Raw genomic sequence first — 144179 nt, forward strand, 5'->3', positions numbered from 1 at the left:
AAGATTTTAAGGTTGACAATAAGAAAAAGGCCAGTCAAATACAAATCTGTGCCCTCATGGAAATGAACACTGAAAACTATATCCAGAGGTTTGATGATCTGGGAAGAAAAGCCTCTTACCTTATAGCGAGATACATTCTCCTTCAGTTGGTGAATCTCTAGAAATGACCATCTCCCTAGCCCAGCGTTCTATCTAGTGTTGCTATTTTTATTATTAACACAAAGTTTCATACACATACCTTTCCTAAGGAAGTATAAACACATTCACTACAAGTAACCTTTGGGAAGTGAAAGTTTCAAAGGCCAAATGATCTAGATTTTTTGATGTTGTGACTAAGATTTCTTTAATTCCTGGGAAGCAAAAGCAGGAAGCCTACATGACTTCCTGATGAACTGAGGGTGGGCAGGGAAGGCAGAGAAGGCAAGACATATTTACCAGTTTCTAACACAGCCATTGAGGAAAGAACAAGACGAATGGCTCAGGTGCAGGCAAATGAAGAATGAGGGAGAAAACATAAACTGAATGGAATTTCCCATGAGGATTTTTATGAGAAGTTTTTTTTTAATGTAACTTTTCATTTACAAAAAAGTTCAAATATCAGATACTATAAACAAAATTGACCATTCTCAAGTGGTAGTTAAGTTCATGCACAAATACATTAAGCTGACAAACTTTTATTAGGGTTTGGGTAAAGTTACTGATACATGCTATAAATATATGAAACTACAAAATGAATCTTCTCTATGGGATCATTAGTCTGAGGCATGATGTTAATTTATCTACAATAATTGGTAAGCAAGCAACTTGGTGAATTACTGGTATTTCAATTCTGGACTTCAATTCAGAAGCCACTGAAATCCTGAACAGTAGTTCTGACCATCTCTCTGTGTAAATAACTTTGCAGAATTATGGAGCAGGACTCATTAAGAAATAAGAATAACATTCTTTATGAAGTAAGAAAATATGGATTCCTGTAGTAGTAAATAATAGAAGAGCAGGTGAAAGAAGCACCTTCAAAGATGTTCTTAAACTTAATTTTTTTATTTGCTCAGATACCATTAAGAAATGCATTAAGGTTCATCCTCTAAGCTAACACTTTTTTTTCTTAAGACAGTGTCACTCTGTCACCCAGACCAGAGTGAGGTGGCACAGTCTTGGTTCACTGCAACCTCTGCCTCCTGGGTTCAAGCCATTCTCCTGTCTCAGACTCCCAAGTAGTAAGAATTACAGGCGCCTGCCACCACATTCAGCTAATTTTTGTAGTTTTAGTAGAGATGGAGTTTCACCGTGTGGGCCAGGCTGGTCTAAAACTCCTGACCTCAGGTGATCCACCAGCCTCGGCCTCCCAATGTGCTGGGATTACAGGTGTGAGCCACTGCACCTGGCACACCTAACATTTTTAATTAAACTTTACAATTCTGAAAGAATCTCTCCAGTGAATTTTGGACACTAACAGTGAAACAACAAAATGATTTATTTTTTAATTTTTTGACACAGGGTGTCACTCTGTCACCCAGGCTGGAGTGCAGTGCCATGATCTCGGCTCACTGCAACCTCTACCTCTTAGGTTCAAGTGTCAGCCTCCCAAGCAGCTGGAACGACAGGTGTGCACCACTACAAATGGCTACTTTTTGTATTTTTAGTAGAGATGGAATTTCACCATGTGAGCCAGGCTGGTCTCGAACTCCTGACCTCAGGTGATCCACCCACCTCAGCCTCCCAAAGTGCTGGGATTATAGGCGTGAGCCACCATGCCAGGCAACACCAAAATAATTTAAATGAAACATTTTGACATATGGAAAATTATTTTTAGTAATGCATTTAAAGACTGTACCCAGAGGGCATTTAAAAATACTAAATAAAGACTTTTTAAAGAAGCATACAGATCTGGCAAAAAGATAATTCTGTCTTCTAACTAGTCTGTGCTGGAAGACTGGGTAGAAATGACGCATTTTATCATTATCATCTGAATGTAACAGATGGAAGCCAGCTATGGATAAATCTACAACTCCAGCAAAGACTGGAACAATTTAGCTCATCAAAATTAGGCACTTCATTTTCAGTGAGTTGAAGAATCAACATGATTCTTATCTTAAAATTACACATTTCAATGTGATTCATACTTCACAGTAACAATAAAGGTGAACACAAGACTATTCTTCTACTAAAGAAGAATTTTTGAAATTCACAGTTTAAACCAAAAGTTTAAATTCCAATCTTACTTTCTCTTATGAGTAAATTATGATGCTGGAAGCAAATATTTTAGTGGTAAGTATGAATGTGAAGGCTACAAAACAAAATTGTAGGCTTCCTACTAGTGGCAACAGATTGAATCAATCCATTAGAAAATGAGCTCATGGACTTTCTTCCAGGTAAGAGCAAAGAAGTGAGTGTGCTTACTACCCTCATCTTGCACATGGCTTTCCCCTCACTTTATTCACGTTTCTATTCAAATACTTCTTTCCAAAGGCAGCTCTTCCCTGACCTCTACATCCAGCTACAGTGTTCATCATAGCACTCAGCTCGATTTACACTTTGTATTTCTTTAGATACTGTCTGTCATTTCTACTAAATGTGTAGGCTGTATATGAGCAGTGACTGAGTTCAATTCTGTATCCCAATCACCTTAGAGAGGGGTTCATCAAATATTTGTTGAAAGAAGGACGGAAATAAGGCAGGAAGGAAGGAGGGATGGAGGGAAGGAAAGAAAGAAGGGATGGAGGGTGGGGGAAAGAAATGGAGAAAAGGAGGAAGAAAAGGGAGGGAAGAGGGGAGAGAGGGAAGAAGGAAGGAAGCAAGTAAGCAAGCAATGGTGAGTGGCTTGAAGGTATCTGCCTAAACTAATGCACTGTGGCTAAGGAAAAAGGAGAAAGCAAGAACACTGCAAGCAGCTGTCCCAGGTGCTTATTTCAATTCTGGACTTCAATTCAGAATTGAATACATAAATTCAATTCTCAATTTACAGAGCATAAACATACAGGGAGCACTGGCTACCCTTGGTGTCAGCTATGCTCAGCATACTCAAGTTTGTGAGCTTGTTCCTCTTCTCTATCTCTAGCTTTGAAGCAGCCCTGAGAACACTGGTCACTTTCTTCTCCTCCTTATTTCCTTTTATTTCAAAACTAGAAGGGGGAGGTATAGAACTTGAAGGAGGACATAGCTGAGATCTGTGCAAATATGAACTTTGTAGCTTGGGGCCCAAATCCAAATGGATGGGTAGAGCGAAGCCTGAACCACACTGAGGACTAGAGCAGGTAGATGAGGATATCAGTGGATGGACAGCAAAACAGGAGCAGACAAAATGACCAACATTTTCGGGGTATGGGCCCGATAGCTTATTTAGCTGACCTTACTTTAGGATAGAGTGTGTTAGGTAGCACGGAGAAGTTTGAGTTCTCAGGGGTGGGTTCGATACCTGCAATCCTAGAAATAAGAGGGTTGGGGCCTCTATTATTTACTCTATCAAAGTAACTCTTTTGTCAGACATATTTCTAGGTTTGAGGGGGAATGCTGGAGATTGTAATGGGTATTGAGATATTTCATATGAGAAGTGCTAGTGTAAGTGGGAGGAAATTTTTTCATAGTAGATGTATGAGTTGATCGTAACGGGGCTATGCTGCTCGGGTTCATAGAAATAGGGAAGTTAGGAGGAGTGTTTTATGATAAAGCATGTTGTGAATAGTTCTGGCGAATGGATGGGGTAGAATGTGTCCAGGAGAATTGTGGTTGTTAGGGCGTTTATTATGATAATGTTTATGTATTCGGCTATAAAGAATAGGGCGAATGGACGTGCGGCGTATTCAATGTTAAAGCCTGATACTAGTTCTGATTCGCCTTCTGTAAGATCAAAGGGAGCTCGATTTGTCTCTGCTAGTGTGGAGGTAAATCATATTATGGCTAAGGGTCATGATGGTAGGAGGAGTCAGAGGTGTTCTTGCATTGTAATAAGTATATTGAGGTTGAATGAGCCACTTATCAGCAAGACTGATAGTAGAATAATAGTGAGGGTGACTTCATATGAGATTGTTTGAGCGACGGCTCGTAGGGCTCCGATTAGAGCGTAGTTTGAATTTGATGCTCATCCTGACCATAGGATGGAGTAGACAGTTAGGATGGACAGCAAAACAGTCCCTTCCAAGTGTGAGCTTCTCTTTGTGACTCTGGGAAAGCTGATAGGGCAGCAGTTGCACCCTTACCACTCACCAACCACAAAAGGAGAAACATCAGGTGTGGGTTACCCTCCAGCAGGGCTGTGCTGCTCAGATTAGGAAGGTGAGAAACCTGCTGCCCAGTCAGAGGACTATAGCATGCCAGGGACCCTCCAGAAGCAATAGGCTTTTAATCACAGATGAAAAGTATTTGATAGTCACTGAACTACGTAAAAACAATGACCAGCGATCCAAGGAGAGAAGTTAATTCTGTTAAGCCAACCAAGTGGCACAAGGTTTTGCCTGGAGGAAGGAAAACAGAGAAGCAAGCTGTGATCTTCCCTTTTTGTAGCAAGTGCTTTGAATCTCCTTGGATAAGGAAGTCCACAGAAAACAATTTGATTTCTAAGTGAGTAATAATTAGACGCTCTAAGTTTTCAATGTGATAAAGCTACAAACGTCCTGGCATTTCTTCTCCACTGCACCCCAACCCACAATAGCATATGGGGATATAAAGCCTTTGGGATCCTCTCACTGGAGAAGTCCATATCTGAGATACCTCATTTTACATCATAAAGCTTTGAGGAAATTATATCACGTTTAAAGACTTTTTAAAAGAAAGCGCCACATGATGTTGTAACATTGGGTAGCATTTTACCACCAAGTAGTGATGGGGTCAGAACAAGTCATCCCAAAATATGCCATTTTGAGGTATTATTTTGAGCTAAAAGAAACTGAGAACCAGTCAATGCAGAAAAAGCACTTCACCTCCCCATCTGCTTAAAATATAATTTCCCATTCGTAAAGGACATTTTTATTAGTGTATGTATTTATATTTGCCAGAAAGAGAGTTACTCATAGATAACTTTTTCTCACCGGAGAGACTTTTATCTGCATAGCAAGGTAACCTTTATTCACCACACATTTCCTCTTCCCGCCTTCCCACAATTCATCTCTACCACTCCCCAGTACCCCCAAATCCTTATTTCTATTCCTTACTCTAGCTTAAGATAGTATCTGTCTCAATCATGTGGCTGCTTCCTGGAGTCTCATATTTTGGTGGGACTCCTGTGCATATGAGAGTAATTAAATGTTTTTTCTCCTTTTAATCTGTCTAATGTCAATTTAATTCATAGACCAGCCAAAAAATCTGGAAGGGTACACAGAAGCAATTTTCCCTCTCCTACAGTAGTTTTTCTCCTAATAAAATATATAAAGAAAACAAAATCCTTGTCATCATCGTTATTTCACCTTACATAACTTCTGTTATAAAAGGTTACTTGCGGGAGGCTGAGGCAGGAGAATGGAGTGAACCCAGGAGGCGGAGCTTGCAGTGAGCTGAGATCCGGCCACTGCACTCCAGCCTGGGCGACAGAGCGAGACTCTGTCTCAAAAAAAAAAAAAAAAAAAAAAAAAGGTTACTTGTTCTTCCCTTTTATCTCAATAGGCAGATTTTTTACCTTTTCTTTAGAGTTGTGCATTTTTAGGGTGTCCAGTCCTTGCAATCGATAGTTCTTGAATATGAAAGCCCTAATTGCTATATTTATTAAAGGTACATAGCTACAAACTGTTATTTAGAAATGAATTAATTTTCAGAGGTTTTAAAATATCTAACTTAATAGAATTTCCCTTACTTGTAGTTATACTAATGTCTTTAAATATGCAAATGTTTAAATGCTAAAAATATAAGCAAAATATGGAACTAAAATATGCAGGCCAGGCACGGTGGCTCATGCCTGTAATCCCAGCAGTTTGGGAGGCTGAGGTGGGTGGATTGACTTGAGGTCAGGAGTTCAAGACCAGCCTGGCCAACATGGCTAAACCTTGTCTCCACTAAAAATACCAAAAGTTAGGCAGGTGTGGTGATATGTGCCTGAGGTCTCGGCTACTCAGGAGGCTGAGGCAGGAGAATCACTTGAACCCGAAGGCAGAGGTTGCAGTGAGCCAAGATCATACCATTGTATTCCAGTCTGGGCAACAGAGTAAGATTCCGTCTCGAAATAAATAAATAAATAAAATACGTAATTCCAATCAGCTCTTAAGGTGGTGGTAGTAATTTTTATTGTAATATGTGCAAAAAAAAATCACCGATACTTGTGGGTAGATTAGCAGTTACTAATGCTAAAGTGCAGGGTCTACAGCTGAAGTTCTCCTTGTGTTTTTTACTCGCTTATGTACATTAAAAAGAAAATATATAATTGCAGATAGATTTTCCAAGAGAGGAAAATTACACATAATCCCCACTCAATGTAACTTTTAATACTCTAAGGTCTTCATATTCAAAATTCCCTCAAGACAAATGTGGTTTCAAATTTTGGGGTGCATAACTGAAAATAATTATTTTACATTATAATTTGACATTTAAGTCATGTAAAATGATTTAAAAACCACACCAAGTGTAAAATAAATTCCAATTCCAAGGACATAATCCTATTACCATAATGAAATAAATCCCTAACCTGATGGTCCCTGTATTTCTAATTTGTCTTTGGTAAGTATACTTGAACTGAACCCAACCAGGAATTTAACATCATAAACCTACCAAATATCCAAAGACAACACAAAATTTGTGTTTACTGAACATCATCCAAATATTTCTTCTTCTAAGAAAAGCACTGAGTGAAATAATTTGAGCCACCAGAACATAGAAATATTATAAAACTATGCAACCCTGTCTTTTCACCTTTGTATCCTCATTGAATAGTACAGAGGCTGGCATATTGTTATTGTTTAATAAGCATTGAATAAGTAAACCAGTATCATTCTCTTTGGGGTTCTATCCTTAACATAAACAAATGTGAAGACATAAATAAAAAACAACACATTCAACTGCACTGCTATTCAGTCATATGATATAAGTCCAACACATTTTTTCAGAAACATTCTGAGGCACTGCTTTGCAAATTCATGCCTAAGTGTAAGGATATGTGTAGGAGAAGCAGGGTGTTGGGAAACTTTACTCCCAAAAACCCCAGAAACCAAGTTAGATAAGATCTTAAGATAATTGGCTTAAAAATAATAAAATAAGATTTTTTTAACTTTAAAATTTTATTTTTAAGGAAAAATAACTGTTATTGCTGGCTTTAACTACTATTATTTTGCGGGGACAGGTGACTGATAGGGGAATTTAAGGCTGTCATTTTCAAGTATACAAGCTTAGTGTTCCACTACCCAGTCTACACAAGACACAGGACTCAAGTCGTAGAAACTACTGGAAGTCCATCAAAGACATAAAGAAATAAGAAAGGCAACAATAAGTTTAAAAATAGGACAGGCTAGAAACAAAACCCTAGATTATTCTTTTCTAGAAAACTGCATTAATTTGTTCACATTAAAACTTTGTCTAACACTATTATGTGTTGCATGGCACTCAGAATGAGGTAAATACACAAAAGAACAAACAAGAAAGCTTAATAAAGTGATAGAGAGAATTCATAATTAAGATTGTTAACCTCTAGCATAGTTCTATGGCCTGTATCACAGAGAAAGATTAGAAATGACTACAATATACCAAATAAACTTCACAGGTGAACAGGAAGACTTTATCTCAAAAAATATTTTTTAAGCAGAGCCCTTCATCTAAAAACAATGCGTACTACTTATAAATAAAATAAACCAGCATTATTCACTTTGGTTTGATGTAAATTTGTTAATTGTTATATGAGGAAAATGGGTATTCACAAGTCAGTATCATCTTAATTTACGTTCCAGGTGAAGACAAGTGTTGGAGTTCTATAACTTCTTTAAGGTTGCAATATCTATACCTGAAAGGTGACATCAATTTTTTTAAATTTTTCCTTCCCAAAGGCGGTGTCAAGGGGACATCAATTCTATTGTGAAAGTAGCTTCTTTGTTGTAAAATCCATGTAACACACTGGAAAGTCAACAGACACTTGTCTCATTTCAAGTGTGGATTTTTTAAAATTACCACAGTTATAGCGAAGTCTGACCCAAAAATTTAATTTATAATTATGGCATGTATCTAAAGCAGTTTGGGAGCATAACATTCAATCTAAAATTGCTAGAAACCTTGTTACAGTTTAATAAACAATTACTTTAAATGTATATTTTTAGTGTTCTTTATAAATGCAGGTTTCTGTTAAATTTTTAAAAATTGTTTATAACAAAAACACAAACATACCATTATTTTGTTTGAGTAGTGTCAACGGCAACCTCAAGGGATGAAAAGGCACCCAGGGGCTGACAGTAGCAGGAAACCATGAACTCTTTTAGGCTAGAAGGAGAAGAAGGAAACAGTATTAGCCAGATACAGTGACAGGTGGAGCTACTGAAGTGGTACTGCCTAAAAGGATCTGTGGCTTAGGAACCCATTGCCACAGCCAGACCACATACCCAAACTCACTGTCTCTCTACCCTCAAGACTCCTTCTGGTACCGACACTGGCTGATCTCCATCAGAAGCCAGAGTGAGGGAGCCTGAGAAATGCAGTGTGGAGGGTCAGACTCAGAGCATAGGGCAGTGACGGACAAGGAAGAGCAGGGAACGGAGGAGCCAGGTGGGGACGATGGGGGAGGGCATCAAACAGTGAATGCCCAGGTCTCCACCCGATTTATGTCAAATAGTGATCTGAGTCAGCAAGACAGACTATTTTTAGAGTTCTTGTTTAAATCAGTTTCAAAATTTGTATAAAGTGTAAAAGGAGGACAGGAAAATTAAGTCCTTAATGTTTTTTAAATTTAGGAAGAAATGATGGTTAGCATAAATCAGAATTAAAGTAAATACTAAGTATTGAAATAGAAGGCAAATATCTTGACAAGAAAAAAAATTGAAAACAGAAATAAGCAAGGGACATTAAAAATATAAAATAAAAAGCCGGTCGCTTCCAAGATGGTCCAATAGGAACAGCTCCAGTCTGCAGCTCCCAGTGAGATTGATGCAGAAGACGGGTGATTTCTGCATTTCCACCTGAGGTACCTGGTTCATTTCACTGGGACTGGTTGAACAGTGGGTACAGCCCACAGAGGGTGAGCTGAAGCAGGGTGAGGTGTCACCTCACCTGGGAAGCACAAGGTGGGGGAGGATTTCCCTTTCCTAGCTAAGGGAAGCCGTGACAGACTGTAACTGGAGAAACGGTACACTCCTGACCAAATACTACACTTTACCAACAGTCTTAGCAACTGCAGACCAGGAGATACCCTCCCGTGCCTGACTAGTGTCCCATGCCTATGGAGTCTTGCTCACTACTGGCACAATAGTCTGTGATCGACCTGCTATGCTGCAACTTGACGCAGGGAGGGACATCCACCATTGCTGAGGCTTGAGTAGCTCACAGTGTAAACAAAGAGGCTAGTACAAACTGGGTGGAGCCCACCACAGCTCAACAAGTCCCATGTGCCTCTGTAGACTCCACCTCGGGGGGCAGGGCATAGTAGAACAAAAGGCAGCAGACAACTTCTACAGACTTAAACATCCCTGTCCAACAGCTCTGAAGAGAGCAGTGGTTCTCTCAGCATGGCATTTGAGCTTTGAAAACGGACAGACTGCCTCCTCAAGCGGGTCCCTGACCCCTGTGTAGCCTGACTTGGAAACACCTCCCAGTAGGGGCTGACAGACACTTCAAACAGGTGGGTGCCCCTCTGGGATGAAGCTTGCAGAGGAAGAATCAGGCAGCAATATTTGCTGTTCTGCAGCCTCCACTGGTGATACCCAGGCAAACAGGTTCTGGAGTGGACCTCCGGCAAACTCCAACAGACCTGTAGCTGAGAGGTCTGACTGCTAGAAGGAAAACTAACAAACAGAAAGGAACAGCATCAACATCAATAAAAAGGACATCCACACCAACACCCCATCTGTAGGTCACCAACATCAAAGACCAAAGGTTGATAAAACCACAGAGATAGGGAGAAACCAGAGCAGAAAAGCTGAAAATTCCAAAAAACAGACTGCCACTTATCCTCCAAAGGATCACAGCTTCTCGGCAGCAAGGGAACAAAACTGGACAGAGAATGAGTTTGACAAGTTGACAGAAGTAGGCTTCAGAAGGTCGCCAATAACAAATTTATCCGAGCTAAAGGAGCATGTTCTAACCCATCCCAAGGAAGTTAAAAACCTTGAAAAAAGGTTAGATGAATGGCTAACTAGAATAAACAGTATAGAGAAGACCTTAAATTACCTGATGGAGCTGAAAACCATGGCATGAGAACTTCGTGATGCATGCACAAGCTTCAATTGCTGATTCGATCAAGTGGAAGAAAGGGTATCAGTGATTGAAGATCAAATTAATGAAATAAAGTGAGATGACAAGATTAGAGAAAAAAGAGTGAAAAGAAATGAACAAAGCCTCCAAGAAATATGGGACTATGTATAAAGAACAAATATATGTTTGATTGGTGTACTGGAAAGTGACGGGGAGAATGGAACCAAGTTAGAAAACACTCTTCAGGATATTATCCAGGAGAACTTCCCTAACCTAGCAAGGCAGGCCAACATTCAAATTCAGGAAATACAGAAAACACCACAAAGATACTCCCTGAGAAGAGCAACCCCAAAACACATAGTTGTCAGATTCACCAAGGTTGAAATGAAGGAAAAAATGTTAAGGGCAGCCAGAGGGAAAGGTTGGGTTTCCCACAAAGGGAAGCCCATCAGACTAACAGCAGATCTCTCGGCAGAAACCCTACAAGCCAGAAGAGAGTGGGGGCCAATATTCAACATTCTTAAAGAAAAGAATTTTCAACCATCAGATAGAATTTTCAACAATCACAATCTCATATCCAGCCAAGCTAAGCTTCATAAGTGAAGGAGAAATAAAATCCTTTACAGACAAGCAAATGCTGAGAGATTTTGTCACCACCAGGCCTGCCTTACAAGAGTTCACAACCAGTACTAGCGACTGCAAAAACATGCCAAATGATAAAGACCATCAATGCTATGAAGAAACTGCATCAACAGGCAAAATAACCAGCTAACATCATAATGATGGGATCAAATTCAAACATAATAATATTAACCTTAAATGTAAATGAGCTAAATACCCCAACTAAAAGACACAGACTGGCAAATTAGATAAAGAGTCAAGACTCATAGGTGTGCTGTATTCAGGAGATCCATCTCACGTACAAAGACGCACATAGGCTCAAAATAAAGGGATGGAGGAAGATCTACCAAGGAAATGGAACCAAAAAAAAAAGCAGGAGTTGCAATCCTTGTCTCTGATAAAACAGACTTTAAACCAACAAAGATCAAAAGAGACAAAGAAGGCCATTACATAATGGTAAAGGGATCAATTCACCAAGAAGAGCTAACTATCCTAAATATATATGCACCCAATACAGGAGCACCCAGATTCATAAAGCAAGTCCTTAGAGACATAAAAAGAGACTTAGACTCCCACACAATAATAATGGGAGAGTTTAACACCCCACTGTTAATATTAGACAGATCAATGAGACAGAAGGTTAACAAGGATATCCAGGACTTGAACTCAGCTCTGGACCAAGCAGACCTAATAGACATCTACAGAACTCTACACCCCAAATTAACAGAATATACATTCTTCTCAATACCTTGTTGCACTTATTATAAAATTGACCACATAATTTGTAGTAAAACACTCCTCAGCAAATGCAAAAGAACAGAAATCACAACAAACTGTCAGACTACAGTGCAATCAAATTAGAACTCAGCATTAATAAACTCACTCAAAACTGCACAACTATATGGAAACTGAACAACTGGCTCCTGAATGACTACTGGGTAAATAAAGAAATGAAGGCAGAAACAAAGAAGTTCTTTGAAACCAAAGAGAACAAAGACACAATGTACCAGAATCTCTGGGACACATTAAAGCAGTGTGTAGAGGGAAATTTATAGCACTAAATGCCCACAAGAGAAAGCAGGAGAGATATAAAATCGACACTCTAACATCACAATTAAAAGAATTAGAGAGGCTGGGCACAGTGGCTCACGCCTGTAATCCCAACACTTTGGGAGGCTGAGGCAGGCGGATCACAAAGTCAGGAGATCGAGACCATCCTGGCTAACACGGTGAAACCCCATCTCTACTAAAAATACAAAAAATTAGCCGGGCGTGGTGGCGGGCACCTGTAGTCCCAGCTACTCAGAAGCTGAGGCAGGAGAATGGCGTGAACCCGGGATGCAGAGCTTGCAGTGAGCTGAGATCGCACCACTGCACTCCAGCCTGGGCGACAGAGCAAGAATCTGTCTCAAAAAAAAAAAAGCAAACAAATTTAAATGCTAGCAGAAGGCAAGAAATAACTAAGATCAGAGCAGAACTGAAGGAGATACAGACACACACACACACACACACACACACAAAACCTTCAAAAAAATCAATGAATCCAGGAGCTGATTTTTTTGAGAAGATCAACAAAATAGATAGACTCTTAGCAAGACTAATTAAGAAGAAAAGAGAGAAGAATCAAAGAGATGCAATGAAAAATGATAAAGGGCATATCACCACCTTAACTATATGACCTATTAACATAAAAAAACCACGATTATGTCATTTGACACAGGAATAAAAACACTGGACAGAGTTCAACGGCTTTCTTTTCTTTTTTTCAAGTAGGTATATGACCTTAGGTAATTTAATCTCTCTGAACCTCAGTTTCTCGCCTATAAAATATATATCTTAACTGGATCAAATTCTATAAAATTGTGTTGAAGGTTAGTTGAAATACTTTATCTAAAGCACTCAGCGCAATTCTTAGCACTTAATAAAAGTTGCTACTCAATGAAAGGTAGTTATAATCTACAAAAGAATTTCTTCAAAAACAAAGCTTCAAAACAAAACAGTTCTTCAAAAACAAAGCTTCCAAGTTTTCACTCAATAAAATATTTTTTGTCTTCTAAAGAATAAGAAAAAGACATTAATGGACATTTCTCAAAAAAGATAATCAAATGACCAACAGGTACATTAAAAAAGAAGTTCAACATCACTAGCTATTGGGGAAATGCAAATCAAAACACAATGAGATATGACCTCACTCCAGTTAGAATGGCTAAAATAAAAAAGACAAAAGAAAACAAATGTCTGTGAGGATGTAGGGCAAAGTGAATGCTTACATACTGTTGGTAGGAGTGTAAATAAGTACATTCACCATGAAAAACTCTATGGAAGTCCCTTAAAAAATAAAAATAGAGCTACCATATGATTCAGTAATCTTACTATTGGGTTATATATCCAAAGGAGGTGAAATCAATGTGTCAAAGAGACATCTTCACTCTCATGTTTATTGATGCACTATTTACAATAGCCAAGATAAAGAATCAATCCAACCCAAAGATGGATGGTTTAAAAAGTGTGATATATACACATATTCATATATATATATATATACATATTCATATATACATGAATACTATTTAGCCCTAAAAAAAGTAAGTCCTATCATTTGCAATAACATGGACAGACATAGAGGACATCATATTAAGTGAAATAAACTATACACAGAAAAACAAATACTACATTATCTCAATCATGTAGAGTCAAAAAAAAGTTGATATCAGAAACAGATAATAGAACAGTGGCTACTGGAGACTGGGGATAGAAGGACAGGAGTATGAGGAGAAGCTGATCAATGGGCACAAAATTATAATTAGATAGAAGGAATAAGTTCTGATATTCTGTTGCACAGTAAGGTGATGGTGGTTAATAGTAAAATTTAACATATTGCAAAAGAGCTAGAAGAGAGACTTTTGAATGTCTTCACCATAAAGGAATGATAAGTACACAAAGTGACAGCCATGCTATTTGATCATTATACATCATATATCTATCAAAATATCAAGTTTTACCCTATAAATACATGTAATCACAATGTCAATTTTAAAAATAATAAAAATCTCAACATCCTTTCTTGATAAAAACTCAACAGTTTAGGAATAGAAGGAAATTCAACATAACAAAAGCCATTTATGAAAAACTCACAGCTAATGTCATGATTATTGGAGTGAAACTGAAAGTTTTTTCTCTAAGATCTGGTGCAAAGCAAGGATGTTCACTCTCAACACTTCTATTCAACATTATAAGTACTATCAAGAGCAATTAAAAGAGACAAAGAAATAAGGGAATCCTGACTGAAAAGGAATAAGTAAAATTATCTGTCTTTACAGATGACATGATCCTGTGTGTAGAAAATCCCCAGTTCACCAAAAAACTGTTACACTTAACAAATGAATTCAGTAAGTTGTAAGATACAAAAACAACATGTGAAAGTCTGTGGCATTTCTATGCACAAACAACAGCCTAGCTGAAAAAGAAATCATGAAAACAATCATATTTATGATAACATTAAAAAATAAAATACTTAGAAAAAATTTAACTAAAAGGAGAAATACCTGTACACTGAAAACTACAATAACATTGATAAGATAAATTGAAGGAATCACAAGTAAGTAGAAAGGTATTCCATGCTCATGGACTGAAAGAATTAATATTGCTTAAATGTCTATACTACCTAAAGCAATATATAGACTCAATGCAATCCCTACCAAAACCCCAATAGCCTTCTCATAGAAATAGACAAAAAGTTGTAAAATTTGCATGAAACCACAAAAGCTTCTGAATAGCCAAGCAATTCTGAAGGGAAAAAATTTGGAAGCATCACATATCCTGGTTTAAAATTATATTACAAAGCTAAAATAATTGAAACAGTATGGTACTGGCATAAAAACAGATAAATAGACCAGTGGAACAGAATAAAGAGCCCAGAAACAAATCCAAACACATATGATAAACTAATTTTTGACAAGGGCTACAAAAGACACAATAAGAAAAGAATAGTTTCTTCAATAAATGGTGCTGGGAAAACTGGATCTCCACAAGCAAAAGAATGAAATTGGGTTTTTATCTTATACCATACACAAAAATCAGCTCAAGGTGGATAAAAGACCTAAACATAGACCTGAAACCATAAAATGCCTAAAAGGAGAAAACATAGGGGAAAAGCTTCTCTATATTGGCCTTGGCAATGATTTATTAGGCATCACACCAAAAGCTAAGGCTACTAAAGCAAAAATAAATAAATGGGACTATATCAGACTAAAAAGCTTCTGCACAGTATAGGAAACATTCAACAAAATGAAGAGGCAACATACAGATTGTGAAAAAAATATTTGCAAACCATATCCAAGGGATTAATATCCAAGATTTATAAATAACTCATACAACTCAGATAAGGGGTTAATATCCATGATTTATAAAGAACTCATACAACTCAATATAGCAATAAAACATATAACCTGATTGAAAAAATGGGCAGAGGACTTAAATAGTCATATTACAAAAGTTGACATAAAAATACCCAACATACATGAAAAGGTGCTCAGCATCACTAATCATCAAAGAAATGCAAATCAAAACCATTGTGAGATACTACCTCACACCTGTTAGGATAGCTATTATCAAAAAGATAAGAGATAAGTGTTGGCAAGGGTGTACAGAAAAGGGAATCTTGTACACTGCTGATAGAAAAGTAGATTAGTTCAGCAGATTAGTGCAGCCATTATGGAAAACAGTCTGGTGATTCCTAACAAAATTAAAATAGAACTGCCATATGACCCAGCAACCCATCTTCTGGATATACAACCAAAGAAAATGAAATCACCACCTTGTTAAGACATCTGCCCTTCGATATTTATTGTAGCATTTTTCATAATACCCAAACATGAAAATCACCTAGGTGTCCACCGATGGGCAAATGGATAAAGAAACTGTGTGTGTGTGTGTGTGTATGTGTGTGTGTGTGAGAGACAGAGAGAGAGACAGAGAGAGAGAATATTATTCACTCTTCAAAAAGGAGAATCTCTTGCCATTTGCTACAACGTGGATGGATCTGGGGAAACTTAACGCTAGGTAAAATAAGCCATACACAGAAAGAAAAATATTGCGCGGTCTCATTTACATGTGAAATCTTTTAAAAAGAAGAAGAAAGTCAGATATAAAGAAATAAAAATGAAACAGTGGCTACTAGCATTGGGGTGAGGGGAAGAAATGAGAAGATGCAGGACAGAGAATACAAAGTGGCAAATAGGTAGGGTGGACAAGCCAAAAGATCTAATGTACAGTATTAGGACTATCACTAATAATAGTATATTGTATTCGGGATTTTTGCTAAATGAGTACATTATAGTTGCTCTTGCCATGAGGGAAAAATGGGTAACTATGCAAAGTCATGTATATGTTGATTTTTTTCTACTATGGTAACCATTTTACTATATACGGTTGGCCCTCTATATCCACAAGTTCCGTATCCTTGAGTTCTGCATCCATGGGTTCAATCAACTGCAGATCAAGCATATAGTATTGGCTGGATGTGGAACCAGTAGATATGGCGGGCTGATTTTTTTGCATTCACGAGTTCCATAGGACCTACAGTGAGACTTGAACATCCAGGAATTTTGGTATCCTCAGAGTCCTGGAGCCAAGCCCCAGTGGATACCAAGAGATGACAATATATGTATCTTATAACATCATGCTGTATACCTTAAATGTACAAAGAAAATTTGTCTCTAAAAAATGCACTCTTTTAGCAATTTTGAAATATATAAGATATTATTATGTCTTTTACTTAGAAAACTTAATGCTTTTAAATTTGTGTGTAATTGGGTTACATAAAACATCTTATACTTGTAACAAACTATTAAACTGATAAAAATTTAACTTCACATACAAAAACTACACTTTTACTCCATCTTCCATCTACCATTTTTATTTTTTGGTGTCACATATTACACCTTTTTATATTGGGTATCCTTTAACAAATTATTGTAGCTATTATTATTTTAATAGGTCTGCCTTTCAACCTTTATACTAAAGATATAAATGATTTACACATCACCTTTATAGTATCGTAGTATTCCAAATTTGACTATGCACTTACTTTTACCAGGGTGTATTATACTTTCATGTTTTCATGTTACTATTTAGCACTCTTTCAGCTTGAAAAACTTCCTTTAATATTTCTTATAAGACAGGTCTTGGCTGGGACTGGTGGTTCACACCTGTAATCCCAGTTACTTGGGAGGTTGAGGCACGAGAATCGGTGAAACCCTGTAGGTGGAGGCTTCAGTGAGCCAAGATCATGCCGTGGCACTCTAGCCTGGGCAACAGAGGGAAACTCTGTTTTGGAAAAAGAAAAAAAGACAGGTCTGGTAGTGATGAACTTCCTTAGCTTTCGTTTGGCTGGAAAAGTCTTTAATTTTCTTCATTTCAGAAGGATAGCTTTGCCAGGTATAGTGTTCTTGGTAGGGAGATTTTCCTTTAGCGCTTTGAAAACGTCAACCAACCCTCTCCTGGCCTGTAAGAGCTCTTCTGAGAAATTCTCTGCTAGCCTTTGGGATTCTCTTATAAGTGTTTTATTCGTTTCTTTTGCTGCTTTTAGAATTCTCTCTTTGTCTTTGATGTTTGATAGTTTGATTATAATATGTCTTGATATCATTTTATTTGGATTGTATATGATTAGAGACCTTTCACCTTGTTCCTGGGAATTTATATCTTTACTCAATTGGTAAGTTTTCAGCTATTATTTTAAAAATAATGTTTCTGTCCCTTTGTCTCTTTTTTCTTAAATTCCTGTAATTTGAATATTTGCTTTTTTTAGGCTGTCCCATAAATCCTGTGTGCTTTCTCTATTTCTTTTCATTCTTTTTACTCCTCTGACTGTACATTTCCAAATACCTGTCTTCAAGTTCACAGATTCTTTCTTCTGATTAATCAATTCACTGTTTATGCTTTCTATTGACTTTTTCATTTTTTATTGTATTTTTCAGGTCCAGATTTCTATTTGTGTTTTTAAAATAATTTCAATAGCTCTTATAAAGTTCTCATTTTATTATTTTTCTGATTTCATTGAATTGTTTGTATTTTATTGAAGTTCACTGAGCTTTCTTAAAACAAATCTTTTGATTATTTTTTGTTAGAAAGTTCATATATTTCCATTTCTCTAGGGTCAGAAGCTGAAAAACTATTGTGTTCTCTTGGTGGTGATACGTCTTTTTGTTTTTTCATGTTTCTTGTTGTATTGCATTGATGTCTATACATTTGTTGAAACAGTTATCTCTTTCAGACATTTGGACTAATTTCAATGTGAAAAGGCCTTCCTCAACAGGAAGGAGTAAAGGCTCTGGATGGATCAAGTGTGGCTTCTTGGTAGCAGCCATGTAGTTCCGTCAGCTAAGGTCAGTGTTGCTGAAGATTACAGAATCCTCAGCAGTTAATGCTGTGAATGTCCACAGTAGCAGTGAGAGTTGTTAGGGTTTTCATGACAATGGCTGCTATGATCCTCCCAATCTTCTTCCTCCTGCCGGGGAAGTTGTGGCTTGGGGCAGGTCCCTCTTGGCACTGGGACCAGCTTTCAGGCCCTTTTGCAGTAATGGTGACTCTGGCATCTGATGAGTGGCACCCATGGAGCAGTCACAGAGGTTAGTCCTAAGGCATAGGTACACATGCAGGCACTATAGCTCTGGGCTCTAAGCAGTAGAGGCACTGGTGCACACGGGGCAGGTACCCCCACTGCTGTATTGGTAATGTGTGTTCAGTGTCTAAGATGTGGTCAGGGCAGTTAAGCCACAGAACACAGCTCTAGAGTGTGGGCACTCATAAGGCAGCTGCAGCTTGGGAGTTGGGGAACACAGGGTTAAAAGAGGTAGCAGAGCTGTCTCAGGGCTATAGTGCTTTGCGGAAATAGCTGTCCATGCTTGTGTGTGTGTGTGTGTGTGTGTGTGTGTGTGTGTGTGTGTGTGTGTGTAGGGGAGGATTGAAGGCTTGTATCTCCTACTCCACTATCTCGATAATATCAATCTCTCAACTTCTGCCATGTTTTTAAACCTACTAAATGTATTCTTCTGCATATTGTATTATTTCAATCAAGATTAAAATTTTTAATATCTATCTTTTTAAAATGCATGTAGCTTCAAAAGTCTAGCAAAATCACATTTGTTGATTGAACGATTTAGAAAGTACTTTGGCTTTTAAAAACTCTATTATGAAAAACTGTTTATTATGAAAATTTCAAATATGTACAAAGTAAACAAAATAGTATAAAGAATCTTCACGTCCAACATTATACAACTGCAATGGCTATCATTATTTTTGTCATTATTTTTTCACCTATATCTCTCATTTCTCACTATATACCTGTATCTATCACTACATATATAATATACCTTGAAATGCATACATATTAGCTTTACAATTTTGACAAATGAGTACACCGGAGTAAGACACATATTTATTATGATATAAAACAATTCTCTCTTCCCAGATAATTTCCTCATATCTCTTTCTGATCAATCCTCAACCCTTAGGGTAGGCACTATTCTGATAAAATTAGATTTGTTTTGCTTTAAACTTCATATAAGCAAATCATAATGCATTTGCTTTTAATTTAAAGAAGAGTTTGCCAGAACTGGTCTTTCATCATGAAATCAGATTAAAAAGTGACAAGTGAGAATGAAAGTTGGACACTGAATAGTATTGAAGCAATTCAAGTTGTGTGTAATGAGTGTGTTTAGAAAAAGCTAGTCTAATTAAAATCATCCCTGATGTATACTTAAGAACAGTAGGTAAGAGTGTAAATATTTAACATGCAAAGCTCTGAATTTATAGTTAGATTTCTGGCAGCATTCGATGTTTAATTTAACAAAATAATTCAGCAGGAACATTGTAATAGAATTTTATGAAGTTATTCTTTGCTCTTAGATAATATCCACACTGATGGGAGGGATAAGAAACATTCAGATAAAGAAATACAATTCAACCTGCTAAAGTGGGCTTTATGCTTAGAAATGCAACAAAGTCAGAGCAGTGAAAAATACATCTACTTCTTGGTCAGAAGATATTGTACTTTTTATTGAATATGTTGCAACTTAGAACTGTTTCTAGCAGGTTTCCATGATGCTGTACAAATGAGCAGCTAGAGTCAGGTTAAAAGAGAGCGAGCATTTCCTGTGAGAGGTCCTTAGAAGGAGAGATTAGGGTGAGACCAGAGATGAGCTTGAAGGCAAGTTGTGTTTCCTGTGGGTCTGGCTTCGTGTCCCACCCCACCACATCTTTCCTCCAGCTATGACCAATGAGCTACTTGTAATGTTTCCTTTTCCTAAAACACTCCTACTCTAATAGGAAATGGATGCCTCTGTTTGAGAAACCATGTCAAAGTCTGAAACTGAACAGAACCCCTTTGCCTACCTAGATTTTTAGGATGCTTCAGAGGTGTCAGGCTTTGCAGAAATTCACCTGTGAACTGTCCTAAGCTGTCAGTTCCGAGAAGTAAACTGGCTGCAAGGTCAATCCAGTGCCCTGTGTCTTCCACAGCTACTGAATTAGAGAGAAGCAACTATTCATCAGCACAAACTATATTCCAACCCCAGGTGTCTTTCTATTATCACTAGTTTGAAATAGGTAGCATCAGTTGGTCTGCTTCCGAAATTCTTATTTCTTTGAAGATGAAAAGAAAAACATTCCAGAGACCAAGTTTGAAGTATTTTAAGGAAGTGTGAAACTGTCAAGTGCCTCAGAACCCATCTTGGGTTCCTAGCTTATCTTTCTTCAAAATCACCTTAGGGGATAAACTTGGTGCTACTTTCAAGTCAAGTCAAATGTTTATCAGTAGTAAATTAATGGTGTGGGAATGGTGGGAAGAGAAGGAAAAACACTCACTCATCTTTCTCAAAGTCTGATCATATTATTTTAACATTATCTTGACAGCCTTTCACAGGTCTCCCTTATCACACTTCAATATCTACCACTATCTCTAACCCGTTGACTTTCACATACATTCAATGGCCATTTACTTCCTCACTATTTTTTGAAACCTTCACCAAGCTACAGTCCTAGATTTCTGGTCCTTCCTACAACATGGACTCTGTTCTCCTAACACCAAATGGCATGCCTAAACCAACTCAAGGTCAGGGTCTACCTCCACCTCAAGTGCAGAGAAGAAAACACCCATGGAATGCTGCTGACTACAGATGGAGTCCTTCAAGAAAAAAAATAAACTAAGGCTAACACTCCATCATTCAATCCTTGACACTTGTGGACCGAGAAATTTTGAGCCAGAAATGTTATCCAAACCTCAGACTTAGTGATACCACTGAGTTCTTATCAGTGGGTACAGTTTCCAGTTGCTTTTATTCAGTGGTGATGACGAATTTGTACTGCCGCAGCCACACTTCTGTCATTTGAGTAACCAGAGAAACAAGTTAACACAGCAAAATAAACTGGCCTGTGAGGGAATCCCACTGGTGGCTTTGGTCTTTGGATTGGGTTGGTGGGTTCAGCTCCCCCAACCAAGCCAGTAGCTGAACACTAACAGACATTCTTGGACTGTCTACTGTTAGAGGCAGTTGAGTCAGCTCCATCCCATTCTTCCTTGGCCCCTTTCTTATTTTCCAGACTTTTCTCACTTCCCCTCCTTCCATTCGCCTGTGTCTCTTAGCACATTTGCAGCCCAGATACTGCTCCAGACAGACTCAAAGTTATCATTAGAAAAATCAGTGGAGATGCTAAACAGCCAGTGTTTTGAAGAAAATACTAGAAACTGCTTTTCGAAAGCAGAAAGCAGTTGTTGGTAGACAGGGTACTTCCTGAAATCTCCTGTGGGCATCCACAAGGCCAAATCTAAGGGAGTATTTCCAATCCTCTCACAAAACAGACACACTCCAAGGTCAAGAGACACCACAATGCCTGAGCAATGTGCTTGATTATATTTTCTCAGTAACAATTTATTCCTTTCCAAGAATGGTGGGGCAGAAAAAGTATCGAGTTTCTGGCTCGTGTTTCTAGAATATCGCACTTGAACATACATACATTAAAATTGTGAAAGTCTGTAAAATATATTATCAATTTCAGATGGCTCACATTTAGGTTATATTGGTCATAGATTATTTTTGCAATCTGTGTCTATTCCTTCTCAATTCTCTTCGAACCAATGCCCTTCTAACCCCACCCTAGGACACTTTATATGGCTCTGAGACTGAACATATGTGATAATTTTTTAAATTATATTTGATTTTGACTTTGACACTATTTTTTCTTGATCAGGCAGCATGTTGTATTGAAAAGAATCCTGCCAGGGATACCAAATACAAAGGTTTTAGTGTAACTACCACTACTAGATGTAAAACCTTAGGTCAATCACAAAGGGCCTCAACTTTTTCAAGTGTAAGGTGAGGACTTAGACTGGACTATTTCTAAGTGTCTTCCCTTCATCTTTAAAATCCTTGATCATAACTTCACTATTTGTCATTAAAACTACTTTGGCTTATGGGAACTTTCTCACAGCCTTTCCAAAGTGCAATGAGTACCACACCATAAAGGAACCTTCAACATTACCCATAAACACAAATTCAGATTGGTTGAACACCATATAAGTTTAATTTATTTGTAAATTTTAGACCCTGATATATTATTTTTAACTGGGATAACAATTCTCTAATGTAAATGTGAATATGAAACATTCAAAACACTTAGGTACAGCAATGTCATAGACTGCATCTTTACTATTATGCAGTGATTGTCAACAACAGTCTTTCTGTTGCAGAGAATCTCTGGATCCATACTTACATCCCTTAACTATGACAGACTCCACATATACTTGGCAGCTTCTGCATTGCCTTGGCTGAGCCAAGAGTGTCTTGGGAAGAAAAGAACCACATGGAGTGTAGACAAGTTTTCCTCCAACTTTGCTCCTAATAATTGACAAAGAGATTGAGTGAGGTTATCATTATTTTAATCTCTAAATCTTTGTTCATAATGAAACCTGTTTCTTATCCTTCTCCTAATATACTTACTCATTTATTTCCTCATTCTTCTTGTAATATCACAAAAGTTTGTGATAATTATAAGCTAGTTACTTATAGAAGACCATATAAGGTTCAGTATTTGGAAACATCAGATGTCTAGTTGGTAATTAGGGCTTAATCATAAGTATAAACAAATATTTAATTAACACAAATGAAGAAATAGCTCAGGAGCATCACAGCAGAAATGTTTTTCCTTTCAACCAATGGACACTGTAATAATGAGAGGAAAAGTTTTGGATAATCAGCAGTTAACACTGAAAAATGTTACAACATACTTGTGCTACATGGTCATTTTTAATAGCTCCACTTTGATTTTTGCCTCTCTATACAGTTGGGGGCGAACAAAAGTATGAGTGTAAGTGCGTGTGTATGTTTCTCAGCAGGGCCTCTACTGAGGTAGAATTATTAAACTCAGTGTCAGTGCCAGAGGAAGAAGCCAATATAATTAAACAGCCTGGTGTTCTTAAGGGGGCCCAGGGCCTGACTATGTTGCCAGCAATGAAAATCCCATATAAGGTCTTGAGCCGATCAGCCCTTGCAGAGGTCTCAAACTATTCTTGGCGAGCCCTGGCTAGACTATGTCAGGAACATTTGAATAGCATGATTGAATTATGGGGAAAGAAATACAATTCCAGATTCTGGTGTGACCTACCACCAGCACTAGGTCTTAGGCATTCACGAGTCCACCAGTGTTGCTCCCAGTACTTCTTTCCCATGTTCTCTAGGGGCCTTAGATAATTTACACGGATTAAAAATGCAGGGAAAACAACTTCTCCCACTCTGTGACCTCAGACTGGTTTCCCGGTGCCGCTATTCTCTATTTTCACAATCTTGACTCCATTCGCAAGGCTGTAGCCTTAATTCAGGCCGCTGGTCAGCACTCAGGTGGATCATTGCAGTTCCTCATTACTTGAGATCTGGGATCTTTCCCTTCTAATCTACTAATCTGAGTAAAAATCCCATTTTGTATTCTTTCACTACTATCACCCTCAGGAAAGAATCCAAACTCCTTGCTGTTACATCCAAGGCCCTTCAGGAATTGAACTGTGCTTCCACCAGGATCATTTCTGAAAAGACCCCCACATGAGGAACCCCTTGCTGCAGCCAAATTGAATGACCTGCAGCAACTCCTTGGATTTGGCTTGCATGGTCCTGTCTTTGTTCAAGCTGCTTCTCCTGCCTGGGGCACCCTTCCTCTTCAACATTTACCTTCATGGAGAACTTCTATGCATCCTTCAAGACTTGGCTCAAGGTTCTCTAAAACTAAAATTGTAACAAAATACATTGGTATGTTGTCAGCTCCTTGAAGGTAGGGACCACATTACATTCATGCTTATTCCTACCTTAATATTTACTCTCCTATTATTCTTCCTGGGCTTCTTTCTATTATTTGGCCATGCCATGTCTCAGTCCAAATGTCACCTCTGCAGAGAGGCAGTGTCTGCAGCCCCGATCTAAAGTAGCACCACCTCATTAACCCAATCATTCTCTTATCACTCTGTTTCATTTCCACTGAAGCATCTGTCATGATTAGAAATGATCTTGTTTATCTCCATGTTAATTTGTTGCCCTCCCCAATTCTCCCACCCCTCACTAGAACATATTCCCCTGCCCAGGATACAGGACATTGTCTACTTATTCACTGATGTAGCTCTAGTGTCTACAACAGTGCCTGGCACATAGTAGTATCAATAAATCTCTTTGGAATAAGCATATTATATGTAGAGTTTGCATCTGAAGGAATACTTACATAGAGGAGTATTTTATGAGGTGTTTTCCCAGTGAGTCTAAATAAAAAGGCAGTCATCCAAATCTACCTCTCTCGTTTCCACCTCTCTAGCAACTATGCCCTGAGTCACTATTTGAATGTTGTTACCTTTTCCCTTTTACAGCTTTTCTTTGCAGGTTAAGCATCAGTTAAGGCCTTGTCAAGGCCTTTTAGAGCACAGCCACTGGAGCCACACTTGTTCAAATCCAAGCCCTGGCCAAGCATGGCTTTGGCCCAGCCAAACTGGATGACCTGCAGCAACTTCTTGGATTTGGCTTGCATGCTTCTGCCTTTGTTCAACCTGCATATCTGTGCTTCAGTTTCCACATTTATAAAATGATTCCTGCTTCATAAAATTATTGGGATGATTACAAGAATTTGTACAAAACACTCAGAACAGTGCCAGTCATAGTAAATGCAGTATATATGTTAGCCAAACAATACTGTTTTCTGTCATGTAGGGGCAGGACACAATTGACAAATCCAAAATACAGAAGCATCTGTGGAAATGGAATGTGGTATGGAAAGTATGTGTGACAGAGAAGTGAGAGCAGCTGGGCATTTGCTTACAGGAATTCAAAACAATTTATTAATTTTACACTTAGATATTGGTAATGCACACAGAGAGAGGAAATCTGAAAGTTATTTAGAGCACCTCCTTGATTTTGTGTTGAATGTTATAAATTTTATTTTAAAATAGCTCAAAACTCATCTTGCATTTTAATATTTTAAAATAAAATCTACAATATCAAAATCTTGAGCATTTAAAAAATTGTAAAAACCATGATTCAAGTCAACAATTCTGTGCTTTGAGATTTGATTGCTAAACAGATTTCATTTGTCTATGAAGAATTTACTCTGTTCCTTTCTGGCTTTTTCAATGCTTTCAAAAGTGATCATTCCTCTTGGCAGCTGCAATTTGCTCTTTTCTGTTTCCAGTATGTCCTCAGCTTCACCTTAAATAAAGTACAGAAATACACAAGGTGACAAAGGGGTCATAAGCAATTTGTGACAAAGCCTGATTGCTATATTCCTTGACAGGCTCTAACAGCGTATGAGCCATGTTCCCAATTTCACACTTAAACATTTTCCTCAGGAGAAGTAATATACTTCCCAGAGGAAACACAGTGATGAATTCTGACAACTCATAAATAAATCAGGAGGTACAGATTTTTTTTGACAGAAAAGACAGAAGAGAAAGAACATCAAGTTAAGTAATTTTTTCCCTTGAACCAAAGTCAGGATTAGTATTAATTCTGTTCGGAGGGATTTGGGTAGAGAAACCACATATATAGTCTTTCCCATTGTCCTTTAATATAAGTGACAAGAGAGAAAGTAAAGTTTACTACAAATTCTAATTTTTCAGAAAAGCTAATCTTCAACCTGACATTACTTGTAAACACTCAAAATAATATTAAATGTTCTTTAGTCTGTATACATACAAATATACATATACACACATCTTTATAAACAATTCCCCTTTCAAAGAGCTACACAATGCAGTAATTTCTTGGGCCCAGTGACATTTGTCAGGTTTTATTGTTGAAGACTACTTAGCACATTTTTAAAAATTGTATTACAGTATATGTTTACATTTCATAAGCCTCCCTTGGGATTAAAAGGTGACACTTTCTGTGAGTACTCCTCTTTTAACACACTATTTTATTTTATTGAGACAGGGTCTAACTCTGTCGCCCAGGCTGGAGTGCAGTGGTGCAATCTCAGCTCACTGCAGCCTCTGCCTCCTCAGTTCAAGCGATTCTTGTGCCTCAGCCTCCTGAGTAGCTGGGACTACAGGCGGTATACACTGATTAATTTTGTACTTTTCATAGAGACAGGATTTCACCATGTTAGACAGGCTAGTCTCGAACTCAAGTGATTTGCCTGCCTTGGCCTCTCAAAGTGCTGGGATTACAGGTGTGAGCACCTGGCCTTCTTTTAACACGCTATTAATTGTACTCCAAACCCAACAGAACAGACCATAGTTTTCAAATTATAAGAGCATTTCAATCATCTGCAAATATCTTCTTTTTTTACCTCTGTCTCAAATAGCAAGTAAAAATCATGATAAAATTACATATAATTAGGTTGGCCATTGATGACAGACTAGATGTTTTCCATGTGAGAGATCCTTTCTTCCAGTTAGTAAATTCTCATCATGTATTTACAGAATGGCTGATAATAAACTCAGTCGAATAGGGATTGTATATTTTAGAGTCATCACTATTAACATGGAAAAAAAACTATAATCTACATTTTCTAATGTGATAAGTTTTCTGATGAATTCGAATTTTTTTTAAACAGGAAATTCCCACAAAAATTTCCTATTAAATTTCTGTGCTAGCTGTGTCAAATTCCAGGGCAATAAAAATCAGAATTATGTGACAGCAGCAGTGTGCAGGTGAATATTTACCAACCAGTTCTCTGAAAATAAAATGTATATAAATTTATAATATATATGCTTATTATACATGTTATACATGTTCATTATACATAAAAATATGTATCATAATAAAATGTACATAAAATTCCACATAGCAAATTGATTCTCACAGAATGCTTTCATTGATTTTTATGGAATGCTTGAATCCGTGGCCAGCCTATGTTGCAGTTGATGAGAGAGTATAATGGATGACGGTTGGTGTTTTCATTCACACTTATGAGTAGGACAAAAGTGAAACAATGAGTTGTTTTATTGAAGACAAATGTTGGAACTTCATTTATTTGAGAATGATGTAAACAACTTATTTGCTGAACTGGATAATAGTTTTTCAATATTAGAAGAATATTTCACCAACTTTTATGCTATTTACAATGGAATAGTTACAGACAAAGCACATTTTTAAGCTTAATCTGCATTATTAGCATTTTCTTCATCAATTTTTAAAATCTAGACCACAGGTTGGCAAACTGTCTCAAAGGGCCAGACAGTAAATATTATAGGCTTGTGGGCTCATATGTTTCTGTTTCAACGATGGCTCTGTCATGGTAATGGGAAGGCAGCCACAGACTACACATGAATGAATGAGCATGGATGTGTTCCAATAAAACTTTATTTTTGAAAACAGGTGTCCAGCCTCAGGCCATAATTTTTCAACCCCTGGTCTAGACAATCAATAAAATAAGAAGTCAAGCCTTGATTTGGCAACCACAGATTTCCATTGTGTAAATACTCCCATCAAGACCAACTTCAGACTATCAACGGGGTGTCACTAAAACTGGACGGTAGCTGTATTTTGTTTTGTCTGTGTATTATATCTGCATTTCTATCATATAGATACAATAGCTATAAATAATCAGAGTATGGATAATAGCAAATATTTAGAAACAGATGAGTTCTGTTTATTACCTTTGTTTTAAACACAATTTAATATTATTTATTTGCTGTAATTTATTTATTGCAAGTTTATATAAGTTTTAATACCTTAAATGACTATGTTTAACAACCGGCTTACACAATCCCTGAAAATGTAGTGATTGGTTCTTGTGAGCTGGTATGAGCTGGCTCTAGCACACCACTGTGTGAGAGGGAGCAGAAATGTTGGTCATTGGAGGTTCAAAGAGAGAGTCTTGTCAGAATTTTTACAAGTCAAAGATTCCTAAGGCAGGGATCCCTGAACTGGAAAATAAATCAGCAAATAGAAACTCTAGTTTATCAAAGACTTACCTTTCATTCTTTCTAAAAGGGTTCCATAGCCCAAGTCATACTGGTAGGTGAGGATAAAGCTTAATGGAACAATTGGGACCAGGAAGGCTGGCTTCTTTTTTTTAATCGCTCTATTTCAAGAATTAAAAAAAGAACCAATATCAAAAAATAATCTGTAAATACATATCTGTATACTTAAAGAAAAAAAAATACCTGCTTTTTGGAAGAATGACTTTTCCTTCAGAAGTTACTTAATACATTTGATAATTCTATGGAAATAGGATTTCCTTACCCAACATCCCTAACCAGATTCTGCAGTTCTCAAGGGCAAGGTCTGTGACTTGTTCATCTTTATTTGACTTTGAAGCTCAGGTTCCTTGTTTTTAAAATGGGTAAGGATTGGTATCTACCACTGAGGGATTGTGGAGATAAACATATAGAGGCCTTCTTGGTGTCAAGTTGGTGCTCTCTCTCTCTAACTAATAAAGTAGAGAAAAAGACAGAAGCAACCTAGGAAACTAAATTAACTGTTACTGCCTTGCTTTCACAGAGTTACCCCCAAGGACTAAGGTTAATAGGTTACTTTGCTTACATACACTGTTTGGACCAAAGTCTTATTCTGGCCAACTTCATAATAAAATGGTAATGGAAAAGACAAAAAGAAGTAAATGACTGAAGAAAATATTAAATAGTAAACATACCCAGCCGTTAAAGAGATGGCTGCAAAGCCAAAAAAAGTTCCAAAATATTTGAGGAATTCCCGAGACCACGCGATCTGCATAGCCATTTGTCTTTCCCTCATTTCACTCTGCATGATGAGCTGCCTTTCCAGCTGAGGACAAAACAAAAGACAAAGTAAAGTTACTCTTCTTCAAAGTTACAGATTCTTTGGAATCTGAACAAATAGTAATCTGTTTTTCCAGCGGATTCATTCTTCAATTGCTTTAATTCATGTTTTTTCAAAAAAATCTCAACAGACTTTGACTAAAGCTCCTTTGGACAGCTCTCACCAACTGTCACCTTGGCAGTGAAATCTTCCTGGAATAAATACAGAATAAATATCAATATTCCATTTTTACACCCTGAGGTCTTGACTGCCTGTGGTCTGGAGCTTTAGCCAAGCTTCAAATAAATGTCCAGCTTTTCCTATTGCATGTGTGGAAAGATCTATGGGTCTTTAAATGTAGATACATCTTACTGGCCTTTATTTCCACTTGCATGGAAATCTGCCTTCCAAATCCACTCCAAACTGAAATTTATTTGGAGTATTTATTTGGTCCATATCACACCACAATATGATAGTAGATGGGTGTTGTTGTTTTGAGACATCTTTTCCTTTGCCACATTTTTCTAACCTCAAATTCTTCACCACTTTGTTCAGTGCCTTTCACCGCTTTGAACAGAAGGCAGATGGTTCAGAACACAGGAGACTGAATTTCTAAATGGATTTTTAGAAAATACTCAGGAGAAGCAACTGTCTGTAAACCCAAGCCCATTATTCGAAGAGAGTTATATTCTTGACAGAGAAAAGTGTTGTTGGCGTTGTTGTTGTTGTTTTAATTCTAAAATCTTGGCACTACATGTCATTAGTCAAGCTAGAGGGCAGTACACAGGGAGTTCATGATGCAAGGAAGAGGAGAGGAAGGTGATTTAGTTTCCCCTCCATGCCCTCTTTCTACTGAGGGGAGTAGCTGGGAGGGGCAAATGATAGTTTAGATGTAAAGATGGGGCTTGGCTCCTTGGCCTAATTTGGGAAGTTAAATCCCCAGAAGATACGAAGGAAGCCTCAGTTGGGTTTGGGAATCCCTAAACAGAGAAGACTTGTGGCCTTGCTTCCTGTAGATAATTCTGGAAGGGAGCAGCTACAGCAGAGCAGACCTCGCAGAGAGCACACCTAAGAGAGGCCACTTCCATCTCCCTCAGCAGCCAAGGGGTGTGGAGGAAGTCTGCAAGGTTCTCACATCAGCTGAAGAGGGGCACAGAAGGTAGCTATGGATCGAGAGCAGGGGGACTACCAAAGAGTCCAAAACCTAGAGCCAGGGGACCCCATAACAGACACTTTAGGAGTGAACATAAGCCAGTGGTTGGGTGGGGAAGGCCACTGGATCCCAGAGGATCAGCAGCACCCGAGAGTGCTTTTCTGCTGTTGTTTTCTGTTCGATCAACCTGGACAGCACCACATGATGTTCCCTAAGGGCATGAGGCCGTGTTCCAGGCTGGCATAACCATCATCCCCATACTCTCAGGTGCTGCTGATCCTCTGGGATCCAGTGGCCTTCCCCGCTCAGTCACTGGCTTACATTCACTCCCAAGTGTCTGTTGTGGGGTCCCCGGCCCAAGGTTTTGGACTCCAGTAGGCTACCGGCTCTCAGTCTGCAGCCACCTTCTCTGACCCTCTCCAGCTGAGGTGAGAACCTTGCAGACTTTCTTCAGACCCCTCAGCCGCTAAGGGAGATGGAAGTGGCCTCTCTTAGGCATGCTCTCTGTGAGGTCTGCTCTGAAACCCTTTCTGCTCCACAGTATCTGCTCCCTCCCAACATTCTCCACAGGAAGCAGGGCCATAATTCTCTGTCTGGGGATCCCCAAATGCATCTGGCTAGATGTGCCTTCCCTGATGCTGGTGCCACCTGAGATCACCTGCACCCAAGCCTAGGTCATACCAGGGAAAAGATGAATGGAGAAGGGGGGGAGGAAAGCTGAATTCACCTATTTTCTCCCAAAGAACTGAGTTTTAAACTACAAATAATTGAGTAACTTTGACTTGTCAAAATTGAATTTGCTGTCACCAAGAGAAATTGAGGTTCATTTTGAGTTCAATTAGCAATAAAAAATAGATGTGTTTTTGCACAAGATTATTTAGTGTGTGAAATTCATCCTTGCTACATTATTTATTTACAAAACTTACATACTGATTCATCATATCCCCCAAAGTGATGTAAATGCAGCAATTAATTATTTGTGTTTTTATCAAAAGGCAGTAAACAAGAAATAGAGGAGTCCAGAGTGGTTCTAAACTTTTGCTGCACACCATGAGCATCTGGGGAGCTTTTCAAAGTTCTAGTACCCAGACCTACACCCCAGACCAACTAAACCAGGTGGGAGCAATTCAGTCGGGATCTGGAGGTAAAATCAGGCATCAGTATTTTCTAAAGGTTTCCAGATAGTTCTCGTGTGCTGCCGGGACTGAGAACCATCACCATAAATGAAAGACTCATAGCTTATGCTTTTTTCCCACGAAAGATCAACGTGAGATATCAGTCTGAAAGATATCACCTGGGAACTCTCAAAAGATTGTGAGCAGAGGGCTTTCAGGGTGGTGGAGTTAATCTGTATGGTACTATGGTGGTGGATACATGACACTCTGCATTTGTCAAAACGCATAAAACTTTACAGCACAGCGTGAACCTTAGCGCATACAAATTTTACAAATCAGCCAAAAGGGCAAGGGATGCACAAGATGGAATGCGGACTGTGACAAAGTAATCTGACTGTACTACAAATGTATGGCACAATCTCACTGAAGGGTTGGGGGAAAATAACTGATATAACTTTGGAAAATGGTATTTTGACTAAAAACTGTAAAACTAAAGACAGAAAGAACTATACATAAACACTGTACTCTAGTGAGTAAAACTGTCTCTCACAAGTTACAGATTAACAATTCTGAAACCACTTTACATGTCTACTGGAGGTGAGCAACAAGTAAATTGACAGCAGATGGTAGAAGTCAGGCTTCTTATTATTAAACAGGGAGATAACAAACAAGCAAGAGGAAAAGACTAGAATGAACCATGTGGTACTGGATTAGAGCCAATGACATCAGTATGAACTCATGCTTAGTGCTTGATATAGAGACAGACAAAGATGAAATTATAGATATGCATATCTATATGCATACATGGATTAGGCATTCATGGCTTAGTGTAAGTACATACGTTTTCTCAGCTCTGTCCACTGACAGGGAATAGAGGCAATAACCTCTTGCAAACGAGCATACCTAACACCCAGGAACACCCAGACATGATTTCTACTCTCCAAAATAAATAAATAAATAAATAAACCAGGGCTCCTTGGAGAAATAGCTGGCCTAGGACTGGGGCAAGAAATGTATAAGAGGAGCCTACAGCATCTTATAGTGCCAGAAAGTCAAGAGATACTAAAATAATAATAATGATGATGGAATATGTCAAAAGGACACGGGGGTCAATCTGAAAGGCTACTAATGTCCAAAGCTGGAACAATTTTATCAGCAAAATAAATAACATAGTATTGGATTATAACCTAAAGTATAAAATAAATATCCATGAGTCTATACTAATATAAATGGAGAAGAGACAAATATCCTGTACAGAAGAATTCCAACTCATTTACATAGATACTCCTCCTCCCTCTTCAAAGAAGTGGAGCTTAACTCCCACCCCTTGATCTTGGGCTTTGCTTAGTTACTTGCTTCCAATGAGAACAGTATGAAAGGGCAGGGTGAGGGATGAAGAAGCTAAAGAGACAAGAAGACTATATGTAACGTGGCATCCTGGATGAGATTCTGGGACAGAAAAAGAACATTAGAGACAAACAAATGAAATCTGAATGTGGGATGTATTGAATAGTAATGGATCAATGTTAGCTTCTTAGTTGTGGCAAACGTGCCATGGTAATGGTCAGATGTTAACAGCAGGGCACAATGAATGTAGGGTATTCGGGAATTCTATATGCCTTTTCTATAAATCTAAAACTAGTCTCAAATTTAAGTATATTTAAAGAACTAGTTATGAACAAATATTATATTGAGTCTGCTCCCTTACTGTTAAGAATGAAGGCAATCATGCCCATCTTTCATAGATAAATTATAAAAATCAGCAAGATTGTGTACCTGTGATAAACTATGAGCCTAGAGTGAGAAAAAATTCCATGCAGACTCTCTCCATGAGCAAAACATTCTAATGAAAGATATTTTGATCTGTAATGTTAATTATCAATTAAAATGTTATTAACTACCCTATATTTCATAAGATTATGTTTAAAGTCATAGGTCTGTATCTGTATACATCTTAAAAGTCAAATTAATAAACTCAACTACCAAATTTTTCAATAGCCATAAAGGGATAAATGAATTAATGCAATTATCAATTTACCAAGAATTGGCATCCTTTAACTATGTGTACATTCATTTTCAACCTTCCTTCTCAATTACTGACACTAAAAACAGCAAATAAAAGCAAAACAGAACACGTACAGCAAGTTCTCTTAATGGATGTTAACTCAAATCCTAAATACAAAATTCTTTATCCTATTTTAAAAGAAATGTAGACCTTTTATAATAATAATTTTCTTGTCTCTGGACTTTTTGATACTGCTTTACAGAATAATTTGAAATCAAAATGTTCCTGATTATAACTTCACACTCTGAGGATTTTACAGGCTTATCTGATGCTAGTTTAACAATTAGAGAACCACAATTAATTTTAAAGAGAACACATAAGACCCTCCACAAACTAGGCATTGAAGGAACATATCTCAAAATAATAAGAGCCATCTATGACAAACCCACAGCCAACATCACTGAATGGGAAAAAGCTGGAAGCATTCCCCTTGAAAACTAGAACAAAACAAGGATGTCCACTCTCACCACTCCTATCAATTTAGTATTGGAAGTCCTAGCCAGAGCAATCAGGCAAGAGAAAGAAATAAAAGGCATCCAAATGGAAAAAGAAGGCAAATGATCCCTCCTCATTGAATATTATTCTACACTAGGAGAACCTAAAGACTCTGCCAAAAGGCTCCTAGCCCTAATAGACCTAATAAACAACTTCAGCAAAGTTTCAAGATACAAAATCAACATACAAAAATTAGTAGCATTTCTACATACCAGTAATGGTCATGCTGAGAGCCAAACCAAGAATGCAATCCCATTTACAACAGACAGACAGACACACACACACACACACACACACACCCCTAGGATGAAAGAAATCAGAGACACCACAAACAAATGAAAGAACATTCCATGCTCATGAATTGGAAGAATCAATATTGTTAAAATGGCCATACTGCCTAAAGCAAAACACAGATTCAATGCTATTCCTATCAAACGACCAATATCATTCTTCACAGAACTAGAAAAAAAACTTTTCTAAAATTCATATAGAACCAAAAAGTCCAAATAGGTAAAGCAATCCTAAGCAAAAAGAACAAAGCCAGAGGCATCACACTACCTGTCTTTATACTATAAGGCTATAATAACCAAAATAGCATGGTACTAGTACAAAAGCAGAAATATATGCCAATGGAAAAGAATAGAGAACTCATAAATAAAGCCACATACCTATAACCATGTGACCTTTAACAAAGTTGACAAAAATAAGCAACAGGGAAAGGATTCCCTATTTAATAAATGGTGCTGGGATAACTTGCTAGCCATATGCAGAAGAATGAAAATGGACCCCCACCTATCACCATATACAAAACTTAACTCAAAATGGATTAAAGACTTAAGTGGAAAACCTTAAACTATGAAAATCCTAGAATAAAACCTGAAATAAACCATCCTGGACATTGGTCTTGGCAAAGAATTTATGACTATGTCCTCAAAAGCAATGACAACAAGAACAAAAATTGACAAATGTTACCTAATTAAACTAAAGAGCTTCTGCACAACAACAACAAAACTATCAACAGAGTAAACAAACAATTTACAGAATGGAAGAAAATATTTGCAAATTATATATCTGACAAAGGTCTAGTATCCAGAATCTATAAGGAACTTAAACAACTCAACAAGCAAAAACCAAATAATCCCATTAAAAAGTGGGCAAAGGACATGAACAGACACTTCTCAAAAGAAGACATACACTTGGTCAACAAGCATATGAAAAAATATTCAACATCAATAATCAGAAAAATGTGAATCAAAACTACAATGACATACCATCTCACACCAGTCAGAATGGCTATTAAAAAGACAAGAAATAACAGATGCTGGCAAGGCTGCAGAGAAGAGGGAACACTTACACACTGTTGGTGGGAATGTAAATTAATTCAGTCACTGTGGAAAGCAGTTTAGAGATTTCTCAAAGAACTTAAAACAGAATCACCATTTGACCCAGCAATCCCATTACTGGGTATATATCCAAAAGAAAATAAACAATTCGACAAAAAAGACATGTCTACTCATATTTTCATCTCAGCACTATTCACAATAGCAAAGACATGGAGTCAACCTAGCTACCCATCAATGGTGGATTGACGAAAGAAAATGTGATAAATATACATCATGGAATACTATGCAGCCATAAAAAGGAATTAAATCATATCCTTTGCAGCCATCTGGATGCAGCTGGAGGCCATTATCCTAAGTGAATTAACAAAGGAACAGGAAGCCAAATAACTCAAGTTCTCACTTGTGAGTGGCAACTAAGCACTGGGTAACTATAGACATAAAGATGGCAACAATAGACACCAGGGACTACTGAGAAGGGGTAGAGGGGGAGGGGAGCAAGGGATGAAAAACTCCCTATTGGGTTCCATGCTCACCACTTGGGTGATGGAATCATTCATACCCCAAACCTGGGCATCACAAATAATAAACCTGCACCCCCTGAACCTAAAACAAAAGTTGAAATGATAAAAAATAAAGATACCAAAACAGATATACAGACCAATGGAACAGAACAGAGGCCTCAGAAATAATGCCACACATCTACAACTACCTGATCTTTGACAAACCTGACAAAAACAAAAAATGGGGAAAGGATTCCCTATTCAATAAACGGTGCTGGGAAAACTGGCTAGCCATATGCAGAAAACTAAAACTGGAGCCCTTCCTTACACCTTATGCAAAAATTCACTCAAGATGGATTAAAGACTTAAACGTAAGACCTAAAACCATAAAAACCCTAGAAGAAAACCTAGGCAATACCATTCACGACATAGGTACGGGCAAAGACTTCATGACTCAAACACCAAAAGCAATGGCAACAAAAGTCAAAATTGACAACTGGGATCCAATTAAACTAAAGAGCTTCTGCAGAGCAAAAGAAACTGCCCATCAGAGTGAACAGGCAACCTACAGAGTAGGAGAAAAATTTTGCAATCTAACCATCTGACAAAGGGCTAACATCCAGAATTTACAAAGAACTTAAATTTGCAAGAAAAAAAGAACTCCACCAAAAAGTGGGCAAATAGACACTTCTCAAAAGAAGACATTTATGCAGCCAACAAACCTATGAAAAAAATGCTCATCATCACTGGTCATTAGAGAAATGCAAATCCAAACCACAGTGAGATACCATCTCATGCCAGTTAGAATGACGACCATTAAAAGTCAGAAAACAACAGATGCTGGAGAGGATGTGGAGAAACAGGAATGCGTTTACACTGTTGGTGGGAGTGTAGACTAGTTCAACCATTGTGGAAGATAGTGTAGTGATTCCTCAAAAATCTCGAACCAGAAATACCATTTGACCCAGCAATTCCATTACTGGGTATATACCCAAAGGATTATAAATTACTATAAAGACACATGCACATATATGTTTATTGCAGCAGTGTTCACAATAGCAAAGATTTGAAACCAACCCAAATGCCCATCAATGATAGACTGGCTAAAGAAAATGTGGCACATATACACAATGGAATACTGTGCAGCCATTAAAAAAAGGATGAGTTCATGTCCTTTGCAGGGACATGGATGAAGCTGGAAACCATCATTCTCAGCAAACTAACACAGGAACAGAAAACCAAACACCGCATGTTCTCACTCATACGTGGGAGTTGAACAATGAGAATACATGGACAGGGGAACATCACACACCAGGGCCTGTCGGGGGTTGGGGGGCTAGGGGAGGGATAGCATTAGGAGAAATACCTAATGTAGGTAACATGTTGATGGGTGCAGCAAACCACCATGGCACATGTATACCTATGTAACAAACCTGCACATTCTGCACATGTATCCCAGAATTTAAAGTATAATAAAAAATAAAAATAAAAAACATAAAAGGAAGCTAGCATATTAGAAATAATTGTACATAGGAGGAACCACATTCTAAACACATTCATAAAACTGTTATATCAGCTCTTTCCTGTGCATTTTCATTCTTCAATTTCTTTGTTTAAAAAATATTAAGAACAGCCATAAAATTACTGACCTCAGTAATTTGTCAATCTGTTGAGTTTCCAAAGGGGCAATTATGTAAAGGTCCACAGACTACTTAATATAATTTTCCCCTTAATACAATAATAGAGCTATTAAATTTCATTTGGACACACAAAACATTGTATAACAAATTATCCTATAAATTATTCTTATTGCAGTTTTAATTTCATATTTATTGGAGTCTTCACTATTTTTGAGAAATAATTAGGCCAACTCTGAGAAACAAATCAGTTTACTGCTGTGTTTTGGTTTCCAATGACATTTTAATTTATGCACAATAAATTCACATGACAGAAAAGTTTTGTTTTTATTTGCTTAATTGGGCAATGCCAAAAAGTTATTCTACATGTTCTGCCACAAAAGAGGTCACGTAGACCTGTTTTTTGTTTTGTTTTTATCCAAAATGAGAATATTTTATATTTATCTATGCCTTTGTTAAATTAATAGAAACATGATTAATACCTTCTAAACCAAAAGAAAATCGATGTTTCAGGTAAAAACAAAACATAAACTAACATTGTTAAAACAAAGCAGCCATAATGAAAGCTGTGGCAAGTGGCATTTAACCTTAACTTGCTCTACAGATAAGTTAAATGTTCAATGTCCAGTCTAGGAAGAATCTCAGTGAGGAAATAAGTAGTAATTTGAAGGTTTTTTTGCCTTAAGAAAAAAAGTCCCCCTTTATCAATAACTTATAAAAAATAATTGAATACAAACCAAATTGTAGTATTATTCAGAGGCTTAAAAGTTGGGGTAACAGCATCTTATTATATATCTTCCAATAAAGATTACAACATAATTACTTCCATTCTTACTCATAGATATAACATCTTATTATAAACAATAAGGTTGCCATATGTAAAAATGAGAATTTCAGTTTAGCAAAAACCCTGTGTTTTAGGCCAAGTGCCATATTAAGAGGTAGATTCCAACATAAATATTTAGACTTTTTCTAAAAAGATCAGAAGATGCCAATAAGTTGAGCAGCTGACAGAACCTAGGAAAGAAACAACAAAAGACCATCCACTTCTGATGTGGTTTGGCTGTGTCCCCATCCAAATCTCAACTTGAATTGTATCTCCCACAATCCTCACGTGTTGTGGGAGGGAACCAGGTGGAAGTAACTGAATCATGGGGGCCAGTTTTTCCCGTGCTATTCTCATGACAGCAGATAACTCTCACGAGGTACGATGGGTTTATCAGGGGTTTCCGCTTTTGCTTCTTCCTCATTTTCTCTTGCCACCACCATGAAAGAAGTGCCTTTTGTCTCCTGCCATGATTCTGAGGCCTCCCCAGCCATGTGGAACTGTAAATCCAGTTAAACCTCTTTTTCTTCCCAGTCTCAGATATGTCTTTATCAGCAGCGTGATAACGGACTAATACAGTTTCTCAACCATTATCTAAAATCCTTGAAAATCACAGCTCTTAACAGTGTCTGGTAAGTTATTAGCACCGTTAACTGAAGTTGAAGACAATTCCAGATTGTCGATTGAGTAAAAACAATAAGGGTGTTTTCATTTATCCTGTATTTCCTCATTTTAAAGAGTACACATTTCATAGTTTGATAGTTAATATTCCACTATGTCATTCCCAACAGTGCACAAAAGACCTCTATTCTACAATACTTAGGATACCTAAGTATTACACTCTACAATAATTAGGATACCTAAGAATCTTGGAACCAAGATGTGCTACAAAAAACAATTATCAGAAAATTATTTTTTTTTGTTTTTTTTTGTTTGTTTGTTTGAGATGGAGTCTCGCTCTGTCTCCCAGGCTGGAGTGCAGTGGCGCAATCTCGGCTCACTGTAACCTCCGCCTCCTGGGTTCAAGCGATTCTCTTGCCTCAGCCTCCGAGTAGCTGGGACTATAGGCACGCACCACCGCACTCAGCTAATTTTTGTATTTTTAGTAGAGACGGGGTTTCACCATGTTGGCCGGGATGGTCTCGATCTCTTGATCTGCCCACCTCGGTCTCCCAAAGAAAATTCTTAAGAAATTGCAAGATGCTTGATTTTATTACAACAGGTGATGCACTAGTAAAAATAATAATGTGGCTCACCATGTGCACAGTATATGCAAGTTACATATGCCTAGCCTTCCCCCAAACCCTATGAGGTTAGTCTGTGAGTTGCAGACAATGGAATCCATCCTGAACAGTAGTTTAAACAGAATAAGATTGATTGCAGGGTACCTGGCAGCTACAGAATTTCTGGGGGAGCATGGAATTAAGTCTGCATTCTACATTATCAGGAATGATGCAGTCATTCTGGAGAAACGTTCAACCAGAACGTGGGATTCTCTTAGGGGAACTCCATAGTTACTGCCTCCTGCCACAGGTACTCAGGACTAAATACTGAAATGTCACCTCCACCACTTCCAACATACCAGTCACCTCCGCTACCGTGCTACAAGAAGAGCTAATGTTGTCTCAAAGCTTTTCACTGCCACTTCCACCTCCCAAGTCTCCTTCAGGGATGCCTACTTGGCAGAACCAGGTCAGATGTAAAACCCAGCTGCGAGGGAGTCTGGAAATTTTCTCTTTGGCTTTCTGGCCTCTGTTGTATAGGCAGGCATGCTATTAGGGAGTTGGAATGGAATCCAATTAGTATTACCTGCCACTGAAGGTATTATCTCAGTTTACAATTAAGGAAACTAGGGATCAGAATTTGAGTGATTTTCCCTGTGGTCACAGTTATTTAGTGACAGATCTGGAATTCAACCCAGGCCTGCCTGCTCCAAAGCCAACCTTTGCCGTCTATTTGCAATAATCACGTTAATACGGAAAATTGGGGTGGAATAGACAGTGTACATGACTGCCATCTCAAAATCCTTCACCTTTCTAAATAATTAGTGCAAGAATTATAAAAAGACACATATAATGAGCTCTAAGTTGATCTGGGGTACAGACTGACCCAAATTATTCTGTTTAAATTTCTTTGAAAGAGCCTATACACTAACTGCCTCCAATTTCTCACCAGGATTTTATGCCCCTACCCACTGTAGTGTGTAATTTCAGTGACCACAACTCTCTGAAATTAAGCCTTCCATGGTCCCTGTGACCTCCTTTTCCTTGCTTATCTAATTCCTCAGAGAACTAACTGGGAGAAACCATGACATCCAAATAATGACCACATTCTATAAACTCAACTTTCTCAACATTTCTTGAGCGATGGCCTTCTCTACTCTGCTGCACAAATGTGGGTCTGAACCAAGAGCCCTGGGAGAGATCAGGTCTAGCTTTTGGCTCTGTAAGAAAATTAGGCCGAGCACAGTGGTTCATGCCTATAATTCCAGCACTTTGGCTGGCCGAGGCAGAAGGATAGCTTAAGCCCATAAGTTTGAGGCCAGCCTGGGCAACATAGTGAGACTCTGTCTCTAGGAAAAATAAAAATTAGCTGGGCATGGTGGCACACATGTGTAGTCTTGGCTACTCGGGAGGGTGAGGTGGGAAGACCACTTGAGCCTCGGATGTTGAGGCTGCAGTGACACAGCCTGGGTGACCAGAGCGAGGCCCTGTTTCAAAAAAGAAAAAAAAAAAAGAATTGTCTATGCTTAAGGTGAGGACAGAACAGGAAGCTAAAGAAGTTCTTCTAAAAGAGCAAATCTTGCTCCCCTCCCATAACTGGAATACAAAGGGAAAAGTCACCTCCTAAGAACAGCCAGGCACTGGAGCCTTCTCCAGAGAGGGTCCCTCTTCAAATCCCATATTTGTTCACTTTCCCCCAGAATGTCCTTCGCATACACATGCTTTTGGTCTTCTCAGTTCCTGATAATATCATCACTTTCTGGGCTCTAACCACCACTTCATGCTGATGACTTCTAAATTCAAATCTCTACCTTAGAACTGTTCTTGGTCATAGGCTTATATTTCTAACTGTCCTTTGGGATCTCCACTGGGAAATGGAGAGCCAAATCTTATTATAATGTCTCTGAGTAACTCTTGAACCAAGTCTCCTATCTGCAGCCCCTACTCCAGTTCAGACCATCATTACCCATCAATAGAACCACTGAGGTGATCACTAAATTTGTTTTCTGTTCTTGGTTTCCTCCCTGTCTAATCTACTGTTTATACTACTGCCAGATTCCTCTCTCAAAAATGATCTGGTGTTACTTTCCTGCTTAAAAACATTCAGTGGTTCTTTAGCTCCTAGACAAGACATGGCCTTTACAAATCCCATCCCAACTTAACTCTCTAGCCTCATATCCTGCCAGGCTTTCCCTGGACCCCAGCCTTCAAGCCTCACTGAGGCCACACCTGCTCACTTCTCCACACCTGTTTGCTTATGGAAAGAACACACACTTTAGCGTCACATGAAATTGGGTTCAAATTCTAGTTCTATCATGTGATTGTGGGCAAAGTCCTCAAACTGCTTGAGCTTCAGGACTCATGGGGCAGGTTATTTCCAATGCTAAATAATTTTAGGCAAGACTTTAAGTTAGAAATTTCTCATTTAAGCCCGATTTCAATATAAAAACAAAAGTAGATTATGGAAAGTATTCATTATTTAGTTATCCATTTCTGGAAAATAATACTTCCAACATTCATATTCCCATATGATCGCAAAAATAACATAACATCTCATTATTTTAGAAAATAACCATTAATTCCTGAAACTGAAAAAAAAGTCATTATTTTTACATGCTATTATGTTCTGATTTGTATAAATCTAAGATTTCTACAGAAAGGTCAGCTTGACCCAGTTACAACCAACAAATCTTAGATTTGTCGCTATTTAATCCCTGTAGACACTCACAACTCCCCAGCTTGAAAGTAATGCTAAATAAAAACCCAAACTGAATAGCCACAGATAGGGAATGAGAGGTCAAATTCAGAAGCATAAATATATGCAATTACAATTCTATACTATAAAACTTTTCTGGTCCTTTTGAATGTTTTTCCTTAATAAGAAAAGACATACATTTTACATTATGAGTTGTTTAGTCACACTGACTTCTTTTGCTGAAACTGAAAGCCTAATTTGATAGTACTGACATGCAAGCTAAGATATGAAGTGTTGAAAACAATAGTGGTTCAGTATGGGCCCCAGGTATGTGTGGGGGAGGTGGGGAGGAGCCACAGAAATGACAGGATGGTGGAAAGGAAAATGCATGAGCTTCCAGGAGCAATGCAGGCATCACTGGTTTTCAGTCAGGAGGAAGACAATTAGTGTCCCCAGTATCAGATAAAACAGAAAATGAATTCCGGATAAATCAAAGCCCTAAATGTACCAAATGAAATAATAAATACATGTAAAATTTTGAAACTGCTTGTATAACCTTAGAGAGGCAAAGACATTTTCAAGGAAGGCAAGGAAAATGAAGGAAAATATGGACATACTTTATACACTAAAAATCAAGAAGTTGCCACTTCCCACCCAAGAGGATGGTTATTATCCAAAATAAAGCAAACAAACAAACAACAGAACAGAAAATAACCGCTGTTGGCGAGGATGTGAAGAAACTGGAACCTTTTGCATTGCTGGCAGGAATGTAAAATGATGCAGTTGCTGTGGAAAATGGTACGGTGATTCCTAAAACAATTAAACATAGAACTAACATGTAATCTAGCAATTCCACTTCTGGTTCTGCACCCAAAAGCAGTGAAAGCAGGGACTTGGACAGACGTTTGTACACCTCCATTCATAGTAGCATTATTCACAACAGCCAAAAGGTAGAAGCAACCCAACTGCATATCAACGGGTGACTCTGTAAAAAAAATGTGCATATACACACAATAGGATACTATTCAGCCATAAAAAGGAAGGAAATTCTGACTCATACAACCACATGGATGAACTTTGGAGACGTTTTGCTAAGTGAAACAAACAATCACAAAATAACAAATTATATAATTCCACTTATACCTAGAGTAGTCAAATTAATAGAGAGAGACAGAAAGGAGAATGGTGGTTGCCAGGGACTGGAGGGAGTGGAGAGTGGGGAGTTTGTGTTTAATGGGTACCAGGTTTCATTAGGTTAAGACGGAAATGTTCCGGAGATGGAGGGTGGTGATGTTTGCACAAGGCAGCATGAGGGAGAGGTGCAGTGAAGGGGCCACGTCTGGGCCCTGCAACCAGACTGTCTGTATTTGCATTCAGCCACCACCACTTATTAGCTTTGTGACCATGGGTAGGTCCCTTAATCTCTCTGTTCCCTTATTTGTAAAATATGGGTAATAACAGTAACTACCTCTGGGGTTTTGAGACTTCATTATTAATGAGAATAGCATATAAAAGTAGTACAACCCTGTGGCTGAATTTGGAAACAACTATTAAAATTTAAAATGCACCTACTCTTTGATCTAGTAATTCCACTTTCCAGCAGATTAGCACTCAGTAGAAACTGTTTTTCTCCTTTTCCTCTCTATCATCATCATCATCATCATCATCATCATCATCATCATCATCCCTATGCAGCCACATGTCCTGATGTGGAAAATTCTGTAAGGTATTGTTAAGTGGAAAAAGCAAGGTATAGACAAGGGTATAGTAAGCTACTTTTCATCATTTCTGTATATACATACACACATACATATATATGTTCATATTCCAATAAGCCTAACTATGTATAGACCATCTTTGAAAGACTATTCAAGAAACTAGTAATGGATTAATCTGAGGAGGTGAACCAGGTGGCTGGGGACAGGGATACGAGGAAGTTTTCAATATATACCTTGTTGTTCTTTTAGAATTTTGATTCATGTACACATATTAACTATTCAAAAATTTTTAATTATTATAAAGAAATAAAATCCCTTAAGCCTTCATTTCAGAATGAATCTGTACTCAGTCCTGGGAGGTTAGAGATCTGTTTCCCTGTCCAACTGCAGGGCAGTGGATAAGGAGGTAATGAAATACAATAAAATGTCCTGCAACCGTTACAATGACTTTCCTACACTATGAAGGCTAGCCACAGTACTGGAAAGTGCTTAGATACAGTGTCAAGTGCAAAAAGCATAATATAAAATTCTTTTAGAGAGTATAACAAGTAAACAAACAAAAAAGTAGCACAGAGGAAAAAAACAGAACCACTAAACGTGGCTGTTTTGAAAAAACAGAACTATGGTAATCTTTTCTTCTTTCCATATAAATATATAATTTTTTTATTTATGAGTTTTCTCATAATAAAAAATCATATTAAAAAGGAAAAATGTAAGCAGGGATTACTGGGTAGTGACATAATAGACTATTCATTTTTTTCTCCTTTGTATTTATCTATATAAAAATAAGCTAACAATATTTTTTAAAAGAATAACTCCATAATGGGGCTGGAAAGCAAGAAAGGGTGGCATCCACAAGCCAGAAATGTTGAAAAATTTCTGAAAGACAGAAAGCAGATGGGATCAGAAGGATGGTAAAACCTGTAGGAGTTTCTATAGAAGAAACTACAACCTAAAGCAGACTCCAGGGAGGACCATTCTGCCTATAAGAATGCCAGAGAAACTCCAAGCTTGGAAATAATTCAATAACTACCCATATAACAACAAATGGTGCCCCTCCCTTCCAATACACACAGAGGTGGCAGTGTTTGTCCCCAGCCAGATTTTCTCCAAAGTGGCAAATCTCTTGGGGGAAGCTTTTATTCTAGGGGATGGGTCCGAAAGAGAAGAGCTGATAGAGAGGCAATTCTGCACTTCGATAGCAGACAAGGAAGAAAGAAAAAATAGAAGGTAGTACCACTGAGGCCTGAAGTATGACACCATGCTTCGTCCCAGAGTAAACCTTTATTCTCTGGCAATTGTGGGGTTCTTCAGCCTCCTTCTTGCTCATCCACCCTAAAGGGAAGCTCTTGTGTTGGCACATGTTGCACATTCCAAAAGGCCCACAGACTGCAGAGAAAATCCATGCCAGCTCCTCAAGATAATCAAGCTGGTTATTCATCATACATTTGAACAGGCAACCAAGGGCTAACAGACATTTGAAGGAAACCAACAACATAATAGATAAGGATCGAGGTGCATAAAGAGAACATCTGGAACAGGAGATAACAGAGGTAATGCAGGACAGAAGAAAAGAACACAGCCCATGCAATGAGAACCCTCCTTCCCTATTCCGGGATGTACATACCCCTCATATGCCAGCATGTTTTCTCTATCTGGCTTGCAGTTTCAGTTCCTGCTAAGGGAGTCCAACAGAAGGTATGATAACATGGCACACAATATGAATGAATCTCATAATCCTAATGTTGAACAAAAGAAGCCAGACACAAAAAAGGATAAACCAGAATTTAAAAGATCAAAATTAGACCAAAAAACTAGCCTGTGCTATTGGAAGTCAGGATAGTGGCTATCCTTTAGTGGGGTTAGTGACTGCAAGGGGCTGGGATGGAGCTTAAGGAATATGTTCAGTCTGTGTAAATTAATTGAGCTGTACACTTTAACACTGATAAAAGGCACATATAATTAACGAAGAAGATAGAACAGTTGAGAACTTTTTATAAATCAGACAAAACATTAAATGATATGAAGCAAAACTGTTGGGAATACAAAAAAAATTTTACAAATTATAAATAATAATGGTAGGATTTAACCATCTCTTTCAGAAATATACAGGTCAAATTGGAAAAATGTAGGGATATTAAGGATTGAGCAATTAAATCATAAAGCTTAATATGTGCATATATGTATAGCCAATAAAGATTTTTAAATTATTTATAAATATTTAGGGAACATTGTATTAGGCCACAATAAAACATCCCAATAAATTCATCAATGTTGAAATCACATAGGCCATATTTTTTAACCATAGTACAGTAAAAATAGAAATAAATACAACTGGATAATGATTGCCTAGCTTTAAAACTCAAGAAAATAAACTGAACAAACTGTTAGAATCAACAAGATTCTAATCAGAATCAGCAGAATGGTTGAATATATAATCAACACATAAACATTACAAATTTTCTATATGCCAAAACCCATTAATAGTTATTCATAATATTGTAAATATAATACCCAGGAAGAAACACTAATCAGAATCTGATCAGAAACTAGTGAACTTTACAAGCTCATTGTAAGATTTCCTTGGAGGGGAAAATATACAAGAAAAGAAAAGACAATTTTGAAAATTGTCTTACCTGCCAGACATCTAAAGTTACTACAGAGATGTGCTGTCCAATATGGTAGCCACTAGCCATACTGGATATTTAAATTAAGATTAATTAAAATTAACAATTTAGTTTCTCAGAGGCGCTAGTCACATTTCCAGTGTTCAACAGCCACATGGGAGTGTGTGTGTGTGTGTGTGTGTTTGTGTATACACAAATACATAAATATAAACTCATACTTTTAGCCTATCATATTTATATATATGATTTAACAAATAATAGTAAAGAGAATCTACAAACCAATAAGTTAATCCAATAGAAAAAGGGCATTTCACTGAAGAATAAATACAAATAAAAAATAAATTATGAAAAATGTTCAACTTCATTTGTAGTAGAAAAATAAAATCTAAAAAACAAACAGATCTCATTTTTAAGTCTCATATAGATAAAAATTGATACTATCCTTTGTTGGTGAGAGTGCACTCATGCACTGTTTTGGGGAAAGCAGAAGAAGAGTACAGCAGTTTTAAGGACAATGTGACAGTATCTGTCTGATAGAAAATCTTCATACTTTTCTCCCCCATAATTTCATGTCCAGGAAGTTATCTACTAAAATATTTATGTATTTGATCAAAGAAATACATAAATACAAGACTGTTCAATATAAGCAGTATTTGTAATTGAACAAAACTAGGGACCAATTAAATGTCTACCAGTAACAGAATGATTAAATAAATTCTGATATATTCTTGCTGTGGATGAACAATTTAAAACAAAAAGAATAGGCTGGGCGCAGTGGCTCACACCTGTAATCCCAGCACTTTGGGAGGCCAAGGCGGGCGGATCATGAGGTCAAGAGATCAAGACCATCCTGGCTAATATGGTGAAATCCCGTCTCTACTAAAAATACAAAAAAATTAGCCAGGCGTGGTGGCGAGCGCCTGTAGTCCCAGCTACTTGAGAGGCTGAGGCAAGAGAATGGCGTGAATCCAGGAGATGGAGCTTGCAGTGAGCTGAGATCACGCCACTGCACTCCAGCCTGGGTGAAACAGCAAGACTGTGTCTCAAAAAAGAAAAAAGAAAAAAGAAAAAAATAATAGCTAATATTTATCCTGTATTGTACTTACGATGTGTCAGATACTATTCTATTAACTCATTTAATTCTCATTTAATCATAAATCACAATCCTATGATTTGGACATTAGTATTATCAAATATCATTTTCTCAGTGAGGGCTTCACTGATTCCACTTTTTAAAACTGCAAGTGCCTCATCCCCTATACACCCTTTTCCTTCCCTGTTTTACTGAACTTTTACCTTCAGATATACTATATAATTCACTTTTAAATTTTATTTTATCTTTTTCCCACTTCTAAAATGTAAGCTCCATGAGGGCAAAGTATCTTTTTCTTTTCTGTTCACTTGCCATAACCTTGGTACCTAGAACAGTGCCTTGCACATAATAGATGCAAAATAAATATTTTGGATTGAATGACTCATCCCTTGATGTGGTTTGGCTCCATGTCCCCACCCAAATCTCATCTCAAATTATAATCCCTATGTGTAGAGGGAGGGACCTGGTAGGAGGTGATTGGATCATGGGTGGTGGTTCCCCCATGCTGTTCTCGTGATAGTGAGTGAGTTCTCACAAGATCTGATGGTTTAAAAGTGTGGCACTTCCCCCTCTCTCTGTCTTTCCTGCCACCATGAATGATGTGCCTTGTTTCTCCTTCACCTTCTGCCATGATTATAAGTTTCCTGAGGCCTCCCCAGCCATGCAGAACCGTGCGTTAATTAAAGCTCTTTCTTTTTTAAATTACCTAGTAACAGTATGAAAACAGACTAATACAGAAAATTGGTACTGGGAGTTTGGAAGCAAATGTTAATAGCCAAGATAATGGGGAAAATGTCTCCAGCGCATTTCAGAGATGTTCATGGCAGCCCCTCCCATTACAGACCCAGGAGCCTAGGAGGGAAAAATGGTTTCATAGGCCACGCCCAGGGCCCCACTGCTCTGTGCAGCCTTGGGACATGGTGCCCTGCATCCCAGCTGCTCCAGCTCCAGCTGGGACTAAAAGGAGCCAAGGTACAGCTCAGGTCATTGCTTCACAGGGTGCATGCCCCAAACCTTGACAGCTTCCACATGGTGTTGAGCCTGTGGGTGCACAGAAGTCAAGAACTGAGCTTTGGGAACCTCCATCTCAGTTTCAGAGGATGTATGGAAATGCCTGGATGTCCAGGCAAAGTTTGCATTTACAAATGTGCAGATGTGTGGCCATGAGAAAGTTACATAAAATGGGGATATATTATTCCTTTTTCACATTGCTATAAATAACTACCTGAGGCTGTATATGCAGAGAAGATCTGAAACACGCTTTAAAGGGGTCATCTCTTGGGAGGAAATGGGACTGTGCTGAGAGAGTGAGCATGTTCTTCACTTGTTTCCTCTGTGTAGTAGGACTGTATTGTTTGGAAGTTGGTCTAGAAACATGGCCAACAATTGTAGTTTTAAAAAATACATAGCCGGGCGCGGTGGCTCACGCCTGTAATCCCAGCAGTTTGGGAGGCCGAGGTGGGTGGATCACCTGAAGTCAGGAGTTCGAGACCAGCCTGACCAACACGGTGAAACCCCGTCTCTACTAAATATACAAAAAATTAGCCAGGCCTGGTGGCAGGTGCCTGTAATCCCAGCTACTCGGGAGGCTGAGGCAGGAGAATCACTTGAACCCAGGAGGCAGAGGTTGCAGTGAGCCGAGATTGTGCCACTACACTTCAGTCTAGGCGACAGGGTGAGACTCTGTCTCAAAAAAAAAAAAAAAAATACATAGAGAAAAAACAACAGACTAAATTTAACTGATATACCTTCCTAGCAGATCCTTGAGTTGTACCAAATCACAGAGGGACCATATCATGAAAGGAAGAGTCTGCTCCAAGACAGGGCCTCCATACCTGAGCCAACTCTCAGGCACAAGGCACTCCTCCCCTGGCTTGTTTACCCAGCCACAAGACTCAGCAGTCGAAAATGTGCACCCTGAAAAAAGGTCAAATTAGCCTCACAAATTTCCTGTTTTATTCTTAAAATAGAGATATTCAGAATTATTCCTATAATAAATCATTGGAAAATAAACTATTCATGAAGACTCTCTATTCATTCCCTCACTTGCCATCCACTCATGGGGAGTTCAGGCAGTCTCTGGATGCTAAGGATGGAAGACAGCACCTGCCCTCATCAAGTCTATAGTCCAGTAGAGGGAGACAAGTATTAAAGAAGAAATTTCAATGTTGGTCATCAGAGCTATGACAGGTATACTTCAGGGCATTATGAAAGTACACGGCAGGGCTGCCAGAGCTAGTTAACGGGTCCTGAGAGGCCTCTGTGAGGAAATGACGTTGAAGCTGAAGATCTATAGGAGTTAGCCAGGTCCCGAGGGGAGATAGGAACGAGGGGTGAGAAGTGAGGAGCACTTCAGGCAGAGGGAACAGCATGGGCCAAAGCCTGGAAAGAAGAGTGAGCATGGTGAATTTGAGGAAATGAAATAAATCTTGCAAGGGCTACTGAAGAAAACAGGAGAGAGTCAACTGAGGTAATGGAGGAAAGAGGGCAGGACTGGAGGAATTTGCAAGCCATGCTAAAGATGTTAGACTTCATGGGGAGCCACAAAGTGACTGAAACAGAACAGTGACATGATCAGATTTGCATTTTAAATGGCCCTGTAAGGAATAGAGGGGAACAGGACTGAACACAGGCAGACCCACTAGGGAAGTTTTCACTTCAGACAGGCAGGTGCTGATGTTGCCTTGAAGTAGGATGGCAGAGGCAGAAAGAAGTAGATGGGCACCAAAGGACATAGACTCAATAAGAACTGTGGGAACCTGAATGTGGGTGGAGAAGGAAGATAAGAGTAGGGGTTGACTCCCTATAGTGGGTTAAATGGTGGCCCCTAAAAGGTAGGTCCACATCCTAACTCCAGAAACCTAAGAATGTGACCTTATTTGGAAGTCTTTGGGGATATAATTAAGTTAAGGATATTAGGATGAGATTACTTTATATTACCCAAGTGAGCTCTAAATCCAATGACAAATGTCCTTATAAAAGACACATAGAGTAGAGAGGCCAGGTGAAGAAGGCCGTGTAAAGATGCAGGCAGAGATTGGAGCAATGCAGCCACAAGCAAAGGAATGCCTGGAGCCACCGGAAGCTGCAAGAGGCAAAGGATTCTCCCCTAGAGTCTTCAGAGAGACCATGGACCTGCTGACACACCTTGATTCAGACTTCTGGCCTCCAGAACTGTGAAATAATCACCTTCAGTTGCTTAAAACTAGCACATTTGTTGAGGCAGCTCTAGGAAATGAATACACTCCTCAGCTGCTAGCTGGATCAGCAAGTGCAGTGGTCCCCAACCTTTTTGGCACCAGGGACCAGTTTCATGGAAAACAATTTTTCCATGGACCAGGTTGGGGGATGGTTTCAGGATGATTCAAGTGCATTACATTTATGGTGTACTTTATTTCTATTATTATTACATTGTAATATATAATGAAATAATTATACAACTTGCCATAATGTAGAATAAGTGAGAGCTCTGAGCTTGTTTTCCTTCAACTAGACAGTCCCATCTAGGGGTGATGGGAGACAGTGGCAGATCATCAGCCATTAGATTCTCATAAGGAGCGCGCAACCTAGATCCCTCATGTGCACAGTTCACAACAGGGTTCACATTCCTATGAGAATCTAATGCTGCCCTTGATCTGGCAGGAGGTGGAGCTCAGGTGGTAATGCTCACTCACTGCCGCTCACCTCCTGCTGTGCAGTCTGGTTCCTAATGGGCCACGGACCAGTACCAGTCCGTGGCCCAGGGTTTGGGGAATCCTAGAATTAGTGGATACAGGTGCCATTTATTGAGACAGGGAATGGAGAAGCAATCTGAAGGCCAAATGACTTCAGCTTCAGATGTCCTGAATTTGCGGGGCCTGGAAAACATTCAAGTGTCGGCATCCATTTACATGGAGCCACTCCACCGTCACAGCTGCCTGACCATTTGTGGCAGCCCTGGCTCCAAAAGGCAGTGAGATAGATGGATCTGAGACTCAGGCAGGAGGTCCACATTGGAGTTCTAGGTTTGAGAACTTCCAGTATATTCCTAGATTAAAGTGATGGAAGTAAAAGCCATTGTTGGGGGAGATCCCATAGAAGTGGAAGGCCTGGGACTCTACCCTTTCGAGTGGCAAGTATGTGAGCCCTAGGAAAGGAAACTGAGAAGGAAATGAAAAATGGTCAGGGGATCAGAACAGAACAAGAGTTATTTAATTATTCCAGAGTTAAAAAATGATCTTTATGAAATTTCAGATAAAGTTGATAAAAATACTTCACACACTGTTTTTTCAGAGCTTCTGTTAGTAAAGAAGAAAAAGTCAGTAGTGCATGCGATATATCATAGTTCATGCTAGACATGGAGAAGAATAAAATCTCACCATGACATTGCTATACTTTGATTGTGACTGTGTACTCGGCAGGTAAAGTCAAAATTTCATTTAAAATCTTCTTTTCATATCAATACTTAGCTACTCTGGAGACACTGCTCTGATTAGATTAAATCATCTGTGGAAGAGCAGTCAAACTACACACAGGTAAGATGAAGGAAGAATGACTATGTAAACATGACATGAAAAAGATCTAAGATCATGATAGGTTAAATTACATCATTAGTTAGAAATTCAGAGCTACCTCTTAACTAACCAAGCAGAAGAAAAATCATCACTGCCTACACAAAAACCAGCATGAAAAGATGCACAAGAACCCAGCATAGTCCCTCGCACACAGAAAGTGCCTAATTAATGTGAATTTCCTTCTTGTTTCCTAAGGTCTTTCACTGAAACTTATAAATGAAAACATAATAATTTTGATATATGAATTCATTTTCCTCTGATATTTGGTATTGCTTACACCTTTATTTAACTAGAGCAACAGCCAAAGTGAGGGAAGATGAAGTAGAAATGAAGACATGAAGGTGAGATGAAGTCAGATGGAGGTGGGTGGGGCCAGGGGAAGGCAGATCATGTGGGACCTTTCAGGCCATTGTGTTTCAAATTTTATTCCCAGTGATACTGAAAGCCTGTGGAAGGTTTTGAAACAGCGTGATTAATATTATATCAACAACAGTACACAGTTATGAATCAATAAAGGTTCTAAATCTATAAATATTAAAATAGTAAATAAGTATTATAAGAACTTTTTGGACTGCTTAAGCCTTTATAACTTTCCTAATGTTGGTTATTATTGTGACCTCTCATCTGCTTGAGTTGAAAAGGACATCTTGATATATATCTTTTATCTACCATGCCAGCTAATTTTTTGTATTTATAGTAGAGATGGGGTTTCACTGTGTTAGCCAGGATGGTCTCGATCTCCTGACCTCATGATCCTCCTGCCTCATGATCCTCCTGCCTTGGCCACCGCGCCTGGCCAAGATCATTTTTTAACTCTGGAATAACTAAAAGATTCCCCTGTCTTGTTCTGTTTTGATCTCCTGACTATTTCTCATTTCCTTCTCAGTTTCCTTTCCTAGTGGCTCACATACTTGCCACTCTTCAGTACCTGTGTGTTTTGGAGAAAGTAAGGAAGAACAGGGTCTGCTGTGTGAAGTCTCATGAGTAAGGAGGAACCCCCAAGACAGAGAGGATGGTGGAAAGGAAAGGAAAACAGCCAAAATTTGTGGTCTATTTTTGAGAGGCAATTCTCCATAGGTCTCCCACATCTCTGTATGCCTTTCAAGCAAAGACACTGACAGTGTTTCCTCCAGAAAATATGTCCTATATTCTTGTTTATATAGCAAAAGCCTTGGAAGACAGAGATGGTGTCTCTCTCAAGAGAAAAGGAAAGTCATGCTTATTGTCCATTAGCATTATTTTAGTAAAAGCACACAGTTATGGGTCAATAAATGTTGATTCTTTATATTTGGATTTGGATTCCTTATGTCAGACTTCATCTCACGTAATGCAACCATTACATATCTAGTATCTCCTGGCCCTGATCACATAGCTCCTGTGGGACCTGAGGACAAGGAGAACAGATGCAAGAAAATACAAATACACTGGATGTTACTATTGACATGAGTAATAAGTCCTTTTTCTCTGACCCAGGAGTCATGTGTCTTCCACCAGCATCCATGAAACTATGGCAGGCTGACTTGCTGGCTTGCATGTAGGATAAAAATTTCAGACCTTCTACAAGTTGTTGACACAAATGAGAGTAAGACCAAAGCCCAGCAGTGGTCAAGAATTTAAGCACAGGTAATTCCCTGATACCTTTAGGATATTTTAGTCACAAAGTAGTGGTTCTCAACCAGGCATGATTTTGCCTCCCAGGGGATATTTGGCAGTGTCTGGGGACACTTATGATTGTCACAACTGAAGTATGCTACTGGCATCTAGTGGGTAGAGGCCAAGGATGCTGCTGAACATCAGATGATATGCAGGGGACGCCCCCACACACAACAAAATAATTGTCATCTCCAAATATCAATAGTGTTGAGGTTGAGAAATTCTGGCCTCAATTAAAGAGGCCATATAATCAACACAAGCACTATAGGGACCAAAGAGAAATGTGACCCTGCTCCTGCCCTGGGGGAGCTCTCAACCTCAGTCCAGTCTTCATCTTTTCCTTCTGACATCTGTTTCTGTTCATCCCACCTGCCCCCTTCCCCTACCTCCCATCACTGCTACCTGCTGTTAGTCATCCTATGTCTATCACCCATAATTATCCTCTGAGTTCATTCATTATGGGCATAAAAAGTGTGAAACCATACCATAAAATTAAGGTCACACAGGAACCCTATGACTGGGTCAGGAGAGGAAACTGCTCACCAGGTCTTGCCCAGACAACCCCTCAACTATGAAGTGCCTGGGGTGTTTAAGAAACAGCAAAGTGACCCATGTGGACAGCATGGAGTGAGCAAGGGAGAAAGTGGTAGAAGACGAGGTTGGAAGGGTGATGGCAAAGGGAAAGACTGCCAAGGGCAGAGCTCCTCAAACTTTAACGTGCATGTGAACCACCTGGGGGATTTGCTCAAAGCAGGTTCTGATTCTGTAGACCTAGGAGGGACAGGTGATTTTCTACTTCTAAGGAGCTCCAACATCAATGCTTTTAGAAAATGTGCCATATTCGAGTACAAGAGTATAGGGTCTCGTAGGCTTTGCCAGAACTCTAGCTTTTACTCTGAAAAAGATGGAATGCTGCTGGAGGGTTTGGATCAAGAAATTATGTAATTTGACATTTCAACAGGACCATCTGACCTCTGTTTTAAAAATACTGAGTACTCAAGAGGAATGAACACATGTTTTCATTCATAGCAGCAATTGTCATAATAGACTCAAACTGGAATTAATCCACATGACCATTAACAGTAGAATGGGTAATTACAGTTTATTCATATAATGGGATACTATAAAACATGGAAAAAATAATGTATTACTTCTACAAGCAACAATGTAGATGAATTTCACAGATGTAATGTTGAATTAAAAAAACAGACATAATAAAGTACATACTGTATGGTCCCATATATAAGGAGCATTAAAATAGGCAAAATTAATTTATGGGGATAGAAGTCTAGAGAGTGGTGACTTCTAGCAGTGAGAGAGGCGGGAGGAAGCCTCCTGGGGGGTGGGAATGATCTATCTTTTGATCTGTGTGTTAAGTACACAGGAATAAACATCTGTAGAAATCAGGTTGTACTCTTAAGATTTGTGCACATCACTATATCTATGTTATACTTTAACATAAGAAGAAAGGGAGGAGATATTGTAGACGGGCAAGGGTAACAACAGGGAGAGCAGTTAGGAGGCTATAGCACTAATCCAGGCAACAAACGGGTCTGGGATAGAGTGACACCAGTGAAAATGGTGAGAAGTGGTTGGATTCTAGATATATTTGGAATTGGGAGCCGAAATGATTTTCTAATGGACTGGATATAGGTGATATGACGTGTCAAGCAGGCAGTTTGGTAAAGCAGCCTGTAGTTATGGCCAAATTCTGGGTTAGAAATATTAATTTGAAGGCATCAGTTATGTGGGTGGTATTTGAAATTATGAGGCTGGATGAGATGCCCCAGGAAGTGTGTATAGATGGTGAAAGAAGACAATGGCAATCTGAGCCACAGCCACTCCAGGAATGTGTAACAGTCAGGGAGAAGAGGAGGCAAAGGAGACTGAGACAGCATGATCAGGGAGACAGGGAGCCAGCCAGGAAGTGTGGTTTCCCAGAAACAACTGAGGAATGTTTTTCAAGGAGGGAGGGATCAGCTGTGTCAAAAGTTGCTGAGAAATTGGGTGAGATGAGCTGTGAGATACCGCAAGCTTGTCATTGATTAGTAAACATCTAAAATTGTGCCTGTCACAGAGAAATCACTCAATAAACAGCACAGGATATATGCAGATGATACATAAAAATCTATATAAACTCACTGTTCTTGCCAACAGATCATATTTCTGCACTGAAGAAAATAACAAATCTTCACAAACTGGCCTACTCTTTCACTCTTTCCCCAGTCCTTGAGGTTGTGACTTAAAATGAGCAAGTATAGAGGACCTTCTCCCCATGTGGCATAGCCCAAGGGCATGAGCCTAGCTCTCAGTCACCCTGGTCCTAAAGGTCATGAAGAAATGAAGTGTTCTCTTGGCCTGTTCTGTAATTTCTGCTCAAACTTGTGATGAAATGTTCCTCTTTAGAGAAACAGGACTTCCACTTAATCTCTCTGTGCTTCAGTTTCCTCATCTACAAAGTGGGAATAATAAAAGTGTCAATCTCATAATTTGTTACAAAGATTAGAGGTGTTAATATATGCAAAGAACTTACAACGGCATCTGGCACATGGCAAGTGCTAAATAAGTATTAGTTATTTATGATATTGTCATGATACTGACAACATCCTCCAGCTGAAGGTACCAGGAACATAACTACTGTTGATAAAGTTGGCTTATTGACTTGTGCAACGAAGAAGACATGCACCATGGGGAACTGTGGGGTATCTCAGTAAGAAAGTATTAGAGAGGACTTAACATAGGACATGGACTTGTGTTAGATATTTGGGGGAGGGCTCAAAGATTATCTGGATTGGATGCTGTCAGGAAGTGGCCACAGTTCTATGATGGGAAATCTTAAGATTTACTTAGGAGCAGGAAGAAAAAAGCACGCAATAGTGATAAATAGTGAGGCTGCAGTAGCACTGCTATTAGTCAGCATGGGGGGATGCTTGGTCATTTCTGTGGTTTTGACAACGTTCATGTGGTTGTCAGTGTTCTGGCATGATTACAGAATGGCCTTCTTTTATGCCTTTATTCATCACAGTCACAGCACGGTCTTGTCTGATGGTGCTGATCTATGAAATTGTTTATGTTCTACAGGAGAACATGACGGTCTAGCTGATAGTGCCAGGTCAGCCCCCACCTGTCAGGTTATGTATAAAATGCCATGTGCTTTGAGGGGGTCATTAAAAGACTTTGGAAAGACTTTCCATTTCCTCCAGCACCATCTGGATAATGAGTCATCAGAGAAAACCTGGGGAAGTGGACAGAGAGGAGTAACTGATCTAGGAAGACCCCAATTGCTTAGTCCTAGACATGCTCATCTTCTCTGCTTTGCAAATGATTCACCGAATGCTCTCAGAAGGGGTTGAGAATTTTGTAGGTGACCCAAAAAAAGTTCATGAAGAAAACAGGAAGAGATAGGAGTTTGTTGGCCTGCACTCCCGGATAAAATGGTATTCTCCCTAATGACTGAAGGCCATTATAAAGACAAAGTAGAAAAACCAGCTTCACAGTACGTGAAACGGACCTTCACTGAAGGACAGCACCTGTGGGAACTCTCAGCCAGAAAGCATATCAGAAAACCTGAACTGCCAGGAGAAATATCAAGGAGGAGTGAGGAACAAGGGTGAGACTTCCAGGGGCCTGAAATGAAAAATACTCAGGAAGGTTGGTATATCATGTCCAGAAGCACTAGGAAGGTGCCGCTGGGGTCAGACAGTCATTGAGGAAATCTAGTGGAGTCAGAGGAACCAATGCAGGCTATCTAGAAGGTTCTAAAATCCAGATACCAGCCCTGGTCTGCTTCAGGATGGGAGGGTATTTTTGCTTAAAATACCAGCAATTCTCACCTCTGTGACTAATTCAGTTCGTGTGTGTGTGTGTGTGTGTGTGCGCGCGCGCGCGTATTTGCCTTTCTCCATGTAAAATTAGCCCTGAAAAACCAGAGACTGCCAGAGGAAGACCTAGATCTGTGACACTTTTATCAGAATTTATCAAGGTAGCCTCATGCTGGACCAGTTTCAAAATTTGAAAGATCACAGGAGTGGCCAAACAGAGTGGTCTCAGGCAGAGAGAGTCAAAGAGGCAGGCTGTGGGGGCTGAAGACCCTTCCTGACTTGGCTGTCCCCACAGGGTCCAAGGGCAGAATGCAAACACTATCACATCATTCTCACCTTTCCTCTACAAACGATGTTTATTCTCCTTGGCATTTGATAATTCAGCAAATCAAGTTGGGGTTAGTGGCTTTGGAGCCAGAGAGACCCAGATCTTTAATTCAGGCTCCTTCAGGTAATCATTGCCTGATCTCAACCATGGCATTCCTCCAAACTGCAGCTTCCCCAATGTACCCAGTCACTCCTACCTTGCAAGGCTGTTGTGTGACTTAGAGATAATATGTGTAAAAAGGCAAACCCAGGTGTAGCCAACAAAGATAAATAATACCAAGTCAAGTTTACAGCTATGCTGCTTTTCGTATCTGGAGTGGGGATTTTTAAAATGTCTTCAAAACACAAAATGACTAAATCTTCAAAAAGAAACAAGTTATATTTACTAACATAATTCTCAATTGTCAGAAAATTATAATAAGGGGGACATTAGTGGTTGGTTTTGGGTTTTCTTGTTTTTTTGGGTTTTGTTTGTTTTTGTACTATTCAGTCTCTCCACCCTAAATATCAAAGCAGCAGGATTTTCTAAGAACAATTAAAAGATACCTAGCACATCCCAATAGCCAGAAAAGTGCTTTGCTGAATTGATGTTGGTCACAAGACTTTAAAAACTTGACTTAAATGGTTAAATGTATGTGTGAGCATAAAGCATCATTAACTTTATCTAAAATCACTGATTTGAGGCAACTTTGTATGCTGTGATATGGTTTTGATTTGTGCTAAGTCAAAATAAGATTATTTATCTTTGAGTCAATTGCAGTTTATGGCATCTGGTTTCTTGGAGTGGAACACAAAACAGCCAACATGTCTTAAAAACACTGCCGGGGAAATAAAAGCTAAGATAAGAAAAGAAAGTCATCCTGCTGCAATACTCATTTCACCTAGATTATCACAATATTTCTCCTGAGGATAGCACACTTTGACTCCATATCAGAAAATTCCAAAAATTAGTTTGTCATATGTAATGAGCTGTGCTTCTGGGTACAAAGATGACATCACATTGGCCACATCTTTGGCCTTTGGTCAGAAGCAGCGATAAACTGGTGTAGACCGAACTCTGCTTTCTCCACGTCGCCCTGTAAACAGTGACACACACTTTGGAGACTGTCCTCCAGAGTAAAAGGCAGAGTTTGTGGCCTTGAGGCAAGAGTAAGGCTAGCTCTTCTCCATGGATGAACCAATAAACAAAGCAGGCAGCCTCACAGGTGCCCCGATAGGTTCAATCGTGTTCATGCTTTGTCTAATTTAGCTGTCCTTAAACTTTTGGCAAGCCAAGACACCTCAAAGCTAGTGACTTACTAGGTTCTCTGTAGGAATTAGGGGAAGGAGTGTTGGCTGGGTAAGCCCTGCAGGTAACTTAGATGCACCTCCCCTCCCTCATCGCTTCCATGCAGAAGTAGAGATGGGCATGTTCCTCTCAGTTGAACAATTCAAGGCTGATCTCCTTAGCTGCAAGGATGCACAGAGGGGAGAAGTTGGCCTGGCCTGGGCAACACTAAACTCATCTCTTAGAGCTCTGACATATATACCATGAGACCTAGAGGGGGAAAGTGTGTGAGGCAGCAACAAGGCTAAGCACGCTGAACACACTGGGACAAACTGAGTTTTCTGTGTCTTTGGGTTTTTTCCCACTTAAATCTCAGACACTGTAATAGCAGTTATATTATCTGGTCTCCTCAGGACTACTCCAGAGAGGTACTTTTAGGATAAATGGATATTTGTCAAGTTGTTATAGATGTTCACAATAAAGATATGATCATAATTCTGATTGCTTAAGGTTAGTATGTTGATATAAATGAATTGCCATTGACAATCAGTCCCAGAGGGATGTATTCTTTATTTCCACAACTTATCTTTAATTGTATCTCAAAACTTCTACTAACACTTCCTATTCACTGTATCATTATTGTGCAATTATAATATGGTTATTCATAAAGCAAATTGCTTAAGGCTAACTCACATTCTCACAGTAGCATGTCTCAGCTTTTGCATATGTCTCATAAATATTTGAAGCAGGAGGAGATATGCATTCCAATTCTGTAGTCAGGCTCCCTGGTTTGAATCTGAGATCCCCTACATCCTAGCTGTGTGACCTCAGGCAAGCTGCTTTTCATCTTTGGGCTTCAGTTATCTCATCTATTAAAAGGAAATAAATAATTAGATTCCCTTACTGGGTGATCATAAAATAAGAGAATATATAAAATGTTCAGACTAGTAACTGGCATTTAATAAGCACTCAGTAAAAATTAACTATTATTAGTATTTTTGGCATGCTCCTTTATTTAAATTTCTGGATTGATTTTTATTTATTTTATTTCATTTTATTATTATTATTATTTTGAGACAGAGTCTTTGTTGCCCAGGCTGGAGTGCAGTGGTGTGGTCTCGGCTCACTGCAACCTCCACTTCCCAGGTTCAAGTGATTCTCCTGCCTCAGCCTCTCGAGTAGCTGTGATTACAGGTGTATGCCACCACACCTGGCTAATTTTTGTATTTTTATTAGAGACAGGATTTCACCATGCTGGCCAGGCTGGTCTCGAACTTCTGCCCTCAGGTGATCCGCCCATCTCGGCCTCCCAAAGTACTGGGATTACAGGTATGAGCCACCGCACCCAGCCAAAATTTCTGGATTTTAAAAACTATTTGCAATATTATAATAAGATGACTTCACCCTGCCATTTTTATTTTCTCCCTCAGTAAGTGAAGTCAGGATAAACATCCTTGTTTGTTCCTCCTACCATGTACACAATAACAAGAAATAGCTGGTTGGAAAAATGAACATCTCATAATAATATGAAATACATTTAAAAGCCTTCTATTTCCTACACCTCTTGTTGGTTTTTTACTATGGTTACTGTGAAATATGCAGATTTTTTTAAAAAGCTCTAGCAGTTAAATGATGCCATAGAACCCCAATATGGTAAGTGTAAATAATTTTAACAGTAATTTCTTATTACTATACCTCTCAAAGAAGTTTCTTCTATAATTTAGTAAGATCTCTCAACATTAGTCATTTTATTCAGCAACAGATATGGACCTTCTCAAAGAGAAACACAGAACAAAAGAATTAATAATCTTATTTTTTTTTCTTACCTATTGGTAAGAAAATGAGCTGTGCTGCTCATTTTCAATCTTTTAGATTCAGAAATTCTCTTACTAGTTTGTAGTTTTTGCTGAGGTTTCTATTTTTTTAATAAGCTGGGAATAAAGACCAGCTAACTCAAGGAATTAAGTAATTTCTTTCTAACAATATTTAACCATTTGCTGATTTAAAGTTGAGCTACTGTTTTTTCTGGGTTGATTCCAAGGAGAATAGGTTTCCATTTTAAAGATTTTTAAGACTGACAATAAGAAAAAGGTCAGTCAAATACAAATCTGTGCCCTCATGGAAATGAACACTGAAAACTATATCCAGATGTTTGATGATCTGGGAAGAAAAGCCTCTTACCTTATAGTGAGATACATTCTCCTTCAGTTGATGAATCTCTAGAAACGACCATCTCCCTAGCCCAGCGTTCTATCTAGTGTTGCTATTTTTATTAACACCAAATTTCATACACATCCCTTTCCTAAGGAACTATAAACACGCTGACTACAAGTAACTTTTAGGAAGTGAAAGTTTCAAAGGCCAAATGATCTAGACTTTTTGATGTTGTGACTAAGATTTCTTTAATTCCTGGGAAGCAAAAGCAGGAAGCCTACATGACTTCCTGATGAACTGAGGGTGGGCAGGGAAGGCAGAGGAGGCAAGACATATTTACCAGTTTCTAACACAGCCATTGAGGAAAGAACAAGATGAATGGCTCAGGTGCAGGGAGATGAAGAATGAGGGAGAAAACATAAACTGAATGGAACTTCCCATGACGATTTTTTATGAGAAGTTTTTTGTTTGTTTGTTTTTGAGAAGGAGTCTCGTTGTGTTTCCCAGGCTGCAGTGCAGTGGCGCAATCTTGGCTCACTGCAACCTCCACCTCCCGGGTTCAAGAAATTCTCCTGCGTCAGCCTCCTGAGTAGCTGGGATTACAGGCGACTGCCACCATGCCCAGCTAATTTTTGTATTTTCAGTAAAGACAGAGTTTCACCATGTTGGTCAGGCTGGTCTCGACCTCCTGACCACCGGTGATCCACCTGCCTCAGCCTCCCAAAGTGCTGGGATTACAGGAATGAGCCACCATGTGACAGAGAAGTTTTTTTTAAAAAATGTAACTTTTCATTTAGGAAAAAGTTCAAATATTGGATGCTACAACAAAATTCACCATAGTTCCCTCTGTCAGTGATTTAAACATGTCTGTTTTTTAATTAACTCTCTTCTTGCTGCCGGAGATAGACTACAGTGAACTATTTCCAAACAACCAGCCAAGGGGAAGCTGACTGCAACGGAGCCTCAGGGAAGGCAATGAGGGTGAGGGAAGTGGGCAGAGGGGCCCCCATTCTGCAAGGCTTTGCAGCAAGGCTACCCAAGCTATCTTGAAAGAGTCTGACATTTTGTTTTACATTTTATTAGAAGGCATTATGACAATCAAACATTACACTCAAAATATTACACTTAGATTTTCCTAGTGGTAAAAAGACTTTGCAAAAAAAAAAAAAAAAACTTAATGAAAGATTTTCTTCTAACAGATTATCTTCAAATAGGTGTAATATATAATTGGGGTTTTACAATTTTCAAGAGAAGTATTTGAGAACTAATGGTAGTTAAGTTCACGCACAAATACATTAAGCTGACAAACTTTTATTAGGATTTGAGTAAAGTTACTGATACATGCTATAGATATATGAAACTAAAAAACTGAATGTTCTTTAAAGAATCATTAGTCTGAGGCATGATATTAATTTATTTACAATAATTGGCAAGCAAGCAACTCAGTAAATTACTGGTACTTCAATTCTGGATTTCAATTCAGAAGTCACTGAAATCCTGGACAGTAGTTCTGACCATTTGTGTAAATAACTGTAGAATTATGGAGCATGGCTCATTAAGAAATAAGAGTAACATTCATTATGAAACAAGAAAGTATTGACTCATGTAGTAGAAAATAATAAAAGAGCAGGTGAAAGCAGCATTAAACTTAAGAACATCTCTAAATAGTGCAAATTCCTTTGTATAATGATCTCTATTCACTACTTGATCTTGCATTTTCTTTTATCCTCTGAGCTATACGACAGCATAATAACTTGGAAGCCTGTCTCTTGAAATAGGCAAAAAGAACCAAATCAAGATGTAGTTTCTTAATCCTAATTTGCATAGTTTTCATTTTTCCAAGGCATTTTCATGAAAACATTGACAAAAACGGTGGATTTTTTTTTTTTTATTTGATTGGATAACATTAAGAAATGCACTAGGTTCATCCTCTAACCTAACACTTTTTTTTTTTTTCTAAGACAGAGTCTCACTCTGTTGCCCAGACTGGCATGAGGTGGCACAATCTCGGTTCACTGCAACCTCCACCTCCCAGGTTCAACAGATCCTCCTGCCTTAGCCTCCCAAGTGGCTGGGATTACAGGCGCACACCACCATGCCTGGCTAATTTTTGTGTTTTAGTAGAGCTGGTGTTTCACTATGTAGGACAGACTGGTCTCGAATTCCTGACCTCAGGTGATCAGGCCGCCTCAGCCTCCCAAAGTGCTGGGATTACAGGCGTGAATCATGACACCCGGCAAACCTAATTCTTCTAATTATACTTTACGATTCTGAAAGAATCTCTCAAGTGGATTTTGGACACTAACAAGAACACAACAAAATGATTTATTTTTTATTTTTTTATTTTTTGAGACAGGGTGTCACTCTGTAGCCCAGGCTGGAGTACAGTGGTGTGATCTCGGCTCACTGCAACTTCCACCTCCCTGGTTCAAGTGATTCTCCTGCCTCAGCCTCCCAAGTAGCACACTACAGGCATGCACCACCACACACGGCCAATTTTAGTATTTTTAGTAGAGACAGGGTTTCATGGTGTTGGCCAGGCTGGTCTCGAACTCCTAACCTCAGGTGATCTGCCCACCTTAGCTTCGCAAAGTGCTGGGATTAAAGGCATGAGCCACCGCGCCGGGTGACAACAAAATAATTTAAATGCAACATTTTCACATATGAAAAGTTAGTTTTAGAACTGCATTTAATGACTCTTTATATCCAGAAGGCATTTAAAAATAATAAATAAAGACATTTTAAGAAGGGCAAAAGCCTAGCAGAAAACAGTTTTGTCTTCTAGCTAGTCTGTGCTGGAAGACTGGGTAGAAATTATGCATTTTATCATTATCATCTGAATGTAACAGAAAGAAGCCAGCTATAGATAAATCTACAACTCCAACAAAGACTAGAACAATTTAGCTCATCAAAATTAGGCACTTTATTTTCAGTGAGTTGAAGAATCACAACATGATTCTCATCTTAAAATTATACATTTCAATGTGATTCATACTTCACAGTAACAATAAAGGTAAACATAAGACTATTCTTCTACCAAAGCAGAATTTTTGAAAATCACAGTTTTAATCAAAAGTTTAAATTAACTTCCAAACTTATGTTCTATCATGAGTAAATTTTGGTGCTGGAAGCAAATATTTTAGTGGTAAGTATGAATGTGAAGGCTACAAAACAAAATTGTAGGCTTCCTACTAGTGGCAACAGATTGTAGGCTACTAGTGCCTACTAGTGGCAACCCATTAGGAAATGAGCTCATGGACTTTCTTCCAGGTAAGATCAAAGAAGTGAGTGTGCTTACTACCCTCATCTTGCACATGGCTTTCCCCTCACTTTATTCACGTTTCTATTCAAATACTTCTTTCCAAAGGCGGCTCTTCCCTGACCTCTGTATCCAGCTATAGTGTTTATCATAGCACTTAGCTCGATTTACACTTTGTATTTCTTTAAATACTGTCTGTCATTTCTACTAAATGTGTAGGCTGTGTATGAGCAGTGACTGAGTTCAATTCTGTATCCCAATCACCTTAGATAGGGGTTCATCAAATATTTGTTGAAAGAAGGAAGAAAAGAGGGCAGGAAGGAAGGAAGGAGGGAGGGAGGGAAAGAAAGAAAGAAGGAATGGAGGGTGGGGGAAAGAAATGGAGAAAAGGAGGAAGAAAACGGAGGGAAGACGGAGGGAAGGAAGACGGAAGGAAGGAAGTAAGCAAGCAATGGTCAGTGGCTTGAAGGTATCTGCCTAAACTAATGCACTGTGGCTAAGGAAAAATGAAAAAGCAAGAACACTGCAAACAGTTGTCCCAGCTGCCCTCAGGTCACTGAATTTACAGAGCATAAAGATACAGGGCTGCCCTTGGTGTCAGCTATGCTCAGCACACTCGAGTTTGTGAGCTTGTTCCTCTTCTCTATCTCTAGCTTTGAAGCAGCCCTGAGAACGTTGGTCACTTTCTTCTCCTCCTTATTTCCTTTTATTTCAAAACTAGAACGGGGAGGTATAGAACTTGAAGAAGGACATAGCTGAGATCTGTACAAATATGAACTTTGTAGCTTGGGGCCCAAATCCAAATGGATGGGTAGAGCGAAGCCTGAACCACACTGAGGACTAGAGCAGGTAGATGAGGATATCAGTGGATGGACAGCAAAACAGGAGCAGACAATGAATAAGGTCCCTTCCAAGTGTGAGCTTCTCTTTGTGACTCTGGGAAAGTTGATAGGGCAGCAGCTGCACCCTTACCACTCACCAACCACAAAAGGAGAAACATCAGGTGTGGGTTACCCTCCAGCAGGGCTGTGCTGCTCAGATTAGGAAGGTGAGAAACCTGCTGCCCAGTCAGAGGACTATAGCATGCCAGGGACGCTCCAGAAGCAATAGGCTTTTAATCACAGATGAAAAGTATTTGATAGTTACTGAACTACGTAAAAACAATGACCAGCGATCCAAGAAGAGAAGTTAATTCTGTTAAGCCAACCAAGTGACACAAGGTTTTGCCTGGAGGAAGGAAAACAGAGAAGCAAGCTGTGATCTTCCCTTTTTGTAGCAAGTGCTTTGAATCTCCTTGGAGAAGGAAGTCCACAGAAAACAATTTGATTTCAAAGTGAGTAATAATTAGATGCTCTAAGTTTTCAATGTGATCCAGCTACAAACATCCTGGCATTTCTTCTCCACTGCACCCCAACCCACAATAGCATATGGGGATATAAAGCCTTTGGGATCCTCTCACTGGAGAAGTCCATATCTGAGATACCTCATTTTACATCATAAAGCTTTGAGGAAATTATATCACGTTTAAAGACTTTTTAAAAGAAAGCGCCACATGATGTTATAACATTGGGTAGCATTTTACCACCAAGTAGTGATGGGGTCAGAACAAGTCATCCCAAAATATGCCATTTTGAGGTATTAGTTTGAGCTAAAAGAAACTGAGAACCAGTCAATGCAGAAAAAGCATTTTGCCTCTCCATTTGCTTAAAGTATAATTTCCCATTCGTAAAGGACATTTTTATAAGTAAATGTATCTATCTTTGCCAGAAAGAGAGTTACTCATAGATAACTTTTTCTCACCGGAGAGACTTTTATCTGCATAGCAAGGTAACCTTTATTCACCACACATTTCCTCCTCCTGCCTTCCCACAATTCATCTCTACCACTCCCCAGTACCCCCAAATCCTTATTCCTATTCCTTACTCTAGCTTAAGATAGTATCTGTCTCAATTATGTGGCTGCTTCCTGGAGTCTCATATTTTGGTGGGACTCCTGTGCATATATGAGTAATTAAACGTTTTTTCTCCTTTTAATCTGTCTAATGTCAATTTAATTCATAGACCAGCCAAAAAATCTAGAAGGGTACACAGAAGCAATTTTCCCTCTCCTACAGTAGTTTTTCTCCTAAAAAATAAATGAAGAAAACAAAATTCTTGCCATCATTATTTCACCTTACATAACTTCTGTTATAAAAGGTTACTTATTCTTCCCATTAATATGGCTCAACAGGCAGACTTTTTCCCTTTTAGAGTTGTGCATTTTTAGGGTGTGCAGTCCTTGCAACTGACAGTTCTTGAATATGAAAGCTCTAATTGCTATATTTATTAAAGGTACATAGCAACAAACTATTACTTAGAAATGAATTAATTTTCAGAGGTTTTAAAATATCTAATCTAATAGAATTTCCCTTACTTGTAAGTATACTAATGTCTTTAAATACGCAAATGTTTAAATACTGAAAATATAAGCAAAATACGGAATTAAAATACGCAGGCCAGGCACGGTGGCTCATGCCTGTAATCCCAGCAATTTGGGAGGCTGAGGTGGGTGGATTCACTGGAGGTCAGGAGTTTGAGACCAGCCTAGCCAACATGGCTAAACGGCGTCTCTACTAAAAACACCAAAAATTAGCCAGGCCTGGTGGTGCACACCTGTCATCCCAGCTCCTCAGGAGGCTGAGGCAGGAGAATCACTTGAACCTGAATTAGAGGTTGCAGTGAGCCAAGATCGCACCACTGCACTGCAGTCTGGGCAACAGAGTTAAGACTCTGTCTCAAAAAAACAAATGAAATAAATAAATAAAGTGTTATTCTAATCAGCTCTTAAGGTGGTGGTAGTAATTTTTATCGTAATATGTGCAAAAAAAATTCATCAAAATTTGCGGGTAGATTAGCAGTTACTAATGCTAAAGTGCAGGGTCTACAGCTGAAGTTCTCCTTGTGTTTTTTACTTGCTTATGTACATTAAAAAGAAAACATACAATCACAGATAGATTTTCCAAGAGAGGAAAATTACGCATAATCCCCACTCAATATAACTTCTAATACTCTGAGGTCTTCATATTCAAAATTCCCTCAAAACAAATGTGGCTTCAAATTTTGGGGTGCATAACTGAAAATAATTATTTTACATTATAATTTTACATTTAAGTCACATAAAATAATTTAAAAATCAGACCAAGTGTAAAATAAATTCCAATTCCAAATGACATAATCTTATTATCATAATGAAATAAATCCCTAACCTGATGGTCCCTGTATTTCTAATTTGTCTTTGGTAAATATACTTGAACTGAACCTAAACAGAACTTTAACATCATAAACCTACCAAACAGATTCGAAGATAACACAAAATTTGTGTTTACTGAACATCATCCAAATATTTCTTCTTCTAAGAAAAGCACTGTGTAAAATAATTTGAACCACCAGAACATACAAATATTATTAAAGTACTCAACCTTGTCTTTTCATCTTTGTATCCTCATTGAATAGTACAGAGGCTAGCATATTGTTATTGTTTAATAAGCATTGAATAAGTAAACCAGTATTATTCTCTTTGGGGTTCTATCCTTAACATAAACAAATGTGAAGACGCAAATTAGAAAACCAACATATTCAACTACACTGCTATTCAGCCATATGATGTAATTCTAATACATTTTTTCCAGAAACATTCTGAGGCATTGCTTTGCAAATTCATGCCTAAGTGTAAGGATAAGTGTAGGAGAAGTGGGATGTTGGGAAACTTTACCCTCAAAAACCCCAGAAACCAAGTTAGATAAGATCTTAAGATAGCTGGCTTAAAAATAAAAACATAATATTTTTACTTTAAAATTTTATTTTTTAAGGAAAAATAACTGCTATTGCTGGCCTTTCTTATTACTATTATTTTGCAGGGACAGGTAGCTGATAGGGGAATTTAAGGCTGTCGTTTTCAAGTATACAAGCTTAGTATTCCATTACCCAGTCTACACAAGACATATGACTATAAGCTCAAGTCTTAGAAACTATTGGAAGTCTATCAAAGACATAAAGAAATAAGAAGGGCAACAAATTTAAATATAGGACGGGCTAGAAAAAAATATGTAGATTAGATTATGCTTTTCTAGAAAACTGCATTAATTTGTCCACATTAAAGCTCTAACACTATTGTGTGTTACATGGCATTTAGAATGAGATACATATACAATAAAACAAGAAAGCTTAATAAAGCAATAAAGAGAATTTGTAATCAAGACGGTTAACCTCTAGCAAACTTCTATGGCCTTTAACTCAGAGAAAGATTAGAAATGACTCCAATATACCAAATAAGCTTCACAGATGAACAGGAAGACTGTATCAAAAAAACATTTTTTAAGCAGAGCCTTTCATCTAAAAACAATATATACTACTTATAAATAAAATAAACCAGTATTTTTTACTTTGGTTTGATGTAAATTTGTTAATTGTTATATGAGGAAAATGGGTATTCACAAGCCAGTATTACCTTAATTTATGTTCCAGGTGAAGATAAGAGTTGGAGTTCTATAATTTCTTTAAGGTTCCAATATCTATATCTGAAAGGTGACATAATTTTTTTTTTATTTTATTTTTTCCTTCCCAATGGCAGTGTCAAGGGGACATCAATTCTATTGTGGAAGCAGATTCTCTATTATAAAATTCATGTAACACACTGGAACGTTCTTTTCTCTTTGGTCAACAGACACTTGTCTCATGTTGAGTGTGGATTTTTTTTTAATTACCACAGTACAGCAAAGTCTTACCCAAAAATTTAATTTATAATTAGGGAAGGTATCTAAAGCAGTTTGGGAGCATCAAATTCAATCTAAAATTGCTAGAAAACTTGTTACCATTTAATAAACCATTACTTTAAATGTACATTTTTAGTGTTCCTGAATAATGCAGGTTTCTGTTAAATTTTAGAAAATTGTTTATTAAAAAAACATGAACATACTATTATTTTGTTTCATTAGTGTCAACAGAATGTTGTTTCATTAGTGTCAAACCCTCAAAAGAGTTTAACAGAGAAGAATGTAATGAAAGAACTCTGCACTCTCTGTGGACAGGGTTTAAGGTAACCTCAAGGGATGAAAAGGCACCCAGGGGCTGACAATAGCAGGAGACCATGAACTCTTTTAGGCTCAAAGGGGAAGGGGAAAGAAACAGTATTAACCAGATCCAGCAAGAGGTGGAGCTATTGAAGTGGTACTGTCTAAAAGGATCTGTGACTTAGGAACCCACTGCCATAGCCAGACCACATACCTAAACTCACTGTCTCTCTACCCTCCAGACTCCTGCTGGGAACCACACTGGCTGATCACCATAGAAGCCAGAGGGCAAGGGAGCCTGGGAAATGCAGTGTGGAGGGTCAGCCTCAGAGCACAGGGCAGTGACGGACAAGGAAGAGCAGGATATGGAGGAGCCAGGTGGGGATGTTGCGGTAGGGCATCAAACAGAGAATGCTCAGGTCTCCACCCGATTTATGTCAAATAGTGATCTGAATCAGCATGACAGACTATTCTTAGAGTTCTTGTTTAAGTCAGTTTCAAAATTTTTATAAAGTATAAAAGTAGGAGAGCAAAATTAAGTACTTAATGTTTTTTAAATTTAGGAAGAAATGGTGGTTAGCACAAATCAGAATTAGCTGTAAGTAAATACTAAGTATTGAAATAGAAGGCAAATGTCTTGACAAGAAAAAATTGAAAACAGAAATGAGCAAGGGACATTAAAAATATTAAATAAAGAAATTTACAGAACAGACCAAACCCTAGCAGAAAAAATAGTATTCTCCCCTGGATAATAGGTGGTGGAAGGCTGGGTAGAAATAAGGTTTATTTTGCTGCATTTAATCATTATTGGTGTCAATGTAACAGATAGAAGGTGGCATTACATAATTTTAAACAGACAGCAGATTGGAACAATTTATTTCACCAATACTAGGTGCTTTGTTATAGAGCAGTGAGTTGAGGAGTCGCTAAATGATTCTCTTTCTTTTTTTTTTTTTTTTTTGAGATGGAGTTTCACTCTTGTTGCCCAAGCTGCTGGAGTGCAATGACGCGATCTCAGGTCACTGCAACCTCTGCCTCCTGGATTCAAGCGATTCTCCTATCTCAGCCTCCCGAGTGGCTAGGATTACAGGCGCACGCCACCACACCTGGCTAATTTTCTGTATTTTTAGTAGAAACAGGGTTTCACCAAGTTAGCCAGGCTGGTCTCGAACTCCTGACCTCGGGTGATCCACCCACCTCGGCCTCCCAACATGCTGGGATCACAGGCATGAGCCACCGCACCGGCCATGATTCTCATTCTTAATGCTGTAAATTTTGAAATGATTCATACTTCACAGTTAGGATAAAGGCAACGATAAGATTGTTCTACTAAAGCACAAGAAAACAATATCACAGTATTAACCAGAAGTTTAAAATTTAATCCCATTCTATGTTCTCTATTAAGTAAACTTCTATCCTGGAAGCAAATATTTTAGTGATGAGTATGAAGGGGAGGACTACAAAACAAAATGGGGTCCTTATTAATGGTTACAGATAAATCAATCCATAAGAAAATGGACTTATGCACTTTTCTTCACATAAGATGAGAGAAGGAAATACCATTTCTATGGGCTCTGCCTGTTCATAGGTTCTGCCTCATCCTACAAGACTAATAAAGAAGAAAAAGCAGAAGATTCAAATAAACACAATCAGAAATGACAAGAGGGATAACACCACTGACCCCACAGAAATACAAACAACCATCAGAGAATACTATAAACACCTCTATGCAAATAAACTGGAAAATCCGGAAGAAATGGGTACATTCCTGGACACATACACTCTCTCAAGACCGAACCAGGAAGAAGTTGAATCCCTGAATAGACAATGAGTTCTGAAATTGAGGCAGTAATGAACAGCCTACCAACAAAAATAGCCCAGGTCCAGATGGATTTACAGCTGAATGCTACCAGAAGTACAAAGAAGAGCTGGTACCATTTCTTCTGAAATGATTCCAAACAATTGAAAAGGAGGGACCCCTCCCTAACTAACTCTATGAGGCCAGCATCATCCTAATACCAAAATATGGCAGAGATGCAGCAAAAAAAGAGAAAACTTCAGGCTAATATCCCTGATGAACATCGATGCAAAAATCCTCAATAAAATACTGGCAAGCCGAATTCCGCAGCACATCAAAAAGCTTATCCACCACAATCAAGATGGCTTTATCCCCAGGATGCAAGGTTGGTTCAACCCACACAAATCAATAAATATGATTCATCGCATAAACAGAACTAAAGACAAAAACCATATAATTATCTCAACAGATGCACAACAAACACCTTTGATAAAATTTAACATCCCTTCATGTTAAAAACTCACAATAAACTAAGTATTGAAGGAACACACTTCAAAATAATAAGAGCCATTTGTGACAAACCCGCAGCCAATATCATACTGAATGGGCAAAAGCTGGATGACATGATCCTATTTCTAGAAAACCTCATTGACTCAGCCCAAAAGCTTCTTAAGTTGATAAGCAACTTCAGCAAAGTCTCAGGATACAAAATCCATGTGCAGAAATCACAAGCATTCCTATACACCAACAATAGACAAGCAGAGAGCCAAATCATGAATGAACTCCCATTCACAGCTGCCACAAAGAGAATAAAATGCCTAGGAATACAGCTAACAAGGGAAGTGAAGGACCTTTTCAAGGAGAACTACAAACCACTGCTCAAGGAAATCAGAGGGGACATAAGCAGATGGATAGGAAGAATCAATATTGTAAAAATGGCCATATTGCCCAAAACAATTGATAGATTCAATGTTACTCCCATTAAATTACCATTGACATTCTTCACAGAATTAGAAAAAAAAGTATTTTAAAATTCTTATGGAACCAAAAAAGAGCTCACATAGCCAGAAAATCTTAAGCAAAAAGAGCAAAGCTGGAGGCATCATGCTACCTGACTTCAAACTATACTACGAGGCTATAGTAATCAAAACAACACGGTACTGGTATTAAAAAAAATAGACACATAAACCAATGGAACAGAATAGATAACTCAGAAATGAAACTGCATATCTACAATCATCTGATCTTTGACAAACCTGACAAAACGACTAGAATTCCAGTCTGACTAGAATTCACCAGGCTGGAATTTCCTAATCCTAGCAAGCCTGGGGGCACTGCAGGAGGACAGGGCATGTTTCATTCCTTATCTGCAACTGCATAATGCAGAGCAGACACCCCCAGAGCAGCCATTTTAGAGGCCCCCCACCGCCGGGAATGCATTCTTTTCCCAAGGCTGTTAATTATTAATATTCTTTACTGGGGAAAGAATTCAGCAATATTTCTCTTACCCGTTTTCAGTAATAAGAGAAATATGGCTCTGTCCTGCCTGGCCCACAGGCAGCCAGACTTTAAGGTTATCTCCCTTGTTCCCTGAAAATTGCTGTTATCCTGTTCTTAAGGTGCCCAGATTTCATACTGTTCAAACACACATGCTTTACGAACAATTTGTGCAGTTAACACAATCATCACTGGGTCATGAGGCGACATACATCCTCAGCTTACAAAGATGACAGGATTAAGAGATTAAAGTAAAGACAGACATAGGAAATTATAAGAGTAATGATTGGGGAAGTGATAAACATCCATGAAATCTTCACAATTTATGTTCTTCTGACACAGCTTCAGCACGTCCCTCCGTTTGGGGTCCCTGACTTCCTGCAACAAATAACAGACTGGATAAAGAAAGTGTGGTACATATACAGCATGGACTATGCAGTCATAAAAAGGAACAAGATCATGTCCTTTGCGGGGAAATGGATGAAGCTGGAAGCCATTATCCTCAGCAAACTAATGCAGGAACAGAAAACCAAACACCGCATGTTCTCACTTACAAGTGGGAGCTGAACAATGAGAACACATAGACACAGGGAGGGGAACAATATTCACTGGGGCCTGTTGGGGGAGGGTGGGCCAGGGGGAGAACATTAGGGTAAAGAGCTAATGCGTCCTGGGCTTAATACCTAGGAGATGGGTTGACAGGTTCAGCAAACCACCATGGCACACGTTAGCCTATGTAACAAACAGGCACATCCTGCACATATACTCTGGAACTAATAAAAACCTACATGTTGGCTACAACATACACTACTCAGGTAATGGGTGCATTAAAATCTCAGAATTCACCACTATAGAATTCATCCATGTAATCAAAAACCACTTGTACCCAAAAGCTATTGAAAATTTTAAAAATATTAAAAATAAAAATGAAGTTAAGGTACAAGGTCTACAGTTGCAGTTCTCACTGTGCTTTTTGTTTGTGTACATTATAGAATAAAATGTAATTGCAGTTTTTTTCAGGAAAGAAAAATCACCTATAGTCCCTCACTTTTATATTGCTTTTAAAACTGAGGTCTTCATGTACAAAATTTTCTCAAAGTAAATATTTCTTCAAATTAATTTTGGAGTACATAAATAATTTTATTCTATAATTTGGCATCCTAAAACATGTACAATGATTGACAATCAAATGAATGCTCCCATATATAACAAAAATTCAGATGCTAAATGACAAAATTATCCTACCATAATAAATAAATCCCTAACCCAATGGCCCCGTATTGCTAATTTGTCTTCAGTAAATATATTTGAACTGAACCTACCCATGAACTTAAACTAACATCACTAATTTTTCATATACACAAAGACAACACCAAATTTGTGTTTATTGAACACAATCTAAATAGTTCTTCTAAGAAAAGCACTACGTGATATAATTTGAAACACTTCCGAGCATTTAATTATTATAAAACTTCTCAACCTTGTGTTTTTATCTTTATATCCTTATTGACTAGCACAGGGCCTGGCATATTGTCAGGCCTTTAAAAAGTATTGAATAAATAAATTAGTATTACAATATTCTATTTTGGGTTCTATCTGTAATATAAATATGTCTGATTATACCTCTAGGTGGCATTATGATGTTGTTCTTACAAATTTTTCAAAAAAAAAAAAAAAATTCTGAAGCATTGCTTTGCAAATCCACACCTAAAGTGATGTCTCAAGAATAGGAGAAGTGGAGAATTTGGAGACTTTACCCTAAAAAACCTAGGAATCAAGTTAGATAAGATCTTTAAATAATTGGCTTAAAAATAGCAACATTTGGCCTTAAAACCATAATTTTAAAAGAAAAGGAAAATGCTATCGCCACTCTTAATTGCACCTGTAACTACAGTGTGTGTGTGTCTGTGTGTGTATGATTGATATTAGCATTTAATGCTGCCATTTTCAAGTACTACAAAGGTTTAGTGTTTCATTGCCTAATCTGTATATGGACAACTCTATTATAAGCCCAGGCCATGGAATTTAACAGAAGCCCATGAAAGACATGTAGAAATTTTCCCTGAGGGAATAACTGGTCTAAATTTGGAGGGGCTAGAAAAAAAGTTTTATTTTAGATTATATTTTGCTATAAAATCATATTATCTTGTTGACACTGAAAGTGGCTTTTGAACTATGTAATGGGCAGAGGTTGGAAGAGTATGGAGGGCTCAGAGGAAGACAGGAGGATGAAAGAAAGTTGGATCTTCCTAAAGACTTGTTGAATGGTTGTGACCCAAATGCTGATAGTGATATGGACAGAGATGGCCAGGCGGATGAGGTTTCAGATGGAAATGAAAAACCTATGGGAAGCAGAGCAGTCACTTCTGCTAAGCTTTAGCAAAGAACCTGGCTGCACTGTGCCCTGCCAAGGGATATGTGCAACTTTGAGCTTGAGAGTGATGATTTAGGGTATCTGGTGGAAGAAATTTCTAACCAGCAAAACATTCAAGATGTAAACTGGCTGCTTCTAGCAGCCTAGGCTCATATGTACAAGCAAAGAAATGACCTAAAACTGGAACTTATATTTAAAAGAGAGCATACAAGTTTACAAAATTTGTAGCATGGCCATATGGTAGAAAAGAAAAATCCATTTTTGGGTGAACAATTCAAGCAGTCTGTATCAATTTGCATAAGTAAAGAGGAGCCAAGTCTAATAGTCAAGACAATAAAGAAAAGGCCTGAAGACATTTCAGAGACCTTTGCAGCAGCCCCTCCCATCACAGGCCCAGAGGCCTAAGACACAGAATGGTTTCCTGGGCCAGGCTGAGAGCCCCGCTTCCCTGCACAGCCTCGGGACACTGTTCCCCACATCATTGTCACTCCAGCTCCAGCCTTAGGTCAGATACAGCTCAGATACCGATACAGCTCAGGTCACTGCTTCAGAGGGTACAAGCTGTAAGCCTTAGCAGCTTCCAGGTGATGTTAAGCCTGTGAGTATGCAGCATATAAGAGTTGAGGTTTGGGAGCCTCTTCCTAGATTTTGGAGGATGTATGGAAAAGTCTGGATGTCCAGACAGAAGCCTGCTGCAGGGGGAGATTCCTCATGGAGAACCTCTATTAGAGTAGTACGGAGGGGAAATATGGGATTGAAGCCCCCACACAGATTCTACTGGGGCACTGTGATGGTTAATACTAAGTGTCAACTTGATTGGATTGAAGGATGCAAAGTATTAATCCTGGGTATATCTGTGAGGGTGTTACCAAAGGAGATTAACATTTGAGTCAGTGGGTTGGGGAAGGCAGATCCACCCTTAATCTCGATGGGCACCATCTAATCAGTTGCCAGTGAATATAAAGCAGGCAGAAAGATGTGAAAAAGTTAGACTGGCCTAGTCTCCTGGCCTACATCTTTCTCCCGTGCTGGATGTTTCCTGCCCTTGAACATCAGACTCCAAGTTCTTCAGTTTTGGAACTCGGACTGGCTATCCTTGCTCCTTAGCCTGCAGACAGCCTATTGTGGGACCTTGTGATTGTGTGAGTTAATACTTAATAAACACCCCTTTATATATATACCCAGAATGGCAGATCCACTGATAGCTTGGACGCTGCACCCGGAAAAGTCACAGACACTCAACACCAGCCTATAAGAGCAGTTGTGGGGGCGGAACCTTGCAAAGCCACAGGCGTGGAGCTGCCCAAAGCTTTGGGAGCCCATCCCTCACACCAGTGTGTGCTGGGTGTGGCACATGAAGCCAAAGGAGATTAGTTTGGAGCTTTAAGGTTTAACGACTGGCCTGCTGGGTTTCAGATGCATGGGGCCTGTAGCCCCTTTCTCTTGGCCAAATTCTCCTATTTAATGAGAGTGTTTACTCAGTGTATCTTAGAATACCTCCACTGTATCTTGGAATAATGAAATTCTAACTTTTTTTTTCCAGAAACATTCTAAGGCATGGTTTTTCAAATTCTTATCTAAGTTTAAGAACAAGCATAGGTGAAGTGGGACCTGGAGAAATTTTTACCTTTAAAAACCCTAGAAACCAAGCATATAAGATGGTAAAATGATTGCTTTTAAAATAATAAAATAATATTTTGACTTTAAAACTTTATTTTTAAAAGCAAGAAAAAATGCTATTGCTGGCCTTAATTGTACCTATTCATTTTTCTATTTGTGACTGAAATAAGCATTTAAGGCGATCATTTTGAAGTATAAAGTTCATACTTCATTACACAATCTGTGCAATCAACCTCACTATAAACTCAAGACACAGAAATTAACAGAAGTGGGTGGGCACGGTGGCTCATGCCTGTAATCCCAGCATTTTGGGAGGCTGAGTCAAGTGGATCACTTGAGGTCAGGAGTTTAAGCCTAGGCAACACGGTGAAACCCCATCTCTAGTAAAAAAAAAAAAAAAAAAAAAAAAAAAAAAAAAAAAAAAAATTAGCCGACATGCTCACTTGAACCCAGGAGGCAGAGGTTGCAGTGGGCAGTGGGCCAAGATCGTGCCACCGCACATCAGCCTGGGTGACAGAGTGAGACTCTGTCTAAAAAAAAAAAAGAAATTAACAGAAGTCACCAAAATCATGGTGAAATCATAATTAAGGCAATAAGCAGTTTAAGCAGGCAGGGTTGGGAAAATTATGTTTTAGATTTTGCTTCTCTATAAAAATGAATTTGTTCATACTGAAACTTTGTCTAACACTATTGTCTGTTGCATAGCTCTTGGAATAAGGCAGATCCACAGTAGAAAATTAAAATGGTTCACCTCTAGTACAGGTTTATGGCCTGTACCACAGAGAAAGATTAGAAATGGCATCAGTATATCAAATAAGCATTCACAAATGAACAATAAAATTTTGTCTCCATTTTTTAAAGCACAGCCTTTCACCTTGAGACCAATATACAACACTCTAGATGAAATCAATCAGCATTATTTACTTCAGCTTAATATAATATTGTTAATTGTTAAATGGCTAAAGAAAATGGGTATTTGTACGACAATATTTAGCTTAACTTACTCTCTGGTTATGTATATAATGAAACTAGAGATGAAAGAAAGAATGGAATAGTCATCATGAGCAAATAAAAGAAAGCAGGTAAGAAAAGATGGAAATGGGTCGGTTGCGGTGGCTCACGCCTGTAATCCCAACACTTTGGGAGGCCAAGGCAGGCAGATCACCTGAGGTCGGGAGTTTGAGACCAGCCTGGCCAATATGGTGAAACCCCATCTCTACTAAAAATACAAAAATTAGCCAGGCCATGGTGGCATGCGTCTATAATCCCAGCTACTCAGGAGGCTGAGGCAGGAGAATCACTTGAACCCAGAAGGCAGAGGTTGCAGTGAGCCAAAATTGTGCCACTGCACTCTAGCCTGGGAGACAGAGCAAGACCCTGTTTCAAAACAACAACAACAACAACAACAACAAAGAAAGAAAAGAGGGAAACATTATTGAGCATCTACTCTGCTACATGAACCAGTTCTTGGGTATCCTTCTCCCCAACTTAGAGATGAAGAAGCCAGACTCAGAGAGCCTGTGCCACTTATCCATGGTCACTGAACCAGTAAGTGATGGAGTCAGGTTCAGACACAGGTATGTGTGACTCCAAAGCCTGTGAACCTCCAAGTGCACACAAAGAAGAATGAATCCACAGCCCTCAGTAGCCATATCATGACATTAAGCCACTGTGAACACAGCCCCTTGCTGGCTAAGGAAGAAACCCAACTATAAGAATGTATTTCTAATTACTGACAAGATATGACATTTTAAAATTTAACTTAAAATTTCAGTTTTTCGTTGGTTTAGCCTACAGTTTATTTATAAGCTTCTGGAAGACATTAAAATAGACTTAAACAAATGGAAAAACATTTCCTATTCTTGAATAAAATGACTCCATAGTTCTTCATAAATAAACTTATAAATTAATACAATCCCAATGAAAAATATCAACAGACTATTTTATACTTGGGCATGTTGATACTAAAATTTCTGTGGAAAATCAAGCATGCAAGATTATGCAAGAAAACACTGAAAAGGAAAAACTACAATGGCATACTAGCCTCAACAAGCATTAAACGGTTCTAAAAAGTCTCTGTAATTAAAACACTACAGTACTAGTACATGACTAGACAAACTGACCAGTGAATTAGAGTGTCCAGAAATAAATGCAAGTACATACAGAGACTTAGTATGTGATAAAGGTAGTATCTCAACTCACTGGGGGTAAAGATAGACTTCGTAATAAGTGGTATAGGTACTGCAAGGTAGCCATTAGAAAAAGATAAAATTAGATCCCTATCTCATATCATATATGAGAATAAACCCCAAATGGATTTGGAATCTAAATGTCAATAAATGAGGCTATACAAGTTGCTACGGTTTGAATGTGTCCTCCCAAAGTTCATGTGTTGGAAACTTAATCCTTTATCCTCATGAATGAATAAATGCTGGCTCTGCACTCATGAATAAATTAACGTCCCTGTCATGTGAGTGGGTTTGTAATTATGGCTTTGTTATAAAACCAAGCTTTCTTTGGGAGGCCAAGACAGGCGGATCACGAGATCAGGAGATCCAGACCATCCTGGCTAACATGGTGAAATCCTGTCTCTATTAAAAATACAAAAAACTAGGCGGGCGCCTGTAGTCCCAGCTACTCGGGAGGCTGAGGCAGGAGAACGGCGTAAACCCGGGAGGCGGAGCTTGCAGTGAGCTGAGATCCGGCCACTGCACTCCAGCCTGGGCGACAGAGCGAGATGCCATCTCAAAAACAAACCAACAAACAAAAAAAACAAACCAAAAAAACAAACCAACAAACCAACAAACCAAGCTTTCTTGGGCTTGCTTGCTATGTCTCACCATGTGATGCTTCCTGCCATGTCCTGATGCAGAAGGAAGGAGACTTCCCAGCCTCTAGAACCATGAGCTAAATCAATCTCTATTCTTTATAAATTACCCAGTCTGTATATTGGATTATAGCAACAAAAAATGAATGAAGACAAAAGTACCACAGGAAACAAGGATAACTGTGGTATAGGGAAAAGCTTTCTAAATCAAGAACCAAAATGTAGAGGTAATAAAATATTGATAACTTGATCACATAAAACTAAACTTTTTTTCATGGTGTAAAAAATTTTAAACCACCATAAACAAGTAACAAACTCAGATAAAATATTAGGAAGATCTATCCATAGACAAGAGGCCAATACTCCTAATATACAAAGAACCCTTGAGGAACAGTAGATAAAAGCCCAATAAACAGAAAATTCACAAAAAACAAGATATATAAATGGCCCTCAAACATGAGAAAATGTTCAAAGTCACTCATAATTAAAGAAAAGCAAATTAAAGTAAGACTGAGATACCACTTCTTGCTTGTCAGGCTGGCAAAAACTAAAAAGCAAGACAACACACTTTGTTGCTGAGACTTTGGGAAAATAGCCACTTTCCGATTGATAAACCCTTCTGAAGAGAAACGTAGCAATATCTAACAAGTACTTGCCTTTAATTCAGCAATCTCAACTCTAAAAAGCTACCCTGAAGATACACCTCCAACAATATAAAAATATGAAAGTGCAAAGTTATTCATTGAAGCACTGTTTGTAATAGCAAAATATTGGAAATAATCTAAGTACCTGGGGTGTACAGAATAATGGGCCCTCAGAGAAGCCCATGCCTAATCCTCAGAACCTGTGAATCTATCTCCTTACATGGCAAAAAGGACTTTGTAGGTATGACTAAGCTCAGGATTTTGAGATGGGAAGAGAAGAGTATCCTGTATTATCCAGTCCCAGTGTAATTACAAGGGTCCTAAAAGTGAAAGATGGAGGCAAGAGAGTCAGAATTAGAGAGAAATGAAGATGCCAGGCTGCTAGCTTAAATATGGAGGAAGGGCCCATGAGCCAAGGAATGCAGGCAGCCTCCAGAAACTAAAAAAGGCAATGAAAGAGGTTTTCTCCTAGACCCTCCAGAAGAAATGCAGCCCCCCTCACATCTTGATTTTTATCCATTGAGAACAATTTCAAACTTCTGGCCTTCAGAAATATAAGATAAAAAATTTTATGTTGTTTTAAATCACTAAGTCTGTAATAATCTGTTACAGCAATAGAAAACTAATACAGTGTACATACATTATTTGAATAAATTTTGATATAGCTACACAATAAAACTCTATGCAACCTTTTTTTTAAATGATAAAGATCTCTGTGAATTGATTTGGAGTGGTTTCCAGGATATACTGTTAAATGAAAAATGCAAAGTAAACAAGGTATCAATGATATGCTACCCTTCGCACATAAGAGAAGGGGGCATAAGAAAATACACATGTAGCTATTCACTGTACCAAATCAATGTAGGAAGGACAAACCAAAGATTTATCTTGGTTAAGAAATTAAACACCTATAGAGGAAGGGTGGTAACAGGGTATTATAAAGAGGAGGGGGAATGGGAATGGGTTAATAGGGAGAAAGAGGAAGAACATTTCTTGAAGTGTATCTTGTTTGTTTATTTAAGACAAGAGTCTCACTGTCATCAGGCTGGAGTGCAATAGCGCCATCTCGGCTCACTGCAACCTCTACTTCCTGGGTTTAAGCGATTCTGCTGCCTCAGCCTCCCCAAGTAGCTGGGATTACAGGCACCCACCACCACACCCAACTAACTTTTGTATTTTTAGTAGAGACAGAGGTTTCACCATGTTGGCCAGGCTGGTCTCAAAGTCCTGACTTCAGGTGATCTGCCTACCTCGGCCTCCCAAAGTGCTGGGATTATAGGCATGAGCTACCACGAATGTATCTTTTTATATAGCTTTGACTATTAGAACCATAGCAATGTTTCATATACTCCTCAGCCCTATAATTAATTAAAATCAACCAGATGTGGAGCGAATACAAAGTATAACAAATAAATCCAACTGCATTACAAGTCAATAAACTAACACTGAAGGAGCCAGGAAAAACTAACCTTATTAACTTCTGAAAACAGTATTTTGACTGGATACTGTGAAGACAAAAAGAACATACAAATAATGTCCTCTAGTTATTGAATCTGTTTCTTACAGGGGTACATATGGGCAATTCTAAAACTATTTTATGTGTCTACTGGGACTGAAGTGAATACAGTGTAAAGTGTCTCAGTACCTGAGGAAAAACAACTTACAGATAAAGAAAAGAAAAGAGCTAGAATGAAATGTGTCACACTGGATTGGAATTAGAGGTGCCAATATGAACTTGTGGTTTAGAAAATATATACAGATAGGTAGATATAGAAATAAATACAGATATGTGTCTATGCATGGGTTCACATACATACATGTCTTTGCTGAGAGAACCTAGGGACAATCATCATAACAGTAAGCATACCCAGAGCCCAGGTCTTGATTTCCAAATGTCATTCTCTGACAAAAGGAACCAGGACTCCATGAAGAAGTCAATAATTCCAGGCCTGGAGCAGGAACAATATAAGATGAGCCTGCCATATGCAGAAAAGAAGCAAGTACTCAAAAAAGGATGAGTTCTATTAAAATGATATAGAAAGCAAATGGAAGTTGGTCAAACTCAAGGCTGAAACAATCTGAGCCACAAAATAAATAATGATGGCACTAGCTTATAACCCATAGAATAAAATGTCCATGAAAACATATTGATATAAATAATTGAATAAATAAACACACAAAGAAGGGACAGCTCTTCCAATTAACAAATACAGATGAAATGAAGTAAATTTAAAAAATCAGTATTAGGCAAATCTCGGAGTAATAATTGTTGCATGTAAGATCCCACCAATGAAAGATGAAATCAGTGGGCAAAAGTTCAAGAAGAAGCAGGATATTAACAAAGTCTCAAAGTATTTCCTCAAAGATATTTATCAATTAGAAAGAAAAAATAGTAACTTTACAGTGTATATAAACTTGATGGATACAACCTTAACCAAGTGATCAAGATTAACACCACTAGCAATAAGACATATCAACTTCATGTATCCTCTGATACAATGCAACAAGGAAGACACAAAAGCTGTTTATGGTTTAAGAAAAATAAGCGAAAACATTCACAATCTCAATCTAATTATGAGAAAATATTGAACAAACCCAAAGTAAGAAATTCTACTAAATAAATGACCAGTATTTCTCAAAAGTACTTATCATAAAAGCCAAGGAAAGAAAGAATAACTGTCACAGATGGGAGGAGATTGAGAAGACACCAATTAAATGTAATGTGAGATCTGGGGTTTGATCCTGGAACAGAAAAGGGACTTGAGGAGAAAAACTGGTGAAATGAAAAAAAAAAAAAAAAAAAATCAGTGGTTTAAATAGTATTGTACCAATATTAATCTCGCGGTTTTGATCACTGTACAATTATTTTGTAAATTGTTAACATTAGAGAAAGCTGGATAAAGGATATACTTGAACTCTCCATGTTTTGCACCTTTTCTGCAAATCTAAAATTATTTCAAAATTAAACATTTTTTAAAAATATGGATTCACTTTTATTCTGAATATCATGAGTTTATTCAAGTATAATAATACTGCAGATCGTTTTCCTTAATACTCAACATTAAAGACATCTATGGGGGCTTTTTTCTTTCTCTAGAAATCCTCCTCCTACTCCTGCTGCCCTAAATTCTTCACCATCTTAAGGAACCAGGTAAAGTAGAAACAAGACACGTAGAAGTCTAAAGATTTTAATAGCAAGGTTACCTGAAATTCTTTTGAAATATGGTAGGGTGACTATGTGTCTATCTGTATACATATTATCAAAATGTATAAAGAAGGCAAAAACAATTATTAAAGCTATAGGATCATTTTTAATCATTTTGCACCTGAAACCCTGCATATAGTAGGCAATTGTAAATGCCTCACAGAATTAATAAATAATAAAGCAATCCACCCCCTTGCCCAAGCAATGAACAAAAATTAACAAAAATTTGCTCTCTTCAGATTTATGAAAATAAAATTATAGCTTGGAGGAAAAAAAAAAAAAAAAGCTTTCTGATGGTTACTAGATTCATTGGTCTCACTTAAGTTTGTGAACAAATCTAAAAACAGTGTGTCTGCCCTGGAGAAGTGTCTCTCCTGGACCCATTGTTTGCATGGAAGGGCTAGGCAGCCAAGGATCAGCTTGGTGGCTTGACCCTTCTTTGCCATTTATCTACCTTTGTAGAAAAGTGCCTGTGGCACTAATGACCTTTATTAACTGTTCTACTTTCACTTCTTACCATTTCTGGACATCAGAATATAGGAAATATTAAAAGTATTTTCATTAGCTCCCCTAAGTTACCGCAGACATATTAGTATCTGCCCCACATTTTAAGAGACTCAGTGGACATTTTTAGTAGGCTCTTTGAAAGTTAAATAATGCATAATAGTATTTGCATTTAGATACAGTCCTTCATACTACAACTAAGCTAACTTATTTCCACTCATTTTAGCTTTGAAAGAGAAAGACACAGCAGGTTGCCACTCAAACTTTGAAGACCAGTAAAGGTCAAGATGCACTTTTCAAAGGGGCTGAGTGGGCAGAACCTGGTGAGCAGTTTCTTTATCTGAGCCAGTTAAAGACTTAGTATGTGACCTCTAATCTTTACTTTACAGTGTCTAGCTTCTGTATGCTCATGAAGAATGGACCTCATACCAAGACAGCTGGATATTCACTGCAAAAGAGTAAAGTTGGACCCTTACTACATACCATACATAGAAATTAACTCAAAATGGAACAAAGACCTAAATTTAAGAGTTACAACTAGAAAACTTTTAGAAAAAAAAAACATAGGAGCAAATCCTAATGAAGTTGGATTTGGCAATGGTTTCTCTGATATGACACCAAAAACAACAAAAGAAAAATAAATTGGACTTCATAAAAATTGAAAATGTGTGTGTCAGGGGATACTGCCAAGAGAAAAAAAAAATACCTGCAAATGGGAGAAAATATTTACAAAACTTATATCCAATAAAAATCTAGTATCCATAATACGTAAAGTACTTTCTTTTTCCTCATGATTTCTCAGTTTATTGCTCCCCTGTTGGGCTTTCTGTTTAATAAACACGTAGGAGCTCTAGTTACAAGTGAAGAAAATGAAGGTTCATGACAAAACACAACACATTGAAGACACTTGTTAAAATATTTTCTCAAAAAAAAAACAAAAAAACCCACTGTCCATTTTGACTTATTTTGTTTTGGTGCCATTCAAAATGTATAAAAAGCCTTAGCAACTAAATGAAGACTGGGTTTCAAGAAAAAAAAAAGTAAAGAAGTCAGTACTGCATGTCTTAACTGAATTTTTACATGGATTTGCAGGTTTAATTCTACTTGCATACATAGCATGTTTGTTTTAATCTAACGTATTTAGAGAAGATCACATTGTACGCACTTGTAGAGTTTAACGTCTAAGTAGAATATGTCGATCTCATAACATGACTTTGAAAAATCAGAAGTTACAGTCCATTTAATACATGATTATGAGGATGCATACAATCATCTTCAAAGCTGTTGCCATCAATACTCAGAGCAACTCGCCTGGTGTCTTGTTGAGACCTCACCTTCTGCCCTTCATGTCTGTCTTGGGGTAAATCAAGAGGCAAACCAGAGCCAGCGCTCATCACCAAATGGTCATCTTCTCACTGGGATCTCATCACCAACAAGCTCAACCCCTAAGCTGGCACCCACAAGAGACTTCCCTGCAGCCCTCTCCAGCCACAAGATGTCACAGTGAAGCACTTAGAAATGCAGGATGTGTTATGGAGCACGATGCTGAGGAGGAAGACCAAGACCCAAGCCACCAAGATGACAGTGCACACCCCCAACCAGATGGAGCTTTTCACCACGACCTGCCTATCCTGGTCCTCCTCTGCCGCCCCCTGGGGAGCCTTGCCTTGCAGAGGCTGCTGTCCAGCAGGGATGGTCACCACAGTGACAAACTTCTGCGGGCTCCTGGGCAGCAGGCGGTAGCTCATGTGTCCGGGCAGCAGCGCATGCTCCTTGGAGATGGGCAGGGGCAGCATGTAGCACCGATTGCTGGGAAGTCTGATGAAAACAGGTGTGTGCTCGGAAGTGTGTGGCATGGTGATGCCAGGACCTTGGGGTCGTCGAGGAGCTGCGACACGGAGAAGCGGGGGGGGAGGGGGCAGCTTGGTGACACCGCTGCCCCAGGGTCATCACACGTCCTTCTGGCTGGTCCTCATCTGCTGGAGGCACACTGAACAGCAGGTGTGCTTGCAATCCAGCAACTTGGGCCTTTGCTAGGGGCTGTAGTAATTAAAACAGATCTGACATTCTAGCAGAGTCCTGGGACAGCGTCTCCATGGTGGACCCTCAGCAGGAAGGGCAAGACCACGGGGAAGGGGAGGGAGCTGGTCTTCAGAGGCCGCCTCTCTGCGTCTTTCCAGTGCAGGTCATAGGGAGCTCACAGGCATCAGCACTCACAGGTGTGTTCATTTTGTCAAAGGCCAGGACGACCTCAGCGACAGGCACTCAGAGCCAGCAGCGGGGCACATCTTCTCTCAAAACATCCAGGAATACAAGGCCAGCAGCAATGGTAATTTTCAAAGACCATGGCTTCTGGAAACAGTGGTTCCCAAGGAAAGCATTGCAGTATGATTATTTATCCTCCAAACTGAATATGTCACTGAGTCCCTTTCACCCCATTCTGCGTGATGACATCAAGCGGAAATGGTATGCGTTTGGGAGGCAAAAGCCAGGAAGCACAACTGAGACTGAGCTTTCTTCAGCGAAACTTTCTCGGTGGCAGGTTCAGGTGCTCCCTACAGAGGCTGCAGCGTCAGCATCGCGGGGTGGTCCTGGCGCGCCCGCCCAGCTGAGCCAGACACGCCCTAGGGCTAGCGGCCACCGCGAGCCACAAAAAGGACACACAAAAGACTAGAACTGACATTTCACCAAAGCAGATACACAAATGGCCATTAAGTCCATGAAAACATATTCAATGTTATTAGCCATTATGGAAATTTAACTCAAAACCAGAATGAGATATATTTCAAAATCACCAGATGACTAGAATTTGGGAAAAAAAAAAAAGAGAGAGAGAGAGAAAACAAGATTTGGTGAGGACATAAAAAATAGTAACCCTTAGACTTTACAGTGGGAATGTAAAAAACAGCAGCCATGGTGGAAAACAGTTTGGTCGTTCCACAATAAGTCAAGCATAAAATTACCATATGGCTCAGCAACTCCATTACTAGGTATATACCCAAAAGAATGGAGAACAACTGTTCAAACAACAACTGGTATAGGAATGTTCACAGCAGCACTAAACAATAGCCAAGAGGTAGAAACAACCCAGATATCCACCAACAGATGACTAGGTAAACAAAATGTAGTATATCCATACAATGGATGATATTCGCCATAAAAAGGAATGAGGTACTGATACATGTTACAACACGGATGAATCTTAGAAAGATTATGTTAACTGGAGGAAGCCAGACACAAAAGACTATGTATTCTATGATTTCATTTATAGAAAATGCCCAAAATAGGCAAACCCATTGAGACAGAAAGCAGATTAGTGGTTGCAGAAAGCAGATTAGTGGTTGCAAAGGGCTGAGGAAGGACAGGAGGAATTTGAAGTGGCTGGTTAACAATTATAGGGTTTCCTTTTGGAGTGATGAAGTGTTACAGAATTAAATAGTGGTGACAGTTGCACAACATTGTACATGTACTAAATGTCACTGAATTGTGGTAGACTTTAAAATGATGACGTTTATATGATGTGTATTTTTTCACAAGTGAAAAAAATGAACTTTGGAAGAATGACTTCAGGTGAGGAACATGGGGAGACTAAGGCAGCTAGTGGGTACAGGAGGTATGGGCAGAAATGAGTGCCAGAAGGACAAGCTAAAGACAGTGTGGATCCAGGAGTTAAGTCACGCATGTACCCCAACTCCCTCAGCGAACTTGTGTTGGCCATGCCGCCCCTTTATGCAAGACACTTAAAGGTTAAGTCCACTTACACTTCTAGGCTCTGGGCCAACTCCCATTCACTATCTGGTCTTTCTACCTACAAAAATTGTGCTGCTTTCTTCTCCTCCACCTACTCTACATTCTGATTCTTTGTCACCAAAAGCCTCTCTGCAAAGCACACACTGCACTTTCTTCCTTTCCTCAGAACATAGGACCTTTCCTATTTGAAGATGTTGGTACAGTCTTCTCCTCAAAAAACAAGCAAGTGAAGAAAAAAACCAGACGGGAGGGCACAAGTATGACAGATATTGGGAGTTATAAGGATTTAAGCAACTTTTAAATGCGTTCATAATAGTTGTTTGCTGCTTTAATTTTTATGTATTTGAGAAAGCATTTATTGAGCACACACTGTATTTTATGTTGCAAAAACCATCAGGTCACATCACTACTCCTCTCAAAACCCTTTAGTGGCTTCCCACGTCATTCAGAATACATTTCAAAATATTTGTCCTGGGTACAAGGCTTGAGCGACCTCTTACCTCATCTCTCTCCACTCTCCTGCATCCTTTCAGAGTTCTGGCCATACCAGCCTCTTTGCTGGTCTTCCAACTCACCAGGAGTTTTCCCAGCTCAGTACCTCTGCATTCACTTTCCTTCTGCCTGAAACTCTTTCCCCGGCTATCTGCATGGCTCACTCTGTCATTTCCCTCAAGGCTCAGCTCAAAGGTCACCTTCTGAGGCTAGCACTAACTACTCTACCAAAAATGGGATTTCCCCACTCACCCACCATCTCCCATCATCATCCCTTATTCTTTTTCCCCTCACAGAACTCATCACTACTAAGATGCCGTGATTGTTGGTTTGTTGCATGTGTTCCCACTGGAGTGTAAGTTCCACAGGGGAAGGGTTTTGTTCACTGTTATGTCTCCCCATCTAAATACTGCCCAGTATAGAGCAGGGACTCCTCCATAAATATTTGGTGAATGAACAAATGGCACATCTAATAAGAAAACTTTTGCTTTAATTACTGATTTTGCTGAGTGTTTACATGGAGCAGATGCTGTGTGCTAAATTCTTATATGTGGGACATCTCACTTAATCCTCAGAGTAACTCTACAAAGTATCATAACCCTTATTACTAAGCTATATACTCACATGTGGGAAATGAGACACAGGCAGGCTAAAGCAACGTGCCTACAATCAAGAATTATCCAATGGACATAGAAATCAACTTGAAAGAGCTTCCATTAGCCAAAGATGGGATAACTTGAGCAAGAAGAATAATGACTACAACTGATTAAGGAGTTTATAGTCACAATATACAAATAAAAATTATTTGGTAACCTTTGGAGATTTCTAGAGTGTCAATTCACTATTCTGAAATTGCTAAATAAAAGGACAGAATCAAGCATTTATTTTTGTTTCCTGTATAAACTACATTTCAGGATAACCAAGTAAGAAGAGAAAGTTCTTAATAAATTTCCAGACAAAAAAGGTCAAAGGAATGAGAGAATATTGTTAAACTGCCATTTTTTTCAAGCCCTAATGAAGTCACAGATGTGGGCAATGATCATGAGTGGATGGTAAGGCTAGTCGATCACAGGTTGATGGGGAACTTTATAATGGGCAGCTCAGGTTGATATGACTAAAGGAAAGACAACCAGACCTCATGAGCTTTATGACGTGATGTATTAGAAAGTACACAGTGCCACCTAGAAAAGATTCTTGCTAAAAGAACTGAACCTGAGTCTCATCAAACCTCTAGGTTTACCACTTCATAGGAAGAATGAAGTGTAGAAGAATATGTTAAAAAATACCATGAGGAGGCAATCAGCCAAATACAAACTATAGGACGTTCCATAGAACAGATGAGCTGGTTTCTTCAACTAATAAATGGTATGACAAGTAGGAAGGAAGGGATATTCTCACAAACTGAGAAAGACTTAGGAGTCATAATAATCAAGTATAGTATGAAAACTTTGCTTGGATCCCTGTTTCAAACCCAACTGTAAAAGACACTTGTGAAGCAACTGAAATTAGGTTGCATATGACAGGAAGAAATTATTGCTAAGTTAGTTAAATATGGTTATATCCATATCTGTTACAGATTCATACAGAAATATTTACAGGTAAATTGAAATTTGCCTTAAAGTATATTCCAACAAAAAGGGGCAAAAAGGCAAAGGAAGATGGAATCGAAGAAACAAGATTACCAAAATGTTAAAGTTTTTTTTAAAGTTTTCCTCTCCTCTACATACACTTTAGCAAGTTAGATTTGCTGGTGGGTCTTAGTTATTTCTTTCTAAATTGATGAGATTATATCTTCAGTTAATTTTTTTCAAAACACCTGGCTGACTTATTTTCTTAATATTTGCATGTTTAAAATTTTCTTTTTATCAGCATGTATGTATAATTTACCTAAAATTTTGGTGTATTTCTCTCAAAATTCTGAAGATATGACTCCATAGTCTTCTGGCACTTAGAAGACATTTGAAGGCAGACCAATTTTGGATCACAAAACACTCTAGAATTCTCAGTTCTTAACACAATATTGAAACTGTTTGTTGTCACTACCACAAGTATCTCTAGCTCCTAATTCAACTGGCATATGATAGACACTCCATAAAGTGTATTAAATGCGTAAGTGAATGTTGCAATGCCAAAGGAATACCTCCCAGTATGTGTCTGGAAGTATGTTTCTTCTTATAATTATATTTGGAACATACTGTATCTTTTACCTGCATGGTAAGATTTCACAGAAAACTGAGGGAGTCTATATACATTCTTCCTTCATTTTATCCTTTTGTACACTCAGGCCTTTACAGACTTGTTTCTTCCCTCATATTCTACTGACATGGTTCCTCCCAGGCACTGACCTTTCTTTAAAGGCCTTTGACTTCTCTGTAGCATTTGACACCGTTGAAAACACCTTCTTTCTTCTTGAAACACTCTATGAATAGACTGCCAGGCCCCAGGTACCTCAACAACAGCTCATTAAGAAATTCAGATGGGAAATTTCTTTTTTATTCTTTTTCTTTCTCTTGAGACAAGATCTTTCTCTGTCACCCAGGTTGCAGTGTAGTGGCATAATCACAGCTCACTGCAACCTTGACCCCCCAGGCTCAAGCAATCCTCCCACCTCAGACTCCCGAGTAGCTGGAACTATAGGCACACATCACATTGCCCAGCTAATATATAATAATAATCTATAATACATATAAAATATATGTAATATATGTTACACATATTATAAAATACATGTAATATATGTTACACATATTATAAAATATATGTAATATATGTTGCATATATTATAAAATATATGTAATATATGTTGCATATATTATAAAATATATGTAATATATGTTGCATATATTACCATATATAACATGTAATATGTGTAATACATAATATATGTAATATGTATGTAATTGTATAATATATGTAATATATGGCATATATCATATAATATGTTACATATATTAGCTGGGCAATGTGATGTGTGCCTATAGTATTATATGTAATATATATTATTATATATTATATATTTCATATTATATATATACACACACACACACACACAGAGTGGGGAGAGAGAGAGAGAGAGAGAGAGAGAGAGGAGACGGGGTTTCGTCATGTTCCCCAGGCTGGCCCCAAACTCCTGGGCTTAAGCCATCTTCCTCCCAAGTAGCACGAGCCACCACACCTGACTAATCTTTCTTCTTGTTTTGTAGAGATGGGGTTTCACCGCGTTGATCAGGATTATAGGCATGAGCTACCCCACCCAGCCTATACATATTAATATTAAATAACTATATGTTTTGGTTTATAGCTATGCCTCATTTTCTTAACACCAAAGTCTAACAATAGACATAAAGGTTAAAGTCTAGATCTCATGTATTTTTTTAAAAATCTTCAGTTTGTTGCTTGAACACAATAAACAACAAATAAACATCTGTTTACTACCCAACTAATCTTTACATTGATCATAACTGCTTTGCCTATATAAGCACTGTAGCATAGCACGGACTATGAATATGTTCTTCCCTTATTCTCAAAATGCTTTTCCAGCCACTCAGGTGATACAAAATTAGTTTAGGTGTGCCACCTAGTGGTATTTTAAGGAAGTATTTTAAAGTAGTGCTAGTTTACCACTCATCGCCATTCTAACCCAGGCTAGAAATTGAAGTTTGTTGATAATCTGAAAATACCATTATAATTAGTAGCATAAATCCTCTCCATCAAAATCTGAAGCAAAGTCATTAGTTCAAAAAAAAAGAAAACCTTTTGATTTGAGGCCTTTTACAAATTTGATTAACCAGACTCCAGTGATTGATTTAATTTCATTTCCTGATTGGCTATTAATTGAAAACTTGCTTGGTTTCTATCTCCAATATAGATTATATTAAATCACTGACAATCACCAATTATAATTATGTAGCATCACAGAAAAAGAAGTGAAAAAATGCTTCTCACCCCAGGCCATGCATTACAGTCACCTGGAGAGATTAAAATAACTTTGTGAAGGTCTGAGGTGGGACCCAAACATTCAAAAGGCCCTGGATGAATCAAATGTGCAGCCAGGATTGGGAGCCTGGCCAGTGGTATAAGAGATGGGTTGAATCATGAGTGGTCTTTTCCCCCACAAGAAAAAACAGTAACACAAGATTATTGAGCTGTGATTTATCTTCTTTTTAATCAAAAAATATAGAACTAAAGAAACTCCAGTAGGATAAGATTTTAGTTTTTAGGCTTTACTTTAATAAATGTTTTGCTTTATTTCTTCTATTTATCCTTTTCGTGGAGGTGCCATTAAATTAAAAAATAGCCGAAAGCCTAAATCACAGGTTAAAGATGTCATTTGGACATGGTATTTCAATCAGAATTTTTTTTAAAACTTCACCTTTGAGGACCCTAAAAAGAGATCATCTTCTAGCCCAGTAGTCAAGTTCATTCCATTTGCAGGGTCCTTTTCAACCCTAGAGACTTCTGGGACATGAGGTCAATTCCAGCCCAGCCTTAGCTATTTGGATTCACTCAACACATAGGGAGGAGAACCCCCAGGGAGCTTCAGGAACATTGTCACAACAGAATTCTTAAGTTTAGTGGGAGATTCGCTGGTGTTCATCTTATACTCCATAACTTACATTTGATATAAATATATTCTACGGTATATATAAAATATTTCATACTCTTAAAAAAGGAAAGAACAGCTCTAAACCCTAGAATGATGCTAGAAGTTTAATTCCTTCAAGTAGGACACATTCAAGGAGCAACCTGATCTTCCGAAACTGCTGTAGATGAAGATGTTTCTCTCTAGGCTGCCCCAGATAGGATGAGAACTCAAGTATCTCTAGAGTTAGAACGCTGGTTCAACCACGTTGATCTATATTCCCCTGTTCATCCTTTCTTAAAATTAAGAAATAAATAATAAAGTATATCTTGATCAACAAGAAAAACCTAGTCACCTTAAGCAACACATGGGAGAATCAGTCCACCATGGGCCAAGTCTTCCTGTACCACCTTGTTGGGTAGGATGAGGTCACAGGCCCTAACTGCTCTTTAGCTGGGTCATTTCCCAGAGTTGCGTTTGCAGTAAACAACCTTGAGGGATGAGGTACCATCTCCTTCCAGTCAAAGAGCAGACTTGCTCATCACTCATGATGAAAGTGAGAGTCCACAAGCTCAATGATCCTCGGCTATGTCACAAACCCAAAGCATCCATCCCAGTATCCAACGAGGCTCTCCTTCATCTCCTCTATGGGACTTGGAGTGTGTGCTGCTTTCTGTGCTACGAGTAATAAAGTCTTCTGTCAGCATAAATAACAGGCTAATTTATTACAGCAGTCCCCTCTTATCCATAGTTTCATTTTTCACAGTTTGAGTTACCCATGGTCAACCTCAGTCTGAAAACATTAAATGGAAAATTTCAGAAATAAACAATTCATAATTTTTAAATTGTCCATCATTCTGAGTAATGTGATAAAATCTCCCACCATTCCAGCTGGGACATGAATCATTACCTTGTCTAGTGTAGCCAAGCTGTACACACTACCTGCCTGTTAGTCACCCAGTAGCCATCACAGTTATCAGATCAGCTGTCACAATATCACAGTGGCTAGTGTTCAGGTAACCCTTGTTTTACTTAACCATAGCCCCAAAGTGCAAGAGTAGTGATGCTGGCAATTTGGATATACCAAAGAGAAGCAATAAAGTGCTTCCTTTAAGTGAAAGAGTGAAAGTTCTCAATAAGAAAAAAAAATCATATGCCAAGGTTATTAAGATCTACAGTACAATAAGGTAGTTTGAGGAGAGAACATACACAAAACTTTTATTATAGTATATTGTTATAATTATTCTATTTTTATTATTAATTATTGTTAATCTCTTACTATGGCTAATTTATAAATTAAACTTTAACACAAGTATGAAAACCACAGTGTACATAGACTTCAGTAATATCCATGATTTCAGGTATCCACTGGGGATCTTGGACCATATCCCCCACAGATAAGGAGGACTACTGTTGTTTGCAAGTAGCATAAAATCCCAGACACTTTACATGCCCTGATAGTTTTGGTGGCAAACATGAGATGCTCATAGAGATATCTGACTTTCTGGAAAAGGAGGGACAAGAGCCCTGGTTGGCTGTATTATAGGACATGAGAAAATTCCTGGAGATCTGGTAGTAAATGATCTTGCCTAGATGGTGATGAGGATGGGAAAGTAGAATAAGGGTTCCTCACTGTCCTATGTGTTAAATGTGGTTGAACAACAAAAGGTAGGTTTGAAACAAGGTGTCCTAATGGTGCTTGGGCTGTGTCATGCTCCCTTCTGGGGTGGGAGAAGGGAGGATGTTATCATGACAATGGGGCAGTAAGTCCCATGCTCCAGCCAAAAAACAGCACAACGTGGCTATGGCTGCTGAATCTAGGGGTCCCCAAAGCTGAAATAAATGGTGTCAGCAATGAGGGTAGGGAACTATGGGTAGACTAAAAGCATCAGAAACTTGTTTATTGAGCTCAGTGGCAGGTGGCCACTTAAAACTGAAAGTAAATACAAAGCCTTGCTTACTGGCACTGAGCTGCTGTCTCCCTCCAGTACCCTATCCCTCCCCTGCCTCTCCTCCAACTTCTGCTGCTTTAGGGAAGTATGCTGGGGAACTTCAGGGATGGGAGTGACTCAAACTTTTATGGCTCTGTTGGACTGGACACAGGTGCCAAAGTCTACTTGGACTCAGGGAAGGCAAGTATGCTAAGCACCGGGGTAGCCCAGAGCTCCAAAGACTGCAAGGCTGTGCAGTGGCACCAGCAAAGGCTGAAATAATGATGGCTCTGAGTGGCAGTTCTCTCCAGAGGCCAGAGAACACAGGAGAGGAAGCAGCACCCATTCTGGGACAAGGAGCCAAAGGACAAAAAGCCCTGCCTGCCCCTTTCCCCTAGCTGAAGACAGCATAATCTCTTGAAACTATTACAACCACCCTTGAAGTAACTATGTTAAACTCTTTGGTCTCTGTTCTTTTATTGTTATTGTTTTGGTTTTTTGAGACAGGGTCTCGCTCTGTCACCCAGGCTAGAGTACAGTGGCATGACCACAGCTCACTGCAGCCTTGACCTTCCTGGGCTCAAGAAATCCTCACACCTCAGCGTCCTGTGTAGCTCGGACTGTAGTTGTGTAACACCATGACTGGCTAATTTTTTTAATTTTTTAAATGGAGATGGAGTCTCACTATGTTGCCCAGGGTGGTCTTGAATTCTTGGGCTCCAGCAATCTTCCTGCCTTGGTCTCCCAGTGTGCTAGGATTACAGGCGTGATTAGGCGTGAGTCATCATGCTTGGCCACATGTGTGTTGTGACTGGGGGGGGGGAAGTAACTGAATTCAACTGACAGAGTGTGAGCAAACTTCACAGTGAGTAAAAAAAATTAAAGGGACCTTTAGCCAATTCAAGATACTGTGATGTGTGTCAACATTCTCCCTCCCCACTACATACATATGTACAATGACATTGATGTATTACGTGCTTGTATTATAAAACTCACAGTAACCAAAACAGACTCCCCAGTCAGGGATTCCCAGATCCCTTCCAGGTGGTCTAATAGAAACAGAGAATCCCAGGGAGAAAAAGAAAATCACTATCAAGCCCGAGAGGCCACTGCCCAATACAGCAGCACCACCTGCTGGGCACAGGCACCAAATACATCCTATATTAGTTTGCTGGTGCTGCCATAACAAAGGACCACAAACTGGACAGCTTAAGCAACAGAAATATATTGTCTCTGTTCTGAAGGGGAAAAATCTAAAGTCAAAGTGTCTGCAAAGTTTGTTCCTTACTAAGGCTGTGAGAGAAGCATCTGTTCCAGGCCCCTTCCTTGGCTTGTAAACAGCTGTCTTCCTATTCACATTGTATGCTCCTGGTATGAATAGCCCAGTATGAATTGTATTGTCTTGTGTCCAAATTTCTTCTTCTCATAAAGCCATCAGTCACACACTGAATTAGGGCCCATTCTAACCACCTCATTTTAACTTGATTACCTCTGTAAAGACCCTATCTCCAAACAAGATCACATTCTGAAGTACTAGAGGTTAAGGCTTCAACATATGAATTTGGAGAGGGAGGACACATTTCAACCCATAACACACCCCTTTCAAAAACAGGAAGCAATCATTGGTCTGCTGCTGAGCTCTTCTTAAAAATGAACTCCTGACCCACGGAGGCTTGTAACTCCCAGGTCTGACATCTCCATTTGGGGTGGGTCAACCAGGACACAACTACGAGGAAAGTAGCTCCAACCCTCTCCCCCTGCCACAACCCAACCCTTGCTCATGGCCCACTGTAAAAGCAGTAGATTCCCTAACCTCAACGCTGCTCAACTGTGACACAAATCTACTGAGTGCACAGCACTCATTTCGCCCATGCCCATCTTTGTCACCTGGGTGAGTTTTGGAGGACATGGGGATTAACACCACCACGCTCATGCTGCTTGCTGTGCTGTGAGTAAAAAAGTCCTCTGACTCTGATGTCTGTGTCTCCAGTCTTCTGTAATAGGCTAACTTGTTAGCTTGCAAGTAAGGTAAAATCCGAGACCCTTCACAGACCCTGACTTCACGGGGACCAACATACGAGTAAAAACCCTGTAGTTTCCAAAGGTCTTTGACAAGGACATGCTAAACATTGGACACCTGGCTGATTTGTAAACCTAATACTTGGTCTCCCCTTGGTCACTGCTCTGTTACAATAATTCAGTTGTCCATTCTTTCAATTGCATAATCCAGGATATTCGCCCCATCTCAAACATCATCTTTGGGGGTAGGGAGCATTATTCTACGTACCACATACTCTAAGCAGTTATCTCTTCCTACAGAATGGAAATTTTTACACAAATTTATCTGGATTGGAGATTTAAATTAGCCCGTTCACCAAATAATTAGTAATCCATTTTATCTTGGTTTTGAGGATGCAGCCCCAAGAACATTTTATTTTGGGGGGTCAAAGAGAATGTAGGGCTGGAGCACATGTGGTAGAAACTTTAAACATTATAACAACAAAATAGCTTAATTATTTTAAAACATACCTGAAGTCGAGCACTCATAAGCATGAACTCCTTTTGATTTTTCATGCTTTCATTCATAGATTTTGAAAATATAAACCCCATTTTGACCTAAAATGTAAAAAAAGCAAGGAGACTTATAATAATATACTACATGCATTCTTGTATGCTCCACTTTGAGTTACATTGTGCTTATGACAAAGTAAAAAAAAAAGTAAACTTTCTGACCTAGGAACACAGTGTGGATTCTAGTCCTTGCTCCTAACTAGCTGTCTCACCTCAGGCATACTTAACAATTCTAGCCATCATTTTACTCACCTAACACCAACTGATTGAACTAGATAATTTCCAAAATCTTATCCCTACACTATAAGTATATGGCTGTTTCCTGATTTTTCCTCCCACCATAAATCTTGAAGACCTGAATTCTTGAAGAAAAAAACAACTCTCTTTTTTTGTGAGGGGCAGGGTGGATACCACCCATCTTCTTACCTCTGTACAATTAGGCAACAGAACCTTTGCATCTGAGGAGGGGTGATTAAGAAGATGCCTTGTGCATCTTGAGAACATATTTCTTTGTGCTCTTGCATTTGCATTTTAAGAAGATTGAGCTGTCTCAAGGTCAGATCAGTTATTCTTCCTGTCATCCCACCACAATCCCCGTCCCTCTCCTACATGCCCCTTATTTCCATCCACCCACTGCTGACTGTCTTAGCCATCCTCCTCCAGCTTCACTCTCATTCTCTCCAAGATACTATGTACTAAAGTTCTCAAAAATGGAAAAACATACGGACACTTAAATGTCCTGGAAAATGTACTTTTTAGATGAACGCACAGTAGTGTCTATCTTACATAAGTTTTTAAGTGGGCTGTCAACTCTACATGGGACAGAACTCCAATTCTTGTTCTTAATCCAACTGGGTGGTGGGTACAGAAGACCTTGAGTTAGTTGGTTGCATTTCAGAATATTGCAAAACTCAGGGGAAAGTTACAACTGCTCTACCCTTCTCAACAATGTTGCTGATACCTTTTCTCTTTAACAGGCTGTTGAGTAGGGTTGTGAACCTCAGGTGAGAATGGCCAGTCTTAATTCATTATAGCCAGGATTCACAAGTATTCTGTGGGAAGCCCTGCTAATGGGGTTCCAGGTGAGTGGGAACTGCAAGCAAGACTTCAGTGACTTCCTTGTATTCTGGCCAAGGATGCACCCTGGAGTTTCAGGGCTGTGTGCCAGAGTCAGCTTCAAAGCTGAGCACAGGATACCAAACCACTTACCAGGATGACAAGGCACAATGCTGAACAGGCCTGAGGTGGTGAGACTTCCCTCCCCCTCTGCCACTGTGCCACTCCAGCACCCTGTGACCAGAGTTAGGCCACTCACTGACAGCAGGGCGATTTGGCAGTTCTTTCCTTTCTCCAAACGCTAACAGTCCCATGTGACTCATCTCTAACAGCAGACCAGAACCTGCCTGAGGTTAGGAGCGAGATATTATCCATCTTGACAGTCTCCATCGTGTCTACTTCCCCTAAATGTTTGCAAAGCATGAGAGATATAAGAAAAACAGTGGCTCAGGCCACTTGCCATTACTTATTTTTCTTCTGAACATAGGAGTGGATGACTAAATTTTTATACCTGCTGCAAACATTTATTTAAAAAAAACAACTGTACTCTAGTACTATTCCTCCACATACCCTGTATATCACAGAACTGTGTCCTTTAAAGTGCTCCTGTTTGTAAGGGGTTAGGATCTCCCCTGAAAAGAGAGAGTCCTCATGTCAATCATCTGGGAAAGAAACACTGTCTAGGAAGTTAGTATTTAGACTTACCACTTTCTGGGCCTTGCTCTCTTGGGTCTGGGCTTGTAGTCTGAATGTGTTACAGGACGCTCCCAGGTAGAAGGGTTAAAGGTGGAAGCCAAGCAGGAAGAAGAGCTTCCTTATGGGAACCACACCTGAGAATAAATGCACCACACCTTGTAAATTTCACCCTGGAGTTCAGAATTTTCAACATCCTCTCCTTTCCCAACTTCCCCATTCCTGACAAAGTCATGTCCCAAAGTCTGGGAATATTCCCTAGGGTGTCCAGAACACTTTCAGCTATCTCTTTTTGCTCACAAAATATGTATCAGAAAATAAGCAAAAGTTGACCTTGCAATACAGGTAACTTTGATTTCACTCACTTGTATAAGGCAAGTCTTTTAAAAACTAACACTTTTTACCATGGGTAAAAAATGTCTTGCTACCTATACAATTTTAAATATCACTGTGTCTCAGAGAGATGTTTTGCAGAGAATGCTGATTTCAATCCCTCTGCCTTCATTTTCCCTTTGATTCCTACTCACATCTTGGAAGGGGTCTTTAATGCTTCAGCCCTGCCTCTCAGGTGAACTATAGATTACTATGAGAAGGTGTATTTCTGGGGAGAAGTGGGGGCTGCAAGTTCCAGACAGCCTTTCTTCCAGTCACCCGTGAGTACCTGGATTTGATTTTACTTGGGGGGACAAAAAGGATTAACTGCATGAATTCTGTCATCGGGATTACTGCGCTGACTTATTTCCTGATCAGATGACACGTTGCCTGAATGTGTGACTGATCGTCTCACCACATTCATTTTCAATAAATATTTGCATTCCATTCAAACTAAGCCACATCCCCCTGCAAATTCCAGTCCAGAGCCCACAGCTTCCGGAGGTTTTCTGTAATTAACACCGCCCTCGCTCCCTGAGGCCAATTACTGTAATTTAGATGTTCCCCGCAATGGTGTGCTGATTTCTGTTGACACCACTCTGCCTGTTTTTCTCAACTCCATTTTAAAGCTACGGAGAGATCCGGAGTCCACGCCAGGCGACAAGAACGCGCCCTAATGGAACGAGGTTGGCAATACCTATCAACACCAGGGGCAGTGCGAGAGCCAACGGCAGGCGCTCACGAGGACAGGGCGCCCAGCGCGGCCTGGCAAGCTCGGGGCCTAGGAGATCGCGCTGACTGACATGGCCGGACTGACCCTTCTCCCCACCCGCCTGCGGCGGTGTTCACTCACTGGGCGGCGCTGGTTCCGGGACCAGGCGACCGGTGCAGAGGCCTCCAGGCCCGGGCTCCTTTAGCCCGCGTCAGAGACCGGGCCTCGCTCCGCCCAGCGTCGGGATTGGCGCCGAGCCACAGTAGATGACGCGCCTCAGCCAAATTCGCGCAGCCCTTGGCTTCTTTAAAGGGCCAGCACGTCCGCCAGAAGCAGGGTGTGTCCTTCCGGGCCAGGCTCAGTGTTACCTGAGGTGGGAGGGGAAGGTCAAAAGAGGCAAATTCAAAACCGCGGGGACTCGGCTGCCACATTTTTTAGATAAGGCAGAGGAAGCGGAGTGGAATTCTCAATTAAAGGCCTCTGTGCCCTCATCTGTTAAACTGCCACTCTTAAAGAGGCATAAAGATAAGACAGAAACGAAAAAGAACAGAATTTACCGAAATTACCCATTCTCTTTTGAACAGAGTCGTCTTTCTCCCCTGCTGCTCTGAGAGATGTCAATTTTGTCTCAGCCTCACCAGCAATTTCCATCTTGAATAAGCCAAGTCTCCCAGCCTGAGAGAATACTTGAATCATTGGCACTCTGTTCTTTGCTACCAAATGGCTTGGAAAAATAGCATGAACGTCACCAGTCTCTGGCCTTCAGGAAAGTCCCCGCCGACCACCACAGCGGTGGGAAGGCGTCTAACTTCCTCCAGGCTCAGCGTGTGAGTGAACACCGCCGTGACCTCCTGGGCACGTCTTGCTGCTCTCAACAGCAGCCCTCAGGATTCTGGAGCCTGGGTCCCACATTCTGGATACCATTTGTTGAATGGCTGGATGGGGAAATTACAACAGCACCCTCATTTCCAGTCGTGGGAATGGGCGGGTTACCAGGAGGTTTGACACCCTTTAAGGGAGATTAACAACTGATGCACGAAGTAGTGAATCGTGTTTGAGTGCACAGACTAACATAAACACACTTACCTTCAATTTCTAGCTCTGCCACTGTCACTCTGTGACTTTATTACCTCTGCAATAGGACTAAAGCCATCTAATTTATTGGATTGTGAGGACTAAAGATAATATATGTAGGCACTTAGCACAGTGTCTGGCACATAGTTCGCCTTCAATAAACAGTAGTAACCAGTAACAGCGGGGAGCTGTTACTAACTCTAGGGCTGAGGGGAAGGGGGAAGGAAGCAGTTACTAAAATCAGGCGAGAGTGGTAGCTGTGGCTGTAGGAGAGAGTAACCAACTGGAACTGTGTTGTTCAGTAGGGGAAAGCCAGCAATGCCAACTTTTCACCAAGTAAGATGAGATTCTAAAGTTGTAGCCAATGCTGACACGTCAGCCCAAAGCAGGGACAGAGTGGAGAAGACCCACCTCTCTGTTCTCGCAGCTCTGATATCCAGCTGGGGTCTTCCATTGGCTGATCCACCAAAAAGCCAGAAGACAATGGAGCTAGGTCTGTGTAGTCTGTAGAGGTCAGCCTCCTAGGCACAATGCCTGGAGGGATAAATAGAAAATATCCAGCACACTGTTTCTACAACCTTGGGTTTATTGTGTTTGGAAGCCTAGATCCAAAAAAGGAATGGTTCCACTAGAAGACCCAGTCACTGAATTGAATTGAATTTCAATTCACTGATTGGAAAGCTGAAACTGCCCTCTGGTCATTTTGATTCCTCACAGCGATAGAATGGTATGATTGATCCCAATTACCAAAAGGAAATTGGGTTACATCTATATATTGAGGGCAAGAAGAACTATGCGTGACACCTGGAGATTCACTGGGCATTTCTTAATACTGCCATGTGCCATAATAATGATTATCAGATAACTGAAGTAATGCAGACATTTCAGATCATGCAGAAATTAAATTGTTGAAGCATACCAGATAAAAAATCCTGATCTACCTAGGTGTTGGCATAGGGCAGGGGAAATGTAAGTAAATGCGTAGGAAGCTATGATTATTAATTTTAGCCTTGCAACAAGCTCTAGAGGCAGGAATTATAGCAGCTCTCCATCTAAAATGTTAATTACTTCTTCCCTGACCCTGTTTTCCTATTACCCTGCATGAAGAGTACAATTTAGTTTCTAGATGAGAATGTACGTGAACTGACATCCCCTCAAGGCAATATGGCGGCTGATGGGGCTTGTTAAAGAAAATCAAAGCTGGACAATAGTTGTAGCAGTAAAAATAGATTTTTATTCAGCAACTTTTGAAATAGGGGGAAAGAAGCCTTGGTAAAGAACTGGGCTCAATTCTGAATACAGTAAGGATAAGTGGGGATTTATAGCCGAGAAGCAGGTTGTGTGGGTGGCAGTGCAGTCTGTGGATGGAAAATTACTAAGAAGAGACATCAAGGGTAGGGGAAATCCTTGCTAAACTAACCTAACAGGATTCTTGCTGAAGGCAGGCCAGGGTATCAGACATCACCTGGGGGCTGGTGGGGGTAAGGAATTTGATCAGATATAGAGGGTGGTCAAATATTCAGGGTGGGAGGATCCTCTCTAAACTGACTTAGCAGGATTCTTGCTAACACTGACTGCAAGGATGAACACTGCAGCCCAATGTCAAGATCTAATCAAGGAGATAGCTTAGAGGAGCCTGACAAAAGTTTGGTCGAGGAGAAATCTTGTCACATTCTGTTATTCTCATATGTAAGGGATGAGCTTCTCTTCATCTGAGCAAAGGAAAATTATAAATTCTGGGTGACAAAACAAAGACTGTCTAGGTTTTCTGTTTGCCTTCCATCATATTCATTCTCCTTGCTTCCCTGCCCTGTTCTATACCCGAAAGCTGACCTCTTTGGACGGCACCACCTGGGCTCTCCTCAGCTGGTTTCCATTTGGGTTTGGATAGCAGGAGGCATTCAGGGAGATGGGAGGCAAGAGGAAAAAGACATCAGGGTTCTCTGTTCTTTCTCTGTTTGGGGCTAAGTATCTGGTGGTGGTTCTGTTTCTTCACAACTGCAGCCCTTGGCAAGTGGTCCCTTCTCCATGGCTCCAGCTCCATGGGCTCTGGAAACACTTTTCTCCCTTACTATGTAGCTTAGAGAGAGCGCAGTCTTCCTGCTGTTGCTAGACTCTGGATGCCTCAACTGGATGGTTCTCTTAACTTAGCCATACTCCTTTAAGTAGTGTCTTCACTAATATCTCTTTAATCAAACCAACTGAGTAAAATTCTGATTCCTGATGGATACACCTTAAACTGAACACACACATTATAAACATTCTTGTATGTATGATGTTGTTCATAATTTTAAAACATAAGTGAAAAAAGTGACTATAGAAAAATATGCCCAGGAAATTGGAAAAAAAGAAGTCTTGGTATAGATATTGGACACATTTTATAAAATGTGGAGTAAGAGGGTTAAAGGAAATTTATTTCAGAATCAAATGGCATATAACTTTAACTGGTATGTGAATTATTTTCAGTTGTATGAATTTGTGAATATATATGTGTATATTTTTACACACATATATAAATATGTTTTATATCATCTGGCCTTATAGCATAAGGATTTTTGTGTTGCTACATTGCATTCGTATTTACCATTTTTAACAGCTAAAGGATTTTCAATAAGTGTGTATACAACACCTTCCATTGCTGGATATTTCTCAGTATATTTATGTATGTATACATATATGTGTATACATATGTATACATACGTGTGTATATGTATATTTACATGTGTGTATACATACACATGTATGTGTGTATACCTATATGTGTATACATATATACATATGTATGTGTATGTATACATACATGTGTGTATGCGTATATATGCATACATGTGTGTATGTATATATGTATGTATATGTGTATATATATACACATATACATATATACACACATATATGTATGTATACAGAGTTAAGTAGTATAAATATTTTAGAGAAAATTGATATAAAATCCTCAACTCATTTGATGCTCCCTATCCCAGGACAGTAAAATTGCTCACTATTTCCTTGGACCTCCATAAAGAAGCAGTTTCTCAAAAAATAAAGTGTTTGGAACTTTCAGATGTGCCTAGCGATATCTCCTTTTAACAGAGATGCTTTCACAAGGATTTGAATTTCCCCATTGATCTGGGAACCAGGTTTAGCCAAGAACTTCAGTCTGTGAAGGGCTGCAAATAGTTGCACAGTGTGGGGCTGAGGCTAGTACCTCCTTAATATTAAACCATTCTGGGATGGTGCTTCCCAAATTCTGGATTTTAACCTTCACTCCAATCCTGGGGCACCTCTGCAACTTAGGTATGACCTGGACACAAGCTTTGTATAAGTCTTCTTTGGACTTCATCCATTCCTCAACAGTGACACCACGTGGCAGTGTAATATAATGACATCAGTGGACTCAGATCCTGTTCTCTCCCTACCTAGAGATTTTTAAAATTGAGATATATAATTCACAACCATAAAATGTACCACCTTAAAATGTACAATTTAATGGTTTTTAATATATTCAAAAAGGTGTACAACCATCACCACTATCTAATTCCATAACATTTTCTTCGCCCTAGAAAGAAACCTTGTAACCATTAGCAGCCACTCCCCATTCTCCCCATTCCCCCAGTGTCTGTGGACCCCTAACCTAATTTCTGTTTTTATAGATTTGCCTATTCTGGACATTTTATATAAATGGAAGCCTACAATGTATGGCCTTTTGTGTCTGGCTCCTTTTACTTAGCACAATCAAGTTTCATCCAAGTTGAAGCATGTACCAGAACTTGATTTCTTTTTATGTCTGATTAATATTCCAACGTATGGATATACCACATTTAGTTTATCCATTCAAAATTGTGGGGCATTTGGATTGTTCCCATTTTTTTGCTATTATAAATAATGCGGCTAAGTTTTTGTATGAATGTATGTTTTCAATACCTTTTAGGTATATATGTAGAAGTGGAATTGGTGGGTCATATGGTAACTCTGCATTTAACTTTTTGGGGTTGAACAAATACACCGTGCCAGCAGTGAATAAGGATGCTAATTTCACTACACCCTTGCACAATAGTTAAGAGCATAAACACTGGAGCCAGATGTCTGGGTTTGAATCCCAGCTGTGCTATCTCCTAGCTGTGTCCTTTAGACAAGTTACTAAAGCTATGCGCCTCGGTGTCCACATCTCTAAAATAGAGGCAATAATAGTACCTTCCTTATAAGATTGTTGTAAGATTTAAATGAGCTAATATGTGTAATCACAAAAATAGGGTCTGACATTTTTTAAATGGTATATGTTTCACTATTGCTGCTATTTTAATCTTTATTATAAATTTTGTGTTTTGTTAATTTGATAGTTTTAAAAGGTAATGATACAGTTTATTGATGTTTGTTATGAAAAGGAGTAATTGGAGAAGATAAAAATGTAAGGGGTAATAAAGTCAAGGAAGCTTTTTTGAGCTGAAAATGATTATATTTCAGAGTGTAACCTGAATAAAACTGAGGCTTCACATGGCTCAGTCCAAGCATGTAATAGCATTCTAAGAAAACATAAACTGAATGAAAACATAAACTTTGAAGCATGAAGAATAATGAGGGTCTTCACCTTACGCTTTCTTAAGGAGTCCCCGCAAATGTTTCACACAGCATATTGAACAAGAAACTCCTAAAATGTTCTCTAGATATTTCTCTCTTTCCTATTTTTTCCACTCATAGTAGTCCCTTATGTCTATCCTCCTTCTCAACTGTGAGGTCACTACAGCACTATACTAAGCCCCTGTTAACTTCCTTCTCTTGAAACCCATGCAGCTCACATGACCCTATTCTCAGTCTGTGAATCTCAGCCTCCTGCAATACTGTGAAATTCAATTTGGTCTGCTACTCTGAATGTGTATAAAAATAACAGAGAACAGTTCCTGAACTCTGTTATTGTGTTGATCCATAACTCTGTTATGAGTAAAATGATCTACCTTATTATATGTGGTATTATAATATACATTTAGTTTCTGTCCCCATTTTCCAGCACACAGCTCCTGAAAGCCTTGTAACTTCTTGAGTGATAGGTGTGCTGGGTATATCTTTTGTTCTAGGGCATCTTCGACTCCAGTTCTTGATACAGAGCTCCTGATCCCTTGGAATTTCCTTAGTGATAGGAGCATCTTTTGTTCTCCTGAAGTAACTCTTGGTGGGCTTCTGGGTGGGAGCTGGTCACAAGAATGACCAAGCCATGATTAGAAGCTTGGAACTTTCAGCCCCTACCCCATCCTGTGAAAAGGGGAGAGGGGCCGAAGATTGAGTTAACAATTGCTGACGTGTATATGATGAAGTCCCCATAAAAATCCCTAAACGAGGGGGTTTGGAGAGCTTCTGGAGGTGCTGAATATGGAGGTGCTTGGAGGGTGGCCTATCCAAAGAGGCCATGGAAGCTCTACACCCCATCCTCCATACTTTGTTCTATGTGCCTCTTCATCCGGCTATTCATCTGTATCCCTTGTAATATCTTTTATATTAATTGATATAATAAACTGGTAAATGTAAGTTAACTGTTTCCCTATGTTCTGTGAGCTGCTCTAGGAAATTAATCAGACCCAAGGAGGGGGTCATGGGGACCCACCATTTAAAGCCAGTCAGTCAAAAGTTCCAGAGGCCTGGACTTTCTATTGGCATCTGAAGTTGGGGCAGCCTCGTGGGACTGAGCCCTTAACCTGTGAGATTTAACTTTAACTTCCTATAGATCGTTTCAGAATTGAACTGAATTACAGGACACTCAGGTGGTGTCCACTGGAGAACTGCTTGTTGTGTACAGAAAAACCCTACACATTTTGGTAACTAGAAATGTTCTGTGCTGAGTTGAATGTAAGAGTAGGAAAAACAGTTTGTTTTTTCCTGTCCCATTATATATTCCCCCTTCTTTGCAGTTCTTCACAAGAGAGACATAGTATCTCTTTGTGTCACTCAGGGACACACACATTAAAAAACCTGGATGTCAGTCTTCTTTCTTTTCTCCTCCTTCTATGGTAAGCATCCCTAGATGTGCTGGATAGCTTGGCCTAGTGGTGTTGATCAAAATTCTTCCAAACAAACCTAATAACAGGTAACACATGTGTCAATGTTAGAATGTATTCTTTCCCATGTCAAGTCTCCATCTTCCTCTTGCCACCCAATAACATATGAAAAAGGAAGAGTGAACTGTGTTAAAATGTTTGTAGTCACAGAAGGCATTAATTACCCTTTTAACAAAAACCAAGTACATGAAGATTATTGCTATTGCCATAGCTATTGGAGTGTGGGAAATACAGGGTGAAGGATACCCAGTGATTTTGCTTGAGACCAACTTTTCTACACTGGAAGTAAAACAAGTCCACCTTTTCCAATCCAAACTTAAGTTAGCCCTTACTGGGTTTGGAGAGACTGCTCATCTCTAGCCCCTGGAACCCTGCCTTGGGAGAGTTGCACTTCATGGAGTAGAAGTATGTCTACATTGTTTCTGACTCCCCAGGAATGTCATTATTCGGTCTTACTCTGAAAATGCTGTCACATCCCTCTTTTGCTGTGTCAGCTCTGATTAGCACGCAATCAGCAAAAATTTCTGGGTTGGCAGCCTTTACTTGGAGTTGTGAAATGTCTATAACTCTAGTCTGTAATTCACACATTTCTGTTTGGCTTGTTCATACACAGGCATGAATTAAACCTATGCTTTTCCATTTCTCTCCACCCTGTCATATTCTGTAAGGAGGTAAAACAGTTCATCTCCAAACAGAGTTCACACACTCACCTAAGTGCTGATGCCTCACCTGATGGCATTTCTCAACCTCTGAGGCTTTCCTTCTTTGTACTTGGACAAAAGAATGCTTTAACCATAACCCACAGCCTTTCTTGTGAATTTCTCCAAAATAACTGGAGCCTGGTTAATAGCAAACCTCAGGAGCATGACTTTGAAACACTGTCAACATACTGCCACCAATTTCTCCATTTCCAGAAAAGACTGTAATTTTTTCTTTAGAAATCATGACTTTCTTGATTGGTTTAGACTGGTTTCCAGTAGTTCATTTACCAGGAAAGTTTCTGTTTGGTTTTAGACTTCCTTAATTTAGAGAATGCACATAATATTGAAACTGGCTATAGTATCCTACTTTGGAAAAGCATAATAAATACATACAAGTATATATGTCATGTATATAAATATATACAAATATATATGCAATGTATATAAATATATACAAATATATGTGTGTGTGTGTATCTTCTTTGATTTCCTTTTATCCATTACTACTACTATCCCTCAATAGGTCCTATCAGTTCTACTTCCAAATTATATTTTGAACATGGTCTACAGAAACAGCTTCTAAAGATTTTCCAGTCTCCATGAATGTAAGGCCCCTCTACATTCCATTCTTCATACTACAGCTAGAGTGGTATTTTTCGAACATTCATCAGGCAACTACCCTGCTCTAAACCATCTGGTGGTTTTTCATTGCAAGTAGAATCCAACCTCTCCCCTTAGTCCTCAAGGCTTTTCATGATATGATTTGACCCACCATCCCTCTTCCTCACTGTCTACCCACAATTTTCTTCTTTTCATCCTTAGAACTTGCCAAGCTTGTTCCACCCTTATAGTCTTTGTACCTGTCTCTTCCCCCGGCCAAATATGCTCTTTTGGCAGATCTTTCCATGGTTATCTCCATGGTTCATTTCTCAGATATCACCTCTTATACGTTTCCTGACCACCGTAACTACAGGAACCTCACACCTGTGTACTTTACCATATTGCTCTGACTTGTTTTCTTTTTTCTCTTATAGGACTTTTCAGTATCTGCAATTTTTATTGATTAATTTCTGTTTGGAACATATCTCTCTCAGAACAGAAAGATCTTGCTGTGCTTTCAAGGAAATGGTGGGGAAAGAAAAAAAACTACTTCTCATTCTTTTATGATGAGCTTACAAAAATAAATGGGTTAATTGGGTTCTTGATCCAGTTCACCTTAAGTATGGCTACCAAAGGAAATGATTCACAAGGTGACTATTTCCTTTGTGTGACACTCACTTATGTTATTAGTTCTAGGACATTAAATCAAGAAATATTTTCCAGGATCCCCTGAAAGAGTCTCTCTCAATTGTAAACTTTACCTTTTATTGGCATTCTGTTGATTTATTGAGATTCTCTAGAATTAAAACATTTACCACAGAGTGTTCCCCAACTCCCACAGCATTTATCCAGGCCATAACTACTTATGTCTGGGTTTATGAACTCATTATGGGCAGCGGAAATTGTTGGAGGCCTCATCTTTGTTTAAAAGTACCTGTGGCACAGCATCTGCCCATTGAAGGCAAGAGCTCTTCACCTGCCCAGCTCTTCCCCAGCTCAGGATAGGAAGGAGAGAGACACAGTGTGAGTGACAGAAGCATCTGATTATGGGTGTCAGATGAGGACAGCTGCTACTCTCTGGTCTCCCATACATGTTAATTACCCCTGTCATTTAAACCATTGTTTTGTGTAACCAGAACAAAGTATTCTATTCCACAAAGTCTGTTTGACATGAGACACATATAGCATGTGAGTCTATGACAAGGGTAGGGGCAACAAACGTGAGGGGCTAGATGAGAACAGAGGAAGAGAAATGAGCATTGCATAGGGCAGTGGTTTACAACCCTACACGATCAAAAATAGAACCTGGAGACAAATCTGGATATTGTCTTCATACATAATAAAATACATTTTAAAATATTCAGTGCAAACAAAGCAGTTTGTCCCTGTCTTTTGTTTTGAGTCTCTTTAGTATATGCTGCTTTTGAAGATCAAGAACATTTACTTAAAATTGCTCCTTCACCAGGAATTTGCTTACATCTCTTCAGGTCCACTTGTAAGACCTTGAAATCAGTCCTCCTGAGATCAGTACAAATGAGGATCATCTTTCCTGCTTTAGAAGCAAAAGTGGTGAGTGGGGTAGACAGAGGCAGAAGGAAGGGTGGTGTTGATAAATTAGCCAAATTAGATGGAAGAAAGGGAGTTACAGCTGTACTTGCAAAGAACTCTGGGCTCATTTTTTCCTTAAATATTAAATCACTAGTTTTCAAAACCTCAGTGTGAACATGACTCACCTGAGGACAATGTTAAAATGTTGACCCCCAAGACCCTGCCCCCAGGTTTGGATCCCAGGCAGAACCCTAGAATCTGTATTTTAAACATTAACCCCAGGTCGAGTGTAATGCAAGTAACCGTCAGAGACACTAGGAGAAACAGCACATTGGCAATGATGAATTTACATGTCTAAAAATGAATAGAGTAGGTGTTATATGAATGGGAAGTGGTGGTATTCAAGATGACCAGAGTATCCAGCTCTTCAGCCCTGGCTCCCCACTGCTCTTCTCCTATCTCAGCACTTCTCCATCATTTCGTCCAAATAAAATAATTCACACAGTTTCAGGACTTATGCCCCCACTCATTAGCCATCTGTTTTGCTTTACACATTTTTTTGAGGTGATAAAATTACTCTTTTTCTAAACACAGCCTGTTTTTCAATCTCCAGATGGTTGATCAATTGTATGGGAAAATGAATGGCTGAACGGTAGAAACAGGTGGGAAAGATGAACAAAAACACAAATCCTCACATTACTAATATGCAAATCACTGAGCAGCAAGTTGAGCAAATACCCTCAATTCCCATCAACAACTTTAGAGAAAGGCAAATTCCATTTGCCTCACTGTTGATCATTTAGGTCGACCCTGAACACTGCTTTCATAAAACAAACAAAAACAAAACACCCATCCCCAGTTCAAAAAATTATTCATAGATCATCCAGTCCATCTAGAAGGATATGATTTAATCCTGGCTACTTAGTAAATTATTTGCCCAAGTTAGCTCAGCTAGTTAGTGGTAGATGGCTCTAAAGCCAGTTTTCTTTTTTTTGTTTTGTTTTGGTTTTGTTTTGTTTTGATTTTTATTATTATTATTATTATTATTTTTTTTTTTTTTTTTTTTTTTTTTTTTTTTTTTTTGCAGACCTCAAGAGTCATGATGAACTAGCAGAACATGAAGTTTATGCCCTGGGTTTATTTAGAAAAATAAAACGTTAAATGAAAATATCAGAGGGCATTGCAGATAGTAGGTCTAAGTATTTTTTCATGAAACTTGTTTGTACATGTGTGTGTCATACACAGACTATACATATGCAGTACCTGTAAACTATATTGCCGCATAATGTCTATATTTTCCTAGAGGACACAATCACCAAAGTTGGGAAGTCACCCAACTTTGGGAACTTTGGGAAGTCACCCAAACTCACAGTCACCAAAATTGCTCTATTCTACTATGTGACCTCAAAAGAGATTTGAAAGAAGGAGCATCTGAGCTGGGTCCAAACCCTATTGCAATTTTATTGAGGCCAAGGAGAACTCCACACTCCTGCCAAATCAAGGCACTGTCAGCCTCAATAATTTCCAAGATAAAAATAAAAATCTGTGATATGATCAGAATGTGAAAATTCTTATTTGGGAAGCAAATGTTATAACCAATGCAAGGGCCATTTCAATATTCATTCATTATGCAGTATTTTGAACTGCAGTTGAAATGAATAAGAAGGAAAGGCAAACAATGAAGAGTTCAATTTCTTAATTTAGAAAAAGATTTTTAAAAAAAGGAAAAGAAAAGGGAGCACACAGGCATGGTGGCTCAAGCCTGTAATACCAGCACTTTTGTGGATCACTTGAGGTCAGGAGTTCGAGAAAAGGGAGCACCTCAAAGTTCAGCGGTGGATAATACTTAAATAAATTATGACACCATTGTCTGTCATCTTGGGCCCATTCACTAACTCAAAGCTTTCAAAAGGGCTTTCTTAACCCTCACCTAGAATAGGCTTCCCCAGCCTGAATCCCTAGGGTGGCAGAATAGCAGGGACCCTGAACATTCTTAAAAGATGTAGCTCAGGGTGGGAAGTTGTTTTAATGACAAAGCAAATGAAGTTTCATTATGTCGAGGAACTTTGAGGAAGTCACAGAATCCACGATTTAAAAATATATTTCCCATTATACACCCATACACACACACACACACACACACACACACACACACACCCCTACTTTCTAGAATAAAAACCAAAGCCATATGGGTCTGCTGTTGACTTTCTATACGTCGTAGAGTTATATCAAGTTAGGTCAAGATGTTCAGTCACCTTGAAGACGCTTTTATCAGAAAGGGGGAAACCTTTCTGATAAAGGTTAAGGGGTAACCTTAAGCTGTCACCCCTCTGAAGGTAAAATCAAGGTGCGTTCAGATGTTGGCTTGTTGTAAATTGCTGTTTATATTAATAACATACCAAATGTGGATTTGTTTTAATCTTCGGAACTCTTGCCGGTGAAAACCTCATTTACAAGAAAACTGGACTGATAGGTTTCACTTTCTGTTTCATTTCTATACATAGCTTTATTCCTAGGACACCAACACCACTCGCTACCCAAACTGAAAGCTTCCCCGATTCCGCCGAAGGTCAGGAAAGTCCAATGCCCGGCAAACTGGATTTGCTGCCTTGCGCAGAGGTGGGCGGGACCCCGCCTCCGGGCCGGGCGCCAAGTTGAGCAGCTGGCAAGCCTCGCGCAGCCCCAGTCCTGAAGCCACAGTCCTGCGCTGCTTCCTGAGGCTCCTCACCAGTCCTGCGCAGCTTCCCGAGGCTCCGCACCAGCCGCGCTTCTCTCTGCCTGCAGGTAGGGAGCGTTGTTCCTCCGCAGGTGCCCACGGCCCAGCATCTCTGGCTAACTCGCTGGGCACCTTAGGACGGAGGATCTCTACACCCTTTCTTTGGGATGGAGAGAGGAGGAGGGAAAGGGAACGCGATGATCTAGGGGGCAGTAGAGCCAATTACTTGTTGGGGTTAATAAGAACAGGCAATGCATCTGGGCTTCCTCCAGGCGCAATTCAGTTTTGCTCTAAAAATAATTTATACCTCTAAAAATAAATAAGGTGGGTAGTATAGGATAGGTAGTCATTCTTATGCGACCGTGTGTTCAGAATATAGCTCTGTGCTAGGCTGGAGGTCTGGACACGGGTCCTAGTCCACCGTCAGCTGCTTGCTAGTAATATGACTTGTGTAAGTCATCCCAGCTGCAGCATATAAGTAAGTCTCTTCCTGCGCTAAGCAGGTCCAGGACCCCTGAACGGAATTTATTGGCTCTGTCCATTCTGAGAACCCACAGGAGTCCTACAAGAGGAATGGAGGACCCTAAGAATAAAAATAGTATAATAAAACATTTCTTAGACACGTTGACCTTGGCCTATGTCAAAGTTCAGTCTGGGTTTGTCTTATAACACAAGGAGTAAAAGTGCCATTGTTCTCTTTTTTTAATACTTGAAAAAAAATTTACTGTAGATGCTTTTCTATTAATTAAATAACCTTCTAAAAAATGTTTTTAGTGCTGCATTCGATTAGGTTGGATAACTAAATGAAATTAATTCCTCACTGTTGGGTATAAAGGTTATTTACAGTGGTTCTGTCTTAGCCATTCACTGAACATCATTGCAGAGATATCTATGGAATATTGCTGATTGTTTCTGTCAATAAACTTAGAAGTGTAACTACTTAGTCAAAGAGACTGAATATTTTAAAGGCCTTTTGAAGAAAACTGAAAATGCTTTCCAGAAAGGATGTATCAGTTGACAATGATGGTCGTGAACAGTATTTAAGGAGAACTATGATACTCTGAAGAAAAACTTAGCCTTTCTCAGTAGAAGCAGGTAGGCAGAGGCCACATGACAGCAGTTAGAGTGTGGTCTTCAAGGAAGTCACAGAAATACTGTGGGGAATTGAAACCCCACGTGGAAAATGCACAAGAGTGTCTCAGTGTGACTGAGAAGGAGGTTGGGCTTGGGGTTTAACTTAAGAATATATATTTTTTTTCTTTTGTGGAGATAGGGCTTTTGTTATGTTACCCAGGCTGGTCTCGAACTCCTAGCCTCAGGCGATCCTCCCGCCTCAGGCGATCCTCCCGCCTCAGGCTCCAGAAGTCCTAGGGTTACTGGCCAGAGCCACCATGCAGGCCTCTTGCTCCTACTTTTGAGAAAGGAAGCTTAACTTTTTTGTTTGTTTGTTTGTTTTTGTTTTTTGTTTTTTTTGGAGACGAGTCTCACTCTGTTGCCCAAGCTGGAGTGCAGTGGTGCAATCTCAGCTCATGGCAACCTCTGCCTCCTGGGTTCAAGTGATTCTCCTGCCTCAGCCTCCTGAGTAGCTGGGACTACAGGCACCCACCACCACGCCTGGCTAATTTTTGTATTTTTAGTAGAGATGGGGTTTCACCATATTGGCCAGGCTGATCTCGAACTCCTGACTCAGGTGATCCACCTGCCTCGGCCTCCCAAAGTGCTGGGATTACAGGCGTGAGCCACCACCGCACCTGGCCACTTGACTTTTTCTCTATCTCTTCCTTCTACCCATCCTACCCTTGGAAGATAGAGAAGTAATATCAGTTCCATCGTGTTATACTGGGCTTCCCCCAGGGACAAACCCACTTCCCCAACCTGAATGAGCCATCACTTCTTCCCCAGTTTACATTTCATTGCTCTTTGAATGTCTCTGTTCGGATATGGGAATTCACATATGGTCATAATTCTTACCTGAAGAAGACGTCAGTCTTCTTCTCTTAGACCAACTGCCCTGATGTGAGGTTTAGAGGTTAAAGAACATGTATGTATTTACATGATCTTTGTATTCTGCCTTTTCGTCCCTCACTAATGACAGCTGAACCCCAAGGAAATGGAGCTGTGGAGGAGAGGGTTTGATGAGAGAGTAGGTAAATATTGGATCTAATCCATCACCTTCCAGGAAACCTCCATTACTTCTAAAAATTTCAACTAAATTCGTTAAAGGACAAGAACTCCACCAGAGTAGGCCATAAACATTGGCAAAATTAGTTGTAATCTATGACTAGATTTAATGTCCCTTTGTTTTATTCACATATGGTTATAATGCTTTGCTTGGAATTAGGGGTATTTTAAGTTTTCTTCTGCCTAGTAAGTGTATTTGTGCTTATAATACAATAATTATAAAATATCACATTAATATTTATAACTGTACAGTTAATTCTGACCCAAGGACAAGATAGTCCGGTAGATGCTGCAGCCCGATTTTGTATCTAACCCTGGCAAGAGGATGATGACTCATGTTATTTCACTTACCCTTTTTATCTTTTAACATGAAGGGCTCATATAGGTTGATAAGAAACCAGTGATATAAACAGACCAAAAAATGGTCAGATCTTTCACATTAGCAAAAAAAAATATTTTTTAAACAATACCCAATTCTGGGTGAAAATACAATGGAACAGTACCAAGTATCAACATGTGTCAAGAACCAGAAAAATGTTCTTTTTCTTTGATCAGCAACACTATTTGAGGAAATCTATCCTCAGGGCCTAGCCTGAAATATTTGTTCAGTAGGCACTGAACAAATATTTGCTGAACACACAAATACTTATGATTTTTTAAAATTGGCAACAATCTGATACATAACAATAGAGGAATTAAATATTATGGAACTGTTAAATAAGATGCTTACAAATATCATGCAGTAAGATGGGCAATATTTATATCATAAGCTTAAATGAAACAAATGGGTATTAAAGGTATGGTAAGGTTATAAATTACTTTTTAAAAGATTAAAGGGAAAAGACTGAAAGACATATACTGAAATGCTCACAGGGGTGACAAGGTTCCCCAGCCTTGGCACTATTGACATTGTAGGCTGTATGTCTTTGCTGTGGGAGGCTGGCCTGTGCACTGCAGGATGTTTGGCAGCACTCTTGGTTTCTACCCCTAGATAGCAGTAGCGACCCTCCCTCAACCAGCCCAATTTTGACAACCAAAAATGTTTCCAGGCATCACCAGATTCTCCCTGGGTGACAGTGATGAAACAGTAGGTGATTTTCCCCTTCTTTTCTCATTTTCTGTAATTTTATCACATTACTTTAATAATAAGGAAAAAACATAAAAAATAGATGAATTTATTATTCTACCTCAGTTTGGACGTTTGGACTCCATTTTGGGGTTCTTTCCATTATATCACTTGGTCTGCTAAACATTCTATGGTTTGGCAAGGTGAAATGATTCATGAAATTTTGTTTTTATTTTTTACCTGATACTAAAAGTAAAACATTCATTCACTTGAAAATTTGGACACAGAACACCAAAAAAAAAAAAAAATCCATAATCTCATCTCTCTTTTTCTGTCTTTTCCTTCCTTTTTTCCCTTTAAAAACAATAAAGAGTGAAAACCTACCTGTTCTCCCTCCAATTTAATTCCTAAATATAATCACTGTTAACATCTTGGATATTTCCTGTGTCTAAACACACATACTCACTTTTTCTTTTTTTTAGCAAAAGTGGATTTCTGCTACATGTAGTGTTCTGCAACTTCCTATATGTTTACAAAATCAATACATTTATATATGCTGAATTCAGTCCTTAATGGTATTATATTTTGTGAATATAACAAAATTTATTTAACCACTTAGACAATCTAGGATATTCTCAGTTTGCTGTTATGAGCAATGCTCTTCCTTTACATATACATATATATGTGTGTGTGTGTGTATGTGTGTGTGTGTGTGTTTGTTTTAGTAGGATAGATTTCTAGGAGAGGGCGAAATGTCATATGACATCCACATTTACAATTGTAATAGGAAGTATCAAAGTGCCCCCTAAAAAAAAAAAATTCCTCCCATTAGTGGGTGAGAAAGCCTATTTGTTCACATCTTCACAAACACTAAATACTAGAAATATTTACAATTGTGTTCAAGCTAATAAGTGAAAAATGGTATTTCATATCTTATAATTTTTATTGTGAGATTGAACATCTTTCCTATGTTTACATGTCACCTGTATTTCTTATTCTCTGAACTATACATTATGACCTTTCACTTATTTTCCTCATGGGTTATGTGTAGTTTGTGTAGTTGTCTTATTGATTGTTAGGAGCTATTTATATATTAGGAACATTAGTCTCCTGTTAATGTTAATGTGGCATTGATTAGTTGATCATTTGTGAGTTCATGTCTGTATACAAAGATTAGAGAGGCACTAAGAGGGAAAACTTACCTCTTTCTTATCAAAGTTTGTAAATATATGTATAACAGAAGAGAGAGAAAACATTAATAAATGCTGAAATAGAGTATAAATCTTTTACTCCACTACTTCAGCTACAAAAGGAGAGTGACTTTTCTTTCATGCTGACTTCCATATTCCCCATGCCTAAAATAGTGCCTAGCACAGAAGAGGTGCTCAATCAGTGTTTGCTAAATGAAAGAATTAGTAACATTTCAAGCAGGATGACTAAATGAAGAATAGAATCTAGGCAGATACTCTGGAAGAGTGACTGTGAGTCATTCATGGTCTTGGTATGAATTAGTCAAATCCAGCTTTCTCCCCTTCCCACTCCCCACTGTTAGTAGAATAATCTGTTTATTGAGAGAACAGATTTATAATTTAGAATAAGTAAGAGGGGCAGAAGAGAAGATTTTGAAGGATGGCACCTGAAGGAGGACTAGCATGGCTGAGATAGTGAAGTGGAAGTCTTGAAAAGCTAAAGGGTAAGATGAAAGTATTTAGCCGTAGGGGGAAAAAGCATTGACAGGTTGGAAATGTAAAAGTCAGATTATCCTTGCTTTGACATTTTGTACAGGGCAGGTTCTACTAGGTATGTTACAATGCAGAAAAAACATGAAATAGTTGAGAGGAATTTGGTGAAATAATATCTTCTTGGCTTCTTTTGAGTGAGCAGATTTTTTTCAGGGCCTGTAACTATAATAAATTTGAAACTTCTCATCTTTTAGTAACTTTTTTCACTTAAGTTTATGTGGCTATGGGCAATGGAATGAAGGTATTGAACTTCCAATTCTCTGTTGGGTTTCCACAATTACAAGTCAATCATAACTGGTTATTAGAAGACTATTTCAATTAGAACCACCAAGTCCCATAATGTCATATTGTGTGTTTAATTATTAAGTAAAGCAGTCTTCTTTTTGTGTTTTCCATAATTAGCACATTCCAGAAAGATGAGGATATTTGCTGTCTTTATATTCACGATCTACTGGCATTTGCTGAATGGTAAGACACCAAATCCTTCCATTAGGTTCTATATTTTAAATATTTTAACCATGAGTTTAAAACTAAAATGATAATTTAAAATGCATGCAATTTTCTTATAGAGAGAATATTCTCTTCTTTCTTCTACTTTACACAATGACAAAGTCTTTCTTCTGCTTTACACAATGATGAAGTTCCCTGTGTCATTGTGTAAAAATATAGAGAATATAGACAAATTGAAAGACACAAAATAATCTATTACCCATTTCCCAGGGTTAACTACTGAAAATATCTGGGGAAATGGCCTGTATGTATATATTTATTTGTTTGTTTTCAACAAGGCCAAGATCTTTCTATCTTTCAATCTTGGTTGCCCTGTGACATGCCTTTCCTGATGAGGATACTCTAAGGAAGAATTGTAGGATACATGGAAAATGTCAGGGTAACACAGTAATGGCACCCCCCTGTGGATTTTCCTGAACTCCATACCAATGTACTTCTTGCCAGAAAACTGATCAAAAGTTTAGGGAAGTAAAAAGACATGTTAGAATCTACCATTCCCTCTATGTAGGAAGCAAATAGGTGTCCATTCAAAGGACATTCTGGGGATGTCTACATGAAACCAAGTCTCCTGGTTGTAAGTACTCCATCTCCATATAATATTTCAACAGTAATATATGTTTATAAATTGTGGGGGCAACTTGTTTAGCTAATTTTATTATTCTGTTATTGGGACACTATGTCTCGGCATGAGATATAGTGTCCCAAAACGTATTTCAAGCCCATTGGATAAAATATGTATTTAGCAAGTTCTTAAATATAATGATAACATAACTGACCAGATAAAGTGATTTTTAAATGCTGTGCCAACTTTATAAATGTTTTGAGGAATTTTCCCTTTTCTGAAGGTTATTCTTCTTTCTTTTTAGCATTTACTGTCACAGTTCCCAAGGACCTATATGTGGTAGAGTATGGCAGCAATATGACAATTGAATGCAAATTCCCAGTAGAAAAACAATTAGACCTGGCTTCACTAATTGTCTATTGGGAAATGGAGGATAAGAACATTATTCAATTTGTGCATGGAGAGGAAGACTTGAAGGTTCAGCATACTAACTACAGACAGAGGGCCCAGCTGTTGAAGGACCAGCTCTCCCTGGGAAATGCTGCACTTCAGATCACAGATGTGAAATTGCAGGATGCAGGGGTTTACCGCTGCATGATCAGCTATGGTGGTGCCGACTACAAGCGGATTACTGTGAAAGTCAATGGTAAGAATTATTATAGATGAGAGGCCTGATCTTTATTGAAAACATATTCTAAGTGTTGAAGACTTTTCATTCTTGTAAGTCCATACTTATTTTCAAACAGAATAGCATAGTCTGTTCATTCATTCATTCAGTTCATGAATTCATTCACATAAGTCTCCAATTAGCATTCCTTGAGCACCTATGTGATAGTCACTGGAAATCCAGAGACAACACAGAGCCATGTTCTACGGTATGTACAGTTTTCCAAAAATAATTCCTAGTCTTTACTTTTTTATTACAAATGTAATACATACATTTGCAAATAATTCAGATACTATGGAAGAGATCAAATGAATTGCAAAAGTGTCCCTCCTCCCTTCACCACTATCTCCCATGAGATAACCAAGACACTCCAAGAGAGTAACCATTATTTGTGTGTCCCTCCAGAAACTTTTTTATTCAACTACTATTTTTTCATTTTATTAGGTCTGTCAGTTTTCCTTTTTTGAGCCTCTCTATATCAAATGCTAATAAATATATTCAGAACAAAGGCTCACATTAAAAAAGACTTGAAGTCTCCCTATGAAGACAAAAAATAATCATATTAAGTGTAAAAGAACTTATTCTTCCAGTACAGTATAAACTATACTCACTGGGCATATATTCATCTTGAAAATCTATACTAATGTTGTCTTGGGGAATTGAAGAGGAACTAGGAGTATCAATTCCTGGGAACTGACCCACAGTTATGTCATCAGGTCGCTTGAGTTCGAAGTTTTGTGTTGGCACTAGCTAAGTAAAGGAAAACACCTCTGCTTTCATTGTTGAATTTCATAGAATTGAGAGCTGAAAGGATCCCAGGCAGGAGCAACTAATCCAAACTCCCACAAAGAACAAAAATCCCCCAGAGGATCTCTGTTCATATATTTCCTGCAGTGGCATCCCTGTCATATCCCACAATGGCATCCCTGCCATTTGGACTCCCCTTCCATATCCTGTTGAAATTACTCCCTAATAGTAAGCTGAAATCTGCCCCTCTAGTTGTAGTTTTGGAATTATTTCATTTCCATGATGATCTTTTAATATTTGACTAGAATTAAATCATCTCCCCTTGGTATTTCCATTCCTGGACTAACTACCATCAATCTGAGGGCTAACAATACAAGTAGAAAAAGTCTACACTTGTCATTGATCACTGATCAATGATTAATCAATGATCACTGATAATTATAAACTCAAAAACAAAATCATGTGGGGATTAAGAGAAATTAAGTTTTATGTTGTATTTCTGGTCCCTGATTCTGGCTCAAATAATGCTACTATTGTCAAGAAGATATCACTTGTAAAGTAGATTTAATTTTCATTATATTTTACCATGTGCTTCTCCATTCATGGCATTTCTTGAGATGTTGTGGTTTATACGTTCAGTTTTTCTCCAGTCCATCAGCAAATATCAGGCATCTACTGTGTTCCAAAATATTAAAGAAATCATCATGACTTAGCCTCATCAACAGCATTGCTAGATCTGGGATGGAAAAGAAGAGTATAATCCTGGCAGTCAGGAAGAAGGCCGCATAAAGTATAAGTTTCTCCTTCCAAAGAAGATCTCTCATCAGCTTGTAGGGAGTGTATAGGGAGGGGACAGCTGTCCTCGTAGTAGCAAAGGGTTTTATTCAGGTCATCTGGGCTCCATAATATCCCTTGTGTATCTGCAGTCTCCTTTGCCATGGATCAACACAATAGGAAATCTTCCGGCACTGATGGTTTTTCCAAGGGGGAGTTCTTCAGGGAGCAAAGCAAATGACCAACCAGGTTTGAGGACCTGATTTGTTTGACAATTCCATTTTGTATCTTAAATTAGTTAATTTGCATTCTAGTCCCAATCCATCTTGTCATTTGCAGACAGTGGTTTTGGGGTTGAGTTGAGCTATACCAAAAGTCTGAACCTTCTGCACTTAGAACAAGGAAGGCAACTACCAAGCTTCACTTGCACTGAGGCAGTGTCTCCAATGGAAATGAGATAGCTGGCTTGCAGGAGCTTTCCAACTCAGGGAAGTAGAACTCCTGAGTCACCTCCATATGCAAATGATTTCACAGTAATGCTGTTGAACTTCACTTCCCATCACAGCAAATGTGTGGTAACATAGCTTTGCCACAGGAGTTTACTCACCATGGGATTTTAAAGGTGAAACATTTCAAAACTGAAATTTGAAAGAATTTAGTTTTGGATTCACTCAATTATCATGATCACTTTGGGTGTTATTGCACCTTTCATGTTTGTGAGTTTAAATACCAGACTCTCAGGCCTCTAACTTTCAATTAAAAGTGTTTTTCTTTAATCACTGAACCTAATAGCAGGGAAAACGAAATGTTCATTCAGACTTTCAGGACCTTCAATGAGATGAGGCAGCTGAAAGATCAAAGTGTTGCATAGTTATCTCAGTAAAGCTATTTGGATCGTATGGACCAGATCAACTGCTGTCATTCCCCACCAACCCCATCTTTCCCCAAAATTCCCAGCCCTGTTTAAGTGTTCTCTGTAGCATTTATCTCTATCTAGTATATTGTGTAGCATATCATATCATACTTTTCTATTTTGTTTGTTGTCTCTCTCCTCCTAGAATATAAACTCCACAAGCACAGAGATTTGGGTCTGTTTTTTAATATTGTTGTATCCCCAGGGCTTGACATACAGCAGAGTGGTAGTATGACAAAAGCACACAAAAAATATTTGTTGAGTCAATGAATGAATGATTTCCTCAAATAGGATTAGCCTAAAATTTTGGCAACATGAACAGACTTGGATATATGAAAATTTATTTCCAAAACTGTTCATCAGGAACTGTTAGCACCTTCTAAAGGGTACACTGAAGCAGCAGTAGTAAAAGGAGAAGGAGGAGGAGCAGCTCTGCTACTACTACTATCGAGTACTACTACAATTAGCACTTGCTTATTCTGTGTGTTAGGTCCTGTACTGAACATTCTGTCTAAATTAGTTCATTTCCTCCTGGAAATGACTCTGTGGGGTAGGTGCTTCATCATGTAAGATGAGTATTTTTCACACTTCACTGTCTCTGAAATCTGAGTGTGTCTTTCAATGATGGAATCTTTGATTTCATGATAAGTGGTATTATTCCCATTTTAAGGATGAGGAAACTGAGGTCCAAAGAAATTAAGTAATTTGCCCAAATTCACCCAGCCTCGTAAATGATAAAGCTAGTTCTAAATCCAAGCAGATTGGCTCTGAAGTCTGGGCCCTTAATAACCACTTATTGCCTGTATTTGCACCTCTGGTGTATGTATCAAGTTACATATTGGCTTCAAAACTATCATGACCTTTTCTTGATTTTGATTGTTCAACGTTAGTATAGTGTTCTAGATCTAGTAAACCAGGGGTCTGCAAAAAATTTTGATTACTCACCTCATCTGTAAAATATTTTAAACTTGTGTGTCTGTGCACGCACATTTGTATGTAATTATAAAAAATTTACTATTAATATATAGGTTGTACCGTAAGAAATTGCCATTTTTGAAGAGCAAAAAAGGTTGAATATTACCAGTTTCATCTGGTTCAACCTAATAGACATTTGTACAAAAACAGACATTTTAAGAGGATGAAATAAAAATTTAATAAACAATATTTTCAATTTTTACTAATTGTGATGCTTCACTATTGTTAGCTAATATATCGAGGCATAATATACCTTAGGGTGGAATTTATCATTAACAAAGGTGGATGGTGTCAATAATCTTGAGGTTTGTGTTTTTTTATATAACACTGTGAGGTCTAATTAAGTACTTAATTATTTACAACCTCATACAGTGGCCAATAAGAAGTGTCATTTCTGCTGTTTCCTCTGGGTTGTGCTTGAATTATTAGTATTATCTTCAATCCTCAGTTTCTTTGTGGAAAACTTTTTAATTAGTTGTTTAATTTTGTAAGATGGTTAGTTTAGTCAAAATTAGATAAGAGAATCTGAAAATCCATAATTACCCCAAAGCAACCCACTCATAAGAACTATTATTTTTGTGTTTTGAAATCATAATTTTATTGATTTCCAGTGTTTCCACTGGTAGTGGTTTCATTGATGTAGGAGTATCAAAACATCACTCATTATTTATTTCAGTTTTGTTTGATCCTAGCTGTTTTGTGTTAACTCTGAAGAAATTACATCACAGATCTATTGTTGTCCTTGGTAAAGGAATGGAGTGTTAAAGCTCTAGATCATTAGTGGTTACGCTGTAGTATTAGGAGTAAAAAAAAGATTATACCAACAAAATAAGAACATGTTAATGTACTTGTAATAGATAAACATGAATAAAGCTCTTATGCTATATAGATGCACTGAACAATCTACTAGAATTGTCAGCAAACTGGGTATCTTAATCCTAAAAGGGTCGCAAACCAATGATCTAAAATTGAATCAAACTTTCTTCCTTGAGCATAATTATTTAAGTGATTTATTAAAATAGCCAGCATTTAAAAGCTTAAAATATAAGTATCATAATGTAGTATCCTAGATAGGATCCCAGAACAGAAAAGGGATATTAGGGAAAAACTGGAGGAATGGAATAAATTATGCAGTTTAGTTATTAATAATGTACTAATGTCCTTAGTTATGACCATTGTACCATGGTAAAGTAAGATACTAACAATAGAGGAAATTGGGTAAGGGGTATATGTAACTCTATACTATCTTTGCAATTTTTTTGTAAATTTAAAACTTCTAAAATAAAGAACAAATTTAAACATTAAAAAGTATCACCATGTACATGTATCACTGTTTACAGATGAAACAGTATGTATTTTTATATCTAATTTCTGATCATTGGCTTCAAATCAGAAAAGTGAATGACACATCAAGATCAGGTTTTCTGTTTACTAAATAAAGTCTAAGAAAACAAAGCATACCAGCTGGAGAGATTCATGTTTATAAAGACAGATTTATAACAACAAAAATAAAATACCCAAGAATAAATTTAAGAAGAAATGGGGCACTATGTAAAAAGTATAGCACTTTACTGAGAAACATATGTAAACCTGAACACATGGAGAGAGATATTTTATATTTGAATAGAAAGACTGCTGGTTTAAAGATAATTCTCTTCAAATTTTTTTTTGTAGAAATTTAAGAGGTACAAGAGCAGTTTTGTCACACAGATATATTACATAGTGGTGAAGTCTGGGGTTTTAGTGTAAATTAATCTTTACATTTTGTTTGAGCCCAATAAATGTACTGACATGATTTTTATAGCAAGATAGTCATTCCTATTAACCCAAACTTGTCCCAACTTTGAACTGAACTGAGGCAGAGCTAGCAGGTGTTCCCCACTGCTGAGGCATCTGAACATTAAGCGTATCCCTCTGAGAACCAGCCCGCATTGATCCTCTTTCTAATGTAGACAGCATCAAGCTATATATCTAGTTCTGTGCTCAGCAAAAGCCCTGACTTCTTTTTGCTTATGTCCTAGCTCCATACAACAAAATCAACCAGAGAATTTTGGTTGTGGATCCAGTCACCTCTGAACATGAACTAACATGTCAGGCTGAGGGCTACCCCAAGGCTGAAGTCATTTGGACAAGCAGTGACCATCAAGTCCTGAGTGGTAAGACCACCACCACCGATTCCAAGAGAGAGGAGAAGCTTTTCAATGTGACCAGCACACTGAGAGTCAACACAACAGCTAATGAGATTTTCTACTGCATTTTTAGGAGATTAGATCCTGAGGAAAACCATACAGCTGAATTGGTCATCCCAGGTAATATTCTGAATGTGTCCATTAAAATATGTCTAACACTGTCGCCTAGCACCTAGCATGATGTCTGCCTATCATAGTCATTCAGTGTTTGTTGAATAAATGAATTAATGAATAACATTATATTTATAAAATGTATCCTAATTCCTCACTTCCATTCATCCAAATCATATTGTTACTTAATAAACATTCACCAGATATTTATTGAATATGCCTTTTGTTCCATGCATTGTAGTGCTCATTTGACACACATAGAATAATAAAATTCACGTTCACACTCTTCAGGAAACAGATAAAAAAACAAACGAACAAACAAAAAACAGGCAATCCAATACCATGTGGGAAATGCTTTCATACCATGTGGGAAACCTGGGGGAATACCTGAGAGGAATACTCAATTCAGGCCATGTTTCAGGAATCCAAATCCTGGCACATCAGAGCCTCCTCCTCCTTTCTAGGGTTTCTGTGGCAGGAAATAAATGGAACGTATTTTTCTATCTTATGCCAAACAGGAGGGACCCCTTCTCCCCTGTGCCTCTCCCAAGGTAGTCTACAATATTTCAACGCTAGCAGTCTGTTTAGTGCACAGGACATGAGGCTGTGTATCCCTGGGCAAATTGCTAGATTTCTGTGTGCTTCACTTTCTCTGTAAGATTATAACCTACTGAGCAAGGTTATTGTGGGGGTCAAATTAGCAACAGTGTATGAAAATGATTTGAGACCATTGCCTGCACAAATTCAACTATTTTTTTTTTAAATCTCACTACTCTATAGAAGTAGGTAGGGTGGGAGACAGAGTCTGATGGGAGACTCAGAATGTGAAAGAAAGTGAGGTGAGTGAGCATGATATTTAATATAAACACAAAGATATTCTGAGAAGAGCTTCTCACTTCCCCTGCCCCCAATAGATGTTGACAAGAAAATGCCATGTACTTCAGCAAAAACAGCTGAAAAATTAGACAGAAAAGTCAATCAATAGGAAAAGATAATCCAGGATGGTCTTGTGAACAGAAAGAGGGAAAAAAAAGTTTAGAAAATGATGGGGATGCTCTTACTGGGGTATGAGTCCTCAGGTATTCAACTGGCTTTCAGTAAAAGCTAGACTAGTGGGTTCCTGCCATTTAAAAGCTGTTTTATGACAACTTACTTGTTGGGTGGCCTACAGTAACTCACTTAACTGTGCTGAGTCTGTTTCCTCATCTGTAAATTGGGGATTTTTTTAAATAACTGGCATGCCTAACTCATAAAGTTGTTCTGAAACTGAAATAAAACATATATGAACAGGCATTGTAAACTGTAAGTTATGGAAAAAGCTGGCTGTTGTTGTGTCTTTAAAGCTTCACCTGGGTAGTTAGAGATGGATCATGGGTCTCAGTGGAGAGCTGAGCCAGGCAGGAGCTGACTAAGGGTGAGAGGTGGGAGTTAGCAATCTCTGAACATCTGTGTGCCATGGGACCCCTTTTCCTCCTGCATAGTACCCCAGACAAGGAGCCTAGTAAGAGATACTAATGACTTGTTGTCCAGAGATGTTCAAACTGCAGAGAAAGATAAGACAACAAGCATTGGCCTCCAATCATGATGACAGATAGGAGGAGGTGGGAGCTCCTTAGCAGTGCTGGTTGGTTTTCCATGTTCTACTGTGGGCCATCTCTGCCATGTACTGTAGGCTACTAACTTCTATATTAAAAAATGCAAGAGGGGCCGGGAGTGGAGACTTATGCCTGTAATCTCAGCACTTTGGGAGGCCAAGGTGGGCAGATCACTTGAGGTCAGGAGTTTGTAACCAGCCTGGCCAACATGGTGAATCTCTGCCTCTACTAAAAATACAAAAATTAGCCAGATGTGGTGGCGTGCACCCATAATCCCAGCTACTCGGGAGGCTGAGGCACGAGAATTGCTTGAACCTGGGAGGCGGAGGTTGCAGTGAGCCAAGATTGTGCCACTGCCCTCCAGCCTGGGCAACAGAGAAAGACTCTGCCTCAAAAATAGATAAATAAATAAATAAATAAATAAATAAGAGGAAGTGAAATAATCAAGGCCACCATTTAATACTGAGTAGCCACTCCATGTGGTACTGTGCTAAGCACATTATAAAATATTAGCCTCACAAGAAATGTATTAGCATTTGTATTTTGCACACTGGTTAAGTATCTTGCCCAAGACCTCAAAACTGGTTAAGGGGCAGCAGAATGTAATCCCAGCACCACCTTTTCAAAGTCTGGGCTTCTTACACTTCTCCATGCTGTTCCCATTTTAAGAGACGTATCTCGCCATTCCAGCCACTCAAACTTTGGCATTTAAGAAAATTATCCTAAAGCTAAACTAAACTTCAAGGATGACTATTCTCCTGATGATCCCTTCCCATCAAAATTTTATCTTTAGTCAGTTTGTTTTTGTTTTGTTTTGTTTTTCAGAACTACCTCTGGCACCTCCTCCAAATGAAAGGACTCACTTGGTAATTCTGGGAGCCATCTTTTTACTCCTTGGTGTAGCACTGACATTTATCTTCTATTTAAGAAAAGGTAGTATTTCCTTAATTGCAGTGGTCTCCACTGGGGATGAGGAGGGGGTGAGAATTGGATCATGGCTGCAAGGAAACCTGACTTAACCTCTGTAGGGTGGTGCAAAGGCATTCCACTGTTCAACAGTAATTATATTGAAGCTGCATGGGATCATTGGGTGAAGATGAGGTGTAAGGGGTGAGGGACAGGAGAATGGGTAGGGATGGAGGTAGAAGATGCAGTGTCATACAGTTTTTATCTATCATGAAAATAACCACAGACTTACTGTAAAGAAGGAGCTAAAATGCCTGTCATTTTCAGTTGCATTTTAGTTTTGCAGTAGTTGCACCCAGCTGGTTTCTGGGTACTCTAAGTAATAAAAATAGTTCCTCTGTAGAACTGTAGTATTTTCACCATAGAGTATTTTGTAAAATTATTGGTAGAGGATGTTACATAATTTGCATGTGTTCCTTTCTCCATTTACCTGTGGGAACAATTAAAATCCAGGAAAATGAGTATATTCAAATAATTTCCTCCCATTTATGATGATTCAGAGTAAATAATTCCTCCGATACTTAGAGAAGTATACCAAGAGATCCAGTGATTGTATAGAGTTGTCTGATGTTAAATAGGGAAGTAGAATATGGAAGGGAATTCCAATAGTCGTTGAAAAATTCCCCACAACCCCTTACATGGGGGAAAGTGGTGTTAACTGAGAGAGTAGAGATAAGCTGTTACCAAAAATTATGTTCTTAACAGGATTGAGATAGCCAGAACATAAGGATCAAGTTTCAATGACAGTAAGATCCTGAGATGCAGTTGATTTGCACAAAGAAATAATTGTTGCCAGCTTGCATTTTGAATATTTCTCTGGAAAAAGAGATTAGTTGGCAGTAGAAATGAATAGAAATCAATAGATATTAAAATACCTCAGAATTTGGTTCATCTCTGGGAAAAGATGAAAAATAAAAGTGTATAGTCCTCAAGAAAATCTGGGATCAAAAGCATGTGCCTTACCCTATTGAATTAATTAACCTCAGAAGTTGGGAACTGTGGAATAAGGATGTCCACCAGACTTCCTAGGGATTACAAATGTTTCATAGAACTTGAAATTTAAACTTGGGTCACTGTATGGGATGTAGAGCTGTGCTATATGGAAATAAAAATGATTTCTTTTTCTCAAGGGAGAATGATGGATATGAAAAAATGTGGCATTCGAGTTACAAACTCAAAGAAGCAAAGTGGTAAGAATATCAGAAGGAATTGGGAAGTAGAAGGCAAAAGAAACAAAAAGCTAAAGCAATAACAAAGAGAAATCCATTAGTCATAATCTCCTTTCCTTTTAAAGAATGCTGGTTCCCCTTTGCCTCACAACTAATACAAGAACTTCTCCACCATCTCAGGAAGTTTAGGGATGACCTTCAAGAGTAGAGAGTAGGGAGCAGCTCTGTGGAGAGAGGAAAGGAGCAGGGAAGGGGAAGGAGTCAGCTTCCCTTTGCTAATCTGTTGCCCTGCACCCTAGCAGCTCCCTGCAGCAGGGGACAAGGTTGACTTAGGTGGATGGATAATTAATTCTAAAATATTGTGTGTCAGTATTGTAATACTATGTTAACTGCGCCATGCACGGTATCTCATTTAATCCCCCACCCCTTGCCATTACCAAAAAGAGAGAGAGAAAAATACTAGAATTATCCTCATTTTACAGTAGAGAAAACAGAGGGTCAAGAAGATAATGTAAAGTGCCCAAGAACACACAACTGATCACAAAAATCAAGCTTGGGGGGCCATTAGCCTAACCACAGACCCTTACTCTTAACCCATCTGCTTCAATCCATTTTGCTACAAATGTTTACATTTATAAGCAGGGCAGAAAAGTCTCATCCAGTTTATTGAACTAAGAAGACAGTTATATTAAGGTTTCTAATTTTTTTTAATGTAGTTAGAAACCAAACTTAACAATGAGCCCAAGTTTAAAGCAGTCTAATTAACTTGACAAGCTCAGGCAAGTTTCATTCTGTGGCCCATAGCATCATCTGTGTTGTAAAGCTAAGTAGCAAATGTTATTTGGGTCATCCTGGGGGAAAAGTCATCCCAATTTGCTCAGGACTGAGGGGTTTTTCAGGATATCATGTAAGGATAATTGGGTACAAATATAACCTGCTTCTTTCTCTCATTTCAAATTTCTCATTTATCATCTCAGCAACTATGAGTTATGTTTTTTATTAGATTTCTTGTTACTCTTTCCCCAGACCGCTCCCCATGAAATTAATATACTATTATCACTCTCCAGATACACAATTGGAGGAGACGTAATCCAGCATTGGAACTTCTGATCTTCAAGCAGGGATTCTCAGCCTGTGGTTTGGGGGTTCGTCAGGGCTGAGCATGACCAGAGGAATGAATGGGCCCGTGGGATGCATGCAGTATAGGACTTAAAAGGCCCAAGCACTGAAAATGGAACCTGGTGAAAGCAGAGGAGGAGAATGAAGATAAATGGAGTTGAACAGGGAGCCTGGAGGGAGACCTTGATACTTTCAAATGCCTGAGGGGCTCATCGGCGCATGTGACAAGGAGAAAGGATACTTCTGAACAAGGAGCCTCCAAGCAAATCATCCATTGCTCATCTTAGGAAAACGGGTTGAGAATCCCTAATTTGAGGGTCAGTTCCTGCAGAAGTGCCCTTTGCCTCCACTCAATGCCTCAATTTGTTTTCTGCGTGACTGAGAGTCCCAGTGTTGGAACAGTATTTATGTATGAGATTTTCCTATTTATTTTGAGTCTGTGAGGTCTTCTTGTCATGGGAGTGTGGCTGTGAATGATTTCTTTTGAAGATATATTGTAGTAGATGTTACAATTTTGTCGCCAAACTAAACTTGATGCTTAATGACTTGCTCACATCTAGTAAAACATGGAGTATTTGTAAGGTGCTTGGTCTCCTCTATAAGTACACATTGGAAGCATAAAGATCAAACCGTTGATTTGTATAGGATGTCACCTTTATTTAACCCATTAATACTCTGATTGACTTAATCTTATTCTCAGACCTCAAGTGTCTGTGCAGTATCTGTTCCATTTAAATATCAGCTTTATAATTATGTGGTACCGTACACACATAATCTCCTTTCATCGCTGTAACCACCCTGTTGTGATAACCACTATTATTTTACCCATTGTACAGCTGAGGAAGCAAACAGATTAAGTAACTTGCCAAAACCAGTAAATAGCAGACCTCAGACTGCCACCCACTGTCCTTTCATAATACAATTTACAGCTATATTTTACTTTAAGCAATTCATTTATTCAAAACCCATTTATTAAGTGCCCTTGCAATATCAATCACTGTGCCAGGCATTGAATCTACAGATGTGAACAAGAGAAAGTACCTGTCCTCAAGGAGCTCGGAGTATAATGAGGAGATTAATAAGAAAATATATTATTACAATCTAGTCCAGTGTCATAGCATAAGGATGATGTGAGGAGAAAAGCCGAGCTGTGTTGCCAAGAGGAGGAAATAGGCCAATGGGTCTGGGACAGTTGAATGTACTTAAACATCTTAATAATCAAAGTAATTTTCATTTACAAAGAGAGGTCAGTACTTAAAATAACCCTGAAAAATAACACTGCAATTCCTTTTCTAGCATTATATTTATCCCTGATTTGCCTTTGCCATACAATCTAATGCTTATTTATATAGTGTCTGATATTGTTTAACAGTTCTGTCTTTTCTATTTAAATGCTATTAAATTTTAAATTCATACCTTTCCATGATTCAAAATTCAAAAGATCCCATGGGAGATGGTTTGAAAATCTCCACTTCATCCTCCAAGCCATTCAAGTTTCCTTTCCAGAAGCAACTGCTACTGCCTTTTATTCATATGTTCTTCTAAAGATAGTCTACATTTGGAAATGTATGTTAAAAGCATATATTTTTAAATTTTTTTCCCTAAATAGTAACACATTATATGTTTGCTGTGCACTTTGCTATTTTTATTTATTCTAGTGTTTCTTATGTAGCAGATGGAATGAATTTGAAGCTCCCAAGGGTCAGGACACATGCCTTCTTTGTTTCTAAGTTATCTTTCCCATAGCTTTTCATAATCTTTCATATGATTTAGTAAATGTTAAATATGTGCTACATACACATTTAGACAACCAGCATTTGTTAAGTATTTGCTCCAGGACTGAGTTTGGATTTGTTTATGTTTGCTCAAAAGGAGACCCATGGGCTCTCCAGGGTGCACTGAGTCAATCTAGTCCTAAAAAGCAATCTTATTATTAACTCTGTATGACAGAATCATATCTGGAACTTTTGTTTTCTGCTTTCTGTCAAGTATAAACTTCACTTTGATGCTGTACTTGCAAAATCACATTTTCTTTCTGGAAATTCCAGTAGTGTACCTTGACTACTAGTTACCCTGTGCCAGAAAAGCCTCATTCGTTGTGCTTGAACCCTTGAATGCCACCAGCTGTCATCACTACACAGGCCTCCTAAGAGGCTTCCTGGAGGTTTTGAGATTCAGATGCCCTGAGAGATCCCAGAGTTTCCTTTCCCTCTTGGCCACATTCTGGTGTCAGTGACAAGGAATACCTTCGCTTTGCCACTCATCAAGGTTGAAGAAACAGCATCTCCAACAGAGCTCCTTGTGTTATCTGTTTGTACATGTGCATTTGTACAGTAATTTCTGTGACAGTGTTCTTTGTGTGAATTACAGGCAAGAACTGTGGCTGAGCAAGGCACATAGTCTACTCAGTCTATTCCTAACTCCTCCTTGTGTTGTTGGATTTGTAAGGCACTTTATCCCTTTTGTCTCATGTTTCATCGTAAATGGTATAGGCAGAGATGATATCTAATTCTGCATTTGATTGTCACTTTTTGTACCGGCATTAATTTAATAAAATATCCTTATTTATTTTGTTACTTGGTACACCAGCATGTCCATTTTCTTGTTTATTTTGTGTTTCATAAAATGCTTAGTTTAACATCCTGGTGGAGAAAGTTACTTGGAATATTTGCAGCCTGCTTCCTAGTTCTTTCTTCATTGCTTCTGTGTTTATACACCATGTTTTTGAATCCTGCACAATGAAAAAAGTATCAAAAGAATTTATTTTAAAAAAGAATGTATTGAAAATTTTCATTCTCTCTCATTCAGCAGCTTCTCTTTGGACCATACCAAGAAGAGTCAAAATCCTGTCATCTACATTGAAGATCTAAGGGAGAGAGGGTGGGAGAGAAGGAGTGGAATTCAATAGAACTACAGGGAAACAAAGGGACTTACCTCTAAGAAAGTACTTTTCCCAGATCTGTAAACGGGTATGCAATCCAGTGCATATGAAGCTGGATGTATTGCAATCTTCAAGTTTTGAAAACAAAGCGAGAAGCCTAGAACTAAGCCAAGTTGAGGATTTAGGGCTAGCAATGGTTAGGACCATAGATCTGTGGTTTTAAAACAAGCATGACAAAACTTACCATTCAAGGAATTATAGACCTTTTAATGTGTTACCCGGTTAGATTTTAGTCAGAAATTCCGTTTTAAAAGTCTTTATCACTTGTTTGAATCAGATACTCTCAAAGGATTATAATGGCTATTCTAAGAATATGAGTTTGACTGTAGATGTTTTTGTTTGTTTGTTTTTGAGACAGAGTTTTGCTCTTGTCGCCCAGGCTGGAGTGCAATGGCACTATCTCAGCTCATTGCAACCTCCACATCCAGGTTCAAGTGATTCTCCTTCCTCAGGCCCTCGAGTAGCTGGGATTACAGGCACCTAACACCACTCCTGGCTAATTTTTGTATTTTAGTAGAGACAGGGTTTCACCATGTTGGCCAGGCTGGTCTCGAACTCCTGACCTCGGGAGATCCACCCACCTCAGCCTCCCAAAGTGCTGGGATTACAGGCATGAGCCACCGTGCCTGGCCTCTAGATGTTTTCAGTAGTAATGATGATGCATTATTTATGCTAGCCCTTGGGCAGTCAAAGCAATAAAAATGGGTGCTAGACATCAAGATATCCGGCCTTCCTAATCAGGAAAGAATGTGGAGAACTATTCTTCCTGGCTTGCCTTGGTGGTATGGAAATTTTATGACATTTGAGGGGTCTGTATTATAGAAAACTTAATATGAAAATGGTCCATAAGCTTTCATTAAACTTTTGCTCTAGTCCCTTTTACAAGTGTGTGACTGTCTGCCACAAGTAGGCCTAATATAATTTTTAAGTTTTATTTTATTTTTAATTGACACATAATTGACTTTTTATTATTATACTTTAAGTTCTAGGGTACATGAGCACAATGTGCAGGTTTGTTACATACGTATACATGTGCCATGCTGGTGTGCTGTACCCATTAACTCATCATTTACATTACATATATCTCCGAATGCTATCCCCACCACCTCCCCCAACCCCATGACAGGCCCCAGTGTGTGACATTCCCCATCCTGTGTCCAAGTGTTCTCATTGTTCAATTCCCACCTATGAATGAGAATATGCAGTGTTTGGTTTTCTGTCCTTGCAATAGTTTGCTCAGAATGATGGTTTCCAGCTTCATCCATGTCCCTACAAAGGACATGAACTCATCCTTTTTTATGACTGCATAGTATTCCATGGTGTGTATGTGCCACATTTTCTTAATCTACTCTATCATTGATGGACATTTGGGTTGGTTCCAAGTCTTTGCTATTGTGAATAGTGTCACAATAAACATATGTGTGCATGTGTCTTTATAGCAGCATGATTTATAATTCTTAGGGTATATACCCAGTAATGGGATTGCTGGGTCAAATGGTATTTCTAGTTCTAGATCCTTGAGGAATCGCCACACTGTCTTCCACAATGCTTGAACTAATTTACAGTCCCACCAACAGTGTAAAAGTGTTCCTGTTTCTCCACATCCTCTCCAGCACCTGTTGTTTCCTGACTTTTTAATGATTGCCATTCTAACTAGTGTGAGACAGTATCTCACTGTGGTTTTGATTTGCATTTCTCTGATGGCCAGTGATGATGAACATTTTTTCATGTGTCTGTTGGCTGCATAAATGTCTTCTTTTGAGAAGCGTCTGTTCATATCCTTTGCCCACTTTTTGATGGGGTTGTTTGATTTGTTCTTGTAAATTTGTTTCAGTTCTTTGTAGATTCTGGATATTAGCCCTTTGTCAGATGGGTAGATTGAAAAAATTTTCTCCCATTCTGTAGGTTGCCTGTTCACTCTGATGGTAGTTTCTTTTGCTGTGCAGAAGCTCTTTAATTTAATTAGATCCCATTTGTCAATTTTGGCTTTTGTTGCCATTGCTTTTGGTGTTTTAGTCATGAAGTCCTTGCCCATGCCTATGCCCTGATTGGTATTGCCTAGGTTTTCTGCTAGGATTTTAATGGTTTTAGGTATAACATTTAAGTCTTTAATCCATCTTGAATTAATTTTTGTATAAGGTGTAAGGAAGGAATCCAGTTTCAGCTTTCTACTTATGGCTAGCCAGTTTTCCCAGCACCATTTATTAAATAGGGAATCCTTTCCCCATTTCTTGTTTCTGTCAGGTTTGTCAAAGATCAGATGGTTGTAGATGTGTGGTATTATTTCTGAGGGCTCTGTTCTGTTCCATTGGTCTATATCTCTGTTTTGGTACCAGTACCATGCTGTTTTGGTTACTGTAGCCTTGTAGTATAGTTTGAAGTCAGGTAGCATGAGGCCTCCAGCTTTGTTCTTTTGACTTAGGATTGTCTTGGCAATACAGGCTCTTTTTTGGTTCCATATGAACTTTAAAGTAGTTTTTCCCATTCTGTGAAGAAAGTCATTGGTAGCTTGATGGGGATGGCACTGAATCTATAAATTACCTTGGGCAGTATGGCCATTTTCACGATATTGATTCTTCCTATCCATGAGCATGGAATGTTCTTCCATTTGTTTGTGTCCTCTTTTGTTTCGTTGAGCAGTGGTTTGTAGTTCTCCTTGAAGAAGTCCTTCACATCCCCTGTAAGTTGTATTCCTAGTTATTTTATTCTCTTTGAAGCAATTGTTAATGGGAGTTCAGTCATGATTTGGCTCTCTGTTTGTCTGTTGTTGGTGTATAGGAATGCTTGTGATTTTTGTCATTGATTTTGTATCCTGAGGCTTTGCTGAAGTTGCTTATCAGGTTAAGGAGATTTTGGGCTGAGACAATAGGGTTTTCTAAATATACAATTACGTCATCTGCAAACAGAGACAATTTGACTTCCTCTTTTCCTAATTGAATACCCTTTATTTCTTTCTCTCCTGCCTGATTGCCCTGGCCAGAACTTCCAACACTATGTTGAATAGGAGTGGTGAGAGAGGGCATCCCTGTCTTGTGCCAGTTTTCAAAGGGAATGCTTCCAGTTTTTGCCCATTCAGTATGATATTGGTTATGTGTTTGTCATAAATAGCTCTTATTGTTTTGAGATATGTCTCATCAATACCTAGTTTATGGAGAGTTTTTAGCATGAAGGGCTGTTGAATTTTGTCAAAGGCCTTTTCGGCATCTATTGAGATAATCATGTGGTTTTTGTTGTTGGTTCTGTTTATATGCTGGATTACGTTTATTGATTTGCATATGTTGAACAAGGCTTGCATCCAGTTTTTGCCTATTTGGTATTATATTGGCTGTGTTTGTCATAAATAGCTCTTATTATTTTGAGATACATCCCATCAATACCTACTTTATTGAGAGTTTTTAGCATGAAGGGCTGTTGAATTTTGTCAAAGGCCTTTTCTGCATCTATTGAGATAATCATGTGGTTTTTGTCTTTGGTTCTGTTTATATGATGGATTACATTTATTGATTTGTATATGTTGAATCAGCCTTGCATTCCAGGGTTGAAGCCAACATGATCATGGTGGATAAGCTTTTTGATGTGCTGCTGGATTCAGTTTGCCAGTATTTTATTGAGGATTTTTGCATCGATGTTCATCAGGGATATTGGTCTAAAATTCTCTTTTTTTGTTGTGTATCTGCCAGGCTTTGGTATCAGGATGATGCTGGCCTCATAAAATGAGTTAGGGAGGATTCCCTCTTTCTCTATTGATTGAAATAGTTTCAGAAGGAATGGTACCAGCTCCTCTTTGTACCTCTAGTAGAATTCGGGTGTGAATTCATCTGGTCCTGGACTTTTTTTGGTTGGTAGGCTATTACTTATTGCCTCAATTTCAGAGCCTGTTATTGGTCTGTTTAGAGATTCAACTTCTCCTGGGTTAGTGTTGGGAGGGTGTATGTGTCCAGGACTTTATCCATTTCTTCTAGATTTTCTAGTTTATTTGCATAGAGGTGTTTATAGTATTCTCTGATGGTAGTTTGTATTTCTGTGGGATCAGTGGTGATATCCCCTTTATCATTTTTTATCACATCTCTTTGATTCTTCTCTCTTTTCTTCTTTGTTAGGCTTGCTAGTGGTCTATCACTATTGTTGATCTTTTCAGAAAACAAGCTCCTGGATTAACTGATTTTTTGAAGGGTTTTTTGTGTCTCTATCTCCTTCAGTTCTGCTCTGATCTTAGTTATTTCTTGCCTTCTGCTAGCTATTGAATGTGTTTGCTCTTGCTTCTCTAGTTCTTTTAATTGTGATGCTATGGTATCAATTTTAGATCTTTCCTGCTTTCTCTTGTGAGCATTTAGTGCTATAAATTTCCCTCTACACGCTGCTTTAAATGTGTCCCAGAGTTTCTGGTATGTTGTGTCTTTGTTCTCATTGGTTTCAAAGAACATCTTTATTTCTGCCTTCATTTCGTTGTTTATCCAGTAGTCATTCAGGAAAATGTTGTTCAGTTTCCATGTAGTTGAGTGGTTTTGAGTGAGTTTCTTAATCCTGAATTCTAGTTTGATTGCACTGTGATCTGAGAGACAGTTTGTTATTATTTCTGTTCTTTTACATTTGCCGAGGAGTGCTTTACTTCCAACTATGTGGTCAATTTTGGAATAAGTGCGATGTGATGCTGAGAAGAATGTATATTCTGTTGAGGTGGAGAGTTCTGTAGATGTCTATTAGGTCTGCTTGGTGCAGAGTTGAGTTCAATTCCTGGATATCCTTGTTAACTTTCTGTCTTGTTGATCTGTCTAATGTTGACAGTGTGGTGTTAAAGTCTGCCATTATTATTGTGTGGGAGTCTAAGTCTCTTTGTAGGTCTCTAAGGACTTGCTTTATGAATCTGGGTGCTCCTGTATTGGATGCATATATATTTAGGATAGTTAACTCTTCTTGTTGAATTGATCCCTTTACCATTATGTAATGGCCTTCTTCTTGTCTTTTGATCTTTGTTGGTTTAAAGTCTGTTTTATCAGAGACTAAGATTGCAACCCCTGCTTTTTTCTGTTTTCCATGTGCTTGGTAGATCTTCCTCCATCCCTTTATTTTGAGCCTATGTGTGTCTCTGCACATGAGTTGGGTCTCCTGAATACAGCACACCAATGGGTCTTGACTCTTTATCCAATTTGCCAGTCTGTGTCTTTTAATTGGAGCATTTAGCCCATTTACATTTAAGGTTAATATTGTTATTTGTGAATTTGATCCTATCATTATGATGTTAGCTGGTCATTTTGCTTATTAGTTGATGCAGTTTCTTCCTAGCATTGATGGTCTTTACAATTTGGCATGTTTTTGTAGTGGCTGGTGCTGGTTGTTCCTTTCCATGTTTAGTGCTTCATTCAGGAGCTCTTGTAAGGGAGGCCTGGTAGTGACAAAATCTCTCAGCATTTGCTTTTCTGTAAAGGATTTTATTTCTCCTTCACTTATGAAGCTTAGCTTGCCTGGGTATGAGATTCTGATTGTTGAAAATTCTTTTCTTTAAGAATGTTGAATATTGGCCCCCATCTCTTCTGGCTTGCAGAGTTTCTGCCGAGAGATCGGCTGTTAGTCTGATGGGCTTCCCTTTGTGGGTAACCTGACATTTCTCTCTGGCTGCCCTTAACATTTTTTCCTTCATTTCAACTTTGTTGAATCTGACAATTATGTGTCCTGGTGTTGCTCTTCTCGAGGAGTATCTTTGTGGCATTCTCTGTATTTCCTGAATTTGAATGTTGGTCTGCCTTGCTAGATTGGGGAAATTCTCCTGAATAATATCCTGCAGAGTGTTTTCCAACTTGGTTCCATTCTCCCTGTCACTTTCAGGTACACCAGTCAGACATAGATTTGGTTTTTTCACATAGTCCCATATTTCTTGGAGGTTTTGTTCGTTTCTTTTTACTCTTTTTGCTAAACTTCTCTTCTCGCTTCATTTCATTCATTTGATCTTCAGTCACTGATACCCTTTCTTCCACTTCATTGAATCGGCTATGGAAGCTTGTGCATGCATCATGTAGTTCTGATGCCATGGTTTTCAGCTCCATCAGGTCATTTAAGATCTTCTCTATGCTGTTTATTCTAGTTAGCCATTCATCTAATCTTTTTTCAAGGTTTTTAGCTTCTTTGCGATGGGTTCAAACATCCTCCTTTAGCTCAGAGAAGTTTGTTATTACTGATTGTCTGAAGCCTTCTTCTCTCAACTCGTCAAAGTCATTCTCCAACCAGCTTTGTTCCATTGCTGGTGAGGACCTGTGTTCCTTTGGAGGAGAAGAGGCACTCTGATTTTTAGAATTTTCAGCTTTTCTGCTCTGGTTTCTCCCCATCTTTGTGGTTTTATCTGCCTTTGGTCTTTGATGATGGTGATGTACAAAGGGGGTTTTGGTGTGGATGTCCTTTCTGTTTGTTAGTTTTCCTTCTAACAGTCCAGACCCTCAGCTGCAGGTCTGTTGGAGTTTGCTGGGGGTCCACTCCAGACCCTGTATGCCTGGGTATCACCAGCGGAGGCTGCAGAAGAGCAAATATTGTAGAACGGAAAATGTTGCTGCCTGATCCTTCCTCTGGAAGCTTCATCTCAGAGGGACACCTGACCATATGAGGTGTCAGTTGGCCCCTACTTGGAGGTGCCTCCCAGTTAGGCTATTTGGGGGTCAGGGACCCACTTGACGAGGCAGTCTGTCTATCCTCAGATCTCAAACTCCATGCTGGGAGAACCACTACTCTCTTCAAATCTGTCAGACAGGGACGTTTAAGCCTGCAGAAGTTTCTGCTGCCTTTTGCTCAGCTATGCATTGCCCCCAGAGGTGTAGTCTACAGAGGCAGGCAGGCCTCATTGAGCTACAGTGGGCTCCACCCAGTTTGAGCTTCCCAGCTGTTTTGTTTACCTACTCAAGCCTCAGCACTGGCAGACGCCCATCCCCCAGCCTCACTGCTACCTTGCAGTTCGATATCAGACTGCTGTGCTAGCAGTGAGCGAGGCTCCATGGGCGTGGGACCCTCCAAGCCAGGCATGGGTTGTAATCTCCTTATGTGCCATTTGCTATGACTGTTAGAAAAGTGCAGTATTAGGGCAGGAGTGTCCTGATTTTCCAGGTACCATCTGTCATGGCTTCCCTTGGCTAGGAAAGGGAATTCCCCAACCCCTTGCACTTCCCGGGTGAGGTGATGCCCCACCATGTTTTGGCTCACCTTCCATGGGCTATACCCACTGCCCGACAAGCCCCAGTAAGACGAACCCGGTACCTCAGTTGAAAATGCAGAAATCAACCATCTTCTGCATTGCTCACGCTGGGAGCTGTAGACTGGAGCTTTTCCTGTTTGGCCATCTTGGAACCTCCCTACCCATTTTCCATAATTGACATATTTATAGGTTACAGTGTAATGTTTTGATAGAAGTATACATTGTGTAATTATTAAATCAGGGTAATTAGCATATTCATCTCCTCAAACATTTATCATTTATTTGTGGTGAGAACATTCAAAATCTTCTCTCCTAGTTATTTTGAGTTATACAATATAATATTGTTAACCATAGTCACCCTATGTATTAGTCCATTTTCGCACTGTTATAAAGATACTACCTGAGACTAGGTAATTTATAAAGGAAAGATGTTTAATTGACTCAAAGTTCTGCATGGTTAGGGAGGCCCCAGGAAACTCACAATCATGGTGGAAGGAGAAGCAGGCACCTTCTTCACAAGGCAGTAGGAGGAGAGAGAGCAAAGAGGGAAGAACCATTTATGAAACTATCAGATGTTATAAGAATTCACTCACTATCATGAGAACAGGATGGGGGAATCCACCCCCATGATACAATCACCTCCCTCCCTCAACACGTGGGTATTACAGGTTTCTCCCACAACATGTGGGGATCACAATTTGAGATGAGATTTGTGTAGGGACAGAGCCACACCATATCGCCCTACTATGCAATAGAACACCAGAACGTATTCCTTCTATCTAACTGTAAGTTTGTACCTGTTGACCAATCTCTACTAATCTCCCCTCCTCATGCCCCCAACCTCCTCCAGCCTCTGGTAACCACTATTCTACTTTCTACTTCTGTAAGATCAACCTTTTAAAATTCCACATATGAGTGAGATCATTTAGTATCTGTCTTTCTTTGTCTGGCTATTTCACTTAACATAATTATCCTCTAGTTTTATCCATGTTGCCACAAATGACAGGATTTCATTTATTATGACTGAATACTATTCTATGGGGTGTGTGTGTGTGTGTGTGTGTGTATGTGTGTACATTTTCTTTCTTTATTTTTTAAGAGATGGAGTCTTGCTATGTTGCCCAGGCTGCCGTGAACTTCTATCCTCCCACTACAGCCTCCAGAGTAGCTGGGAATATAGGCATGCGCCACTGCACCTGGCTTATATAACACCTTTTCCTTATCCATTCATCTGTTGATGGACACTTAAGTTGATTCCATAGCTTGACTATTGTGAATAGTGCTGCAATAAACCTAGCAGTGTAGATGTCTATTTATGTCTTTATTTAACTATTTTATTTATATATTCTTTATTTATTTAACTATTTTAAAGCTGAGAAATTCAAAATTAACTTTTGTTCTATTGATATAGTTGGTCAAATTTGTGAAGACAGATACACCCTGTTTTTAGAATTTTTCCTATCCCAGGCTTCCAAAGTTTCAAGAAAATTGATACAATAAACCAACTTGTTTCTATTATAATTTAAACATTTCCAAAATTATTTCAATTTTAAAAGAAGTTAAAGTTTGACCAATGAAACAATTTCAATGGTGGGGTTTCATTATGAATTTAATCATGATATTTACTATTTATTGAGCATGTACCTGATGCCAGGTCTTCATCTGTCAATCATCTCTTCTTTCTGCAAATAGAAGACTTACCAAGCTTGGAGTAAGTTATGAATGCTAACATATATGAGATCAAATAGTCTCTTTCTAGGACACTGAAGGTCTTTGGGGACTTAAAAACTCGATAACAATGATTCAGGCATATAGGAGAAAATTGCAAAACACACACACACACAGAAAAAAAAAAAAAAAAAAAAAAAAAAACAGAAAAGAACTATTTGTACATGCCAGGAAACACTGCTTTAAGAGTTGCTTCACTCTAGGTGATTATGAAAGGAAAAAAAAAATCTAACTGTAGAGAAGTTAAAAAATGTACATATATTTGGGAAGAATAGGAAACTTCACTGAAGGCCTGGAGTCAGTCAAACTCAAGTTCCAATCTTCTTAGATGTAAGTTAACTTCACTGAACCTGTTTACTTTAAAAATTCCTGTTTTAATTAAAAATTCAATCACTATTAAAATTATGTTTTTTAATTAAAAATACTTTAAAAGTTAAAGTGTAGAGTTTTTCTATTTATCTTAAATATTAAAATAATTGTGAATTAAAGTTGTGCCAGCTAGAAGACCTAAATTGATAGGCTTAATAATTTTGGAACTTTTCTTAATGTCAAAGTTAACTAGAACTTCTTTTCTTTTTCAAATTACACATTTAAAATTCCAGCATCAGTTCCTTTTTGAGTCATCTAGGTCTCTCACATCAGTAAATATTGAGCTGCTATAAAGCTGAAGTTACTTACGTAGTAACATAACTTACTTAAGGGCCATTTGTAAATGTTTATTTTGGATAAGCTATGTTTTATTTTGTTTTGCTTTTGAGAAAGATGCTTCTCATTCCTTGCTAATTTCAAACAAGCAACTTTCTAATGGAAAACAATTACTTTTATAACTCAAGTTAAATATTTCTGTCTATTCTTTACTCAAATTGAAAATAAGACATAAAAAACAATGACCCTCCTTGCCTTGGTTTCTAACTTTTCAGAGGTGAACACACCATAAATGGTAACTAACTTACAGTAGTGCCCACTGTATCCACTAAGCATTATGGAGAATACAGAGATGACCCAGACATGCACCCTGACCTTAAAAAACTCAAAGATTGAAACATATCATGATTTACAGGCATAGCTCCTCCTCTTCCAAAAATAAAACAATACAAAAGACACAAATAACAGTGATTGTCAGAAATACAGACATCAAGTATTAAAGTGTCAGAAAATAACTAGGGCAGCTTGAACTCAACCTTCACACTCTCTACCACTTGAATTATATTTTATCAAACCTTTGTTAAGTTAGTTCATGTATTTTGGTGCCTCAGTGGTTCTAATCCAACCATCCTATTTTTGTAGATCCATCTGTCCCAGTGCTGTATCACAGCACTAGAACACGTGAAAGAGATTTAACAAATAGTGTTAGCTATGATATGTATATATTAGTATGTATTACATGTCAGGCAGTGTTCTGAGTTCTTTACTTGTACTCATTCATTTAGCCTTCCCAATAAACTTGTGAGGAAAGTTATTATCGTCTTCTCTTGACAGATGCAGAAACTAAGCCACAGAAAGTTTAGGTAACTTGGCCGAAGTCATGCTACTAATAAGTTATGGCCCCAGGATGTGAGCATAGTTTGACTTCACAGTTTGCTCTTATACCCTACACTATGCTACCCCTGAATAATTATTTGAGTCATGTTAATGAAGGGATTTTAAAATTTGATGGTATTGGAACAGTAGAGTAAGCTGATACTTCCCTGGGTTGGACAACTCCAGAAGCAGTCTGATGTTTGTTTGCCTGTATATTTTTGTTTTTCTAGGCAATGAGGGCTAATCTCACAAGTACTTCTGTAGACAGTCTAGTATATGTCTTTCAGTGAACCTTTGAACTCATTTTCTGTTTGGTATATATCTGATGGTACAATTGCTGAATTCTTGGTATATACATAAGAATAGAATTTCTAGGTCATAGTATAGGACTGCTGGAAACTGTACCAATTTGCATTCCCACTAGCAGGGTATAGGAGGTCCAGTTGCCTTGCATTTTTCCCAATATTTTCTGCCTC

At 38.8% G+C, this 144179-nt stretch overlaps 2 protein-coding genes and 1 pseudogene across 5 annotated transcripts; 1 reads left to right on the forward strand and 2 right to left on the reverse strand.

Annotated features, from left to right (window-relative positions):
- Nucleotides 1-25263: 25263 nt before the first annotated feature.
- On the reverse strand, nt 25264-100681 carry PLGRKT (plasminogen receptor with a C-terminal lysine). 2 transcript variants are annotated; one of them, XM_007969336.3, is made up of 6 exons: nt 100515-100681; nt 99302-99426; nt 97499-97585; nt 29050-29180; nt 28370-28479; nt 25264-25658 (listed from the first exon to the last, which is right to left on the reverse strand). In XM_007969336.3, exons 3-6 carry the CDS (start codon nt 97577-97579, stop codon nt 25537-25539), a joined length of 444 nt encoding a protein of 147 aa, XP_007967527.1. In that variant the 5' UTR covers nt 97580-97585; nt 99302-99426; nt 100515-100681; the 3' UTR covers nt 25264-25536. The 2 variants fall into 2 exon arrangements, with proteins under 2 accessions (XP_007967527.1, XP_037854365.1); XM_037998437.2 differs by having other exon boundaries at nt 100359-100522.
- LOC119624359 (E3 ubiquitin-protein ligase RNF152-like) lies at nt 78936-91160 on the reverse strand (annotated as a pseudogene).
- A 12060-nt stretch (nt 100682-112741) lies between the features above and the next one.
- CD274 (CD274 molecule) lies at nt 112742-131332 on the forward strand. 3 transcript variants are annotated; one of them, XM_007969335.3, is made up of 7 exons: nt 112745-113121; nt 118445-118510; nt 119419-119760; nt 125212-125499; nt 127911-128018; nt 129182-129241; nt 130288-131332. In XM_007969335.3, exons 2-7 carry the CDS (start codon nt 118459-118461, stop codon nt 130308-130310), a joined length of 873 nt encoding a protein of 290 aa, XP_007967526.1. In that variant the 5' UTR covers nt 112745-113121; nt 118445-118458; the 3' UTR covers nt 130311-131332. The 3 variants fall into 3 exon arrangements, 2 of the variants coding, with proteins under 2 accessions (XP_007967523.1, XP_007967526.1); XM_007969332.3 differs by lacking the exon at nt 130288-131332 and having other exon boundaries at nt 112742-113121; nt 129182-130281; XR_012094774.1 differs by having other exon boundaries at nt 112743-113121; nt 127911-129241.
- Nucleotides 131333-144179: the final 12847 nt, after the last annotated feature.

This window comes from Chlorocebus sabaeus, chromosome 12 (genome assembly GCF_047675955.1).
Source record: "Chlorocebus sabaeus isolate Y175 chromosome 12, mChlSab1.0.hap1, whole genome shotgun sequence".
Lineage (NCBI taxonomy): Eukaryota > Metazoa > Chordata > Mammalia > Primates > Cercopithecidae > Chlorocebus > Chlorocebus sabaeus.

What these genes read in the sequence shown, in the direction of transcription:
- PLGRKT (XM_007969336.3), bottom strand. Translation starts at nt 97,579, where the DNA reads ATGGGGTTTATATTTTCAAAATCTATGAATGAAAGCATGAAAAATCAA. An exon ending in TTATGAGTGCTCGACTTCAG is followed by an intron (nt 29,181 to 97,498) that starts GTATGTTTTAAA and finishes TTTTGTCCTCAG; the next exon opens with CTGGAAAGGCAGCTCATCAT. An exon ending in CCTTTTAGAAAGAATGAAAG is followed by an intron (nt 25,659 to 28,369) that starts GTAAGTCTTTGA and finishes ACTTTATTTAAG; the next exon opens with GTGAAGCTGAGGACATACTG.
- CD274 (XM_007969332.3), top strand. Translation starts at nt 118,459, where the DNA reads ATGAGGATATTTGCTGTCTTTATATTCACGATCTACTGGCATTTGCTG. An exon ending in AGCTGAATTGGTCATCCCAG is followed by an intron (nt 125,500 to 127,910) that starts GTAATATTCTGA and finishes TTTGTTTTTCAG; the next exon opens with AACTACCTCTGGCACCTCCT. An exon ending in TATCTTCTATTTAAGAAAAG is followed by an intron (nt 128,019 to 129,181) that starts GTAGTATTTCCT and finishes CTTTTTCTCAAG; the next exon opens with GGAGAATGATGGATATGAAA.